General features: G+C 40.2%; 1 protein-coding gene across 3 annotated transcripts; it reads right to left on the minus strand.

Annotated features, from left to right (window-relative positions):
* Positions 1-2238: 2238 nt before the first annotated feature.
* On the minus strand, positions 2239-64149 carry NUDT14 (nudix hydrolase 14). Of its 3 annotated transcripts, XM_061464168.1 has the most exons (6): positions 63987-64122; positions 53238-53300; positions 35245-35288; positions 18893-18957; positions 13347-13584; positions 2239-2621 (listed from the first exon to the last, which is right to left on the minus strand). In XM_061464168.1, exons 3-6 carry the CDS (start codon positions 35259-35261, stop codon positions 2381-2383), a joined length of 561 nt encoding a protein of 186 aa, XP_061320152.1. In that variant the 5' UTR covers positions 35262-35288; positions 53238-53300; positions 63987-64122; the 3' UTR covers positions 2239-2380. The 3 variants fall into 3 exon arrangements, with proteins under 3 accessions (XP_061320152.1, XP_061320150.1, XP_061320151.1); XM_061464166.1 differs by lacking the exon at positions 53238-53300 and having other exon boundaries at positions 63991-64149; XM_061464167.1 differs by lacking the exons at positions 53238-53300; positions 63987-64122 and adding an exon at positions 49264-49315.
* Positions 64150-144179: the final 80030 nt, after the last annotated feature.

The following is a 144179-nucleotide window of genomic DNA, read 5'->3' on the forward strand; positions in this document are numbered from 1 at the left end:
ATTAGAGGAACAGCCATGGCACCTTGGAAGGGGCAAAGCATGAATGTTTCAAACTGTCTGGTTCAAAGATGTGCAGCCATGGCACAACCGGCTTGCACCAGCTGGGTGGTGCAGAGATTTTAGGACCTTCATCCTCCCCCTTCTTGTGGATGGCATTGTGATCTCCCTACAGCCCGGCAGCCCCATAGCTCATGATGTGCATGTGATGCTGGCACACTGGCTGTGGTCTGGTGGGTCCAAGCCAAATGCAGGTGCTGAGACTTGAAGGCTCTTCTAGACAGACTAATCAATGAAATGTGTGTTTAGTCTGATGAATCACACCTTGAATGCCTGTCACCCACACCTGAGGGTCAAAAACATGGGCTCTCACCAAGGTTGTTAACACAATGTGAGTGCACCCTTGTGAAGCGCAGAATCCAGGTCCTGGATGCGGCAGGGAGGGAATGGCTGATGGGAGAAAGCTCTCAGCATCACATGAAGAGCCTCATTAGAAGTGGAGTTTCGTCCATTTGTAATTCTGGCACAAATGGTATAGATCCATAAATGCTGCTTTGAAAAGTCTCAAACTGTGACACCCCTCCCCTACGCCAGTTTACTTTGCCAAATTACTGCATTATACAGCAAGACAGGCTTTTGACATGCATACACACACACTCATTAGCTTGACACTAAACAGATCAACAAGCTACTGTAGCAATTCTGATGGAATCAAACAGATACTTTGGTAACTAGAGTCTGGAATGAAGGACATTATTTATTACACACATTGTAGTAGCTCACAGAGGCCTCAGCAGCAATCAGAACACATAGTACTAGACACTATAAAGACATGGAGCAGTGGAGATCCCTCCCTAAAACAACTTCCAGTGTAAATACATGGACAGACAGAATTTATTTGCTTTTCACAGTAACTCAACCCTTGACTCACCACAGACCAGGCACAGTTTGACACAAATGTGTCTGAACTTTCACAAAGATATGTGACTCCCACAGGCAAAGGCTGCTCTTTCTTCAGTGGCTTTCCAAGGACCTTTCCTCCCTGTTAGTAGAGGAACCAGCAAGCACCAGTTCTAAAAGCTTTTAAAAAAGAAATTATTTATTTATAAGGCTATTTAGATATGCAGTGATTTTAAATCAGCCACTGGATACCATCAGGTATCTGCACTGCACTTAATACTAGTTGCTATATGAAAGTTCATGTATTCACAGTGCTCATCTTCTAAACATAATTGGTACCTCAGCAATCCTAGGAGGACATATAATGTAGGCATGTTAATTAGCATTAAGTCAGTGAATAATATAAACCAGTGCATCATTAAACTGCCAGATTTGATTCTCTTTCATTCATGCTCTTAAGTTTCACATGACAAATGTTCCACATCTAAGCTACGCTGCTAGAAGTAACATACGTTCTAATTAGACCACTTTGTTAAATTGTGTTGCTTAGTATGTCTGTGCAGGTTGCATGGGCTTCAGTGTAATCTGCACAAATGATCAGAAGTAAAGCACTTCTGATCATTAGGTTTCAAGGCACATTATCTAAGGGGTAAGTTTCATTCTTCCCATTTGGGTGACAGAAACCGAGACCACTGAAATCACCTGTATTAGTCACCGCAGAGACAAATTAAAAGAATTTGCCCTCTCTAGTCCCACTTTTGAGGGCAAAGTTTGGTCTCATAAGCAACTATAACCCATAAAACAAACAAAGCAGCATGTGTTCTAGTAGAAGCCCCCATCATTCATCCATCACCATCACTGCTGCTCAGCATTATAGTGGGAACACACAGAAGCACATAATCTTACAGCTGGTCTATTGTCAAAATGACACATTAGCAGAAGGATTTACACAGACACATTTGCTTGTAAGATGAAGGTCTGCATGTTGAGAAATGCAAACAGGAGCTACACACCACAGAGAAAGCTACACCCCAAAAGCTGTGCATTACTCAGGAAGGTAGTAATTGTATCTGTGATTATTAAGCTTTGCTGCTTCCACCCCAAAAAATGTCAGAAACTACAGTGAACACACAGTTGCCAGTATGTACAGACCCCAGTGACAGGCTCACACAGCAGCTGCACTAAGGTCCTGAGTGAGTCTTTAAAATAGTGGCAGCACAGTGCCATGAAAGAGAATGGAACACATTAATTTGACTTTTGTGCAAAAACTCACATTTGCCTCAGAGGCAAATCCTGGCCCCAGTGAAGCCAGCAAGTGTTTTGCTAATGATGGAAACTGGGTCAGGACTTTAATTGAGATTTTATTTCCAAATTTATTTCCAGAAAGATTTGCCCCATGAGAAGACATGATGATCAGATTTGCAGTTTTCTGTATCCACAGAACCAGCTGGAAAGCTTTTCTTGCAATCGAGGTGCTTTGATCTTATTTTTTCCGTAGCTTGGGTGCTATGTTGTCTTGGAACCATGTGAAGCTGAAGATGACGCCCATTGTCTTCTGGAGAGTCTCATCATAAGCAAACTTCATGGACTCTTCTAAAGGTATTTCTACAACTTCAATCAGCTCGCCTTCTTCAGCTTGGCCACCTCCTTCCCCAATTCTCATCTGGTCTGTGACTTCTGCATAAAATAATGTCTGGCTAGAACCTGTCACACCAACTCCAGATCTGGAAAAAAAGCAGAAGGTAAACTTTGGTTTAGATAAAAAGAAGGTAGCTAGGAACTAGGAATGGAAACATGGGCCCTTAACTTGAGTCACTAAGCAACATCAAAGTGCTCATCCTTACTCTCTGCTAATGTCATTTAGCACCTATAAATGCAACTCTGATAATACAGAAGTTGTTCAGAAATTTCATGCAGAAATACCGACACTTTTGAATGCAGTTGCACATGATACAGATCCATCTTCAAATATACTGTGCAACTTTGGAAAATGTTAGTTTGGGAAAACATAAAACAGTTTTTGAATTGGTGAATTGTTGTTCTACATATACTAAAGTCAACAGAAGGTTTTTCAACTGACCTTAAGGAGAGCTGGGCTGCTGGATGACTCACAGATTTACAAACAGTGCATCTGTACGCAATTATGCTACATTTGTTTGCTTGTTTTTACACTAATATTTAGGGGTTTTTTACTTAAGAAGATTAAGACCATTCACAGCTGGAGTCCTCTGCTCATGGACTGGATAGATACAAGAATAGAAAGGTAGCCTGAGAGACTTTCTCTGTCCTTCCTGAACTTTAGCCTTGGCCAAAATGGACCACTGTAAGCACATGTGTATCTAAAGTAATTCAGTCTCCCTGTTAAATTTGCTACAGTAGATTTAGTGGAGGATATTTTACATGCTGTAAACTTTCTCCAGCTAGACCATTTGCTGTGTATTATACTTGTTATTCCTTAATCCTCTATTTCCTTAGGACTATTTCATTTAGGTATTATTAAATAGGGGATAAGTACATAATCCACTCATTTAGTCCTTCCAAGAAAATATTCGCATCCTAATCGCAACTTCTTCTTTTCACATTATTACAAGTGACTTTTCACATTAAATCTGGATCAAAAGTTCACTGAAACTATGAATGAGGTATTAGGGCAAGCTGAAAAATTAGCTTCTATATCATTATACATACAGAGGATTCTAAGATTTGTAGCAGTGTTATGATCTTAGAGTGAATATCCATACTTGTCCAACCATTAGTCAACTGAATCTTTCAGTTAACCTAGCATACATCTCATGCCATAGCAGGAATTAATAATTTGTCTTTCAATTTTCTAAGAACATTGACAGTTTTGTTTGGAGAATTAATAGTGATTATTGAAGTTGGTTTCTTACACTCCTTTTTTTAAACATAGAATAAGGAGCAAACTAGTGAATTCTTTTCCCAGCATTACTTCTGATATCTTGTCCAAAGTTACAGAATGCGTTTCACCCCTCCAGGATCATTCCTATATATCTAAGAAGACAAACTTAATCATCTTCAGCACTTCCAGGAACTTTGAAGGCTGCTATGGGATTTCTTTCATCTGGGGCTCACCACTTTATTTCAATGTCAGTGGTGGGGTTTTTTGGATACATGTTTTAACCAACAAAATGTGACCTACTAGCACAGTTTTCCCTCTCACTTCCGCTTTACCGAAGTCCACAACCTCCTTCAGTCAAACTGATTCAGTACTTACGTTCCCTCTTTTCTGCAGCCTCTGTCCCTGGTATACACTGTTCTGATGACCATCAGAGATGGTTTGCCAATAAAAGAGACATCCAGAGCTGACAATCAGGGCTGACTGTACGTGGCACTGGCACCAGATCAAATGTCTTCTCAGGACTCCCTGTGCCACGCTCCCTTTCCCCTTCTCTGATGGGAAGCTGCCTGGAAAAGTAATGCCGTTCACCAGCCGTGCTGCCACTCATCTCATTTCAGCTGAAGATCTAGCCAGCTGACAGCAAGACACAAACACAATCTTTGCCAGCAGCAGGAGTTGTAAACTGGGCACACCATGCTGGCTTAATCATTCTGATCTCGTTATAAAAGTATCATAGACCTATTTTTCATCAAGTTGCCATCAGCAACCAGCTCGCAAAAGTTGGAATGTCATTTTTTATGCTCATATTCCATCAGCCCTTTCTGCCACGAGGACAACAGCACACTTTACTAGATTCCCTTTGTGTTAAAATATATTGTATTTTTCTTGGTATTATCAAGCAATAATATATAATGTTAAAAAGCAACACTGGAACTGAAATACTAATTAAGAGACACAGCTTTAGTCTCAGTGGACACTCTTCCCCCAGCTTAGTAACCCTGATATCTGCCACTGACTGATCGTCGGCCTGTGTGCTACCCAGCCCTCACTATTGTAGCCACGTCCACTGGAAGTCTTCTCACTGAGAGAAGGTACTTGTGATGGAATAATAGACTGCTCACTTTTTGTTCCCTCTTTTCTTTCTTCTTTTCTTGTGTTAGGAGGCAGAAAGGATTTTTGTTTAACCAACGAGAGATCCAGATCTGTTTTTCTCTGTATGCAGTGATTACTCATTCTTCACTTTTTCCGCAAGAATTGCATTTTTAGTAATTAAATAAAGACTGGAAGTCTGGGGTTCAGAGATTGTTTTGTGGTAATTGGTAAGAACAAAACCCACGTGTTCATTTATACTGTGAAATTTGCAAGACAAAGAATGTGGCTTCTAGTCTCTACAGGTACTATGAAAAAAACACAAGACTATGCATAATATATTTCATGTTGTTATTTCTCATGGGTGTCAAGTCTCAGCTTCATTTGGGTTGCCACACCTGGAGAATGAACATGATCCTAAATTGATTATAGCCACATCCACTTGACATTATGTAAAGATTATATACAAAACCATAAGAGACTTTATTTAAGAAGCCCTTCCATAAGAAACTTCTGGCTTGATTATTTGAGCATAATCTCCTTCTATGCCACCTGTGACCATTTACTGATGAAGTAGCTGCAGCTGTGGGAATCACAGTTCACTTTCCACATACCTTTTCTTTAAAGAAAGGGGAAACTGCTCCCTAAGATGCCACACCATAAGAATTAGCTTCTAGCTGTGGTAGCTCAGAGTGTGATTTCAACATGCTGTTACTTCATTGTATGTACTCTTATGATACTTCTATTAAATTTGTGTTTTTCTTCTTATTAACTAAATACATTAAGCATAGCTACCACATTGAATATACTTTAAAAAATAAAAGCACTGGACAACTCACTGGTCTGTTCTTTGTTATGATGCTCAAAGTTATGGCATTTCTTCACATATATTGCCACATAATTTGCCACAGAAAACAACAAAAAGTTTGCAACAACACATATTCAAAGGACCACATACCCACATGCTCATTCTTTCTTATTTGATTACCTAACTTATATTTCTCTGGTGTAACTTTGTCACGAGTTGTTCATTAAAAACTAATAAAAACTTTCAGATAAGCTATAAATAAAATCAACGAGCACTGGTATTAATACTCATGTTATTCTATTCTTCTCTTTCCCTCCCAAAAAAGAAAAGATGACTTGGAATCCCCTCACTATTTTGACAGGTGGCTTTGTAGACTATTGCATTGTATTATTTATAATGTATTCACTGCTTTTACTCATTGTCTACGTAAATGCCCATTTCATTGGTTTGAGAAAGAGGCTGAAAGATACAGGAATATAATTTAAATCACAAAAAAGGCATATTTTTTACCTTTTCTTGCTTGGTATTTCTTTCTCTAAACTCTCTGGCTCACTCTGCTAGTTGATATTTTTTGCAGGGATCCACATGAAATGCCCTTTCTAAATTAAATAATCTCCTTGTTTACTGCTGTCTTTCACATTTCCAGACTCTTACCTATTAATGTATCCTGCCTGTCCTTAGAAAATTGTCCAAAATCAATGTTATTGACATTTAATTTGTCTTAGTACCTTTGATTTTTACAGAAATCAAAACTTATCAGGTTTGTTGCTTTGATGCTGTTCTGAACCTCCATCTTGTTGAAGTTATTAAGTGTTTTAACATTTACCCTTGGAAAATGTGTACTCATTTCAGTGATTTTGGGTACTGGGGCTGGAGAAGGAAGAGAGCAGAGAGGGAGAAGGTGGGTCTGACTGGTAAATAAGCAACGGGCAGCTAGTATGTTTTCAGTACCTTTTCAGGTTTATCTATCACTAGCCACTTCCTATGCTTTTGCATACTTACTTTTACTTTCCAATTATGATGTCTTAGGAATTTAGACATACCTTTAATCATGTCTATGTTCCTTTTTCTTCTGCCTTCTTCCTCTATCCTAAGTCTGTGACATATGTTTTATCTTGCCCTAGTATTTCACATTACAAATAAATGCTTTTGCCATGGTCTGAAATGAGTCACCTATTAACAGATTACAGCTATATTCATTAGCTTTGCATCTGTGGAAATCACAGGGGTCAGCACACCTGAACTGCAAGTGATGAGTTTCACCCTGGGAAAACTACCCTCCTGATAAAGGTGCCTTCTCAGTACAGCGGGGCTTGGTTTGGGGCAGGGCAAGCAGGGTTTGAACTCGCAGCACCAATCCACAGGGGGACTTCAGGCTTCAGTCTCACTTCACAGGTTTAGCACCGTGTTGCCCAGAGCAGGCACGTCATGGTTCATACTGACCCAGACCTACTAAGCCTGGCTTGACCTAGCTGATTGTTCCAGATGTATTTTGATGAGTCTGGAGGGTGCTTGACTCTCATTCACCACTGTGCGGCAAATGCAAATGATCTACACAAAACACAGCTCTTTTTCTCATCTCTTTATCATGATGATCAGTTTCCTCTAGAAGTTTATAGTTCTTCAAATTCGCAGCTACGTGGCTGACAAATACTCTTTGTCAAATCATTAGGGCTTAAGTTCACAAACCCTGTAACTTCAGTAGATATTTTTAAAAATAAAACTCTGTTAGCACTAAACTTTTAGTTTTGCTTCGGAGACAGAAACCTCTGTTACCTTTGACAACAGCAAGTTTAAGAATGCAAGCATGTCAAAGTAAGGATAACAAAGTTGTATGGTTTTCATCACAATAGTAACTTAAATGTAAGTTTAACACACCAAAACAAGATTGTGTGATGCATTCCTGTATTTCATTTTAAATAAAACACCCAAACATTGTGATTAAATCATGCTATGGCTTTCAAAGCTGTGGGCAACACACTTGTAGGCAAGTGGAGAAGCCCTTTCTGTGAAATGACTGCAAAGTGCTTCTCCTCACCTGCCTGGGGTGGGACTGGCTAGCACAACGAGGCTGTAGCTACAGTGTTTTCTATCTACTTCCTTCTGAGATCAGAGAGAACACAAGAGACAGATTGTCACTCCAATCTGTTTTTGAAGCACAGCAATAGCAGCTATCACAAAGCCTTTGTTTACTTCTTCCCTTTTATTAAATGCATGAGGAAATACACAGCACATGAAATAGAGCTCACAAAATGGGACTTTTCACTTGCATACCTTAGTTCATAAACATAAAGATACATTACATGTGTATTTTTTATCACAAGGGGTAAAAGTATCTTATTGCTCTAAAAAAAAGATTTAGTAGAGCCTAAAAGCCACAAGCGAGATTGATTCCACCTTAAACGCTTGCTGATGCTCAGTAACAGTGAGCTTCTTCCTCAAACTGAGAGCATGAGCACGTGTGTGTGCATGCACATGTGCACATTTGTAAACAGGGCTGAAATTCAAAGCATGTGCTCAAGATTAGCTTTGCTTTCTCCTCATCTCTGGGTGCTCATCTGTGACAACCAATTACTACATAATTATTACCTTTCTAATTTGAAGGAACAAACATGCATTAGAAAATAAACACTATCTTATACTCTATTTCTCTGCTAAAACATGGGGAGGAAGTAAATTGACTTATCATTGTGAAGCTTTACCAGTTTAACTCAGATTTTTGACAGACAGTAATTAAAAGCTAAATTTCTCTTAATTTCTTAATATTTAAGAAATATAAAATCTAGAAACAATCAACACTTTCCTGTTCCTGTCAACACATAAATAAATTTTTTGGTTTTAATCTGACACAGTTAATGTGAAAAATCATAAATGCAATATCCTTTTATCAGATTTAAGCCATCTGGGTGCAGAATTTGGGTATACAGCAAATACATAATTCATGTTTATAAGTAAATGCGTCACAAATCTCTGCTATTTATACTGAAATCAAGGTCTATTTAGGCATGAAACATGTAAACTGATGAACAGTGACATGCAGCTACTATTGTCACTTCTCAGGACCTTTGTACAGTTCTGACGTTATAAGCAGCAGGTGCAGGAAAAAAGCAGAGAAGTAATTAACATAAAATTATATTACATTATGCCATCACCCAACAGGTGTACTAGCAGGTGATCTTTCTAATTATAATGCACTCCAACATTTTCAAGGCTATTATTCCTTCTGCATAAAAACCTGTGAATACAAACCATTTTTACCTCATTGCACTAAGGCTAATAGCCACAGCACAGTAATTGGAACATCCAGTATTAATTCTCTGAATGCTCTTCTTTGTTGTATACTTTTTGGGAGAAAAAAAATTAAATGTAGGTAAGTACCTATGTTAGGCTCTTAAACTAATCCATCTGACTTATTTTTGCAGTGGGGTTGAGAACCTCCAGCTCCTGTTGTATTCGATTCATAGCCAAGAGTTTATTAGAATCTCTGGGAATAAATAAAGACGCAATGAAGGGAAAAGGAAGTTGAACCGGAAGCTCTGGTTCAGTGTTAGCCTGATGCTCTCAGGTGTTATTCAAATTCAAATAAATTTGCAAATACTCCTAAAGATGACCAAAAAAAATCCTATAAGTTGCAATGGCAATAAGAACACCTTTAACAGCAACAACAACAGACTTCCCTGCCCCTGTCTGTAAGGAATCAATTCTCAAGAAAGATAGCCAGAAGTACTTCAACCTCAGAAACCAACAGTTGAACCTCACATGGAATTCAAATTGAAACCTGCTGGGATATCATGAGAGACAGAAAGTTTGCCTTATCTGATATACGAGTAAATCCAAAATTTTTCATTAATAAAATTTTGCAGTTAGGGAAAAACAAAACAAAACACGGAAGCAAGCTCAGAGAATTCTTCTAGAGCTTTTAAAAGTTAACAATTTAACTGGCAACAGTTTTCATGAAACATCGGTTTACAATTATACTACTATAATATTAGCTTCATTTCATTATTGAGCTGAATAGTTTCTTTACACCTGTCACCCATGTACCATCTTTGCTATTTTTGACTGAAGCCATACATGCAGCTGATGAGAACGCAACAACACATCGGTAGGCATCAAAACTTTCAGTAAGCCTCCAAAAGCAGATTAGCTGCTGCCAGAAGAGAAACCAAACTTTTCATAATACCAAAATGAGTTTATTTATTGCATGCCAAGCACAAAAATAGCGATTTGTATAGGCATGATGACAGGAGGAAACTCACCACACAGGTTGAAAACAATATAGATTATTTGTTTTTCAGACTGATCCTGCTTCTCTACACAGCAAAATGAACCACTTGCATTTAAATTCACCTTCTGACTGGCATTTTTCTTTAATAGGAGCAGATATTTCTTATTCTTCAAAATGTGGTTCCTCTGGCCTCCTGCATTCAAATTCCTCATAATATGTTTCTCTTTCTCATTGTTTGCCCCCAGTTCATTCTCCTTCACTCACCCATGCCACACTGTCCTCCTGCTGCTGGAACAACTTGCTCCAAACACCCTTACTCAACTAGTGTAAAATCCCCAACCCCTAGCTTCTTTCCTGAAGATCTGCTCCCTGAAGATCTCCTGAATTGCTTTCCTGAAGATCTCTTGAAGATCACTCCGAGATCTGCTTAATTCAGTACCTCACTTCTAACTGATGAGTGTCATGTCACAGGAGCTTTTACAGAGCTTAAGAATGAGGTCCAATGCCTTATTTGTATGTGCTGTTGAAATACCTGTAGCAGTACTGAGGTTAACCTTTTCTGGTTAGCTGAGATAATTAAAAAAAAATTCCCCCAAAATCACTGCTGCAGGCCCTGATAATAAATAAGAATAACTAAATGCTATCATTTTCAGATTACCTCTGATCGTTACTGTTCCCACTGCTTGAGAACAAAGTTCTGTCTGAATACAGTCTCTTTCCTCATTTCAATAAAGAGAATTCTTCTCCACCACAATGCATGTACTCCCCTCAAGTCCATTTAGTTTTCTCAGCTCATGGTTTTTTTCTCTTCATTGTGCCTTCATCTCTTCTTCCTCTTTTTCTACTTGACAATTTTCTAGCCTATTCCCTCTCCCCCCAGTTCAAGTTCTCCCTACACATTGTCCATGCCCTCCCCTTCTTAACCCATTAGCCACAGAACTGTACTGACCTCTCTAGCCAAAACCATTTCTCTCTTTACACTGGATGTGTCTTCTGCATTCCATGTCCTTCTGTCAGTTCTAGCTCAAGTCCTGCTTTTATTTCCTTCTTGTGACAATGATTCCAGAAAGGGGTGTCATTAGAAATACAAGACAACACTCTGCTTTCAGAGCAAAGCGTGTGACAACACCAAAACCCTGGTTTGTATGAAAGCCATTTCACTGTGCACACAACTCTGAGGTTTTATCTAAAAAAAGCCTAATAGACCTAACTTAGTAATTATTAATTCTAATTATCTAAATGCTTTAATGTGGTTTTATTTGCATCAAGAAAGGAACAACAGCTATCAGATTTTTTGGGAATATATCAAGTGCAGTCAAACTAATAACAGCAATAATAGTGTGGATAAGGGTAGCACCACAAACAATACAACCTCAGTTTATCAAGGCTTTGAATACTAACCCATGTGACAGTTTCATTAAGAAACTAGGATATCGAGATGTACTTAAAAATCAAAACTAGTATGAAAATGGTACTCATGGAATGGATATCAGTGTTCAGTTTCCAATTGGAAATACAAACTAAATAGGGATTCCACTAGGGACCACCCTCCATTCAATTTAAATGAGCATTTTGCTTTAGGACAAAAACTAGGATGCAATTCAGCAAAGGCAAGTTCAAGGATCTGTGTTCAGGCAACAGTAATGAACAGCACAAATACAGGCAGCAGGTGAATGACAATGCAGTACTGCTGTAGAAATTAGTTTTGAGACAGGGGAGGCAAAGAGGGAGCAAAGAAAGGGAAATTTAGGGAAGAACATGAGGAAAAGCTTGCCAGTCTTTGGCTAAAGGAAGATGAACAGGACACTCCTAATAGAAACATTTTAGTAAACATTTAGAATAAAAATCTAATCTAATACAGATTATTCTTAATACTTCCTGTATTCCTTTCACAGGAAATCTGGCTTCTTTTGTAAGAAACTGTAAAATACCATCTTTGAGGCTTCAAACTTTCATATTAACCTAGAAAAGTAAATACAATAGAGGCCCTTCTGACTTCAGCATAGATCTCTATGGGCAGAAAGCTATGCCCTGATAGACAAAGCAGGATTGGGCGATTAACATACTAAGTGCCCTTTCCATGGATCTCAACAGAGAAAACTCCCATTGTGTACTCTCTTTGCAAGTCTGCACAATTAAAAAAAGGGCAACTGAAAAGAACAACCACCTGTAAGATACAAAGACATTTATCAACCAAACAACATACAGTCTTAGCCAGATGTAAAATATTAATGTTGAGACAAACTTCTACACTGAAGCAAGACTTCTACAGACACAGAAATCATATTCTACTTTTCCTGTTTTGTGTTTCTATACATATACATGTATATATATGTATATATGTCTATATCTGCATGCTATATCCTGTCAGTGTCACCCAAACTGTGAAATTCTATAGGCAGCTTCTGCTCATAAATCTAGAAAGCACTTTTTCTGTCAGTAGAACAAACCCTTAATCTAGTTTCAAGGAGTCATAAAAGATAGCTCCTGTGATTCACCCCCTCCCCTCAACAGAAGCAATGCTTGCTAATCCAGCAGGAAATAACATTTGCCAGGATTGACAGCTGTGGATTTGTATTCAATTCTCAAATTAAAAACCAATGACAGGGCCTAGTTCAATGGAGATGTCAAGCAAAATAAAGAAAGTAAAGAACCTGCTGCTTTCTCTGTAAAATACAAACATACATACATTTTGGGTAACAATACTAAAATCTGGAAAGGAGATATAATGGGATTAAGGCTCTTTGCAAATTTTCCCTTGAGGTTTTCTTGGTTTTTGTGGGTTTTTTTTACCCCTACAGTAACTCATATTTTGTATTTTTACATATTAAATTTTCCTCTTACTCCTAGTCTATGTTTTGAAACATGTTAGAATCCATTTCAAGAACTATTTGAAACCCTGCAAAAAAAATGGTGTAAAATTTTTCATAGTCAAATCAGCAAAGTCCTCATATATAACGTTATAGTCCAATCTGAAGAAGGCTTAATTACAGCTCAAATATTATGAAGAGATCTAATGGCACAAGTTCTCATGCTTCTGCAAAACTGCATTAATGGTAAATCAAGAGTCCATCTTAGGCAGTTTCTATTATTAAATCAGAAAAATAAGAATCAGAGATGGAAAACACCTGGCACAGTAAAGACAGCCTGTTTTTTAGTGCTGTAACAAACTGCTCTGAAGAGCCCAATGCAACTTTACCAGTTCTAATAGTCTTTGGAATAAATCACAATAGTATCATTCTTCCTGTGAATTCAATCCCATAATTATGAGGTTATAATTCCTTAAATCTCTGTAAACACTCCTCTCACTTGCTGAAAATTATACCTTTCACATACTTTCAGATGTCCATGTTCCTCCAACACATAGCTTAAATAAGGGAACAGGGAACATTAATTTACCTTCAGGACACTTCAGCAATCTGTGAAACAACAAAATGCAACATGTTTAACTTACTGCTATTTACCTGTAAGAAGTGATTTTCCTTAGGTCTGTAACAGCAACATGATAGCCACATTCTTCTAAGACTTCCTCACATGCAATTTCTTCTAAAGAAAGGTCTGGTTTGTCAACAATGCCAGAGCAGAGTTCATAGGTCACTCCTACTGCAGCAGGTAAGGGATCCTCTAGACGAGAGGAGCTCTCATTGTCCTGATTCTGAAAAAGTTGAGGATGATGCTTTTCTACTTCACACATGTAAACAGCTGAAAAAAAAAAATAAAAAAATTACCAAAAAAAACCCCAAACAAACAAACAAACAACAAAAAAACCCACCACACAGAAGAAAAAGAAAGGGGGGGAGTGTTAGGTTATTCATATTAAACAGAAAAAAAGATGGTACATGCATTTTGCCTGGAAATTTATAACCATCAGCGTACTTGAGAGTAATAAGGAATTCAGTTGTGTTATCTGTTAAAGTTATGACATAGGGAAATTGCAATTTTAGAGAACAAAGGTTCGCTTGCAATGTCTGTAAAATTATTCTTTAAACTCTATTTGTGCTTAGGTCATTTGGAATGAATTCATGAACACTTTAAAATAAATAGAAATAAAAAAAAGGAAGCTAGTTCATCCAAGAAATCTACATCCCAGAAGTGCCATACAGCTTCCATTTGTTGGGCAACGCGGGTATCAGGATTTAATTTAAACTATGCAGTTATCTTGCAGGGAAGTTGGTTGTACCATGTGCACAATGATGAGCCTTTCAGCCTGTCAACTCAGCTGTTATTTAGAAAGGGTATGAAAAGCATGTATGTTTGTTTGAAAAAAAAAAAAATCCCTTTTGAACATACAGCTCCTTGCAGAGATTCCTGCATGGAGGCTAAGAAAGACTTCTTGAATTAATCTACAAACAGCTGCCACTGTAATGCACTCCTAAAGAAAGTGCAAATGCCAGATTTTAGTCCTTATTTAAGCAAAACCTCTCACTGATGTCAACAGAAATTTTGCCTGGGAACTGTAGGACTGAATCACTACTGGCAATTTCAGATCACTGTAACTTTAACTTGCTGATATAATCCCACTTGTTTCTTTGAAATTTCCTCATGTCTATCCCTTGCTTTCCATGAAAAGCTACCACAAGGATGTTATAAAACAACCTTAGTAAAACTACTTAAAATTTTAAATTATTTTTCTTCCATTAATGTAGTTTACATGCCTATTTCATATACACATAACACGGTTTTTCAATGAGCATATCTTTTAAGGAAGGCTCCTATGAGGTTGCACCGGAGCTTTCTCTTCTTCAAGCTGGACAACTCAGCCTGTCTCCATAGGAGAGGTGCTTCAGCTCCCTGATCATTTTTGTTGCACTCTTTCAGACTAGCACCAACAAGTTCACATCATTCTTATGCTGGGGGCCCCACAGCTGGATGCAGTACTGCAGGGGGGGTCTCACGAGAGCAGAGATGAGGGGAGATCGCCTCCCTCAACCTACTGGTCTCGCTACTGGTTTCTTACTTGAAAGACATGACTAGAGCTTAGTTTTTTTTTTTAAATGCAGCATGAAGGCAGGGAAAAAAAAATTTAATAATTCCATGCAGACTCTGAGGGACAGGTCCTTGATAGGTGTCAACTGTCATTATTCCAAAAACTTCTAAAAGCTATGACAACTACCAAAATGACAACTGCCTCCAAGATACTTCTATGAGCCAAATACTCTTAAGGTTTTATTGCTTTTTTATTACTGACATATCCATATCAGTAAATACAAACAAGAACAAGACATGCATCATGCTAAAGGACTTGGACAACAAAACATGATGCAGGTAAGAGTGTGGCATACAGAAATACGAAACTGTGATTGAAGTTAACTCTCTGTTACAAGTCTGTTGAATCCCTAAAACCAATCCTGTCATTCCAGCAGACACCTGCTGTTCTTCTTTTCCCTCAGCGTAACTGGGCTCCACATAGAGCAAAACCTGCATTCTCAGTAGGACCTAATCCAGAAGTCCTCTTCAGAGCAAACTCCTATAATATGCCAACATTTAAAGCCCAGCAACAGCTTTTCTCTGTAGATAAGGAAGAAAAGAAGAAGCACCAGCCACTTCCATAAGAGTCTAAATACCAGAGCATTCACCAAGGAGTTGAAGTATGAATTCAATATGATGACGGTCGCAAAGGTTCAAACAGTTTACCTCTCACAGATAAGCAAAGCCTAGAAAACCAAGCTCCCTGGTAGGGAACAGAGAAGACTGCACAAATGATGCACCAAGGGAAATAAGTACTGGATGGAAAAGCAGTCTGTGGCTTATTGACTAGAGCACACTCTTTGGACAGAAACCTGAAACTCTTCTCTTCCTCATCACAGGTTGTCAGCCTATTGCAAATGCACAGAGTGTGTGGAGAGCAGAAATTAGAAGTAAGAGCTCAGCTCCCAGCACAGTCACCCACCCCTGTCTGATTGCCTTCTTGCCTCCTGATGGCTTATGCTACTTTGGTCAGAAACTGCCAGTTCATCATCACCGGCATGTCTCCTCCATCGTCAGACAGACACATAGGATGAGCAACAGCACAGTTATGACTCAACCAACCTCCTAGTACACATTAAATATCTTGACTCATTACCCTAGAGCCACTCAACTGCAAGAAGTCTCAGAGTGGAAACTCCAGTGGAATTGATGTACTTGCCTGCCTTTCTGCAAAGCTGAGACAAAGGATACATGGCTCAACCAAACTCATCAAATAAGATCGTAATGGTTATTCAAAGCAGCCTTGTTAGATGACTCAGACAGGGACTTGTTTGCTATCCCTTAAGATAAGTGAACAACAGTACGGACTGAGGGGCTGATGAGGTTTAGCTGACTGGGGAATGTGCTAGCCTTTCTTTAAACTTCTGATTTCTCTTTGATTGGAAACAGTATTTCATACCTCTTGAAAGAGAACATGGCTTATGACTCAAGTCTTTGATACAGCACATTTTAAATCAATGCAAAATAAACCATCACAATCCATTGAAAAGTCATTGTGCTTACAGTGAAAAAACCTATGCACATGTTTACAGGAACTAACCCCAGCCTTTCCCAGGAACCTATTATTTTATTTGAAAATGTACGGCAATCGACAACCAAAATGAGCAGTGCTCAAGACCTTTGTAATCAGTCATGGGTGAAGAGCTAATACAGAAACTACTGAAGTATACATGTAATTTGTTTCATAGAATTGTAGAATAGTTAGGGTTGGAAGGGACCTTAACATCATCCAGTTCCAACCCCACTGCCACCTCAAACTAAACCATGTCACCCAGGGCTTTGTCCAGCCTGGCCTTGAACACTGCCAGGGATGGAGCATTCACAACTTCCTTGGGCAACCCATTCCAGTGCCTCACAACCCTTACAGTAAAGAACTTCCTCCTGTGTAGCCAGCAGGGTCAGGGAAGTGATTCTCCCCCTGTACTTGGCACGGGTGAGGCTGCACCTCAAATCCTGTATTCAGTTCTGGGCACCTCAGTACAAGAGAGACACTGAGATGCTTGAGCAGGTCCAGAGAAGGGCAATGGAGCTGGTGATGAAGGGTCTGGATCACAAGTCTGATGAGGAACAGCTGAGGGAACTGGGGTTGTTTAGTCTGGAGAAGAGAAGGCTCAGGGGGGATCTTGTTCTCTACAACTGCCTGAAAGGAGGTTGTAGTGAGGTGGAGACAGGACAAGAGGTTACAGCCTCAAGCTGTGCCAGGGGAAGTTTAGATTGGGTTTTAGGAAAAACTTCTTCACAGAGAAGGTGCTCAGGCATTGGAACAGGCTGCCCAGGACAGTGGTGGAATCACAGTCCCTGGAAGTGTTCAAAACTGTGTAGATGACGCCCTCAGCGATATGGTTTAGTAGTGGTCTTGGCAGTCCTGGGGTAAGGGTTGGATGTGATGACCTTAAAGGTCTTTTCCAACCTAGCTGACTCTATGATTCTATGATCTAAGTCCACAGTGCACTGAAGAATATGGTCCTGTCTGCCCCACTCTGGTTGGGTGCTCCTGCCACCCCTCAAGCCAGCATGAACTTTTTCAGGCCAGTCTGATAAGCCGCCTCATCCTCAACATTTCTGTTTGCAGCCATGTAAGAGCTCTGCTGAGGCTACACAAGAGGTGGTGCTGTCAAAGGGAATGGAGTGGGAATGTACATACAGGGAGGGATGAATTCTTTTACAAGCTGCACAGACTTCAATGGGAAAACAGTATTGTTATACCTCACCTTAAGGAAAGGCAAGCACATACGTCAACCCGCACATGTGTGGAGGACGTGCCTGGTAGAGCGAGTGGCAGCTGTATGGTCACAAGTAATGAGCTATTGCTTTCCTGGTGAGACCCTGATAGCAGCCAGCAATGAGAAAAGTCACAGCCTTTATTTTTGCTTTGTGGAACGTGCACCAGGGCAGACAATAATCATGGAATGGCAATATAATTATAGTGATGTGAGTAGTGTCAGGGCATGGTTATGATAACTAAACTGCTATGGGGTGTCCAACTGACCACTGTCCCTCTGGCCAGGTTTCTGGGCAGCTCAAGCCTCTGGAACGGTTTAACTCCAAGAACAGTCTAGTCTTTTGAGGCAGATCTAACACTTTCATATGGATGATGTAATGAAGATGTTGCTGTTCAGCATATATGCATACATACATATGCACATATATGAAGGCTTCTGCCTAAGATAGCCTCAGAGACAGCAACAGCTATATGAGCCATTTTATTCAGCTGGCAAATAAAAAGACATTGGATTTGTGATAAACAAACGCACACTTTATAATAGTCAATATAGTGCTTCATGGGAAGTATGGACTGTCAGTATAACAGTGCCGCACAACACTGAAAAGCCTGGCAGTAACTGTCAGTAGACAAGGACAGCATGACAGCACCCTAGAAAGTTTCCCATAAAGTCTACCATGAACAGTCTTGAAATGGTCTCTTAGCAACAGTCAGTGAAATATATTCTGATATTTTTAGTTAACATGCGAAGAATATGAATTTAACTTTTAACTTCCAGAAATTAAATATTGCTTTGAATTAAAATAACTGATGAAAAACTTAGGAAAAAATAATAGCATGCTAACCAAAATTCATAATAATAACTGGTAAAATGAACCTGCCCACGTATACATAATGATGAAAAGCAAAGAGTCCTGAATTTCCCTCGTTATAAATTCCCAAGTATACAATGCGCAACAATAAGCTTAAAAAAAAGAAAAAAGGAAGAATAATTGTGCTTCTGCACATTACTAAATACTAGATAGGTCAGAAAGGAACTTCAAATAAAAGCATATGTATTGATATTTGTAATTTCACCCAGAAGATGACAATGACTAGCCCAAAAGAAGAATTTAAGGCCAGCCTGATCATTTATTTCATCTGTAATGGAAATTTCCCTGGTTAGAAATTCTGACCAACTGAAAGGGGTGGGCTATCATACAAAGAAATGCAATATAGAACAAAGATCTTATCACCACAGATGCATCAACTTTTAACTGCTAAACCCTTAAAAGCTTGCTTCGCTAGAGAGCAAAAGTAAATCTAAAAAAAGAGGATTACCTGGGCGGAACTGCTTCACCAGAACAAAGCACTGCCGAGAAGTATTAAAGATCAGGATTGACACACTGAGAAAGAAGGTAAAAAAAAAAAAGATCAATGCTTTATGAAGGATTAATGCAGAACTATTTAACTTACCTTGTGAATTTAACTACATAAATATATAGAAGATTCATTACTAAAGCCACAATGCTACAAAACCCTTGTTAAAAAGCCATCAAGAGTGATATATAATGGGTCGTGTTCCCAAAGCCCCTGAGAATTTACCCAAAATTAAGTCACTTAGGACCAGAATGGTCTCCTGCCATGCAAAGTAACCCTGCCACCAATCAATTCCTTCTCCCCAACAGAATAACAAAAAAAAAAAGAAAAAATAGATAAACTCCAGGAATGTTGCTCCTAGGTAGTAATAATAAGGAAAAAAAATATTACAAATAGCATTTTCTTTCCTTATATCAGTCCCAGATTAAATTTTGGAGCCAAAAACTTCTGTATAAGCAGAGTGCCTCCTGTATTTGGATATTTGCTGAGCATGGACCTTAAAACAGACACCATCCAAGTCCAATTTTGTACAAAATTAAACCAGAAACAGTTGCAACTGCTACCACACTCAATGGCTTAAAAATAACATTTCAGTCTTTGCCCTGTCCTCTTTGATTGTTTGAGATACATGTCCTAGGGAAACCTGACAGTTTTTGAGTAACTGGTGATGTCATCTACCTGGACTTGTGCAAAGCATTCGACACTGTCCCACACGACATCCTTGTCTCTAAATTGGAGCGATATCAATTTGATGGATGGACCACTCGGTGGATAAAGAACTGGCTGGATGGCCGCATGCAAGGAGTTGTGGTCAATGGCTCAATGTCCAGCTGGAGACCAGTAACGAGTGGTGTCCTTCAGGGATTGGTGTTGGGACCAGTCTTATTTAACATCTTCGTCGCTGACATGGACAGTGGGATTGAGTGCGCCCTCAGCAAGTTTGCTGATGACACCAAGCTGTGTGGTTCGGTTGATACCCTGGAGGGAAGGAATGCCATCCAGAGGGACCTTGACACGCTTGTGAGGTGGGCTGATGCCAACCTCATGAGGTTTAACCATGACAAGTGCAAGGTCCTACACCTGGGTCGGAGCAATCCCAGGCACAGCTACAGGTTGGGCAGAGAAGAGATTCAGAGCAGCCCTGCAGAGAAGGACTTGGGGGTGTTGGTCAATGAGAAAATGAACATGAGCTGGCTTCAGTGTGCGCTTGCAGCCCAGAAAGCCAACTGTATCCTGGGCTGCATCAAAAGGAGCGTGACCAGCAGGTCAAAGGAGGTGATCCTGAACCTCTACTCTGCCCTTGTGAGACCTCACTTGGAGTATTGTGTGCAGTTCTGGTGTCCTCAACATAAAAAGGACATGGAACTGTTGGAACAAGTCCAGAGGAGGGCCACGAGGATGATCAGGGGACTGGAGCACCTCCCATATGAAGACAGGCTGAGGAAGTTGGAGCTGTTCAGCCTGGAGAAGAGAAGGCTGCATGGAGACCTCATAGCAGCCTTCCAGTATCTGAAGGGGGCCTATAGGGATGCTGGAGAGGGACTCTTCATTAGAGACTGTAGTGACAGGACAAGGGGTAATGGGTTAAAACTTAAACAGGGGAAGTTTAGGTTGGATATAAGGAGGAAATTCTTTCCTGTTAGGGTGGTGAGGCATGGGAATAGGTTGCCCAGGGAGGTTGTGAATGCTCCATCCCTGGCAGTGTTCAAGGCCAGGTTGGACGAGGCCTTGGGTGATATGATTTAGCATAAGGTGTCCCTGCCCACGGCAGGGGGGTTGGAACTAGATGATCTTAAGGTCCTTTCCAACCCTAACGATTCTATGATTCTATGATTCTGTGCTCTGAAAGTATGGAATACTGATGTTCTCTGCTCACTTTAAAAGTACACTCAGAATTTACTAGCTAAAAAAATGCAGACAAAAGTCTCTCTCCTTAGTTGGCAGCCCATTAAAACCTGCAAAAATAAGTGTACATTGTGCTCCTTACCATTTTAGTATTCTCTCATTTGTCATGCCTGCCTCACTGTATGCAACTGGAAAGTTAATTCGTTATTCTATGAATTCTACAATAGATGAGACCAACAATGGCGTATTTGCAGAGTTGAGTCAAACTTTCAACTTCCCTTTTAAAGGAGCTGTATATTTATTTTCACTATTTGACTTAATAATGAAATCTCAAGCTGCCAGAGAAACTGCTATTTGATGATAATTAAAAATAATGTTAATGTTTATTGTAACAATATATAAAAACCAAAACAGAAGGGAAAATTCCAGATGTTAACATTTATATTCATGGTTGCTACTCTAAGAGACCTGTACTGCATACTGATGGCTTCCTGCCCAGGAGATGTCATTTGCAGGCAATTTTAAAGCAGAGATTTTAGCCTTCAGAGAGGCTGGCAGAGAACATTCACTCTGTTTACTGGCATGGGGGTTCTTTCTGACCTAACGATAGACTATCTGGGAGTTAGAAAGAAATTAAATTATACCACAGCCTACAATGTTCTTTCCCCCCCACTTTGCATGACTGTTCTTCTCCCTAAAGCAGTACTGTCTGAGTGTAGACATTTCACTAAATAGAAGGGGAAAAGGAATTAACTGCTACTGAACCTTTGTTTTTTGCCTATAGGCCTAAGAATCTGCACTGCCTGAAACTGGAACCAGCAGTAGTCTAAAACTGAGATTAAAGAGAACAGTGGGGACTTCATGAAGCATACAGTTGCCCTTTACCTTTCTTTAAATCCAGCCCCAATCTTTCACTTGGCTTGCCCTCTTCAGCACGTCTCATTAAATAACTCCTATCAACTCATTAAAAGTGGCTCAGCTATTAGACATTATTTTTTTCCTAAGAGTCAATCATTTGAGATTTTTACGGAACAGATGGGAAAACTAAAAACAATCTGTCAGAACTAAGGAACAAGATCAAATTAAGCTGGAAAGGAGTAGCAGCAAGTTATTACAATTGTCTGCTTCTCACACCATCTTGAGATGAGAGGGTACAGATAAGGCACAAATCTGTAGAACTTTCTATTTAATTACTTTTAATTTTCTGAGAGACTGACAAACGATTTTGAACATAAATTTACATTTTTTAACAAACCACAACACACAAGTTCTAATATTTCCTGTCAGAGTTGGAAAGTCATGGAGGAGAACGTTCAGAGTTACACCTTCTTAAAAGGACTGTGACATTATGTATGCCACTTGATATTTCCTATTCCACAAGAAACAATAGAACATGAAATATTTCCACAGGTCCCTAGGTCTGTAACTTCTGAAAACCCATCTGAAGCTGCATTCAGGACAGTTGTTTGGGTATAACAGAAAGTTAGGGCAAGACTGTTTAATTGATCTAGAGTGGATGAAACCCTAAGCTACTGCTTTGAATGGGTCTCCTTATTGCTGCAACAATGCAAACAGGTTCAGCTGTTTGGTCTGGCCTGTAAGATAAGAAAACTATCTTCTGGAGTATTAAATCATCATACAAAGAATTCACTAAACATTATTTTAAGATTATTATTATTTTAAGATTATTTATTATTATATTTTGCATATGATATTAAAAAGGACTACTACAAAAGCAGAGTTCCAAATACATCTTTTGGTGACCACAGCACAGGATATTACAAGGGTATTTGAAGTTTCAAGGCAATTCCCTTTAAAACATTACAACCAAATCTATTTTAGATTATTATATATGCATCTATAAGCTTTAAAGTAGTAACTAAAGATTAAACATATAAAATAAAACCCCAAAAGATTCACAATGACTTTTGGGAACATCTCCACAAATAAAAGATATAGAAGATAAACAAAGCCTAAGCTGTATGTTGGAAAAAATCACAGAACCAGCAGAACAGAAAAAAAAGCCCAACCAAACTTCCTAAAAAAGGCAGGAATCCTAGACAAGAATTTAGTCTGAAATGGACATCAAAGTGCTGATGTAGCAACAGGCTTCATATGCCCACATCCCAAAGAGGAGCACAAGACCACTTTTTTGCTATTTTCTCAGAAAGGAAAAGAATACTCAGAAATAAAAGGCTCATGATGGATCCAAAACTTGCCTCCATGCCTTAAAAACAAACTTAAACACATCTGCACAAATTAAACAATCTCACAGCTTAGACCTGACCTTTTATTTTTGGGTGGCAGATAATTACTTTTTACCACATTGCACAGTTGTACCTCTTTGCTGGCTATTCCTCTGGCAGCTGACACAGGAAAACTGCTGGTGTAAAAGCAGAGGTCATCAATACAAATGCAAAGTAATCGAGCCATAGACATGCAGCTGCGACTCAACAAGCACATGGCACAACTGCTGCATGCAGGTATCACATTCGCTACCTGCCACTGCCAGTGGGCTTGCTGCCTCGGCAGGTAAGAGGTGGCTGAGAAGAAAACTCTTCAAACTGTGCTCTATGTGTTGTTTCAGAGCTATAATTTTTTTCTGTGAGACACAGATCAACTCAGACCAATGAAGGAGACTTAACTCCTCCACACTGTATATGCTAGTGGCTGCTTCAGGGACCACAACCAAACAGCAAAGTAACATATGAGATGACAGAGGTTTGTCCAGCGTCTTCCAAAGTTGGTGAAAATCACAGGTCTGCTTAGCCTTCAGCAAACCCCTCCTTGGCTTCCCCCTACAGTAACTCTCACTCACTTTATACAAAAAATAAATTACCACTCTAATTACAGGAGACATTTTCCCAAAGTGAGCAGTCATGTAAACAGGTTACTGTGCAATAATGTAGAATACTGTTCCTTCTGTAAATACAGGGACAATTACAGTAGCCTTAAAATATTTTAAGACAGGCATGTACCTAAAATGTCAGCAAGATGTATCTACAAAGATGAGCTAATCTGTACTTGAGCTTTTATTGTACTAAAGTTTGCAGTTAAAAGTGTGTTTGGTCTTGGTATCTATCACAGTGTTTTCTTAAAGGGATTCCAACTCTTCAGTCAAGGATCTCACGTACCACTTAACCATTTAAACTTCAAAGAAAACCCTGACTGAAATAGGTATTAGGATTCTCTAATGGGTATTTGGCTTCTCTAAAATGTCTAAGTCAGTGTGCAGAAATTACATACAACTGACCCATGGACTCTTGCAACACAGGAGTCCAGAATCTTAACTCCTCCCCTACCTTTAAGATTCTCATTGAAAGAAAAGATATCCACCTGAATACAACCTTTGCAGTTGTAAACACCTCTTATAAGAGTTTAGAAAATTACTCTGTTGTGTTCTATTGGCCTAGAAAACTATTTTGACTTCTTTTCCTTCCCCCAACATAGTACAGCTCTGTATTTACTGAACTCAGTAACTGATGCTTTACTACATTCCACCACAGCAGACATTTACACAGAAATACCACTACAACTTCACACACTCAAACCTCAGAAAGGAAGGTCATGTTTCTAAGAGCAATGTAAAAACCGCAGTATCTGACCACACCAGCTATGAGGTAGGGGACAGATGAAAATTGACATCCTGTTAAAAATATTCACACACATATGGATGGATGCAAAAGTTATTTTTTTTTTGTTTGCCAAAGCTATAGAAACATGTACTTCTAGAGTTGCAACATTTGCAAGAAGGTTTTTAGGGGGTGGGGATTAGGGTTTTTTGGGTTTGTTTTTGTTTTCTTTTTGTTGTTGGTTTTTTTTTAAGGTAGAAATGTAATTTAAAGTTGTAGTAAGCAATTTGGCAATTACCCTGATGATTTGTCAGTGGTTGACCTGGGCTACAGTCAATCCACAAGCAACTGCTAACACTTACTAATGGCTTTTCATGAAACAAACTGTTAAAATCCTTTATTAAATAAAGATTGACTTTATTCTTTATTCCTTTATTCTTAGATGTGGCCTTAATGCATACTTTACAAGCGTGAATTTGCAAAATTAAAAAATAATTCTATTAAAAAAAATACTATATAGTAACAGCGAAGAAAAGGACCAGATTCTCATGTGTTTCTGGGAATGAAATAGAGTCTCAAGGCTGGAGATGAGGATTTCTAATTATAATCTTGTACTAATACTATAGTACGCTAAATAACTGATGAGGTAATATGGGCAAAGAAATTAACCTTTCTTTAACCACCATAAGAGCTATTCAGGATCTCCTTGTATCTAGCATGGGCATGCACATGTCACACACAAACTGTGATCAGAATTTAACAGTAGAAGATAAAGCTCCTAAAAAAAGACTGACATTAACATTGAAAGCCAAGGCCCCCCAGCTATTAACCTCAGCCATTTTCACCTACTTTAAAAGGCTTAAATTTATCTCAAAATTAGTTGAAAGTCTGTAATATTGTTTGTGCTTTTACAAATTATAATCTCAGCTCCACAGTGGAGGCTCTAGAAAGTAATGTTATTTGATTAAGAAAAACACAATAGACAAACTAAATCAAAACATCAAAATCCCCCTAACACTGTCAGAGCCTGCAGTAATTCAGTTACCATTTTCAAAGATGACAATGAAAAAAGAATGGTGGATTCCAAAAAAAAAACAAAAAAAAAATGGCATGCAGGAATAAAACCAAAAAATTGATTCAATTGGTTCCCTGGATTCTCAACAAACATTTGGTATTAGAAATCCCTTTGATACATTGAGAAGAAAATAATCAAATGTAGTGTGCAACCACATAGGTATTTAGAGATTTATTCATCTTGGCAGGAAAGCGTGTGAATATAAAATATACATACAGTATTTTAGCCTATATGGCTCACAAGGTAGAAAATGTCAAGACTTATGACTCATACTAAGGATGCATAGTTATTAATTAAGAAAAATCATTTAGGAGTCCTATAAATATTTTAGCTTTAAAGGATAAAATTGTTTTTCTTCTTGAAGTTATAGGAATTGGGCATTTGTCGCCCACAGAGTGCTGACAAATTAATCTTTCGTATTGTTTTCCATGTTAAGAATACAATTCCAGTCTTTTTAAAATATGAAACACCCCAGATCAGGACTAAAGCATGTTAGTGAACAAGTGTCCTTTTCTTGTTCAAATCAGAAATGACTGTCTTTCAATTTTAAAGTGATAATCAAAAAAAAAAACCCCAAAGTTGTCTGAAAGCTAACAATGAAAAGTAATTCCTTGTGAGAAGTCCTCCTTTTGGGGCAGTCTACTTCATCTGAAGTTATTTCAAAGATATTTTTTTTGACCATGAGAAAGAATTGCATGCGGTCCCTGTGTCACTTCTGTATTCAAATTAACCATCTTTTTGAGTTGAACACGTCCCTGAAAACTTCTAATGTGGTATCCAAAGGGCTGTCGTCTTCCTTTTATCAAGCAGCACCTAGTATCTTAACTCAGAGAAAACAGTCCCTTAGTTTTCAGAACAGACATGCAATAAAGCTGTACCCTTTGATTATTCTCCAGGGCAATTCCTTTAGCTTCCCAGAGCTTTAAGTATAATGCAGATAGTCCTGAGATTAAATGTGTGTGCTTGCACAATCTTTACTGGTTCATTTAAGTCTTCCTTCAAAGCATTTTACATTTTTCAAAGGCCAACACCAATCCAATTGGCTATTTAAAATGCAGCCTATTACAAAAGCAAAGCTATAAGCTTCTGACAAACACATTTCAGCCTTTCATACTAATCACACATAAAAGTGGATTTGGCAAAAGATAATTAGAGACTTCTAGAAGACTTCTGTATTCTGATGAAATTTGGACACTTTCTCCAATACAAAATAAATATTAAATACTAAGTAAAACCAGAATAAAGGTGAAACGCATATGCTTAAGAAAATAAATACTACTTTGGAAAAAATCAAAAGGAAGATTGGTTTCAACAGACTGAACTGCAGCAGGAAGTTGTCATGACACCATAAAGCAGGAAGCATTTGTTTGATTAATCATCAGACCAGTGGAAGAGTGAATTAAGCAGTGCTAACAAATCCATACACAAGCACTTTCAAAATACAGTCTCTAATTGTAAAGCAGTAATTTGTACCCAACCAGAGAACATGATGTAGGACTTCTTTGGAATAAACAATCCTCCCAGCACCCTGTTTTCATATAACAAAGAAAAAAATAGAAAGTAAATTCAACAGCAAAATAAATGAGACATCAAAGTACATTGCTCTCAATAACATTCTTTAAGTGTCATATCTTGGCTTGTATCCCAGGATACTCTTGGAAATGACACACTGCATCTCAATGGGATTCTTTCAACAAAATATTTTAATAAATAAATTCAGGTTTTATGCTAACTTATTTGATTAAATAAAGCTCTGTGGGCATTATGTGCAACAGATGTCAGAGCCTGATGGGCTTTTGTTCCAATTCCTAATTATTCATGAAACTGCTGCTTATACGTGCTATCACATAGTAAGACCAATAAATGATCCATCTAAAAGGCGTAAGTATGACTCCATTCTGAAATGCCAAAAATCAAAATTTTAAAACAGTATCAGGTTTCAAGGACAGCTCACAAAATAAAAAGCTTCGTTTGTAAGGGACAAACCAGCAACTTTCTTATCCACCAAAACCCAAATCCTAAGTCAATAACACTGGCTGTTTTTCACATTTTACCTAATTTTCACATTTCTGTTTCAATAACTGTTTCAATAGTTTCTTCTTTTCCAAGATATATTTTCAGATAAAATTCTAAAAATACAGGCACTCTGAACACAGAACATTTCCTAGCTTTCCTAGGTTGATGAGAAACTTAACATGAGCCAGCAGTGTGCGCTTGCAGCCCAGAAAGCCAAGCATAACCTGGGCTGCATCAAAAGGAGCGTGACCAGCAGGTCAAAGGACGTGATCCTGCCCCTCTACTCTGCTCTTGTTAGACCTCACTTGGAGTATTGTGTACAGTTCTGGTGTCCTCAACAGAAGAAGGACATGGAACTGTTGGAACAAGTCCAGAGGAGGGCCAAGAGGATGATCAGGGGACTGGAGCACCTCCTGTATGAAGACAGGCTGAGGAAGTTGGGGCTGTTCAGCCTGGAGAAGAGAAGGCTGCGTGGAGACCTCATAGCAGCCTTCCAGTATCTGAATGAGGCCTACAAGGATGCTGGGGAGGGACTCTTCATTAGGGACTGTAGTAATAGGACAAGGGGTAACGGGTTAAAACTTAAACAGGGGAAGTTTAGATTGGATATAAGGAGGAAATTCTTTCCTGTCAGGGTGGTGAGGCACTGGAATGAGTTGCCCATGGAGGTTGTGAATGCTCCATCCCTGGCGGTGTTCAAGGCAAGGTTGGACAAAACCTTTGTTTAGTGTGAGGTGTCCCTGCCCACGGCAGTGGGGTTGACAGTAGATGATCTTAAGGTCCTTTCCAACCCTAACTATTCTATGATTCTATGATCATTTTTACCAATCCCAAATGCTGACCATGACCATTCTACTGTCTGTAGACCATGTAAAAACTTTTGGCACTCTTCAGACAGATGAGGTCTATTTCAAAACCACCTAGAAGCTGAAGGAAGACTCTTCTTTCAGTGACTATAAGAGATAAACATCCACTTAATTTGTGTATTATTGCAAATACAAAAAAAATGAAATCCTTAAAGTTGCAAAAAATAGAGTTCCTCTAACCCAGATACCAGAAGCCTGTATGTAGAAATTTATGACTAAACAGTCAAAACTCTTATGTAGCTGCTTAGTTTTAAGAATTTTTATGGATTCTATTCTTAAAATTAGGAAACATGAAACTTCCCAATGAAGTAATGCCTTTAATAAAGATTTTATTGCCATTTTACCCTATTCAGTCATCTAGGAGAGAAGAGTTCATATGCTATATGGTGCTTTCGTATCACATACTTAAAAAGGTGAGATGAGAATCTGAAAATTTGACTTCTCATTTACTGTTTTTCTCTGATAACTTTACAGCATCAAATAAATTTATTTTTGCTTCATTGCTATGATTTAGATTGGATCCTAAGGTAACAAATTAATAAGACATCTTAAAAGACAGTAAATGCACCTGCAGAATTCCCAGCACGTAAGCAGAGGTTGTCAAGTCTTTGCTTAAAAAGAAAAAAAACCAAAATGAAAACCACACACACACACAAAGAGGATTAGGTCTATTTGCAAATATCATATGCAAACAAATAGTGTATTTACTTACGTTGAAGGAAACTAACAGGATTATATGCTTTTTCCTTCTAATAGCAGGGAAAATACCATCATCCTGATAGCATCCTTGATAGAGAGATATCAAGTCTAGACCTGAGTGTTTTCAATGGCAATTACAAAACATGTCCTCCTAGACTGTCTTATTGCCTATTGGTAAAAATGGCTTCTTGGTGTTTAATTTTAAAAATACTTTCCAAATGAGACACCATTTCTTGTTCTGTCATTGATTACTGATGAAATTAAATGATTCTGGCCTGCTTTATAACATACCTTTACATTTTTGTAATAAGTAGTGATTTTTCTCTTCAGTTGTGTTATACTTTGTATGAACATGCCCAGCCATCATTACCTTCTCTCAGCTATTATTTCCCTAAACTTTTCATCATTTTTGTTGTTTGTTGAACTACATCCAGTTTATTTTAAACAGTGAATTATCTCCTGCACTATCTTTGAAGATAACAGAGAAAATTCCACACCATTGACACCCTGGAGGAGACATTACAAAGACAGACAGGGTTTACAGCACAACAGCACATTGTTCCACATACAATACACATGCCACCCAAGAAATAGTTTGGGTTTTTTTACCTATGCAGATGCTAAAAAGCTGTATTCTACCCATTTTAAAGCTACTGTGATTAATTTTTGGTCAAAGGAAGCACCTGAGTTAAATTTTCATGGTGTCTTATAATACACTACAACATACCAGAAAAATACATACGGGATTAAGTTTCCATAAAGCCCAAATGATCTGGCATATGAAATAGGAGAAGAAACTTAATCCACCCCTATAATGCGGTGAGGGCACATGACTTTCACCCTATCTCCATAGCTACCTGCTACAGCCACAGAGCCAGAATAAGCAACCCCAGTTCCCCAAGGCCACTCGCATGGCTCTAGTGACCCATCACCTGGCCAGCTCTGGTGGAGAGGGCCAGGGATGTGGCCAGCTTCAGTGGCCAGGGCTGGGGATGTGGCTGGCTCTTGGCAGTTGCCCAGCAGCAGCATTCCTCGTTACCCCTGGTGCGGCCACACTCCCTGACTTCACCAGTGCGCAGGAGCCAGCACGCGGACAGATAACTTCAGACCACAGAGTGGTTGAGTATATTCATCTTCTGTTCTCAGTCATGTTCATTTTTAACTTGACTTGAGAACTCCATTCTGTTTACTCTCAGCACTTGTACCTTCAGGTGACAGCAAGCTGAGGTGCAGATTTCCTTGGTTTCCTTCACCGTGCAAACTCCTTCCTGACAGAAAACTATACTATCTATCTTTGTAAAAGATAAAGTATAAAACCTCTTTTTACTGAGAAAACAATTAAATTAGGAATTCATTTGTTTCAAATGTGAAATTAATTAATCTTTTTACTTAAAGGAAGTGAATCTTTTGAGGTAAGAATATTATTTTCTCCTTAAGAAAAGACTTATCCAAGTTAGGAGCTATTACTGAGCCACTGTGACATGTTTTTGTAGGTAAAAACAGAACATAAAAGGGTAAAGTGCACATCCAGAGCACTAAGTTTTTTTAGTCTAAATGCCTTTTCCTTGTTACATGATATTTTCAGAGGTGAAACTCATGCAATAATCTTGGATGCAATTCAGTCTTCTCAAATTTGTTCTTTCTTAAATGTAATGTACTTTACAGTGAATTTTTCATGTTTTTAAATAGAGAAATAGCTTTAATTTGGCTTAATATTAATTTACAGTGCAATTGGAAAGCTGTCCTTTACTTGTCAACTAGCAAAAGTTATGGTTATGTTCCTGTTCTCCATTATTACTCAAAGCACAAAAGCAAGCACATGACTGTACACTGACCTTCACCTGTTCCTAAATTATGTGTTTCAAAAGCCTTGAATCTGCTTAAGGAGAGTTGCTGAAACCCGAAACAAACTTGGTCTATTGCTTTATAAAGTAGATATATGTAAAATTTAAGTATTACATTTCAGGCTCTTCCTGTACTAAATAGCAAAATTAGAATGAGGGAGAATACAGCTGGGAAGTGTGTCTGGTTTTAGAGAATAATTTTTTGTTACAGGCATTGATGATTACTTTGTATTATTTGATATGTTTCTATTTCTGACAGAAAATCACCACAATCACTAGAAAGAAAATGTCTTTCTGACCAAGATTTTTAAAAGCAGTGATCTTAAAAAATTAACAACTCTTTGCCCCACAAATCACGACAAATTGCTAACTAATTCCGATAGATCCAAATCTAAGAAGAATCTTGAAATACCCTTTGCATTTAAAATTTCATTGCTTGCACTCTGCTTGATTTTCATCAGGATATTTTTAATATCAAGCAAACACATCAGCTGAGCATTCAGAGGGAATGTAAACTTAATTAGGAAAGCAAGCAGTGGGTAAAATCACTGCAGAAAGCATCTTTTGCTGCATGTCACTACCTAACACAACAGCCCAGAAATATGTAATACTTACGAGCACCACTACAATAAACTTGTTCAATAATTTCAATTGAAAAGCAGGAATCAACGATTTCTATTTTAATTCATTAACTTTTAGTGATTTCCACCGTTGTTTCTAATGATACAATAAAACCTTGCAATGAGCTCTGGTAACGTTCATGTGCATGTTAAAAGAAAGATTAGCTTAAATGTAACTCCAGAGCACAAGAATTATAGTAAATGCATTATTTTCCAATAGAAAAATGGCTTGTAAGTTGACAGATTTTAGTTTACAAATTTTAGACAGTTGTCAGATGGGAACTGCAACATTCAGTAAGTATTTAATCTGCTTAAAAACACAGAAACCTTTAGGTTGTAAAAGACTTTTGGAGATCATTGGATCAAACCTCCTACTCAAAATCAGGCTAACTTCTACGTTAGGTCTGATTTTTCAGAGCCTTCTCAAGGTTTGAATTTCTTCAAGGATGGAGGTTCCTCAGCCTCTCTGGGCAAGGTGTTCCAGGGCTTAACTACTCAACTTGGGTACGTCTTTGTGTCCTTTATGCTTCTGTTACAATTTAAACGTAAATATGGTAACAAATAACTGCTTCTTGTGACTTTTCACAGCACAGGTTTTGAAGGTTTGCTTTGGTAATAGTTTATTGTGTGATCAGGAATAATTTTGCAAAAAACTTTGGTTTTGTCTTAAGTGGCATGGAGGGATTGAGAGAATGTAATTATTTGTTCAGCATTATTACAAGATATGTAAAGCAGAGGTGACTCCAGGGTTGATACTCTAATTCTGAATGGTCTTGATCTTAAGAAAGCTCAGGAGCCACACACTGAAGTCCAGATCTGCAATAACTAAGAAAAAAACCCAACAAAACAACAAAACCAAACAGTAGTATCTAATAAAGATTTTGCTATTTCACCATGTTAGTGCAATGCCAACTTGCATATGGTTAAATGAACTTGTCCTACTGCAATGTATAGTAGATTTTAAAAGGTGACTCACACTTAAGGCAAATGACATGACTACTGCAGTCCTTATGCTTTTGTCATTGTATAATTTAATCAGCTGTTCATCTGAACAGCTGGAAAGGACAAATCTATACAAAGATAACTTCATCTGTCTTGCTGATTTTTTTTTTTTTTTTCCTATATTCTGGTACAAATCTATTGAATATTGGCTTGTGTTGACCTAATTTGAAATGAAAACTCTGAGGTCCCAAAGGAACCCAGCACACAGTCTCTCCCTGTCACGCAGCAAGGAAATCAAGTCTTAAGCACTCATTTACTTGTGCTGCTGAAAGAGTATGAGATAAAGACACGAGTTAGGCTCAGTGTCTGTTTGTACGATTAGCACACTTAGTTTGTTGTTTGTTTTTAATTCAGCATCATTAAATTAATTATACATATCAATTACATATAAATATATAATATATGCATATGTGCACTTTACGGATCTTGCATTCCGATGCGTATGCTCAATTTGGGAAAACAGTTTTAGTAAAAAAACTTGTGAGCATTTAACAGTGTTACAGCATTTTTGGAAGTAGAAGTTTTGGAAACTTTTGAAAAGTATTATGGAAAAAGAATCTTAATTATGGAAAACTCCTACATCTTCCTGTAGAAGACATATGCACTAGGAAATCCTGACAAAAGGACATATACCCTGGAAACCCCTCCTCTTCTTCAAAATTTTATCCTTCATTAAGAGTAATGAACCTCTAAAAGCCCTCCAAGTATGAAGTCCTCTATAATTTTCAGCAAATAGACAACGTGACTTTTCCATACAACTAGCATCACAGCTGTCCTAATGAAATACAGTAAAACGTAGGCTTTAATGCATTACAAGAGATTTTGAACCTAATTTATCTGGTAACAATTGGCTTCATATTCACTAATAAAAATTATGTAAACCCAAAGTTCACATTATTACCTCTGGTGTCAGAAGTTGCACTGAATTTACTTGCAAAAGAGCGTTAGATGTTCTACAGTTCAACGGTAGTCACTAATAAGTTAGGATGACAGCTGTTGTACATCTGAAGCTAACAAATGTTATGTGACCAGAGATGACTGGCATGACATGTGGCCATAGCCTTTTTATACAGTTATGTTCTCAACTATTTTAAAAATGTCCACAAAAGTCCTTCAGAAATACTGTTCCCAAGAAGTGGGAAAACTGATCCTTTAATATTTACCCCACTCAGTTAGTTGCATATATTCACACATTATCACAGAGCTAAACTGTTTAAACTAAATTTTAAACAAAAATAGTTAATCCAAATTTTTCATCTGGAAGTCACGTTCTTAGCACTGTGATTTAAAGCTGGATTCACTTGCTTGAATGGGCATATATTCAATTTCCATAAATCAATTATCATTTCAGCCTTTGTATCTGCGATCATAAATTCAGGCACATGCCCATATGGACAGACAAAGTGCAAAGACAGAACTGTCTTCCAGGCAAATTCCAAAAGCAAGTGTGAAGTTCAGTATTGAAATATCACTCCCTTTTCTGTCCTTATTCACAAGCAGTAAAAGCATTTTTAATCTATCTAATATTTTCCCAGTCTTCCTGGAACTTTTACCTTCATAATTTTTTTACTGATAAAAGTATTGCTATCAATTTATGTCCATCCTAGATACTTAACACACAAAAAGGTTCACTGTAAGGATTTTCAGGGTTCCAACGAAGAAGGATTTCCAAATATGTAACTGATTTTACCTACTTACTTCACATACAAGAAGAATACACCTCTAAACATGTTTTGGTTATCACAGTTTCTTTTGCCATTAGTGTTTTCCTACGTTTTTTACAATTAATAGATTTAGAAAAGCTTTTTCTATGGAAAAGTTGTTAAGTTTGTTTTATATTTTTATCTTCTGGTATCTGAATTTTCAGTGACTAAATATTTATAGTTTTTAAAAAGACATATGAATAGTTTAATATTCAATAACTCTGAGTCTGTTTCATATATACCCTAGTTGTTATAATTTTGCATTAATTGATTTCTGAGACAGGAGTTAACTGCTTTTCTTCCCTGATAGGAGAAATACAATTGGAAAGACATCCATTTCTTCCCATGTGTTCAGAAGGCATGTTTGGTGCAGAGAATGGAGAGCCTGAAAGGTTTCAGGCATTTGGGAAGTTTTTTTTTAATTAGGCTTTGACTAAGAAAATCCTTACATAGCAGTGATAGAGCAGATTAAAATAAAAGCATAATGCTAGGATTTACTCAAAACAGAATCTCTACCTTATTCCAAGTAATTGCCAGTGGAGGGAAAAAAAATAAAAATAAAATCAAACAGTATGACCATAACTTTAGATTGCTTTTTAATAGTCTTTCTATTAGGGCAATACCCGGGATTGTATATTCACAGGTGAGAGAGTCTGGTCACATATTGGGACTAGTCCACTTAATGGCACCAGTAACAACACGGTTATATATGTGAGGGGCATAGTCTTTCACACTCAAAACAAAAAACGTCATACAATCCAAACTTTCAGTTCCACCTTCTATGTAATAATTAAAAGGTACACTACCTCATGTATTAAAACTCTAATATTTGAAGTCAAGCACAGTCACAACTGACTGAAAACACAGTAAACCATGAGGAGATTTTAAAATGTCTGCTAATTACGCCTACTGAAATAAAGAACTATCTCAAGCATTATGCAATAACTGCAAATTGAAGAGGAAATTGGGGGGAAAAAGACTCCACATCGACAAGATTTGACCACTGAAAGACAATACAGTTATGAAATATAACAGAAAGACAGAAAGAAATAATGTGGTTCCATCTGTTACCTGTCATGTATCTTCATAAAATCCCAGACCTTCTTCGTGCCATTCTGGGGAATTAAAAAAAAAAAAAAAAAAAATCAGGAAAATAAATTCCAAGTGAAAAATTACTGTAACAAAAACAAAATTTAACAGGCATTTCTTTGAAAACTTGGTATAGCTGTTTTTATTTTATGAGACCATTATTCTGGATTTCGACAGGAAGTAGTATAGATGGTGAGAACTGCCTTAGGCCAGTTCAAAATTTTATATCCACAGTATAATGCTGATAGCTAACTTAAGACCAGGGCAGTCTTTGGGCCCAAATTTGCCTACAGTGTCAACTTCAGATTACAAATTCAATCACTCGGGTACTAGGAAGCTCTAAGCAGCTAAGTTTTAACCAGTAAAATAACCCGTATGTCTATATTCTTCCATGTCCAGAAATGGTCTTAGGAGGTCAGCTCAGCACTTACCTCCTAACTAAACTAATCTGGGATCCAGGAACAAGACATCCTTCCCTCTAACCCCTTACAAGGCCCTAAAATAGTGGTTTTGTCCATGATATGCCTAACATGAAGAGATCACACTCCTTCTTCTGTACAACAGCTGTTACTCAGCACTGCTTGTGGTGGTGAGGATTCTGTATAACAGTAGGCTTGAAGCCACAGCGTTCACCCAAGAACTGGGAGGCATAAAATGAATTATTTTCTCAAGTTGGGCCAATTTCTGCCCTCTGCTATCCTAAAAAGAATGACATCCACCATAGCACAGATTAAACTGATCCCTACAAACAAGCATTCTTCCACAGTTATGAACATGTACATTGCTTACATTTATATTCTATCTTCCATGATCATCTATACTCATTCATATAGACCAGTGAAGAGATACATATATAATTCTTTGCCATGCTTATTAGAAGTGTGGCAGTATTTTTCACATGAAATACAACTGAGATTTCACTCCTAGGTCAGTTGTATGTCAATATAAGGATCAGTATGTAACCAGAGGAAATTCTTTTGGTTGATACCTTTCTCTTATTCGCATGGCAAAAACTAACCTGCTGAAAACTTACATACCTGAACCACATTTAATGTGAAAAGCAGCACAAGCTTTCTATTATGAAGTACAGTTAAGTAGATGATCAAACCCTAAGCAACTGGTTAATGATTTAAAGCAGGTAAATGTGAGCAATGAAAGAAGAATTAAGTTCAGTTGGTGGGTGAAGGTGCCAAGCAATACAGACAGGCCCTTCAGCTCTATTACAGATGTCATGGCTACCAAGTACACAACAGCTGGTGGGGATTAGATAACAAGGACTCTGGTTCAGAGATTAAGCTCCTGAGCTTTACGAGTTTACCAAGCTTTTTGGAAGAGTGACTGCTTGCTAGCTGCGTTGCTCTTCATTCCCACAACTCTAATTATAAACAGTTGTCCACCTCAAGAGAAATTCTAGTCTACTCTTCCACTGGTGTCTGTGCATACCTTCTGTTAGCATTGACAGGAATCAAACGTACACATTACAAGAGAAGCCCTGTTACCGTTTAAATGCAATATAATGTAGAAAGAGAAATATCAACAGCAAATTCTCAGTATGAACCAAAATACTAATGTGACTGTTTATCAAGCTGAGCGTATGAATCTGTTCCACCTGGTGAGACATATTGGAACAACTTTGAAAAGACTATGATACAACACATAGTTGCAACACTTGAACTTAATAGCATAGGCTATGTTGTATGGCAAGATAATTTAAGGTATTAAATGTGTAAGGTCCTTCTGTAGCTTTATTTCTAAAAGATATGTATTCTAAAAGACACGTATTTATTTCTGCAAGACATGTATTTGTGAGATTTTCTCTTGTTTGTAGATTGCTATGCAATTTTCCATTTGACATGAGCCTAGGAAAATGTGGACCAAGGATAATGTCTTCTGCGTGTACCTTCGTATTATTTCTCTAATTTCAACTGCACCCTACCCCAAATGGTAAGATGTGCTACCATCATCCATTCTCCCTTTAGTGTTCATTTGGGAGAAATGCAGTTGTCCAGCTGATGGAAAACATAAAACAGCCTGAATCAAGGCTCTCCTTGCATTAATTCATGCTATTAGTCCTGTGATACTACTTCCTAACGTATGATCCCACCAACAATCTTCCTGCCTCTTTCCTCCTGCTATCATTTTGCAAATTATAGAGCCTTATTGCTTTGGAGCACTTATGAAAGGGTTTCAAATAGCTGAGGAAAATTACACCCAAGAGAATCATCCTCATCCAGATGGGATCCATCAGATTTGAATGACCTCTTCTCAAGGATGAGCTCCATTAGCATTAACGGAATATACTTCACAGACATGCACATAACTTTTAACAGAAAGTGAAAGAAGGAACTTAGTATCTAAAAAGAACATAATAAAAAAAAAACCCACCCTGTATTTTCTACGAGGCTGGACAACACATGAAGCGCTTTCTCTAGAACATGTTTGATTAGTTTAAAAGCCAAATTCAAAACCAGCTACAGACTAAATTAATTTGAGTTTATCCAAACAAGATGTTGGTTATCATCATACACTGACTGGACAATGTCAATTAAGCTATTTTCTGCCTATATTTGAATAAAAAATAATTTCATATGCTCAACCTGCACCTGTCCAAATAAATAAATCAATAAACAAATGAAACATTCCAAGATCTCATTGTTTACAGTGGCAAAAACTCAAATGAGTTCCATTCATGCTCCATTGTCCAAGTCAAATGTAATTTGAATGCAACCGTATGGAGCTGAGTTTCTATTGTACCCAATGTGTGGTTCGTTCCTAACAGACTAGTATCAAGGTTGCTAATTATTAATAGCATGTAAACAGTTACCAATGGTTCTTATGCTGATTTGCATACTTTACAGAACATTAATTCTAACCAGTTTCTAACCAACTATATCAAGCTGTATGTAATATCCTATCTTATCTTTGAGACAAAAATATAAACTTCTGAAACTGCTCAAAATTCATGCTTTTAAAAGCGAAGCAGCTGTGATTACTTGTTAAAGTGTTCCACTCCATACATTCTGGCCTTTGACAATGACATCATATCACCACAGTTACAGATAGTTGGAAAGAATAAAAGGTATCAATGGTCAACATTGCCCCCCAAAAAGATAACTATCTTTGTGAAATACAAAAGCTCTCTCAACTCCTTAACACTCTTCATTTTAATAAGCATATATATTATTATATAAATCTATTCTCTAATGTCTAATAAGGAACAATCAAAGTGTTTGATGCACCTCAATGTGTTCTTTGATCTGCATCTCAGTGAAGTGAGAGAAATAAGCGTGACTGATCACTATAAGATCTAAGCACTGATGACAGGAGGGAGAAAGGAGTGTATTCCTGAATTTGAGAAACACTTTAAAAAATATTTTTCAAATTGGAAATGGGTCTTGTGACGTTGACTAATATGTCAAAAGTATTTTATATTAGGTTTTATTTGTTCAGAATAGCAATTCTGATATTGCAACAACCTTGTATAATACATATTTGATTTGGTAAATCTTTAATCACAAAGTAATAACACTCCAGTTCTGTGTTCAGTGGTCAAGTTTTATGATGTTGCAATGCTAAACTAGTGCATATAGTACATATAAATTAATAAAGCTGTATTCCAGGAGAAGCAGCATATGAGAAGGCTTCATTTCATATTACACAGAAGACAGATTACTTACATAAGCACAAACTGCATAAGAAAGTCGTATCAGGTCAGATGAGATGTCCATCTTTCCTAGAATCCTGTCTCTAATGGCAAAAGGAAAATACAAGAACTGAGGAAGTATTCAGCAATATTCTACTGAGCCTTTGACAAAAGGCAGCTGAAGGGTGTCAAAAGACTATCCCTTCAAAAAGGATCCAAGTTAGTACAGTCCTCCTCTGACAAGCAAGGACAAATAGCCACTTCTATTCTACTTGAATGTGCAATGGTATGTCACAATGTATGCTCATCTTGTCTACAAGATTGCTTGATCATGGCATTGACAACTTAGGATCACAACATTATGCCATCAGCTTGACAGTCTGTACAAGGAGAACTCAATCCCTTCTGGTTCAAGTGATTCCAGGACAGCCACACACTGCAAAAACCTCTCCCTCTCTGCTGGAGAAGTTGACAGTGGATGCAAGCTCAGCAGATGTGACGTACCAGCAGAGCTGTTTATGATGCCACCCATACTTGATCTGTCCTGCTTCCATCTTTGAAATCATTTTCCTAAGACTCTTCCTGCACCTGCTCACTGCCATAATTACAGGCAGGAGCCTGTTCACACCGTCTGTTACAGATAAGTTGGACTTGCCTGCAGCCTATAATCAAAATAGCATTCTTTTTCCCACCTACACTCTGACTAAAATGCCTTAAGAATAACTGCACCAGATATATTGCTATCCTCTGCTTTCCTTCACTACCTTAGACAATACAACATCTGAAAAGACATGCTCAAATTGCTGTCAGGACACCTACACAAAGGATAACTTTTGCTTACAAAGAAAAACTCAGCTAAGACTTAACCCAGGCTAGCCAATAAAGATGATAGAAAGGACATGCTATGCTAACAATGTAAGAAGAAACATTCAGTGGCACTGGTGATACTGGGTGTGCTCTACATGCAACAGACCCTGCAAGCACTCTGACACAAGTTACCTGGGTGTTGCCTTCTACTCTTCATTTGGGGAGGCCTGAATGCCTTCCTCTTTTCCCTGAGGGACAGCACCTGTAAACAGTCTGCCAGCAGAGAAGCTCTTGAGCCAGATCATACATCAGGTAAATGTGTGTGGTAACATGTAGTAACACTCAGCTCAGTGTTACACAGATTCTATCCTAGGCCTTCAAAAAAAAAACAACTTAAACAAACCAATCCCGTCTCAGTTTGACTGTAGTGTACAGCCCTGCTGGGACTCTCAATTTCTCTGTAGATGCAGTGTTTTTAAATGGAGGGAAGAAGTACTTAAGCACAATTTCAGAGACAGATGTAGGCCCTTCCAAAACGGCCATCTCCAAGGACCCTCCCAAAGAATGGGAGCTGTTTATAAATAATGGAAGTGAACTAGAGCTGTTGTGCCCCAGTTACAAATAAGACCTCAATTTTACAATGCTATTGAGCTTTGAGATAAGGAAGAGAAAGGGATAGTGGTGCAGCAGGCCAAGCCATTTAGCTAAAGGTAACCTAGCTACAGTGCCACACTAAGGGCTGATGTAGCAGAAGCCTGTAAAATCACAAATCACATGAAGATGGTGAATGAGAAATAATTATTCACTATTTCTCACCATATGGAAGCAGTATGTCACAGCTGGCTTCCGAAGGAGAAAGGCTAAGGCTTATCTGGGCACAAATTTGTTTCCTTTCAAGGAGCCAGTGCTAAAGTTCAGCAGCTGCACAGAGAAGTTTTCATTGCTTGTTTTATGTATAAAACAAATACCTGATAGCTTCTGCAACACCTACCTGCAAATTGTATACATGTATGTTCTAAACACATGCAATCAAAGGTTTATAGTTCTTAAGTTTAATCACAAATATTATTCTGAAGAGTAAACTGAAAACATATTACTGTAACAGGTTCAAGAACACTCACAAAACTTCTTTACACGCTTCCTTTATATAATAATTGTTTCACAACATGACACAAGAGTGTTTGAACTATATCCTCAACATGCAGGTACAGTCACAGGTTTCTTGTAGTTGCTCTGCTAAGAGTTCAGACCAACTCAATCGAATTTTTAAATTTTTAATCTTTTTTTTAATCGTTAGGGTTGGAAAGGACGTTAAGATCATCTCTTTCCAAACCCCCTGCCGTGGGCAGGGACACCCTACGCTAAATCATATCACCCAAGGCCTCGTCCAACCTGGCCTTGAACACTGCCAGGGATGGAGCATTCACAACTTCCCTGGGCAACCTATTCCAGTGCCTCACCACCCTAACAGGAAAGAATTTCCCTAAACTTCCCCTGTTTAAGTTTTAATCCATTACCCCTTGTCCTGTTACTACAGTCTCTAATGAAGAGTCCCTCCCCAGCATCCCTATAGGCCCCCTTCAGATACTGGAAGGCTGCTATGAGGTCTCCATGCAGCCTTCTCTTCTCCAGGCTGAACAGCCCCAACTTCCTCAGCCTGTCTTCATACGGGAGCTGCTCCAGTCCCCTGATCATCCTCGTGGCCCTCCTCTGGACTTGTTCCAACAGTTCCATGTCCTTTTTATGTTGAGGACACCAGAACTGCACACAATACTCCAGGTGAGGTCTCTCGAGAGCAGAGTACAGGGGCAGGATCACCTCCTTCGACCTGCTGGTCACCCTCCTTTTGATGCAGCCCAGGATACAGTTGGCTTTCTGGGCTGCAAGCGCACACTGAAGCCGGCTCATGTTCATTTTCTCATCGACCAACACCCCCAAGTCCTTCTCCGGGGGGCTGCTCTGAATCTCTTCTCTGCCCAACCTGTAGCTGTGCCTGGGATTGCTCCCACCCAGGTGTAGGACCTTGCACTTGTCATGGTTAAACCTCATGAGGCTGGCATCAGCCCACCTCACAAGCGTGTCAAGGTCCCTCTGGATGGCATTCCTTCCCTCCAGGGTATCAACCGAACCACAAAGCTTGGTGTCATCGGCAAACTTGCTGAGGGCGCACTCAATCCCACTGTCCATGTCAGCGACAAAGATGTTGAACAAGACCGGTCCCAACACCGATCCCTGAGGGATGCCACTCGTTACTGGTCTCCAGTAACAATTCAACAAATCAAATGTTTTGTTGGATCTGCACTGATTTAAGTGATTTCTTGCAATGAACTCTGGACAGACAACACATGAGTCAAGCAGAAATGATCTTTACCCAAAATCTATTTAAAGCTTCTCCTATCTTATTTGCCTTATTTAAGTACTTAAAAAATTTAAACCCAACTGAATTAAAGGCACTTCCCTGTCATCTCCCATGTTTATTTACAGAAAACTTCTGCTTGAACAGGCAAAGCTGAAATGGCCAAAACTGCCTCAGTAAAAAGGGATGATACCTTGTATTAGATTTTTGAGGAGACTGGTTAACAGTCCACACAGAAAGATCACTTTAAATGCTGAGGACTTATGTCCAAAATAAGCAAACTAACCACATATGTCACTAAAAGAGAAAAAAAAAAAAATCTGTCTGTGACAATGATTAACTTCTTAATGTTTACATTACAGGAGAGACAACATGACGCTTGGCGACCCATTGTGATAGGAACTAAACACATGTAGTGGGAACAGTTCCTGTTCAATGATCCAACAATTCAGCTACAGCCCAGACAAAAGTTGGTGCAAACAAACAGCAGCAGTTAAGAAAAAATGAAGAATATATTATGGTATAGATAAGCTACATGCATGGATTATGAAGGTTAAAATGACAAACAACAGTCATGATCCCTTAGCCTCTGCTAGTTGGAGTAGGCTTAAAGCAGTCATCCAATAGGTAAATGTTCCATGTTCATGAAAAAATCCAACTTGAGAAGCTGAAACAATTATAACATAAAAATACCCCTGTCCTCATTGCTCTATTTCCTGTTTCCACACTAAGACACAAAAGTGGTTAATGTCCTCAATGCAAAGGGATTATGACCATTATTCATACAATAAAATACTAATGTTACAGGTAAACAGGTAAGAATTATTTGGCAAATAACGGTCTTAAACCAGAGTCAGCAAAGCCAAGCAAGTGTGCAGTCCCTGTTTAATGATTTACACGTAAGAAAACAGTAAAACTCCCTGCAGGAATAATCACATTTTGCTTTTTTCTGTGCTAAAAAGTTACAAGGCTATGTTTTTCTTCAAAAATGTGTACAGCTTGGTTTTCTATTGCACTTATTTTCACATTCCATCCATCTTCTATAAATTTATCTACACAGTTTAATATCAATGTGCACATCAATGTCTCTATCTGAAAATTCACTGTACATTCTGTTGTTGAGATGTCTACTTGCTGTCCAACACCACATGGCAAGAGAACACCAAACTTCTCACTTTATTAGATGAGGTTTCACCAAGTTAATCCAGATGAGCAGCATGCCTGGGGAGTCAAGTAACTGACTCATGAAGACGGACAAAGATCTACACCAACGCAGCCAGCTCCTGCAGCCTCCTTCCACCTTCAATTGCATAAGTAGTCTTAGCTTAATGCTTTTCAGTCATAGTCTCCTTTTTATTGCAAATAAAAGTTGCCAAGAGGTAAATTCACAATAAAAGCAACTCATTAATTCAGTACTTTTTGATTTTTAAAATGCATGATCCTACAACGTGAAAATATGCCCTGAAGATGTGCATTAGCTGCTGCTTCTCCTGGAGTCACAGCTCTTGGGCTAAACAGAGTGGACTTTGCCAGCAAGACAGGAGATACTGGACACTAAAAGTTAAGCTCTCATCCTCCTATAAATGAACCTTTCCCTTCCTTTTTCCACCTGCTACAGAATAAGTGCTCCTATCAGTTGAGATTTCCTTGTTACATTTCTTTTTCCAGCTTAATGGAATCTAATGCCAATCTGTAGCATTTTTCAGTGGAAACAGATGAGAATTTATAACCTAATATAAACCATTTCTTGCCAGCTGAATTAGTAATGCTATACTCATTGTTATATGCAATCAATACATAATGTTTCCAGTGTCCTCAATGACATGCCCACAGAAGCTGTACTTCCAAGCAAAACTCAGGACTGAATACTTTATCCTCTTCACTTTCCTATTGTACATTTAGTGACCAAATTACCTTGCATTATCTTGAGTATTTTTTGTAATATTTCTAAGCACTATGTCATATACAAAAATGATGCAAATAAATTAAAAAAATAAACCAGCACTTTGACCCCCTAAAATCCACAGTTTGGGATTTTTTTTTTTTTTAAGATATTAAGAATAAAATTAAATACCTGTTCCACATGCTTTAAAAGCTTCATTGCTTCATGCTCGATATTTTTATTGGATTAATAAACTAGTGGAGTGGTTTTTTTGTGTTTACAGAAAGTAGAGAGCTGCCATGCTGTATCTAAATCTCTTCATCCACAAAAAAACAATGCAAAGGAGGAGTCAAGAATTCAAGGACAATTAATATTCAGCTTTTTCATGTAAAAGAAAAATGCTTTCCTGAAGAGACTATTCTGCATCTGAAATCTGTCTGAAATAATGACTTATCATAGCCTTTTTTGTCAGCTTTAAAGGTTTGATTTGTGGCAAGCAGGAAGAAAGCTGTTTTCTTTCCACGTAATTACAGATTTCACAGAAAGTCTTACAAATTTTTCAAAATGAAAGGAAGCACTTTCAGCTGGCATAAACCCATGCAACTCAGTTAAAAAAAAAAATCACTAAAATAATTCAAATTTGCATTAGTTGATCGCCTGCCCCTTCCCTTTTGAATGTATAGTATACATCAGTATTAGGTAACTCTTATGCTTGGCTATCAAATTACTGACTACTAATTTAAATGCAAGGGGAAGTGGTTGGTGTTAAAAGTCACTCAATCTTAGGGTGCAGTCCTGCAACAGTGTAAGTCAGTCAAAATCCAGCCTGCCCCTTGTTCTACCCCAGCTGCACAGCTCTGCTCTACCCTTATGACTGCCATTTGTGTAACTACACAGCAAGCTGGTTCTGGGAACTGATGTGATAAGGAAAAAAAACGCTCTACAATAAAACCTGATTAAAAAAAAATACAGATTTTTTTGTAGTCAACATTCATGTAATGCCTTTTTATACCTACCAAGTTTTCACCACTGACTATTAAACAAGACAGCCCTGGTCTACTCAAAACTACGCAAAAATAGAGATGTACGTGATAAGGAGTGTTCCAGAGAAAGACAAATGAACACAAAAAAGCCGAAATTACAATTTCAGCCCACACCCACTAATCCACTCCATCAGACTGCACACGCTGGAGTAAATGAAGCTTCATCTTCAAAAGCAATTTGCAGAATTACCTGCTGATGTTGAAGAGCTACTTCAAAAGAGTTTAAGTGTTACGGAATTTTACTGTTTTTTTTTTAAACAAGCCACTGTTTAAGCTTAAGAGGAAGGGGGGGAGTGTTTGTTTTTTAAACAAAGCTCATAAGATTTCATCACTAAACTATCCAGAATGTTCATTTTAAAAGCATCATGATTACAAATAATGTCATTTTGCAGTTTTTAACTTCCCATTTGCAAATGTTTGAGTTAGAAATTACTGGTTTTAGTGCCTTTGTGGAACCTGCATTCAAAAATAACACAAACTGATGACTTTTCAACAACTTTAAAATTGAACATTCGATCTGAAGCAGGAATATTGCTGCTAATTTGCAATATTAACAATTTAAGAAGTAAGACTAAGCTTACGGAGACAAATTATCCTATGCACTAAAGAGCAACATGCCAGTTCCAGCTGACACGGACAGTTCTGACCTGGGCAAAGTTACAACAGCTCCACTACACACATTTTATGTATAAGGATCTGAAACAAGAGACAGAGGTGCTCAGCTCTATGTGATACCAAACTCTAAGACGGACGTGACTTTTTATCCGACAATAACTGGAAGACATAAAGGTACTTCTTGAAGAAATCATAATGTATACCAGTGGAGACCACACCAGAGATACCTCAAGAGACATAAAATCTATGGTCATAGACTGTAATTTTTACCACCCATATCAATTTTCTCTTCAAAGTGAGGGTTATTCTGGTGGGAGTTTGTAATGAAACTGCAAACAGATAGTTATGGCAATAGAGTTTACTGTTCAAAGGTGAAATTTTTTCACACTTTAGGAGGTAAAATAAACAATGGAGAAAGCATTAATTTATTCAACTGTTATTGCAAAACTGGGCCAAGCCACTCTATTCACATTATGTACATCAACTGCCAGAACAATTACAACTAAGATACTTGATGTGTAAGTAAACTTTCTCGTATAATCCTCTGGAAGTTTACTTTTCAGATCGCAGTTTGGTTTTTGTGTGTACTTTTCAACAATGGAGTTGCAGTTTAGCTTGGCATTCAGCTATCAGTAAGATCACTTACCTCTGAAGGAAATTTACAAAACATGAGAATTAAGCATATATAAGTACGCTAAATTCAGTCAAATCTCTTTTCTCCCCTTGTTTTGTTTTTAATATACATCATTATTAAGAATAATTGCGTATACATATCAAACACTTTATTCCAAGGCAAATACGTAGAAGCACACTGAAATCTATACTACAAAAAATAAGGATAGGGCGCTTGAGTTAAGAAACATGATATGCACAAAGGTCAAATTTATGACTTTTCTCACATCATTGTACTGACAGGTCAGCATATAATTTAAGGTTATATGCTGAGCTACAGATGGGGCTTTCCTAGTACTAAGTTAACTCCAATTCTGATGAAAGGAGCTAATTGCTAATAGCTAAAAGTTTTCAGACTCTGGCGTTACTACATATAAATGACAAAATTTTAAGCAAGTGTTCAACTGCTCTTTGTTTTATTTAAATACCTGTCATATTATTGACTTTTGCTAGATGTATTTCCCATTATCGCTAAACTCTGTTTTCCCTTTGACATCTGTGACACACTTTCTTACTTTGCAGGGATAAAAGGAACATACTCTTTACATATTTACGAAATTACTAACACTGATTTCTTCAAAAACATACAGTAAAACATGAAATCTGAAACCTTGACTGGACATAGTTAAGGAATATGTTCCTAATAATGAAAGATGTTTTAACAGAGATAATATCATTTGCAAACTGTGCATTCAGCTGATGTGACAGCAGAAATGCTTTCTTGTAAATAAGTACTGTAATTTCAGACAGATGTATTACACATCTCACGTGGCTACTTAAATCCATAGTTGCTGAAAACCTGCAAAGTGAAGGCCTTTTCTTGCAATCTTTTCCCAGTATTTTTCTGTTATAGTTGAAGAAAAAAAAATCCCTGCAAAATTACTATCAAAGGGACAAATACTCAGGAATTTAAACCACCAAGATTTCTTCTGCAATATTTTCTGCTTAATCTGACCTAGATGAGCACTTTCATCAAAATAGTATCACCTTCTCTTTTCCTGCTTTCCACATGGCCTCCTGCATGCAAACAGCAAAAACATTTCTGCCACCACACACTGAGCCACACTAAAGATGTCACCTAGTGACTAAGCCAACTCAGCACAAAAAAGCTCCTCCATTGCCACTCATGTTGCCACTGCATAAAGGTATGTGCCACACAAAACAGGGGACAGCTGTACCTCTAATTTCATGTCCCACATTCTACAACTGCGATCTCCCAAATAAGGACATACTAGACTTGATGACATTCAGTTGAATCAATACATGTATCTTTGAAGAAGATCAGAAGCTAGAAGCAATTGATACATATCTCCTGGGTAAAATGTGATCATGAATTGTAATGTTTTGTCTTCTGAATTCTGTATGAGGACAAGCAAAAGTGATACTAACACTAAAAGCACATCCCTGTGGAAAAGTAGCATGGATATTCACTTTATTGTACACATTACACGTCCAGTGAACATTAAGAGAAATGAAAAATAAAATTCCCTGAAGAGCCTAAGAGCCTGAGAAATACAGATACAGGAGGCACATCTGCTGCCTCCAGCTCAGAAAATAAAAGTCAGAGAAATACCTCAGCCAGAGGGCTGCTAAGAACTCCTGTGTGTTCTGTGTTTCATTTCTTTTTCTGGAGTTTTCCTTATTTGTATAAATTGTTACATACTCGTTGAGTTAGAAAGAAAAAATCAAACAAGTGAACCTGGGGAACAAGAGACACAGACTCATATCCTTGCTCCAATTTATAATAATTCACACAAAATTCCAAGACTTAAGAACACACTTTGTTGCATTCAATAACCTTCACTTTTAAGGCACTCACTGGAAAGATGGAATTGCTGAATTCAGACTTTACTCAGAACAACTGTCATTTCAGGTAAATGCCAGAAACCCCAAGTATCATCTAAACACCTTTATTGATTAATGCCATATTCTGTGGTGGGATTAAAACTGCAATATTTGTCCTAAGATTACAAAACTGTTTCTGTGCTACATGGTAAAGCCTTAGTGAAATTCAGTGAGACCCATTCCTGCAAATTCCTTTGGAAAATCGCACTTATACTCCCAGGTCACTTAAGACATTTTCCAAACAGCTAATTTTTACTGAGACATAGCTAACTATAAGAAAAATAAATAAACAAATAAACTCCTTTTTTTTTTTTTTTTTATTAGAGACCAGAAGAAGGAAGAACATGTCCAGGAAGCCTGTTTTAATCTTTTGTGGTCCATTGGAATCTGCTTCTTTTGACCACAGTTACCAAGATAAAGGATCTGAATGTGAAATTTCAGACCAGTGATATGACAGACAGGGGAAATAATTCTGCACCCATCATAACACACCTAGATCAATTATATCTGTAGTAGCTGTTTCAAGATAGAGCGAGATTCAATACAGAGTACCCACTGTAAATCCAACATCCCAGAGCAGATGCTCCTTCCTGTACTCATCCTGTGCACGCATGAGTCAAAATATCCTTTCAACCCCTTAAGAAGAGGGCTCTCCAAATGATACATACTGGGCAAACACTGTTTTGGTCCAAATCACATTCCCACAAGTTGTGATTCCCCCGACCACTTACTAGTATAGCACCCCAAAGAATCTGGTACTGCTAATGACAACCCCATTGAGAATACCTGACTCAGAGACATTCACCCCATTGACTTTGCCAGGATTTAGGGTTCTCACCTTGTATCTCACAGCAGGGAGAGAAGCAAACACAACTATAGTAAGTAGAAGGAGAAAATGAATCTTAAAATCAAACCCAAGGCAACCAAATACGCCTACAAGCATACTTTCTTCTTTGCTACCCTAGGTCATGACCCTCATTCAAAAGAGGAAGGAAAGAAACTGTTCTTTCATTATTAATTTTGCTGTGCCATTCAGGAAAACAACACTGATACCACCATAAAACCACAGTTTCAGTTGCCGCTAGTATTTCAGCCAAATGCTAATGACCACCACCAATTGTCTAATATTTCTCATTACCTCTTTAGTCATGGTAACAAATTCCACTGCAGCTTATACAGGGTCTGATTAAAATCTTCTCTGGGTGAAAAAGAACCAACAGTAAAAAAAAAACAAACCCAGAACTACCCCTCTTCTACTGCAGTACTGGACCACTTCATTTTTAGATAGATAATAAAGCTGCATTCAAAAACTATGCAGTTGATGAACATTGTTTTAATTTCTGAAACAAAAAACACTAACTATGTCACCTGAAACAAAACACGGATAAGAAAAAGCCTGTGTATAGACTGCTGCATCATTAAAATTGGATTGAAAAAAACCCAACAACAAAAACCAACACAGAAAACAATTCGTCATACATAACTTCAAAGATACTTGGTTTTGTAATACACCTATAAAGCAACAGCATGGGTCACATCAGTATGATTTTTAAAAGTAATTAACAGTTCTATTCATTTATTTATAACTTACAGAGGACAAGATAATGCTGATGCAGAATCTGAATCAATACAGCACAATAAACTGCACAGCTTGCATCACACACCTGTCTGGTACATGCCCACAAAGCAGCAGCATTAACAAGATTGACTAAGGTTAGCAAGCAGCACTTGGGAGATCCAAAGTTTCAACAAAGTTGGGAACAAAGCCAGGCGCAGCACCATGGTGTCTCCATGGCGAAGTCAGAGCACAGAAGGACGCAGCCCACACACTGAGACTCATAGAAATCAAGGTTACTGCTTACTGCAAGTCAGACACAGACAAGGTCCCAGGATACAGAGCATGTCTCTTCAGCAGTACTGAATACTGTGAGCATATTAAAACTATTTATTGCTATTTCTGTTGGCTCTTTCAACAGAATGCCAAGACACCTTAAGCTCTAAGACTTTATCCTGAACATGCAATGGGCTGAACCCAGCATACACAAAAGAGCCTTAAGAATGAAGGTCACAAATTGACTCCACAGATCCATCAGGGCTTGTGTAAGAATGAAGAATTAATTTCCACAAGTACTACAGGCAATTACACACCTTCCCTCACAAGAGCAAGACTCGTTTTTATGACCAAAAAGTATACAAAACATAGCACTGCAGAAAGTTTCTTTTTCTCTTTCATCCTCTCCCCAGGGCACAACTGTTAGGTGTGGTTTGTCATCCCAGTTAGTGCAGCACTGGAACGCATGCCACTGCTCTATCAGAAGGGCTGCAGAAGAATGTACAGACAGAGGGGAGGGAAGACACAATGCCAACTGGCATTCACCTGGGGGTTTTTGAGAAATACTTCATAAGCAAATATTCCAACAGTTTTTCCGTTTAGTGGAATGGTTTCTCTGACTAGCTTTTTTCAGCCCTTGGGTGTGATTAAATCTCTACTCTACACACCCCAACTCTCTCAAACATAATTCTTACACTTAAATCTTGACATTTATATTATTATTTTTACAAATTAATCTTTCTCTATGGAGTGTACCATAACGCTCTAGGGAGGCTTGTATGTTCCTGTGAGACTTGCAAGAGTTTTGCCAAGAGGTCTGAACTCTGAAACAGATCAAAGAGAAAGCAACAAGATAAAAAGAAACAGGGTTCTCCAGACAGGTCAACCATCTCCCCTCGACAAGAAAAAAAGGATGGTTCACAGAAACAATCAGGTTTCAAATTTAGAGGAATTATGCCTTAAAATACTATAGATGTCATTCCTGTACTACTGGCTGGTTTCACTGAATAGGAGACCAATAGTCTCACGTTATGCTTTAATGCTGATGAGTTACAATTTTAGGCTGTACAAACTTCATTGATATGGAAGAGTCCAAAAAGCCACAGAAGCCTCACAGACAAAGTAAGCCAGAAACTGCCTACCTATGACCATTGCTTTAAAGCATCAGAAACATTACAATGTTGAGAATGCTAAGTGCAAACATACATATGAAATTCTAAAACAGATTTGCCAAAAGATTTGATAGCCAACTTTTCTTCCAATCCTGCTGCTTCAAACGTTCAACAAGCTAGGTGGCCAAGCAATAGCACAAGTAGGTCTTAAAGCCAAAACGAAACTAAATGAAGCCAACAGTGATGGTTTATTTCAGCAGAAGATGAGAATTTATACAAGAGATATATAGGTTCATATCTAAATCTAAAAAAAAAAAATTAATAATAATTATTTACAATGTTACACTCAATATACAAATTTATCTGTTTACCCTGTTTTTCCACATCCTGACTTCCAACCTAGTTTGTCAGAACACAGTTTTTGATCAAAAAGCACTGAACCGATGTGACACTTTTTACTTTATAAGTAGAACAAACAAACAAATAAAAAATGTGTTGAACTGCTTTAGGCTTTGCCTAAACTAGGATGAAGTAGAAACAATGCAAGTGGCCTCACCAATCAGAAGAGCAAAAAAATATTTTATCCAGCAAGGTTGGAATTTCAAGAGTTTATAAATATATATGCTAAGGATCTTAGTGTTTGGCCAGACCCATTTATAGCCTAGAATCATTTTATGCAGCAAACCAAAATGCTACACTCATTCCAAGTGCTAATTAAAACAGCAGCTAAATTACAAGTATAATTGAAAAATTCCCTAAAACAGTAATAGCAAATTATCAAATTCTACATCATTGATTACACAGTAAATACTCCTAATTTTAATGATCTCATACATCATGAAAGTCCTACAGAATCACTCAAATAACGTTATGCTTTTCAGGATATATACCATTTCTAAGGATATAATGTGCAGAAAACCTAGCAATTGCATTTACCTCACATTAGGCTCTTGGGAAAAACTATTTTCCACATCAAGAGTCAGATCTGCAGTCAGAATCATGCATAGATGTACGTGTTGAATTCCAGGAAGAACTCACAAATTAAAACTGAAACTACAACACTGAACATTTCTGAAATCTTAAGATGGATAGTGAAGAATGCACCGTGTGCTTTAGCAGCTTGCTAAGGAATCCTTCTAGTCTTTTAAAACAAATGCTTGTATTTGCTTACTAAATATGCACCTTGATCATATGCAGCATGACATCAGAACAAGCATCTGACTTAAAAAAATGAAGCTCAAAATCTCAGTGGCAATGTTTTCTATGCACACTTTTTGTTTTCCTCAGCTTTTTTTGTTAGATCTACTACTCAACTTTAAAATAATACACAATTTACTGGCCAGGAGAACTGTGGAGGTAAAAGAAGATGGGGAGAGGGGCAGAAAGCAAGAGGACCAGGTTCCAGAAGAAACACAATTACTAGATACACAAACATATTTTGCACACACTGAACACACAGAATAAATTTTATACACCACAACACAAAGAACTACTTCAGAAATACATAAGAATTTGAAGCACTGGGTAATTAAAAATACCAGAAGGCAGCATCCTTACAGGGAAAGAAAATGAAAAAGCACAGTAACCACCACCACCGTTTTTATGCTTGTGTACTTTTCCCTCTGTATGTAGGAAAAAAACAAAACTCTTGAGGAAAAAAAACCTTGCACACACAGACAGGGTCACACAAGTTATGAAAGAGATACTTAACACAGGCTCCTGAGCAGATGACAAGCTATTAAGCTTTCACCTTTAGGTAGTTAGGATGATCTGATGTCTCTTTTATGATACCTCCCCCTTTTTTTAATTAAAATCTACAGTGTGTTTAACAAGCAATTCTTCCATCAATCTTTGATGTGTTTTACTTATAAAGCAGTGACAATTTTCAGTTCAGACTCCTTAAAGCTCCAGAGAAACCATTTTCCACTCACTTGCTTTGAAAGCCATTATAACAATTTGATGAAGAACAGCAGCAGGGGGCTAACAGAAGCCAAGGCTTAGTAACAATCTTTAGATTTTTCTTCTAAGACTTTCTCACAGACCCTCCTCACAAAGATCCTCAGCGCTTTTCATCCTCTCCTCACAACCTCCCCAAAAAGATCAGTTCAAAGTGACTGTTCCTGGAGCAACTAGCTCCAGGTTCTGATATTTTCTTAATTTCACTTTTACCTCTCAATTTTGAGAGACTCAACAGGAATCTAATTCCCATAATGGTGGTCATGTCCTCATCCTCTTCCTGTTGGGAAAAAATAATACACAGTAGGAGTCAAGAAGTAACTTGGGAACATCTTCTAAACTGTTACCTATTCTAAAGAAAGCACTGGCAAAGACAAATATACCCATTACTTAAAAGTCATATACAACTGGCATTCAGTTAATCAAATTAATTAGTGATTAACTGATTAATGATTTATATACAGTTCAATGTTTTACTGCAGTATTTCTGAAACCTTCATAATGACAGTGACCCTGTAATAGTTTAATTTTTGGAATACAAAGAACCATGCAAGGCAACTGCAAATCATCTTCAACTACTCTTTAAAAATGGGAACTGCCTGTAACAAATGCCAAGTTCTTTGGTTATAGCTTCATGCAAATGTAGAAATCAAGTTTTATGGAAAACAGAACTATTAGGATAGAATCACTAAAGCATATTTTTTAATCTCTGTCTTTCTGTGCTCACCACCATTTTATTTCTTTATTATTATAGCCACTTGAAGGACAATCTTTGCTGATCACTAATTTTGGGGAACTTCTGAAACTCCAGAGCTCTACAGATTCTTTAATTGCTATATTCAAATAATGCCACTGCGGTCAAAACACCACACATGTAATTTCTGCAATAGGAACAGCTACTTCCATGAAGCAGGACATAGCTATTCACCCCTGTCCTGGGTTCAACAACCCCAGATTCTAGTTACAACCTCAGTAGACATGGCTAGGAGCAAACATGGACTAACGGAGACCAGATACATTGCCTCCTTGAGGACAGGGGCAGCACATATGAGAAATCTGAGGTCAGAAAAGACAGATGGTGGGGATGCTCATTACAGCCAAGTCAGCCCTTGTCCTTACACTGTTAAGCTTTATGTTTTCCAACTGGTGACTCTCAGCATGTGTTTCTACTTTATTTTAGCAAGCTTGTATTTGTAAAACAAACTGGGAGAATACACTGTGGAATAAACTTTGAAATGTCTGATAACGTATCAGTACTTTCTCAGAGCAACATTAACTTTCTGCAGCACTCCCTTCTGCTAAAGTAATACACTATTAAAATGTTAATGCAATGTCTGGGGGGGGGAGTTAATGATATTTTCTTTAAAAATTAAAAAAGGCACACACAAATTCTAAGTCAGTGAACTGACTTATAATCCTGTCGGTAAGCACATAAAAAGTTTTTGTTGGCTTTGAGATAATTATATCCCAAATATTGGATAAAGAAGATTCATTAATAATTTAAACTAAAGAAGTTTCAAGAAGTACAGAAACAATATCCTGAAGAACAGGAACACTTGTGTATAATTTTCTACAAGGATACAATCACTTTGCAGAATTGAAAAAATATAAGGCTGAAAAGACCTCACAAGATCACACAGCACAACTCTCAGAACAAATATACATAAGTGCTATGTTACATAATATAGGCCAGATACAGAATATGCATCTAAGCATTATCCAGTCACAGCCTCCATTCAGCCTGTTCCATTATTCAAACTCTTCAACCATTTGTCTGATGTTAGGATTAAAATAAATACTTGCAATACTGTATATGTAATTGCACTGCAAGATTGTTGTGCTTGAAGTACACGACCTGGAGTTCATCATGAATGCTACTGTGGAATAATCATTTAATCAAAATTACCATTAGCACTACTTCTTTCTACATTAGTTTTCAAGTATTAATGCTTACTTCTCCAGGAGGGTAAATTTTTCCTTTGCCAGATTTTCTATTTTCAGAGAAAGAACATCTCTCACCTTTAGGAGTTTAGCCTCATTTCCCTATAATGTATTCATCACCGCTCAGCACATCTGTCCCAGCAAATCCCATTTCCTGTTCTATTCATGAGGCTCAGCAACCTGGAGATTTAGCGATTGCTGCCACACTTTTCCCATGGCCTTCTCACCTCTTACTCCCCCCACGCACCCCGCTCCCATTGTTTATCATCTGTTCTCCCCTGCTGCAAACTGCTGTCAGATGTTCACTTATCCCTAATCTTACTTACTGCTTTTGATATTCTTTCTAATCCAACAACCTGTCAACTGGGGCATCAGCCCATGTCCAGACCAGCTGCTCTGTCACAGGCCATAAGATTCCCTCTCAGCTCCAAGAGGTATTTAAAGGATTTTGACACAGCAACCACAACGTGAAACAAATAATTAATGCTGTTTTGATCAGTGATCAGGACTTCAGTGTGACATAAGCTGACCAGTAAGAAAAACTGAGCTTTACTTTGTTTAAACTTCAGTAAACCTTAGCGTTACTGTATTAACAAGATTTTGATCATTGTCTGAAGGCCAGTACCAAAAAGCTAAGTTCTTTAACTTGTTCTGGTTAAAATTATGAAGAATAACTAATCTGAATGCAAGTCAGAGGGGCAGTGAACATTCTCTGCCTGCTGTTTAAAACATGCTTATCAATGCAACATCAACTTGTGTAGAGTTTTCAAAGCACAGGAGCTGACCTTTTACAAGTTACACCTGAAAATACAAATGTATTTTAAATATGGCAGCACTTGAGGTAATTAAAACACACTTGTATTTTCAGGAATGTAATAAAGCATATCCCATATATATATCCCATGAGTTTCATCCCATATAGAAATCAAAACCAGACATTTTAAAGAATACTCCCATTTACAGAAAATGTCTAATTTCCATAATATTCAGATTTGCTATAAACACTTAAAATGTTAGTGTTCATCTGCTTTAAAACATACCAAATAAACATAGTGTCATTGCTGAAATGATTCAGATGACAGATATTTTTGTACTGAGAAAATTAAGTTTCTGCTATTTAAGCAAACATACGTATTTTGATCCAAACTGGAAAACAAATACAGCACTTAGTTGTTGAACAACATGAACATGATTTTACTTCTATGATCTACAAGAGATGGTACCAAACAAGTAAAATAATGCCTACTTTATACCATGCAGTAGTTGTATTTCACAAACACATACAAAATACTAGAAAATCTCAGTGATGGATTTTACAACATGGCTCATTCACTTCAAATTAAACTAATTCTATTCTTAGGGCTTGTCTATACCAGGACATTAATAAAATGAAGCCCAAGTAAGTGCCTTGATGAACTTGAATTCTGCTAGTTAAAACTCCATTAAACCCCCGTGTGGACACAGTCATTCAGTTGAGTTTACTGCTCCCTTAGGGCATGCACTGGAAAGTTAACATGGATTAAGGTAGGGTATAAATTCAAAGTGCAATCATACTTTGAAAATGGTTTAACATAAACAGAACCAGACTCTTTGTTGTAGAATGAGACGTGGAGTTAATCAGGGAAGTCCTGTGTAGACAAGCCCTTGCAGATGAGGCGTCTGGAATGGTATTGTCAAAGCCAGTGGTTTTCAACCTCTTCATCTGCAGACCTGGAGACATCTTCCAGTGAAGCTGCAGACTTTGGCAGTACATTAAAATCTGCTGATAATTGATCTGCTTTTCTTAGCTGACTCACATGGATGACCTACAAGTAGTCTAACGGCACTCTGTGAGCTACATATCAGAACTTGAAAAATACTGGTTTAAGCTAACTACAACTTACGTACCTCTTCCTAATACTCAATCTTAATTACACAGCTATTGCACAGTAACCCAAGTAACCTAGCTACTGATTACATTAAATGAGATTTTGATGTTCATTTATGCAACTGTAAACACATTTTCAGCCCTGTGCTAGGAAGTTAAAAAAGGTTAAAAAAGTTAAAAAAAGCCTTATGCTTTCCAGTAAGTGACATGTGCATAATATGACTGACCTAAAAATGCATTGTTTTGTCACAGCCAACTACTTTTCACATATTTACTTCAAAAAACCCTACACTCACTTGTCAAAGCATGCTGATAGAGAAATTAAGGTTAATACAACATAATATTTGCTGAAAAAAAACCCCAAGTATTAGTGTTGTTTTCCACTACTACTCTTATTAACAAATTCTTCTCATTTCCCCCTTTAGCAATCCATAAAAGTCCCATACAAAAATAACTTGTACAAATTTCCAGAATTGAATTCAAGTTATATGGCAAAGCAGAAGCAGATACACCTAGATTCCTTAATTTCTTCTTTTAAACCTGTGCTCTAATTGCAAAGAGCACTGTTTCTCCCAAAGGAAATTATGCTCCCTCGGTATTTAATTCCCTAATGTTTCACTTTTCTTTCACCCACATAAAAGAATTATACTGCGCTTCAACCATAATTCCAGTTAACACAGCAGCCATCAGATCAGTCAGATCAAAAATATGTCTCATCCAGGATTCTACCTCTGGCAGAAACCAAAGTGCCTAAGGAAGAATATACTGTTAAAATACTCTCAGCCTCCTGCAATTTGCAGCTCAGGGACTTCCTGAGCTAGAAGCAGTTATGTTTGCATTTAAGATTAATACTATGTACTGACATAATAGACTTGACAAGCTGAAGAAAATGAGACAAATTCTGCAGCAAAAATGGCATCTCCTTTTATTGCACCGCTTTGAAAAAATGAACTACAAATAAATATATTACTCAGTAGCATATTTCCTACTACTAGAGCCTTTTGAAGATTCAACAGAAGACTCACTTGTTTGAACAGGTAACTTAAAAATCTGTTTACTCCCTCAACAGCATCATTTTTAATTGTCAAAACAGAAAAGAATGTTTTATGTTTAGAAAAAAGCAGACGGAAGTTCCAGAGAATGTTTCAGGCAGCTGGGCACATTCATGTTGCAATTTCCATACCAAAAAAAAAAAAAAAAAAAATTTGAATGCAAAATCAGATTGTTAATGTTATTGTAACACTGCACTGCTTTGCTTTTTTCATCTTCAAAGATTTCAAGATACTAATGATACAGGCCTCACTTTTTTTCTGCATGTATACATATTTTAAACTTCATGACATCTCCAAGACAGTTAAATTGTAAGGCACAGAAACAGGGTGGTTGCTCATGGTCACACAAGAAACCAATAGCCAATCTAAGGTTAAAAATAGAAATTCCTTCTTCACTGATGAATTGCGCATTACTGCTGAAGTACATTTTCTACCCATTTTAAAGTTCATGTTGTGTTAAAATCTACAGACTTGAGAATTACTTCAATATGACTGTAAAACTCCAAGAGATTTTAACTGAATTCCCTTAACACCAAATGAAAATATCATGCATTAAAATTAAACTGAAAGGTGCATTTTTCACATTCAACTTCAAAGTGAATGACTCTAAATATTAAATCAATAGTGGAAATGCAATGAATGCTCAGGCACTGAGCATTCTGCTACTCTTAAGTGCAGAAGGAATGTGAAGCTCACGAACAGCAAATAGTTCCAATTTGCCACTACTGAATGTACAGTTCAGTCGATACAGATGGAGTTTTTGAGGTTTATCCCACATCACTGAAAGAGTTGCCTATTCAACATCCCACAGGCAATTCAAAATACAAACTCACTCACATGCATACTGGAAAAATTACTGATGGTTAATACTAGTCTAGTAGCAAACTTCTAAAAGTTCCTGGGCAGACTGCAAGTATATGTTTATATAATGCAAGGAAACAGTGGCAAGAACTCTCTTGCCAGAACAACCTTCAAACACAAAGCTACAGGAACCTGAGCTAGATCCACAAAGGCTTTGATATGTGAGCTCTGGCCAAAAGCTTTTGTAACAGCTCAAGGTATTATTCCCCCAGCTAGATGCTTCCCCCTGTGAGCTGATGCTTTGCCTCCCCTTGAAGGATACTGTCCCCAGCACAGAGGTCACCAAAAAGAATATGCAAATACAATTCACTTAGTTCTGTGCAAAGCTCAGCAATTTAGCTTAAAGGGCTGCTGGAGGTCTGAACTGGAACAGCAGAGTAAAAGCTGGAGCAAAACTACTTTCTGCTGATTCTCAGGGGTAATAACTGCTACCATGGGGACAAATCATTGCATGCAGTAACTTCTCAAATTATTACAAGATTGACCAGAGCTCTCTCTGTTAAAGCCCTGTGTTAGGGTCCAAATCCAACAGACAGAACCACTAACATCCCTGCTTAGGTGCTGATTAAGAAGACTACATTGAATACGAGTTCCCATTTAGCTACTTAATGCTGCCCCAACTCCTAACAACTCTTCTCAACTGTTACTTCTCAGAGTCTACTTCGTGACAGACTCAGCAGAATTATTAAACTTGATTTTTTTTTTGTCTGTCTAATATATAGGCCAGTGCCTGGATAACACACACAAAAGAGCTGAAGATTTACACACCAATGTGTTTCCCAGCAGTGAGCACACTCTGCTGTGATGTGGGAAGCAGTATTAATTGAAGCAAGATCTTGCAGACTGACTACCACATCCCAGGGAAATGCCCTAGCCCCTGGGCACTGAGTTAATCTCTCATTAGCCATCCCTCCAGGCTCTTGAATACATTATTTATGAAAAGCAGAAAATCTTCAATAGGAAAAAGTGAAAAGAGATTTACCATGGAGTTTCTGGTAAAGAAGCCAATTCTTCAGGACATGATATATGTTTAAAAAAAAAAAAACACAAACAAAAAACCACCAAAAACCAAACCCACTTTAGATAACAAATCAATTTGCACTTTGGGGGCAAGTACACATTAAACCCAGCCACATGCTATCCTATATGTGAGAAAAATTAATTATCTTCTTTCAATACCAAGCAGAACAAAAATATGTAAACAGGGTTTCTACCAACAAAATGAAGAGGATATTCATCAGGCTAACTGAGATACTTCATCCATCTCTCACCCTCAGGCCACCTCACTTAAAACAACATGGCTTACTTGACTGAGGGCCCCACCTGGGGGAAAGGGCCAATAGCTGAAAATCCTAAGTAGTAAGTGAGGGCCATTTTGAGGAGCTGTTAAGATACTTATTTTGAAGAACACCGTTTAAAACTGTACCTTACCCCTCCACGCTAACCCTAACCAAATATTCCTACAGTTTGCTGAATTGCATGACTCCTTTACTGCACTTTTATTTCTACCTTTGCACTACAGAAAGAGGGAACAAATAATTTTAAAAAGTGATTGGTACAGTGACTTGTCTGGTAAGCCTGGCTATTCGCCACAGCTTGGCTGCCTAACACCAAGCTACATGTTGCCTCAGTCTGCATTGTTCAAAACCTAGAATTCCTTCAGAAGGTACACACCTACTTTTATGCTCTATAGGAAACATTGAGAACTCATCAATTTCACGTAAAGTATGAGTGGGCAAACGAAGAGGATGATCAAAGATCTCATAACCCTCTACTGAGAGAGCAGATCCACCATCAGCATAAATTGCTGTACCACTGGGAACTGCTACAACTTAAGACAACCCTTATGACAGCAAAATAACCAGAAACGTTTTCCTTGTGGTCTTTTGGAAGAGTATTTCTATATGTAACCAATGTAACTGGTTCAATCCAAAGGATGACTCAAGCTCTTACAACACAGGGGAACTCAGGACTCAAGCACAAACCTAGAAGGACATTGATGGAGTTTTCCCTAACATGATAGAAACCACTTTAGTTCACTGGAAGTACATACAACTCTGTTTCTGTATGTGTCTGAACATCCAGATACCCGAGCTGGTCAAAACACTAATCCAATCTTTGGGCCTGCAATTTTGAATGTCTTAAGCACCTCTGAGAACAGGCAGATGACCTTCTGAGTCTCTGGCTCCACCCTTGATCAGGTGTGACTACAATTTTCTTCAGGTGCATAACCTGTGTAGGCTTAAAACAGCAGTTTGTTTAGACTTATCCCCTCTCTTGCTGCTCCCAAATGGATCCCCTTCTGATGTCTTGCAGTTTTCTGGTGGTCTGTAAACCTGCTAGAACTAGAGTGTTTAGAACTCAGTTGGGTGCAGGTTGAATGGATGAAGTCACACTAGCAGGGTAAACTCTGATATTATTCACATGTATCTAAATTTATGTTCCACTTATACAGACTGAACTGTTTCAGCTACAGTGATGGGATCCAAATTACATCCACAGAAGTAGCATTTCATTTAGGTGAAATGTCTAGGAATCAATGCTGTAATATAAATGTTCATGAATGCTCAGAAATAATCTTAAAATCACATGTATGTAAAAACCCTTTCAATTTCCTGTTTGCACAGAAAAGCAGTAGTTGTAAAACACAAAGTCATAAAATAACTCCCATTTCATATATGTTCTTGGGCAAAGAATTTATGTTGAAGTATCAATGTCTATTTTAAAAATGTACCTGTTTGAAAATAGATTTCAAAATCTTAATCTTCAAGGCCCAAATTATCCTTCATCAATATTATATGAACACAAGAATACGCAGCAGTGAATCTTCTTCAGACTATAATGAACTATAGTGGACATGTTACAGCTTCACAAAATGTACCTGTAAGATCACCCAAGCCTTCTGCTTACATCATGATGCCACATATTGCATCCAAACTAGTTTCAGTTTTCATAGTGCAGCAAATGTCAGTATTTAAGTCTTCCTCATATAGATTATTCTCTTATTCAGAAAGACTTTTTTATAAGATCTGGGTTAAGCTCAGCAAGCAGGTGCAGGGAATCCATGGAAGGGGGAAACTAATATTACTCTAAGATACAGCAGTAATTAGGAACTAAGAAGAAGAAAAGTTTCTTTTTTTAGCTAGTGAATAAAAAAAGTTGGACAGGGGGAAGGCCTACTCAGCATAAAACCATTAAGATCAAGGGCTAGATTTCGTAAATAATTTTCAGTCTTAGATGAGTGGTGGAATTTTCAGAAATTCTTAAGCAGATCATGCACCTATTTCATTTAGATTTTAAACCCTAAACTGTTTACTTATTTAATAGGGTTTTCAGCAGGCCTAAATCCCTTTGAAACAATTAGTCAAATGACTGAAAATACTCAGTATTTCCTCTGGTTAGTAAGTCAGTTTTTAAATACAAAATATGTTTTTAATAAACATAGGACTTGTCTCCCAGGTCAGGTGCAGGAAGTTGTGCATTTGTTGTTTATGCTCCCGGTAGGCTGGACGAAAGCCAGCTCCTGTACAAATGTCATATAAACTACAATTTCATGTTCATTTTAAGGCAGTGCTGTGGCCAAGAGAAACAGTCTCTGCCCTCAGCCAGTCCCCAAACACTCATCCCTAACCACCACATTACCACCTTCCCTTTGCCAGCATAAGCATTTGAATTAAATCAAAAGATTTTGTTTAGGTTAAACCTAACTTTTTTTTGGCCAATTAGGTATTACCTGGACCACATTCCTCATCTAGCTCCAAACACTTGTGCAAGGAGAAGAAGTAGCAAGATGTGCAGAAAAGACAAGTCTGTATCTTTTGGTGGCAATACTGGTCTCTTGTCAAATCATAGCACGCAACCAAACACATCCTTGTTTCTTCTTCACCATACTCATCTCATTGAAGGTACTTTTATTCAATTAAATATAATTTTGTAATACTGTTTTGTACATTTTAATTAAATCTCACTTTTCATGTAAATAGAGCATGACTCAGAAATTAAAATAAAATTACGAAGTAACTAACCCAGAAAAATTCAGAACATGAAAGAATGTTCTTCAGGTTTTCTGATCCCTAAAAATAAATCATTAATTCAATGGAAAGCCTTCACCTGTTCACAAATGTTTTACTTATCCCAAGATGAGAAGTAGGCTTTCTTTAGGAAAATTACATACAAAATGTATTCTTAAAAAAGGTGAAAAGATGGATTTATCTGTTTTGATGCAAGCTACTTGAACCCTTGCTTTTCCTTATCTCATTGCTGGACTTGGAACACAGCTCCTCTATGTGCATTCCCTTTTCTGTATTTTCAACTGATGTGTTTAAGAGCAACACAAAGTAAGAGAAGATATGGTCTGCAGCGTACATTTCTAGGGGCTGTCCAAATCCTGCTGCATTGTCACTTCCATGCCTCTCCCTGGGTAAGAGTTCAGCCTGGACGGGCCAATGCTGCATCATCAGCTACAGAAACAACCAGCTTCACGCATGACCTCTCTCACACAAAATGCTCAAGGAATCCTTTATTGCAAGAAGCGACTTCCCTTTCGCACCTTGCCTGCCACTGACGGAGGTGCCAGTTCTCAGGGATCCTGTGAAAGGTGACTCACATTGATGTAAAAATGCTGACCAGGCATGATTTCTCAATGTAGCAACCTGCTGCGCTAAGGGCTAGTCAGCAATGGGCTCGATCTGAAAACTACCAGCACCAAAGAAAGGCCCAAATCAAGAGGTGTCCACTCAAAGGTGAAAAACCATAACGGGGTTAGGACGACAGTCTCGGACCTCGCTGAGGTTGCGGGCACCGGGGGTCATGGCAGGCCCGTGGAGGAGCTGGAGTGGGTGGCAGACCCCACGGCAGTGACCCCACGGCCTTCCCAGCTACGACCGCTGCGCGACTAGAACCCCGCCCGCCCCGCTGCCCGGGGAAGGCTGCTGTGGGAGGGTAGCGGGAGCGCAGCCGGCGGAAGAGCGGTTCCGGGCGGGGCGGTAGGGCGCCACGCGCCTGAAGCACCGCTGCCCTCTCCCAAAATGGCGGAGGCGCGGGGGAGATGACAAGACGGCAGGGGGACCGCGGGCCAGCCAGCTCATCTCCCTCGGCCTCCAGGCCCGCCGCGCGGCTACGAGTCAGCAGGGGCTTCGCCGCCCGGGAGAACGAAGGGGCTGGTGAAAGGGACGGGAGGATCTGGCTCGGCCGTGAGGGAAGGGGCTGGGCGATCGCCAAGGGGCGAGCTGCTGGAGCCACTTACCTGTCTGTAACAGAGGCGGTAAGGCCGCAGGTAGATGGAGGAGGTGCAGGGTTTGAGCGCCAGATCCTCGATGGCCTCCATCCCTGCCGGGGCAGCGGCCGCCAGGAGGAGGAGGAGGAAGGAGAGAGGCGCGCGCAGCCGCTGGCGGCCAGGCCGAGGACGGCGAGCAGGCCCGGGGCACCGGCGCGGTACGGAGTCCGGCAGCTCCTTCCCTCCGTGCGCGCCGGCCCGGGGACGGGGCTGCGGCACCCTGCTGCTCGCTTCCCTCTAAGAGAAGAACGCTAGGTTTCATTCCCAAAACGGAGACACGGGTAGCAGCTCGCAGGAGTCTTGTCACTTTTACTCCTTAAAACCACCTACTTGTGCTGCAGTTTTCTTAAAAGTTGGCAAAGGTTCTCTGGGGCGTCAGTCATTTGCACACATTACACCAAAATGTATGTGTTACTTCTGCATTAAACAGAAAACAGGTCCCCCCCTTGCGAGCCTGAAGGCTTGATGTAAGCTGTGTGCTGAATTTTGCTGCGATCCTGGGCATGTGTCATGTTTTGCAGGATGATGACCTCGATGAGACACTGGAGCAGATTGCTTTGGAAAGTTGTGGATACCCCATCCCTCGAAGTGTTCAAGGACAAATTGGACAGGGATTTGACCACCTGATTGCGTTGAAGATGTGCCTGTCTGTGGCAGGGTGGTTGGAACTAGCATCTTTAAGGTCCCTTCCAGCCCACACTATTCTGTCATTCTATGAAAAGCGCAATCTCATTTCTGCCTGCATTGTGTTTTCATGTCAAAATGGGAGTTTTATGAATGGTGTGGAAAATGCAGGTACAAATAAAGACTTGTTGGTAGCCAGCAGTGTGTCCTTATTTTATACTGTGGTATTCTATGTGAAAGTAATGGAAGTCTTCATAATAATGGTTCTATGATTTGGTGCTTTTCAAACTTTACCTCTCAGGGTCGGCTTCAGTCATGGCTACATACCCAGTCCACGGCAGAAGAGTAAATGCAGTTTCATTAGACTCCTCTGGCTGTTTTCAGCAATAAAGTTACAAGATAATTACCCTCCCCCCACCCCTTTAAAAAAAAAAAAAAAAACACTATTAGATTTAGGGATTTCCTGATTTTCATGGGAGTTTGTTCATCGTTATGTAACATTAGGTTAAATTCCCTTTGGTTTTTTAGTACTCCTGATAACAATTTTCTAGGTTCATTAGCAACAGAGCTCATAATTTGTGGTGTCTGAATTGTTTTCACTTGCCACGCAGATGTTTCAGTGCACAGCTATTTTAGTTTCTGTATAAATCAAATTATGTTGTCACTATATTGACCACACAGAATAATTTGAAATTTCTTGTGTTTGTTTCTTTTTTTCTCTTTCAATCTATTTCTCTTGCATCACAAAGAAAGAACCACATATGTTATGTGGTAGGAAGCATCTTAGCAGTATAGCTAAAAAAATCCAGCTCCAGCAATTAAAAAACTCACTAAGAAGTAAATAAGACAGCATTTACATTGCAAAATGCTTACAATCAGTTCTGATAATGCAAGTGACAGGTGTTTGGTGGGACTGAATAGTGTGGTTTTTAAAGTATATTTGCAAAGCTGTTGTAACAAAAAGGCTACAATGTATTTTACTAGCTGACTTTGAAAATATTTGTGTAACTCTATTTGCATCATTAGCTATGTCCCTCTATTCTGGGTTTCTTTCAGAATGATCTTGAGGTCATTCAGAGCTCCTGGGAACTTAAGCTGTATTTTTCTATTAAATTATTTCAGTCTTCCAAGTCCAGTTCAAGTATAAACACAGTTTCCATGCACAGCAAGTTTACAGTATCTCTGTTTGCTTCTGTTAAAAGTTACCCGCTACCCACGTTGATTCAGCCAGTTAGATTGCCATTTTCAATAAACATTCTGACACCACTTTAAGGTTTTGAGTGTGTGTGTGTTTTGGGGAACATGTCATAGCATGTGATGGATTGCTTATTCCATTCTTAGTATTAGTTGGGAAGCTTTGGGGTTGTGATGTGTCACAGACCTGATCTCGCTAATGTACGTGGAACAGTTGAGTTCAATGTCACAGGGAAACACATTTCAGGGTGCTCTAGCATTACACTTGCAGATGAAAGTGGTAGACTTCTCTATTGGAAAATGTTCTTTGTAAGTCTGCTTGCTGAACTAAGGGTTTAACAGACTGAGGAGCTGCCTTAGTGTTATCTTTTTACAGTTGAAATCGGAGCAAGAAAATAAATAGGAAAGATACGCCCTGTGTAGTGGGACTAGGATTGAGTAGCTGGACCTGATTTTCATTACTATTCTTCTTTAAGGCCTAGATACCCCATGCAGCAAGTGGCTTTGCCTTTGTCAGCCCAGGAACAATCCTGAGAAGGAAATTCCCAATTCCAAAGGACAATAATGAAGGGGAACAATTTATATTTGCATGGATGAGATGCACTTCTTCTTTCCTGTTCCTTTGCACTACTTTTGTGTCTTCCCTGCGCTGACCAGTGCAGCGACACTGACCTGGCCCAAATGCACTGGCTTCACAGCGAGAAGTATGAGAGGATACAATGCACAGACACTACTAAGCAGCTCAGCTTAGGGGTCGGGAGAGCCCTGTTCACACATAAATTCCCACCAGGGCACATGCCCACATGCCACTTTGCTGGAGTAACTTGATTCCAGAGGATGTTGAGAGACCAGGATTTTTTGCTCACACAGATCGCTGCCCCATATGGATTTATAACTTCAGATAACAATCAGCTTGCAGATCTCTGAACTACTCTGTTGTGTGTTATTTGACATCCCTGTGTGCCTGCTCCTTTTTAAAGCAAAAGTACTAGTGGTGGTGTTCCTCTAAAAACTTTTGAAAATCGACATTCATAATTCCAAAGTGTTCAAGGACTGTGTTCATGTCTGTTTTATTCAGTAAGATGGTTGTGATACTAACATTAAAGCCCGTGTTTAACTGCTTGCAAAATCTTTCATTTTTGATTAGTACTACTCCAGAAATTATCATTTACATTTCTATGATACTGTGCCTAGATAATTAATTCCCAAACTTCTTACATCCTGGATTACTCATGGCTATCATAGTTTCTTTGCAGAGCACAATCCAGGTTTATGCTCCTAACTGAAAGAAGCTTTCAATGATATATTCCCCCAAACCAACTACATTGTGCCATCATATCTTCCTTGCTAAGTGTTACTGTTACTTTGACTCCCAAAACCCAGGAACATGTTAGAATGACAGTTTGCCTTTCACTACGTTAAATGTGTTCCTTTACCTTCTTTAGAAGAGGCTTCTGTATTATATGTTGTTTTCTTGCCTTTTAAAATAAGAGAGAAGGGTTGTGAATGTTGTTATGTCTGGTTCCCTCATGGGTTCTTTAGTTTTCTGGAGCTGCTGGTCTCCTATTGTAAGCTACTAAAATCTAGATGTTGTGCTGGCACAGGCTCTGACAGGTCTGAGGATGGTTTGGGTAACAGTGTGATAAACAGCCTAATAAAGAAAAGCAAAAAACAGGAGTAAAAGTTTGTTTCTTTCCTGGAAAGAAGGATCAGCAGAGTAGGTCAACAGGCAGAATGGAAAAGAGAAGTGTCTTGTCTGGATTTGAAGAGTCTTAAGGGAAGATTCATTGGGATTTCTTATAAAAAATGAAATGTTAACCTTAGTGTTAAAAATGAATTCTTTCCGCAGGGTAGGGTTCTCTGTTTAACAGACTTGTCTTTCCTTCAAAGAAGTGTTTGCTCTGTGTTACTTTGTGAGTAACTTTTACTACCAGCAAAATACCCAATCAATTTTTCAGTTGCTGTTTTAAAAAACATCCCCTTGAGCTTGAAGTTTCTGCCAGCAGAGTTCTTCCTTCCCTGCCCCTTACAGAGCCAGTCCTTGGGCATGTATTCTGCAGAGGGTCAGGTTGCATCCTCATTAGCAGTTTGTTTTATTGCTGTTTGCTTTGGGACGCAAGGGGAATGTTTCCTGTGCAAGCTTGGTGCTACTGCCCTTCTGCTCGTGGTGGCTCCCGGAGCCAAGCGCACACTCACCTCCACCTGCGTGCATGGGTATGGGTATGCAGGGAGCCAGGACAGCCCTTTGCCACCTGCCCTAGCCCATCTGTTCAGGCATTAGCCCCACTGTTTACTGTGGGTGGGCACCTAGGAATGTCCCTTGTGGTACTTCCCTCTTCCTGCTAGAGCTTAGCAAAGTGCCTGAGCTGCTGGGCTCATTCATGCACAGTTAAGCAGCACTTTTTCCATAGTGATCTTTTGTGCGTGTGCGTGTCTGCATGTGCTTTTAAATATAACCAGCAATCCTTACCAGGCTTGCTTTGCTCTTTGACATTCCATTGCTCATGAACAAAAAACACCAAGTCCTCATCCTTTCTTATCTTCAGAGGGCTCCTTATTTTATTACAAAGTGTCATTACTTTCTTATATTTTTTTGATACTTACGAGTACTGTAGTTACTAAGATATTGCATGAAAGCAACTAGAGGCATGCTGACTTCCAATTCTCAGTTTTCATTCTTAAAAAATGCTTTCTAACCCTTATGGTTGCAGAAAAAAAACAGGAAATGTAAACGATGGTAAACCTATGGTCTGTTAAACGCAGGACCTGTGCCAAGGCAGTGACACATATTTGGTAGACAGGCTTTGATGCTGGGGTGAGAGATAACCTGAATCCCCAGCACTAAGGGAAAGCAGCTCTAAAGGGGCTGCTGAAGCCAGCAGGCTTTGGCTGACCCAGGATCCAGCTGCATGCCTGGTTCAGCCCCGTGCAGCAGCAGATGGCTGGGACACCAGCAGAGCCATTGTCTTCTGCCTGGAAACTGCTCCCAGAACATCCTCCTCATCATCATCTCCCCGGACTACATGCATTTTTTGTTAAGGGTATCAGGAAGGTTGGACACCTTTGCTGTACAGGCTTACTGGGAAGGACCAGTGAAAATGTCCCAAATCCAGTATCTCCTGTAATCTTCTGTTGGGAATCCTTATGGTTGGCACATTGAAATCTCATCCTCTTCATGTGGGCCATCCTTGCATTGCCACAGAGATGTTAGTTTTGAGCACTTCTCTGGGGTTCCTTCTGTAATGAAGTGGCTGTTGTGAAGTTTGGCTTCTAAAGTTTACCCCTTAGGCTTCTTCAGAAAAGCAAGCCTGAAGCTGCCAATATCTAGCTTTTAATTATTATTCAGTTCTGGGGCATAACCACCCTGGTTACATTCATGAAAGTCAGGAATCATGCTTATGCGATTCTTCTGGCATTGTAAATAGAGCCCTAGAGAAATTTGTTTTTATTTTAGTAGTAACTTTTATGAGAGATTACTTTTCTTTTAAAATAATTTACATTTCTATAACAAAATATGAAATTAGAGGTCTTACACTGCAGTGCATAACATTATGATGTTCCAACAGTTTTATTCACCATCAGTTGGTTCAGAGTTGCTTTAATCACATGAATAGCCTCAGTCCAAAGAACTCAGAGTAATTATTCATGTATGGGTTTGCAGAATTTGGTTCATAAGGACTGACAACATGAGCAAGAAAGGTATGGTACATGGTATTGCTGATGCACACCACAATGAGTTAGAGGAATATTTCAGTTTGTTTCCCTTAGATGTTTTCCTTAGTTCCTCCTTGTTTTCAGACAAGCCAAGTCTCTTTTAATGAGAAGCAACCATCTTGGTCTTTACTTTGCAAAGTCAAGTACAGTCTCATGGCTGTAGTGAAAAACTTACTTGTGCCTAGTAGAATATTGTAATTTCACAGAAGAGCTAAAATTTATCTATCTATCTATCTATCTATCTATCTATCTATCTATCTATCTATCTATCTGCCTTGTGAAATGAAAAGCTGATACAAAGCTCTTTTTTCAGTGCATACCATCATTAAAATCCTTGTACTAAATACAGCAAGAAAAAATAATTTAAATATATTAATTGCAAGTATGGATGTCATGTCATCAAATCAATCTCTAAAAATACCAGAAAAAAAACCTCTTCAATGTAAACAGGTAATATGTCAATTAGACAGTTCATAAGATACTCAATATAATATGACAAGTTGCAATATGGTATAATGTAGAAAGAGGGAGGTGATAACATGGGAAGTAAATCCTCATTTCTAGCTTTTCAGCTGGGGGAAGAGCAAACACATAGTCTGAAAAAAAAATAAGAAACAATATGCATGCAAAATGTAGATCTTTTAAATTATTTTAATTGCTATCTAACAAATGTTGCCTACAGCTAACAGAGTGAAAAATATTAGAGGGAAGACTGATTTTTCAATAAGCTCCTCTCTAATGAGGGAAAAAAGAAAATGATAACACCTTGTTGTTTGTGTTACAGTGCCATGTACAGCTACAATCTGGTTCTCATTATGATAGAAACTGTTCAAGTACAGGTAGAGAAATGGTGTCTTTCCTAAAAGAGCTGGAAACCTGTTCATACAGAGGAACAAACAAGGCTAACTGAAGGAGAGTAAAGGAATAAGAACAATCTGCTTTTGTTTACCCCATATGTATGTAATAGAAGTGGAAGGAGAAAACTATTTTGATTTCTCAGGGAACCTTGATGTTCCAATAGTTTGAAATTGTCTGCAAAAAGGGCTGGAGCCAGAGCTGTTGGATACTGGAATGTTGGCCATGGCTCTAGCCATGCCCCTTGTATCTCTGAGCTCTCCAATCACCATGACACTGTGCTGTGCCTTGTAGACTGCCCTAGACTGCAGGTATTATAAGTCCAAGGGTCCTTAATATGTAGGCAGTTTGCCTAGCAAGATTTGTTGAAGCTCTGGGAGTTGGAAGCCCTGGTCCTTAGGAGACTACCAGCTGCTGCTCAGAAGCTGGTCCTGGCATTGCTCCAGTGGAAACTTGCCTGTTTTCTGAAGGAATTTAATTGAATACTTCTCTGTATGAAATGTTTCTGTTTGGTAAATTGAGACATGCCAAAAAAAAAACCAAAAAAAAAACCAACCCAAAACCCCAAAGCTTCTTCCCCCCCCCCCCCCCCCCCCCCCCCCCGATGTAGGGAACAGGTAGGCTTCTATTTTGACATATTTAAATATAAGTACATGTATATGTGATTTATGAGGGAGAAAGGTAAGGAGACACAACTGGACATTTTCCTGCCTATTCTTCATTAGGCATACTGTATTACTTTCATATTTATTTGTATTGCATCACTTACTTAGGAATTCAGAACTTCATTGTGTTCAGCAGTATCAAAACACAGAACAAAACAGCCTAAATGCTTTTGTGAGATTCTTGCGGTTAGAAGTGAGTTGGAGTAGAGCTCCAAGGAAGGGTAGGGTATGCTCTCCGCAACTTAGTTCAGGGAGGTGTAACTTCTCATCAAAGAGCGTGTGTGAACAGCCTGGAGAATGAAGACTGGGAGTGCTACAGCAGTGAGGAACATGGCCTGGAGATACGGAGCATCAGGATTTCAGCATAGGAGAGTTGAAGTTAGGAAACAGCACAGGGATCAGACTGGTTGAGTTGAGGTGATTTAGCAAGTAACCTGCAAGCAGCTGAGCTCATCTGTTATTGAGGGCTTGCTGGAAAGTTAGAGTTTGGGTCTTTAAGAGAATCAAACTGAAAAATAAAATCCTAGGCATCTTAACATTGGACTCTCAAAACTGTTGGCATTACATTTCGTAACTTTTGAGGGCTTGACTGAAGCCTTGACAAGTTTTTTTAATAAATGTTCTGCGTACTTAGACATTTTCACTTCTTTGGTTATAGTTCAGCAAAAAATCTCCAACAAGGAACCCACAAAAATCAACCTTTCCCCCTCCTTCCTACTTGTGAAATTCTCTTGCTGGATTTATTGTTTTGTGCTGTGTTCTTAAAGGCTGCATAGAAGGTTTCCAGAATATTTTAATTGGAGATTTGGGCATTAGTATGCTCACAGTAAAACAGCCCAGGGATATCTAACCCTAATCTCTGTTGATCTCCTGGAGCAGCCTATTTTCACTTTACTTTAGCAATGATCCTTCTCTTAATGCCTCTTCCTTGCCTGTAGCCACTCTATTAGAAAGCCTGCAGAATGGAAGTGGTGGATGTATTTAATACTGATTGATAGGTGTCAAGACCAAAGAAAATACACTGTCTGTTAGGCTACCTGCTTATGCATAGGATGTTGCACCTCAGCTGAACAAGATGGACAAGACATGGGGCATTAGGATCTGAAGTTTGCTTGTGCTGTGCAAGGGGTATCATTTCTTTTAAATCGATAGGGAGCTATTCACTGCATTGCTTTTTTTTCTGAGACTAGATATGAGATTCTCATAATTAAGCAGACTGTATGAAGAAAATAGCCTCCATAACAATAAGGAACTACATATTGTTTCAACCTTAGTGCTGTACAATTAACCACTACGGTTTTCTACTTTGTATTTTAAAGATATACAATCCATGTATGCTAATATATCTGCAATAGGGATTGTCATGATGTAGAGCCAATCTTTGGCAGAAACAATAAAACAGACTCACAAACAGGTGGTTCTCATCACTGGATGCATAATGCTGTGTGTATGCATTTTATCCTTTTGCCTAATGCCCTGATCCTGTAGAGAATGCCATTCTCTCTGGACATAGATGTGTATGCATAATGCTGGAGTAGGTAACTAAGTACTTCCTTCACTGAGGCATCCCACTTAGCTCCTGCATAAATCTGCCTACACAATCAGGTAAACCAGTAGCACATTATCTGTCCTTGCTAAGGACAACATGCTGTTTTGTTTACTTCAGGAAGGAAAATATATTTAGAGTGAATGTGGATGTTCTGTTCATCATTTGTGTGTGACCAAATTCTAAGCTCTTTCAGACTGCTGTAAATCCAAAAGAAGCAACTGAAGTCAGCGCAGTTCCTGGGGATTTGTGCTACTGCAAATGAGAACATAATGGAGATTTTTTTTCTCCCTCATTCTTGTTGTAATGAGAATAAAAGCTGGAATATCAGCCTGGCTATACTTCTTTGCTGTGCTCATGTTGTCATAAAATGGACATAATTTAAACCTTTTTTATATATATATATTTGGAGTAGAACTGAAGGAGAGCCTTGATGGTTTCTTATTTTACAGGGATATAAACATATAAAGTCATTTTTCTTTTACACATGAGTGAGGAAGCATAATTTACTTGAAAGGACCCTATTACATACTCAGTACTGTATTTGTTTATCTAATTGAATAGAGGAGCATTTTCTCCAGTTTCATAGTTAAGCTAATAAACATTTTTCTTTTTATTGCGGCAGTAATGTTTGGCAATTGGGTTGGGCAACACCCATTTTAACTTGGATTTATTTTATGGCATTGATTAAGCAAAACTCCAAGTACATTTTCACTCTCTTGCTTTCACTGTTACCACCAGTTGAGTATCTGTCAAAAGATGCTGAAAGCCTTTCTTACAAGTTGCCTGTATTATGTTGTCTGTGTTTCCAAAACCACTGGGTCTCCTCACAAACTTTACATTTTGCTTCACATATCTCTGGATTTATTCTGTGTGCAGCAAGTCATAGAGAAATGAGCAGAGGGATTTTAAATGGACCTACATGTATAATTCCTGTTAAAATAAAGAGGAAATCAGTGGAAAGCATACTGAATCTTTTTCTGTTAATGTGCCACACTCATACAAATACATCTGCCCATCCGCTCTGCTTAGTTCAAACCAGGAACACCATGTTTATAGGAGTGCTTAAAAAGCCTTTATTTTCACTGTCAGTTAGATGATGCTGTTGGCATTCATAGACGTAAAAATATTTAAGATTGCTTTGCTTATTTTTTTATTTTTTTTTACTCTATAAATGGCATTCTGGATTCTGCTCCCTGTATCAAATAGCTCCTGGAACATCCCTCCTAATCAGTTCCTTTTGGGAGCAGAATCTGTGCTCGTTCTGAAGCTGCACCAGTGCCTGTAGTACATGGGGGCTGCAGATGAGATCTTTGTCACAGAAGCCTGAGATCAATTCACCATTCCGGGCCATGTAGTAAGTGCATTCCTGACTGAGTGTTACATCATTTTTATTTTCCTGGGACAGCGTTGCACTTTGTCTCCTCACTGAAAGAGCTATGTTCATTAGATACAGGAAGTCCTGCTAAACATCCATAACGTTACATTAACAGCTGCTGGTAGATCTTGAATGCCCAATGATCAGGGGAAAGTTTGCAAGAGATTTGGCGCTTCTTTGCTATGATTGTTTTCTTTAGCATGCTTCAGAATCTAAAGTTCTGTTTAAAAAAAGGGCAGTTAATCCTTAAGGTTGCAAGGAAAACTTAGACCATGCACCAGATGGAAATCAGTGCAGTAGTGTCTGAAAGCAGACAGATAGATATGCTTAGAAGCAGTCTGAAGGCTGATACTATTTGAAATAAAGGAAAAAGAGTTGTGAAGCAGTCATGCAACTTGGATACCATCCATATAGTACAGAGAATCTGCAAGTCTGCGGTGAGTCCTGTCTTGTTTTACATCATTGATAGGTTTGTTTTTTTGCCAGTGACTGGAGTGAAACACAATTTTTGCTCCTGTTGATTTGTGCTCATTCTGTTCTGTACAGACAGCTTCCATTACTTCCTTTGGCAGTGCACACAGCTGACTTAGTAACAGAGCTGACTGGAAAAAAATACTTCCAATCTATAGAAAATAAATTTATATTTCTCCACTTGTGTAATGCTCTTACCAAGCAGAGACAACTGAGGGATAAATGAAAACTGTTTTAAAAGCTCTGGGTGGAAGAAAATCATTTTCTCACAACAAGAAAAAAAGAAAGAACATGGCTTGTGAATGAGATGTTTGATTTGAACTGTTTTGACCTATATGAAACACTTGTGTTGGAGTTGATAAGCTCAGTGGCTGCTTTGTGTGAAGTCATGTCTTCAGGAATCTGTCTTTCAGACTGTTACTCCTTTGAGTTAGTCAGTGGGTTACTCCTTTGCCCAAGCTTGGGATCTCTGACACCTCTCTGTGGGTGAGATTTAACAATATTTCTACAGGTTATTTTCCAAAATAATCTATTGCTCATGTCATGAGGAGTGCTGCATGTTCACCTCCAATCCAATTTATAGGACAAACTCTCTGTTGACATAATGTTGCTGATTTGTTGGAGGAAAATCAATCCTACATCCTCCTGGATGTCAGCTCTGAAAAGGTAAAAGGATCTCTTACAGTGGCTTGTAGTGTTTGGGAGGAAAAATAAATTTACATAAAATTACATATCATACTTTTGAATCCAGATGTATTCCCAGTGCCAGCAGTGAACAGGGGATGGTTTCAGGGAGTTTCATGGGCCACAGAGGTGATGTGGTCCACAAGCATGTGAAATCACCTTCATTTCTGGTCCCTCCAACACAGGAAAGTGCCCACAACCATAGCAGACTGCTTGGGAGTGAGAGCTCTGCCAAACGAATAGTACAGAGTTCGTAGCAACTGATGGCTAAAACGGGTAGGCAGCTGATATCAGTATGGACAGTGTCCATACCAGGGAACTGCACTAAGAGACAGCAAAGGTAAAACAAAGGGATAATCAAAGAAATGCCCATCTGATGGATGTACATGTTTGCATACAGCTCCTTGAAACACACCTAGGTGCCTGGCAGCTCTAGGTTGTTGATGTTCTTAATAATGCACATGCAAGACCATACATGGTACCATTTGCTTTAATAGTAGTAATTAGTAGGCCAGCAGAATAAACAAGAATTTTATGAAAATGAGAACTGATCCATTCATGGATGGCTCTGGGACAAAGATTGAATCCCGTGCACATCATCAGTCAGTGTCCCCCCCAAGGTATCTTTGCATGCTTTTTTTTTGCCTAATTCATCCTTGCAGAAAAATGTTGTATGGCACTGCTGCAAGAGCAAGTTTAAATAAGAAAAAAGGATGTGTGTTTCCAGCAGTGGGGATAATTCACCACTGGAGCACATGTTCCAAGGAAAACCATCTCATGGTGGCTGATAGTTAACACAATATTTTTTGGTAGTTTGTAGACAAGTTGACAGATTCCTCTAAGTTTCAGCTGTAAAGGGCTTTGTGACACAAGGCCAGGAGGGATTTACCTGGGGAGAAGAGCACAGCAGAAAACACGTTCGTTCCAGTTCTCCACTACCTCCTGTCTCCTCTTGCCTGGTTTCCCTCCTGTGGGAGAATCCTGGGAGGACAACCCACAGTGCTGGTGTCTTTTGTGCTGTGTCTCAGTGACAACGTGGCTGCTCCCTTGGTATGCAAGATGATGTAGAAGAAAGAGGACTTAGGTTTCATGTTTTTGCCTCTTCACCCCTCCTCTTACCCTTTCCTCCCTTGATATTGGGGAGTTAAATGCTGCTGGAAGAAAAGGGAGAGAGATCTGGCTTTAAAGGAGGTGAGTCCTAGAACAGAACAGTAGTCTCTTATTTCTACCTGGTCACAGATAATAAGTTGTCAGCAACATCCATGTTATGCTACATCCATGTTATGCATCCATGTCATGCTACATCCAGAAAGAGAACATGCTTGAAGCCCTTAAGTGTTGTTAGTGTTTTCTGTCAGCCAACAACAACAACAACAATGAAGCATTGAGTCCCAGAGTCCTGGAGATTGGCCATAATGTAACAAGGATTCAAAATAAATAAGCATTTAAGTTTCCCTGCACTATGAGTGGAGTCTTTAAGGCTTTTGTATATTTCTGCATAAACTTGGAGTCTTGAGATGAGCTATTTAGGTGAAAGATAAGTCTTTCTTCTCATTGTGATTTCTTGTCTTCATGAACTTAGACACCCAGTACTGTAGGATAAAGAAATACATCAGAAAACTTGTGATAATATCCTTTAATCTGGCAACACTAGATGCTATCGTACCAGAGAATGGGACTGTTGTGAGACTGAAGATGAAACCCTGCTTTTAGCTAGAGAATTAATTTTAACATGCACCCACGTGTGTTTAATAAAACCAGATTTCCACCTTCCCAAATGCAGTTTTAGTCAGAGCAGCATATTTTGCAGTTCCCACTCAAGCCAAGCCATATGTGATAGTAATGGCGATGTTATTGACGCAGGGAAAGTTGAATCAAATACCATCACAATCTGTCCCGTGCTTCTTAGCTAGCAATCTGAGCAGGAAAGTGTTAAATCTGCTCCAGAAATGCTGTAATGGGAGATCTCCAGTCACCTTTACCTCCTAGGTCACTCGCATACCAAGTAAAGAAGTAGATCCTCCAAATTAGGTAATTCTGTTTGCTTCATTCTGAAAGATTTTTATTACAATAAAAAGTGTTGTCTGTTTCTTCTCCCAGACAGAAAACAAACATTGGCAACTAAAGTGGTGGAAGACAAATACTTGGTGCTGGGCAACTTGATTAAAATGTATTCCTTGTAATGAGTGGTGCCTCCCTTATCCTGTCATTGTGTTCAGACAAAAAAAAAAAGAAAGAAGAGAGCCTGCCTTTTCCCATGTATAGTCACATTTTCCAAGTTCAGACAAAATGAGTTTTATAAAAAGCTCTAAAAAAAAAAGAGTTAACTTTGACTTTTAGTTAATCAGAGGCAATGAAAGCAATGTTGTGCATCTTGTATATTAGAAAACTGTTGAAGCTAGTGCTCTATATAGCCTACTAGAGAAGGAAGATAATACTGATAAAAATCATTGTGGGATACTTGTTATCTACACTTTGCTTAAAGGTTTGCTACTAAAATTGAAGCTGAATTTTACTTAAAGCAGTGGGGAAGGTAATAGAGGTAATAGAGTGATTTGCAGAAGACAGTAAGCTTGTACTGTTATATTTTTATCATTGCCATCACCAATACCAACATCTACATTTATCTACCATTGCTACTAAACCAGCAATCCAATAACATATTAACAGACATGAATAGCTGTAATATCCCAGTTCAGTCAGCTTAAATGGGAGTACCACAGAATCTCTGCATCGTGTTTGCCATTATCCAGAGAGAGCTGCTTGTGGGCATTCACCTGTGCTCAAACTGGGCAGGAAAAATTAAAATTGTTCATAGTATGCTTACATTTTGGAAACATTAGGAAAAAAAATAAAAAAGCTGTAGTCAGTAGACAGATACAAGTATCCTCAAAAAAGAAAGCAACAAAAAAAAATACAAAACAAAACAAAACAAAGAAAACCTGAGTCTTAGGCTTGTGCTCAGCCCTGATTTGTGGCACTTTTATTTGTTTTAAAGACTCAAGATCACTTAAACACTCAAGGATTTTCCTTGATGTCTTTATATGATTTACTGTACTGGTTCTACCACCATCAGACTCAGTAAACAAGGATGTGCCCAGGGAAAAACAGACATAGTTGCAAAGATCTGTGTTGCCAGCCAAAATATGGTTAGGTTAGTGTGGGCTTCTAGCAACCGAAATAAAACAGTTGTGCAGGGCCAAGAATTTTGAGATACAGAGGGCTGGAGGAATTCTAAATATGCTACAGAAGTGAAAGGAACAGGACTTGGCAAAATCCTTGGTCTAGTTAGAGAAACAACGTGTCTCGCTAGCCAAACAGCAGGGTGGTGTTGAAAGAGAGAGTGAGATGGCAAAACCCTTAGGCAGAGATATGAGAGGGTAGCCAGGAAGGGGTGTTTGAGACCTCGGTCTGGATGGAGATTAAAAGTTAGCTCTAATGTAATAGCAATTTGCTCAGATTTTTGTTTCAGTGTAAATATAAATTCTTGACCTAAAATTCTTCCTTAGTATGATCAAGGGATCTGTACTGAGCGAATAATCCTGAGACTGGTCAGGACAGAGAACCCACAAAAGCACAGTGTCATTCTTGATAAATATATAGAAAAATACATGTATTTTCCATCTGTGCTTACATATATGTGTGTTAAATGGAGATGGCTTTGACATGATAGTTTAAATAATGGGGACAAATATTTCATATAGGAATAGTATTAAACAATTACAGTGAAGGGTCTAATTTCCTTGTGCTTACCTTTAGTTCTGTATTGACACATTCAGTTTTAGTTTTGGTTTGTTGGTGTTTTTTTTTTCTTTTCCTTCCTCATTTTAGGGCTAATTGCAGTCCCCATGGCATCTCCACTAATAGAAAGAAATTTATCTGTGGAACCCGCATCAGAGAAGCTTAACATATAAATGCTTGTGTCTGTTTGGCAAGAGAAGTAGCAAAGTGATGTTGATATTTTTATAGTTACCAATTACACACTAATGTGTATCGATTGAGAGGAAAGCAGTGCACATACATATTTCTCAGCACAAAAGAAAGATGCACTCAGACAACATGGCATTTTTGTTGTATGATTTTCTTTGGTTTTTTTTTGCGCCAAGTTCAATATAAAAGACATTTACTTTCAGTTAATTAAAATTACACTTTTTATCCAGGAACACATCAATAGATAGGCGTGTAAAAGGTAGAGATTTTATCGCACTCAAAGTGAACATGGGTTTGGTTGACTCTCACTCTTTGATTTTGTGTTTGTGGCTTATTACCATTGTAATCAACAAAATATAAATCTCCTAGGTGCTTGCTTGATCCTGACAGCTCTGAGGGAGCATTTTGCAGCAGGACCCTTCCATCTGAGCTCCTGGAATGCTCAGGGTCTCTTTTCCTTTTGCATCAGAGCTGTCAGAGCTCACAGATTTAGCACTGGTGTGAGTCAGCAAAAATTAACCCCGTGTCTTTCTGCTGGTGCCTGGCATCCAGAGCGAGGGTTGCAATAGCAAAAGAGATGCACGTGCCCCTGCAGGGTCTGGAGCCCGCCGAAGGGTGAAGACTTGGCTCATGCCAAAATATGCAAAGAATTGAAATGAAGATTATACTAACCCTATACAACATGCATTTTTTTTTAAATGCCTAGATCTCTCATCAAAGTAAAATGTAATTAAGGCTATTACTGCATGCCTTCTTAATTGGAACAGCTTGTGACAGAGAAATGTTTGGGAGGATTTCAACCTGACAACAAAGTGCAAGTGCTGTTGCTTTGCTTGGTTGGAAATGCTACCTGGAACATCCATGTGCATGTGGCACAGCTGTATAGCAAGGGTCAGTGGGACTGCCCTGGTGCCCAAAGTGATTCACGCACAGAAAAGTTAGCTCAGAGCTTATGGTCCAGTCACAGTAAGACGCTATCAAGATTCCTCTGGAGTACTAAACAAGAGTATGTCATTCCCAGTGAGCAATAGGAAACACGTTAACAAGTCATGTATAATTGTAAACGACATCTTTTCTCCCGAAGTATAAAGGAGGGATCAAAATATTTGCCCTGTTTTGCAGTTACTGTTCCAAACTCAAACCCAGTGGTGTCAACAAAAGAATGAACAAGTGTGCAATCAGTCTGGAAAAATTTATACCCATGATGCCCAGCCATGAAAGTGAGACACTAACAAATGTTTTGGGGGGAATTCCCATAGACAGAACAGTAGAGACAGACAGACGATGTAGATGAGATCGAGGCACGGTGAGGGAAGGATTGAAACCATTGAAACCAGGGGGCAAAAAGATGCCTTTGTTCTTCTAGTGCGATGGCTCTGCACTGCCACTGCCAGAGGAATAATTCCCCCGGGGACTACTTATCCAGACAGTCTGGGTACAGGCCAGGTATTAATTTCTCTGTGTTCCTGTGTGGGAGCAGGGAAAGTGAAAAAAAACTTTAGAAATTAAAATAAGATAAAAACGTTAGTGATGTCTGCCACAGGGTTTCATTTTAGGTAGTACTGCTTGCACAGCCTCGGAGTAAAAGTAGAAACAAGTTTATATATTTTATTTTTACTACAAGTAATTTTTGTATGATTAATAAAATATTCATCTGTTTTTTTTCTCATTTAATACATTTCTTGATGGAAAAGGAGTGTAGCTAGGTACATTTATTTTAATGCAGTGCACTGAGAAGAGCTGTTGCCTGGCATTCAATAGTTAAGTTACGAAGTATTGGACATGGGAGTAATAAAAGCCTACTTGCTTTGATCTTGTAGTTAAAAAATGATTAAAGTATAGAATTGCATGTGCTGACCTTAGACCTCCACCCACAGAGAGATTTAAAGCTGTCGGGGGGAAAAGGAAAGTTGAAAGATAGCTTAAATGTAATAATTCAGAAATTGAGCTGCTTTGTTATTTCAAAGATGGTCAGAGTAAAAGGGATTTTTCATACCCTATTTGTCATATTAGATCTATGAACCTTATCCCAAGACATGTCCTCTTGCATACAAAAAGCTGAAAATGGCTAAGAAGACATAGCATATCAGAGGACTGTGTTTCCATATTTTCTGTCGAACTGAACTTAGTGAATTTACAGACTTGAGGATTCCCTCTTCCCCTCTCGATACTACCACACTGCTCAGGGTGTGCCCACCCTTCTGCTTGTGTGCCTAGAAAAGACTGGAGCATTCAGTAATGTAGTTGCAGGGATGAAAAGCTTTCTTCTTTTAATTGTGTGCATATTGTTATCTACCAGGCACATGAAATTACCTAGGGGAATTGCAATTATGAAATTATTACTGGTTTATCTAATTGTTAAAGAATACAGAGACTTGTTGAGTTGGGTTTCTGGCCCCAGCCATGTACACTGTTCCAGTGAAGGCACACCCTTACACCCACACGCAGTTCTGATTTAAGTCAATAGGAAGCCTCTGGTTTTGCATAATCATTCTGTAGCTGGTAGAGAAGACTTAAGAAATGTATTCGCCAATGCTTGCAGGATTACATCTGCCGAGCCAGGCTTCTTAATTCTTTCATTGCAACGCCTTTGCTAGTCCAAAGTCAATATGTGATCTTTCAGTGTCTTTGACTATATTAGATAATTTTGAATGTCTGCCCTATTACAGATCCTTAGCTTTTTGTCAAACATTCTTGAAAAAATGCAAAGACTTTTATTACCCTGGAGATCAGACAGAGCATTAGATCAAGGACAGTGAATTGGGTTTCACTAGCACTGCATTCCAGATCAGAAATTGCCATTTGTCTGATTTTCATGTTGCTATTCTCTGAAATTAAAGACCAAGGAAGCACGCTATGTCATCTCTGAGACATAAGATATACTAGAATAAGACTTTAAGACCCAGCTTCTGGAGTCAGCTTTCATTTACACAGGAATCAACACTTTTGCATTTTAATTGACTCTCATGTTGGCAGTGCCCTGCTGTTCTTCTACTGTATTCTTTACAAGGTGTTCATTTCTCAGAAAATATGTTGTTTTTAGGGAACAGTGGGAGTTTTGTAACTCACTGTTGTGATACACATTGCCTTTCTCAGTACCAAAATTTAAACACCATGTGTCTGGCTGCTAGGGTGGACAAGAAACTCCTTTTGTCCTTCCAGCCAGCAGGGATCCATTTAGCGTTTCAAGAGGTCCCAGCCTGCTGCAGGACAAGTTCCTGAGGCACCAGCGTTGTCTTTTGGGAAAGCCACACATGTCTTCCATGTGTGGACAAGGGAACCTTCCAACCATGTGGAGTTTCCGCTGTGTTTTTTCCTGGAAGGAACATTCCTGTCCTGATCATCTGCAAAGCACAATGAGGTCCACAACAGAAAGCCACTTCAGATGAGAAAAATAGTGTTAAAATCTCAGATTCTTCTGTCTGAAGGTTTGTTTCCTGGACAATTTTGCATTTTCATTCCTCCATGAGATGCAAGGTACTCCCAGAGAAGGGTTTGCTTCTTGAAAGTACAGTTGCACTCTCCAGCATTTCAGTCCATTTGGGCCATTAGTCCTTTGGGGCCTGGTAGGATGGACTGGTTTAGGGTATTGCTTAACCTTAATTTAGACTTAACAATAAATGGAAGTAGAAGCATAAAAGCATGAGGTAATAGGGGATGTGGTAGAAGTGCATAACACATAGATTAGGTTTAAATTGGGAAAAAAGTGACAATTCCACAGAAAAGCATGGCAAAAGAGATCTCCATGTCTTGGCCAGAGTCATCTGCACTGGCAAATGTTAATCTGGGTCTAAGGATATGTCCACTGGGAAATGGGTACTCTCAGGCAGAGCTGTAAAAGAGAAGTGCCCAGTCATATTTGTGGAGAACGGGACATCACATGCCTTTGGGCTCCTTTGAAAATGGATAACATGGGGCATTTACAGTTCATTTCAGAGGGCTAAGGTTTCACCTGGGGTTTTACCACAGCATAATGGAAATGGGCATGTTTTAAATGGTCAAATAATCTTCTATGCCAAATGTAAATAAATAATGCTTTCAAGTTAAAGTAACAAAGAACATCTTGAAACATATCTATAGAAATAAGCCTTCTAGCTAATAGCAAATGACTATTTATAATTGCCTTTTGGGATGCCTGACATCAGATGGTTGTACTAGTAACATAAGAACGACATCTGACAGGTTGGGAAAAACACATGGCAGGAGATGGGAATATTGATTTGTAGGCAAAATTTGGAAGGAGGAGGAGGGAAAAAATGGCCAAGAATGTGCTTTACTTTTTAAGAAAGTGACATTCCTACCACCAAAAGAAAAACCTGAGAAAGCACATTCCAAAATGATATCATCACATTCCTTCTATACAGACAAACATGCAGCACTGTAGCTGCTGTTTCCTGCATTTGTGATTTCCCTCAAAGAGAGTTTCAGTGAGAGATGTTTTCAAATAGGAAGAGAAATCCAATTTCAATGTCCTTAGAAGCCTCTTTGCAAAGTCAGACTTTTTTCTGAGGCCTCCAAGACTGGCTTAAATAGCAGTGTCTGGGTTGGGTAAGACACCAGCTTGTAAATTTGTGATGTAGGTATACAGATTTTCCTCTCTTCAGTGACACTTTATAAAGAACATCCATATATTCTGATCACCAGCTGTGATTTCTGGTGGATGCTCTAGGCCGAGCGATAGACCCAACATGAGATTTTTGTTTGTATTGTACTGAAACCAAATCTGCAAAATGTCTTGATTTCCAGGTTTGCAAGCAGATAGGAGTCCTGTCAGGCTTAAGGAGATTTGTGTTTAGGTGACTCACTGAGTGTAGCAAACCACTGCAGTACCTGACCAGGGATGTGGTGATTCTCCATCATTAGGAGACTGGAGCGAGCCGTAGATTCTACATCAGCTCCAACCACAAATTGAGACCAGAGGATTGTACAGGAGCTTCTGCATGAATTTCTGCACTGGGTTACACTAGAGGTCAGACTGTCTGATCACGAGATCATGACAACCTCTCTGGTCTTAAAACCTGTATGATTACGAATCTGTAAATTGCAATGACTGTCTGGGTTTATCCTTCTGCTGCTGGAGAAGTATTCAGGCCTAGGGAACTACGAATGCATGGGCTACCACAGCCAGAGATCTCTTTGGGGGTTTGCCTGTGCTTTGCCATTTAGGATAGGGAGAAAGGGCAGAGGGGACAGATTCAGGTTCATGTAGAAGTAGTTTACAGGCTATCAAACATAATCTTACAGCAGAAATGCAGAGTCTCACTGTGATTTCAAGGCATATGACTTGCTGTTTTTTCTGCTCTCTACTGAATTCCATTCTGGTGCAACTCAGTGGTTTTCCGTGGAATCGCCTCTGCTGTAACTGAAGAGAGAACAAATTTAGACCCGATGAGTTAAGAAAAGCCCAAGATTCCTGTGCTGTTTCAGAGTACAGGCTACAAAAGCATGGTTCTCTATCTAATTGAGAGTATGTTATTCTGAATTCTGTTATGAATTATGATGTGTTATTCAGTAACCCTGAATTTTATCATCAACTAAGTAATGAATTTTTGGGAGTTTTCCGTAATTATTTCCCTGTATTCCTATTTTCTGTCATTAGAATCCCCAAATCATCATTTAGGCACTTCCACTAGCCTCTTGTGTGATTTCTGGTATCTCTCACTGATTTCAGATGCTAGTCTAGAGTAGCAAGGTCTGCCTCTGTAAGTATGAAGAGGTCTTGTACTCAATTACAGTTGCAATGCAAACACCAATAAGGAATATTTACTTTAAAAAGGACAGACATGTATTTATACAGTCCTTGACTCAGAGGAGTAGCTCGATCCTCATACCAAAGAGGTCTGTTTTGCAGAAGTGATGCGAAATTATGTCATTTTCACTCACATTGGGGGTCATTGTAGAACCCTGCTTGGCTTCAAGAGAACTATTTGGGTGAGGAACCACCTACCACAGCAGAAACCTGAACGTCCAGCAGAAAGAATTGCCATGATAAAACTGTGTCTCTCCTAGCCTTTTCCAAACCATTCCCCTGCTGATTGCAATTTAACTCCAAGTCCTGTTCTCCTTTTATATAGTGTGTGATCCTCCTCCATCCTGCTGCCCCCGGACTGACAGCTGTTCCTTCTGTCCTTGAAGCACAGAGGGAGCCATATGACTGGTGTGTAACTCTTCCTCTCCTCAAAGCAAATGACAGGGTTATATGGCAGTTGCATGTTTCCTTTGTTATCCTTTTGTTTGAAGAAATAGGAGTTGCACCTGACCAAGTCTGCAGAGGCATTTAATTAAACAAAGACGTTTTATTTTAGCGACTGTTTAATGAAGAGGAAACCAATAGGCAATTTCTCTTCCTCCAGGCAAGGAAAGCATTGACAAATGCTATATTTAGTTGTGAACTCTGCAACCTGCAAAAGGATTTTATCCAACTTATCAGGAAATGAATCCCCCTTCATTTCTAACAACTTGAACTTCAGGGAATGTCTAGGGTGGCCTAGGTTGAGGCGTCCCTGCCCATAGCAAGGAGGTTGGAACTAGATGATCTTAAGGTCCTTTCCAACCCTCACTATTCCAAGATTCTATAATGTGAGCAGCTTACACTGCAGTGGAAACTCATGTTCCTAAATGCATCTGTGTTTAAAAAAAAAGCCTAAAATAAATACAAAAAAACACCCCACCTATGGGGGGCAGGGGCAGAAAGGCATTTTTGGGCAAGCAAGTCTTCTATCTAGGTCATAATTTGGGATACACTTGCTGACATAGGAAGGCAAGGTAGCTTTTTCTCTTGTTCCTCTCCGTGGAACAGTGGGGCAGTGATGGTTGAACTGTACAGGTTGCGGGGCTGTGCAAAAAGAATGGCATGTTCAATGTAGCTCTGTCTCAAAGAGTAAGTTTTGGCATCAATTATGCCAGACAGCCCTCCTGAGCTGCAGGACTTTGATGTATTTATTGCTGATGATGATTCATAAGACACTTGAGAAGACAACTGGTTCCTCATATCCCAAAACAAGTTTCCAAGGCTGGGTAGTGTAGCTGTGGGCTGAGCTAATTAAAGGTAATTTTTTGTATGTGACAGGAAAAAGCTGATAATATCAAACCCTAATGGAAAGAGATGGGAGCATTTCCCTGAGCTACATGCTTTGCTGCTGAGAAAGTAGAGCTTGGCAGATGGAGGAAGATGGAACTGATTTCCAGTTTAGCCTTCTATTAATGTTTTATGATTTTAAATTTAGCACAGTAGTTCACTTTTCTGTGATCTTTGCAGGACTCCTGTTTCCTTTCTGTGGACTGCTAGAAAGGATTCTGTAGAATACTAGCATAAATGTGTACCAGAAATCTCTCCTTTCTAAAAGAACAAGACAGTCCCAGTAAAATTCCATAGCAACTGTCCTTCCTACCAAGTAAGGCTCAACATCCTCACTCTGTCAAAACTTCCTTTGAACCCTGGCTTAGATCCAAGTCTGGTTGGGTCCAGCTTTTCAGGTATAGACAGCTATGAGAGAGGAGAGGACACAAATTGTTCTTCCTCTTTTAAGCTGGCTGAGCAATTAGGCTCTTGGCAGAGAAAGGGTGAGAGATGCAGTGCAAGTCCTTTCCTCTCCACTCTGCGTGGGCTTGAGCTACAGGCTGTAAGATTTTATCGAGTGCATTTTTATGGCATATGGGAAGAGCTCTGGCATCAGGCCATCAAAGCGCACTGATGGCATCCTGGGATATATCTTTAGAGAAATGCAGGAAAGTAAAATGCATATCCGCCCACTTTGGGCTTTAGGGACTATCTGAGAGATTGATGCTTATTCATTCTGCCCGAAAGAGGTACACAGAGTGCACAGCATGAATTGCCTTCTGCCTTTCTTTTAATTGATTATAATTTAAAATGTATCATGTAGAGAGGTAGCTTGGACTCAGCAACCTGAGATTTAGAGAGATAAGTTGGGCAAAAAGCATTCAGCTCAAATGACCGAGGTGGAAACAAGTGATTCCTCTCAGGGCATGTTTCATCCTGTGCTTGATACAGTATCAGCATCTCAAGCTTAATCTTTGGGAGCATCTCCATTGCTTTCATACTGCTAGTCCCTATATAGGTTGAGGAGCCATTGTGTGAAGAGTTAGTGCATGCTTACAAGTTATTTGGGGTTTTGGTTATACTGACGTGAATCTACAGAAGCTCTTCCAACACCAACAGCAATTGCTCTCTCTCTGTGCTGCTGAAACCAAGACACTACTGAATGAAACACTGCGAATTTTGGAGCTTCAATTAGCAGTTTTAAAAATGATGGAATCCTGTGAGGTAGTGTGCCAGTCAAAAGCAAGCAGAAGGCAACCCAAAATATGATTCCGTAACAACTCAATAAGAAAAACAGGCTGGGGATGGAATTTTGCCCAGCAGGGTCTCCCCACAGGAAGGGAATCTTTATTTGGAGAAACATGACTTCATTGTGTAGCACTTTTTCTTATCTTGAGCTGTTGCACAAAGAAAAAAGAGGCGTCTGCAAGAAGCCCTAATATGCTGGTGCTAATTTAGGTGTGACTGGGTGTAAAAACACAATCACTTTAGAGCTGGGGTAAAGGACTGCTGGTGATTTAGCACTGCGTATCTCCGGGTCTCAGTCTGCTTGGACAGCTTCCTGCCCCTATCCGCCATTATGTATCAGCAGGAAATTACACTTTTATGAGTGATTTACCTTTAAACAAACTCTACTACACAAACAATATGGTATTGAATTCTGTGGTTTGCCTTTTAAGTATTACAGTGAAAGACTGTAACAGCTGTCTAAGCTGATAACTACTACCTAGGATAAGAATATTGTTGACTGAGTTATTAGTCAATTGTTTAACTAAATCTAGCCGCATCTCTCTCTTTTAACTGTGTGACATTTACAGTTTCTCTACACAATATAGTTCCTTGAAACACATGTATAACTGGTTTTTGGGTGGTAACTTTATGGATAAAGAATTGTTTTGGAGATCAGATCACACTTTAAATTTTGGTGATTTTGGTTTTATTTATTTATTACCTATTCTTGGAGGGAATGGTCCCCTCGAATTAAATTCCTATGTGGCTTTCTAAGTTCAGCAGAGGAGCTGCAACCACAACTTGTGACTAAAGATGATTAAACTGCACAGCTGGATGACTTTTGGCAGAGAAGGACTGAGATAATGTAATGGGTCCACTGCATATCTACTGCTGTGACTATTTTAAGAAGGTTTATCCTAAGATGGGAGTTTGTTTTGTGAGGTGCTGAATGCCTGCAGCCTTGGAGGACAATCTCAAGTCACTGCAAAATAGGACACAACATGGTGAAGGAGGTTGACAAATTGCAAAACCCTCACTCTAGTTTTGAACAATTAGGACTAACTTCTAACCCAGTTGAGACCTCCAGATTTCAAGGCTCCAGAGTTTGGACTGGATGTAAGGCCCAGTGAAGTCACCTACAGATTTTCCATTGACTTCACCATGCTTTGGACCAGGTACTTTGAAAGGCTATTCCCATGAACTCAAATGCCTAAAGCCAAACACGGCTTTACACAATTGAAAATCACTTCTTTATATGTTTTCAAAGGCAGCTCCACCACTCAGCAGTAACAATATAGAATTGGGTTGAAAGGGTGAAAATGAAGGTAGATGTGGAGTGACTCTTCAAAAAGCCCATGGTAATGCTCCAACACTGCAGCACTGAAAATAAGGATTTTTAATGCATGCTAGTTATGAATTAGAATTAGAGGGGAAAAATGCAGTAAATATATAGAACTCTCTTCATGTTTTATATATGTGAACAATTCTCACTGCGTTCCTTGAAAAGAACAATACATAAATGCTTCAAGGCATCCTTTATTTGAATCAGTTCTACTACCATTTTAAAGCTAATTGCTTGATGTCAGTTCTGGCAATACTGTAGAAGTGATCTATTCAACAACCCATTTTCACCAAAACACACCTGGAGTGATTTGCCCATTTCATGAAAACTCGGTGCTATGCTTCAAAGACAAGCTGTTCTCCACAGCTTTTCATCTGGCAATGGTCTAGTTCCAAAGAGCCAGAATCATCCCTGAATTCATGTAAAATCTAAAAGTAGAGGCAATCTCTTCTATTTTTTTTTCCACCATTAGTGTTTTGAAAGCACAGTTCTCCTTTGCTTGTAAGTGCTCTCTGTAATAGAAACCCTGACTTTTTAGGTCAAGCCAATACCATTATCTTTATGCTTTTTCTTTCAAACAAGGTCAGGTTTGAAAAATTTTGACTTTTGTGCATAAAATATATGAGTCCTGATGTGAATGCCAGAAAGCTTAGAGCAGTAGGCCCTTCTTTTGCATATTACATGGAAGAAAAGGAGGAAAAGAAAACTTACAGAGGCTTTATTTAGTCTTACAAGATTCATGATCTACTTCTATTGCTTATTTCCTGCCCACATCTAAGTTTTCAAAGGCTTCTGTCTTTGTTAGAGGGCTAATTATTTGGGCTACTAGGCCAAAGCATAGATGCATATTGGATTAATGATGCCCATTAACTCTCCCTCAGCAGGTGGAAGATTTGATTCTGATCTACTTGATGCTGGTGTAAAGGAAGAGTCACGTCCTTGAATCAAAGCGATATGCCACACTACAAAGGAGGATGAGATCAGAAGGAAGCTCTATTACTGCTATGAGCAGCTCCCTGCTACCTTCTTGAAAGAATCACATAGATTGACCTTTGGCTTTTCAGCTCCTCATGTATTTTGGGCCACAAGGGCTATTGATCACAGAGAAAATAAATGCTCTCTATTCAAACTATTTTCCTTTTTTGTTGTTGTTTTTTGTTGTGAGTCCCTACTGCAGTGGGAAGAAGTGCAAGTGATGATAAGTTTGAGGTTCTTAAATGCATGAAAATGGCAGAACAGTCTTGCATACAAATAAAATGGGACGCTTCTATGTAAAACAAGTTGTCAAAAGCCCTGCCCCTTACTGTGGAACAATAAAATAATCTTTTCAAACCATTTAATGACCAGGATGAATGAAAGAATCTGTGTATGCTTTACAAATGGCCTGATTACTGCCAGCTCACATGCTTGCTCTGCAGTTGTAGTACATTAGAATTTGAAGTAGGATGTTGTTAGCAACCCTTTGCGTGGGGTGGAATTTGAATCAAAAGCTATAAATGACCTGTGACAGCAAAAATGAAAGTTCAATTGCTTTCTCGCATGACCTGCTTCTTTTAGTGTCATTAAACTTAATCAATGATTAACCTTTGGTTTAACAGTACTTGTCATTTCACAGCAAATCAAGTAGAAAAAAGTTGTCTACCTGAATAGTTCCCTAGAAAATGTCTCTGAGGTACATTAATAGTTTGAAAGGTGACAGGCTAGCCTAAATTTGAAGTGCAAAATCTCTGAGTGCAATTGAGGGAATGAGAAACATCTGACTATCCATTTGATTTGTAGAAATCCTGTATGCAAACACAAATTTTAGGAAGATCTGGTGTCTCCTTGCACAAACAGTGTTCAGCTCACTAGTAACATGAGAATAGTAATGAATGATTTCACAGACACTTCATCTCATTTAAGTTTTGCATAATAACTTTATGTAGTAAATATATACAAACAATGCATCCTAATCCAAGACTGTGTGGATATGGTTGTGTTTTTTTGATCTTCATTGAGATCAAATGAGTTACGTTACTTTACACTGAATTAAGTTTGAACTGGAATGAATTTCCTTTTGGCAACCAATTAGGATGTTTAAAGAATTTACTTGCATTTTTGGATCTCAAAAGTATTTGTGGACAGTTCACACGGACTATATATTACTGTGCCTAACTGCTATCAGCCTGTATAACTATCTTATTTGCATATGCTAACAAGGTACACTATAGGTATGGTGTTTTCACATGCCTTTTATCCAATTAGTTCATTGTTCCCACCAGTCTTGTGTTCTCCCTCTCTGTCACCAAATTAATAAGAGTTGTGAATTGAAAATGGTTTCATTCATATGGTGTGTCTGTGCAGACAGACTTCACTCAGAAGAAATGCAGCTTCTGCTGTTCACAGTCTTTATTCATTACACACGTGGGGAAGGGTCTGTGTGGCTCCCAGATAAACTAGGGAGCTTGATGTGGTAGGCACTAACCAAATATAGAATGTCATAGAAATCTGTGTGCTAGAAAAAGTGAACTCCCAGAATGATTTCTTGTCTTCATCAACCACCTTTCGTCTGAGGGCATGTGCAATGATTAACATTTGCTTGCTTTCATTCAGTTTGATTTCAAAAGGAGAAGTTGCACACGGTGAGGATCTTCTTCCTCTTTTCTCCTACACCCAAGTGGTGCAATGCACTTTGGTTTGCATTATTAGTTCAATCCCACTGAACTGGAATTCATTCAGGTGATTCAGCCAATCATACCCAGCTGTGTTCATTTAAAAGAAGAGGATTTTCCTGTAGATTTGCACCAACAGGATAAAAATTTTAATAAATAAATTTTCTTCCTAAAATATTGGGTCAAAATATGCATGATCTCACACAAGAGTCATGTCATGGTGATATCATTACCCTGTTATAGTATCATTATATTATATATATCATATATAGCATCATATATATCATATATGGTATCATATATTATGAGTTGCAGCATGATGACAAGCTACTTGCCTAGTATCCCTGTTCACAACTGAGGCTTGGCATACCAGCATGCCTGAGAACTCACACATTTGCCTTTTCATGTATGCGTGCTGTAGACCAGCTACATTTCCTTTCAGACTACCCAACTTCCATTTCAGCTGCTTCTGGCTGCATCAACCAGGCATACTTTTGTCATGGTCTGTGGAGTCAGAGCAGTGTCAAGAATGTATAAAGGAGAACAAGGTTAAGCTTTTTATTATCCCCAGAGCTCTTTTTTATCTTACCCTTTCTTAAATCAGGAATATTTCTAGGGAAAACTTCAGTGCCAGTTTCCTTTGCAAAGGAAGGGTGGATTACACTGAGGGGTTCTCAGAACTGGCTGCTCTTGTCAGTGTATTCATGTGGTCTAAACCATCAAGTAGGGCACATGTTGAATAAAAGTCCAATATTTTGTAAGACCAGTATGGACACAATTCAGTAACAACTCATATTTTATTGTCATGTGATAAAAATTCACTATCTCATTAACTCAATGATAGCCTAATTAGTCAATGGAAAAATGAAAAGAAGATAAAAATTTGAGCAAAGCAAAACAAGAGTATGCAGGCAAGAGGGAAATTAGTTAAAAGAAGTGCAGAGAAAAAGGTTTTCAGTTAGCTGTTTTCTCCTTTTCCCTTCTTTCTCTCTCATCCATGTTACTGCAGAGAAAGCAGCTGGCATCTGTAGCCTGTTGTGCAGATGGGTTGAGAGGAGCACATATTCTACTATGTGTCTGGCACACTTCAAAAGTGGCTGGTGACTGATTATGTATTTGCCAGCAGTTAGTGATTAGGGAGACTTGCTGTAGCCGTGGATGTCTGGCAGCACACGAGGTCAAAGAGACTGAGGGTATGAGAAACCATCAAATTAATACCTCTCAAAGCACTGACCACATATGCTATCACTTGGTAGACACAGTCTGCAGGGTGAGCAGGTTCCTTATCGGGCCTTGACAGTTATATAGAAGTCCTAAGTTCCCATTTTTATTTCTAGGCATATGCACTGTATGTACACCTTACGAGAAGTAATGCTCGGACTAAATAACCTGCAGTTTAAATAGGCAGGAGCAGCTGGGAGAAGGAAGATGAAATTCTTCATTCCACAGGGAAGGAACTGAAACATGGGTAAATAATGTTGTTTGGTGACACATGAGAGTTGTGTGACAGTGGTGAGAACTAAACTGCATTATTTCAAGTCTTCATTAAGTGTCTTAGCATCAAAGTAATTCTTTGCCTGTATGAACAAGGCACACATCTGACTCCAAGCAGGGCTCTAGCATGGGACAGACGCAAACCTCACTGGGTTCTGTGCCTCTCCCCCTGGTTTCCACTGTAGCATCCCTGTCATCATCACTCTGAAGAACAGTTGGACACAGTTCTTCCTGTTTGCAGAAGGCACAGCAGCTGTTTATCCCTTCACTGAGCTTATCCCTTCACTGGGCTTATCCCTTCACTGGGCTGCTCCCTGCCCACACAGCCTGATGAAGGACCAGGAGACAAAATAAGGCACAGGCAGGCAGATGGCAAATGACACGGAGATGATCCTGACACTGCCGGCAGGACATTACTGCACAGAGCCAGCCACTGGCAGGCAGCTTTGCCACTGTCCTTGCCATGCAGGCAGGAGCATGGCATGGCTCAAGGGCTCTCTGGAGCTGCTCACTTGTTTCTCTGAAATGGTACCAGCACAAAGCTGCAGCAACAGACTGGTGATTCAGACCCAGTGGGAACAACAGGGCTGGACCTTTGCTGTATGCCAAGAGACACTGCCAGAAAATTCACCACCAGCAGCATCCTTGCACCATGTTTGGATTTTGGACAGCTTTCCAAAACAAATATACCTGTTTAGAATGAAATTCATCTCTTTGTGAAGCCGTGTCAGGCTCTGCTGATAGGGGGTGTTTACTGATAGTCACCAGCTCTCCAGTGCTGAGGTCTCCAAGTCCCTGCATTTCTTATCACAAAAGCAAGAGCCTTCTTGAACTACACTCAGGAGTTAAACTTGTGATGTTTCTCAGGAAAGGCTAAGGCAGAATATTTTCCTCCCTTTCACCCAGCATTGGGTGATCTTTATTTATTATATAAATTATGCGCTTCTGCTACTGTGGCCCTGGTGAACTGATCTGTCATTGGTTACTAAACCCACCTCTGGCCTCGTTTTCCCATCAGACAATACCAGTGGCAGCTTCTGCCCACCCATTAGGTTGTGATAAGAAACCCATGGGCTCTCACAGGACCTCAGCTAACATAAAGATACTGGAAACCAAAGAACTTTCTTCTGACCCACCCTCACACCTCTTCTGCACTGACAGTGCTCCCATATGAACTGGGAACTGAAGGAGTGTTTGAACACCAATGACTAAAGCCGCAGGGGCAGGTGGGGTTACACGTTCTTCAAGCAAGTGCCCAGGCAGCGAAGACTAGCTGTCTATCTGCATCAGGCATGGTACCTCAATCTTTGGTCAGTCTTCGTATGTTATTCATTCGTTACAAATTGCTGTTGTATACCCCACTGCAATTGATACTGAAACCCCCCTGTCGGCTGCCACTGGAAGCAGCAGAGATGGGTTTAAATGCATAGTGATTTCATCAGGTGTGATGGCTACCTGGAGGCCTAGTATCTTCAGTTGTGCTTTTATTAGGCGGCGCTTCCCATGGACCGAGCTTGGGTTAGCGTATGTGGGAAAAGAAAGGAAATGAAAAGCTGGCATAGCCTCAACTTGGAAAAACTGACACTCAAGACAGCAGTCCCTGGGGAAAATATCCTAATCTGGAGGAGCAGGAGGAATCACTGGGGATTGTTTGATGCAAGGTCGGGACTGTGGCTGGTCCAATACCATGGTGAGAGCAGCTGGGCATGGCTGCCCTCTGTCTGGAGAACAGGCAGTGCAGAGGTGGGGGCTCCACATGGACGTTGGATGTGGCCTGTGGGTCTTGGACTTGTGGAAGAGCAAGTCTGGTTGATCCAAGCAGTAACACAGAGGGAAACGGTGCTTCAGACTTGCTTTCTGCCTTACAGAAGTAAACTATTCAACCCAATGCATTCCACCCCCCCCGGGGGACATGCCACCCACTTTGAGAACAGGCACATTTATAAACCAACAATATCTGTGTCTGCATCTAGATGTAATCTATGGCTGCTAAGTGAGATTCACTGTTTCCCACCCCCAGCAGCATCTTGGCAGCAGTTTTTGAGCTCAGTTCTTCACCTGTAGTTTGAACATCCCATGTGGTGGTGCTCATTCAGTGCCTGTTACTCTTTCACTGTTCCTTTTGACTTGCATTGGGGAAGTTCAGGTGATCTCCGGCCCTTCAGGGAAGCAATGCCTCTACTGCTTTCACCGGCTAATTCAGCCAACTTTATTCTGGCTTGCTGGATAGACAAGCCCTCATGGGATTTTCTCAGATAAGCTGCAGTCCTTAGCTGCTTCAGTAAATGCTTTCCACTGGCCATTAATTTGGCACCAGTGTTGTCTGTAGAGAATCCTTGAGAGACCTTGATGGCATACAGAGCCAAATAGCTTCTCTGCTTCCCCAAAGATGCCTTCCTGCCACCTCTATTCCTCTCTTTGATCTGAGTTCCAGCTTCACACAACAGTGTTTAGTACCTTCAGATTTGTTATTTAGCTACGTTTTGGCCAAAACACTCTAAATATTAATGCAAACAAGGCCTGTCTCTTTTAACTGTTTCCCTCTGCTTGCTGATAGAAAAAAAAGGAGTGCTCTTCCCTGGGGACAGTCTGCCCATCTGGAGCAGTCAAGCTTTTAGGGATCTGCTTTTCATCCTATTTCCTGGCACGTGCTTCTTGAAGGGCTGGGCTGGGCTACATGTTCACAGGTGTATGACATTACTGATAAAACCGCAACAAGCTGGCATTCACCAGGCATCTTAGATGAAGGCTGTCTTTACAAAGGCAGGTAGGGGCCTGTGCCATGGGAAAAATGACCAGGTTTCCTAGTCACTCATATGGAGTTGTCTGGACACATGGCTACCTTTCATCACTTATGCTGACGCCAGAGAATGGATTTGAAAGCCAGAACGCCTGTTGAAATGCCTGTGTATATTGAGCTGTCATGGACTTGTTTTGGGTCAAAATAACATGTGTACTCAATTTCTTTGGTTTTAATTTTCCTTTTTTTTTAATTTACTGTCCTGATTTTCTTGTGAGATTGTGAATAAAGAAGACACCAGCCATCCACAGAAAATATAAGTAATATTGCTATTAACCAATACTGTTTCTTGAAAGCTGTGCATAACCAAAACATACTGTAATTGTAGAAACAAATACAAATACCTACGTTGGTGGGTTTTTTTTTTGTTTTGTTGGTTTTTTTTTCACATGAGAACTAAATACTTCAGGAAATGGGATTTTCAGCAACTTGATCTAGTGGAAAGTGTTCCTGTCCATGGCAGGGAATTGAAACTAGATGATCTTTAAGATCACTTCCAACCCAAACCATTCTATGCACTTCAGCCTCGTTATCATCACTATCTGGACATAAGCATAAAACCAGAAGAGTAGCCATACCAGGCATACATATGCCAAATTCCATCTAGCCTGGCATCCAGTTTTAGACTGTAACTGTAATCAGATGCCTGTGGAAGAGTAAGGAGAGGCCAAACCTACAAGATATGTTCCCCTGATACTCTTTCAGCACCCAGGTACTCTTGGGTTAGGGACTCTCTCAGCTAGGAGGTCTGTTTTCTGTGTGTTTAGTAACCTCTGCATTTCTCTAATGTGAACTTGTCCAGTCCTTGCTTGAACCTTTATAAACTTTTATCATCTACAACATCCTTTGGCAAGATCAATTCCATAGATCTACTACTATCTATTGCATTCAAAACTATCACTTCTTGTTTGTTTTGAACCCAGTTCATGTACAGCAAAAAACAATGGACAATCCATGCCTAACCAACTTTTCTGTGATTAGATTAAATGATCATGCAAATTGACCCCAATGGCATTATTCAGATTTGGCTTTACATCATTCTTGGAGCTATGTTGATGTATTCCAGGCTAGCAAATGCTTGTCTTCTGCAGAACTTGCTTAGAAAAGACAAACCCCTTAATATCTAATAAAAGAATTCATTCAAAAGATTTTCTGTCCCATATAAATAGCTCTGACCAATTAGGACAAGATGTAAGTCTTGGTTTTCCATTGCATGGCATTAATGGAGTTACACTTGGAGAAACTGTGTGTAAAGCTCTGGATTGGAAATGAGGTAATTTCCATTAAAATCCTATCAAAAAAAAAAATAAAGTATGGTGTAGCACTGAAAACAATGTTGTTTTCAAAAGTATGCTTCGAGAGACAAAAAAAGAAAGACTATATTAATTTTAAAATGTCATTGTTTGAGGATGTAGTGTTAGTCCTTTCAGTTTTTCCTGATGGTGGTGAGTGATACGGCTCTGCTTTGCTTTCTAGTGAGTCAATGGTGGGCACCACGCCCCAACAGTTATGGCTTTTCTGCTCCTATTCTTGATGTGTTTTCCTCTGCTACTGCCATTTGTGTCAATCCAATCAAGGCATCTAACTGGGATGCTAATAAGCAGGAGCAAGAAGTGAGGCCCTCAAAGAAGGCACCAGCATCTCCTGTGACTCCAAGGGGAGATCTGGAGAGAATGGCAAGGAGGATGCCAAGCCAGCTGGAGCTGGGAAAGTGGCTGTGGCAAGGGAGGAACAAGAAAGGGAGGAGAAAAGGAGAGAGCTTGCCACCTTTCCCTGCAAAGTGCTGATAATGTGTGTTTTATTCATTCCTCACCTTTGTTCTCTAACCATCTCCTGAGAGACGTTTCAAAGAAAGGGAGGTGAGGAAGAGACTAAAAGTCTCCTTTTAGATTGAGGAATGCAGGCTCCACCCTTGCTCCCAGCTCCATCCTTTTTGTGCTGCTGCAGCTGGAGAGTCTCCCTTGAGGCTCTAACTTAAACCTGGGATTGGTCCCAAGCCAGATGGTCCAAGGATCAGGGGAGCTATTTTCTTCCCTGAGCTTAGAGCTGGCCTTTCATTACAGTGTATGGAGCTGGAGGGGAGGAGAGTGCCAAAGATCCCTCAGAAAAGGAGCCCATTCCTTTCATTATAGAGGAGCAGTAAAGATGTAGGGGTGATGGGAAATAACAAGATAAATGTCAGCTCCTCATGCAGCGCCACTGTGCAGAACATCCTGAACGTGCACAGGAGGAGCTGTGACCTGGATTTATTTCTGTTGCACAAAAGCATGGGGCTACCTCAAGAACGCTCTGTCCTGTTTTCAACTCCTCACTTCAAAAAGGATGTTGGCAGTTTGGAAAGCATCAGGGAAAGGTACATGAGCAGTCTGAGATCTGGAGGACTTTATGGTAGGAGACAGAACTCGGTGGAATTTGTCTGTTTGAAGAAAGGCTGAGGGGTGACTTACTTGTGGTCTACAAGTAAGAGCATGGGGAAAATGCAACAGATGTTTCAAGGAGAAAATAAACCCATAATAAAATCCAGTGGTTGTTTGTTGATGCTAGGCACATCCAGAACAGGAGTCAAGTAAAAAAATTGAAGGTAATTAACCACCGCTTACTAGAGTAAAGTTGGAGTCTCAGTCTGAGTTTAAACCAAGAGTGGATGACTTCCCAAGAGCTCTGCTGCAGCATCTGAAGATGGAGAGCAGCTCATGAGAGATGATTTCATATCAGGGTTATACAGCAGTTGAGACGATCACCATGAAAGCTCCCATGACAAAAATGAATGTACAGCAAATCTGATCTCCCATGCCAGTCCCCTTTAGTCCTTACTCTGACAACCTTCATGTCACCCTGAATATGATTCTTATTCATATTGTGTTTATATACCCTAGAGAGGTGAATGAGAGAAATGTTTCCATACTGGGTAATTAGAATTAAATCTCACTGAGTTTACAGCATTCAACATCAGGGCCTCGGAAACTGAGATAAAGAACAATAATAAAAAAAATAGCCCCCCCTTTTTTCACACAATAGGTCTGCTATTAAAAGTAACCAATCTGCCAGCAATGATATCAAAATCTATTGTTATTTTGAGACAGTGTTGTGTTGGTTTTGGTTATAGCGGGTATTCTGACCTAAAACCAGTGAGATCTGGCCTACTGGAAGTGGTGAGCATTGGAAATATGTTGTGTCTGGTTGCTTGAGCGCTGGGGAGATCCATGGTGCTACCTGGAGGCTTTGGCACTGTTTGTATTCAGATATCTGTAGCTCTAATTTAAAACAGAAAAGACGTAGTGCATGTGAGTTCACATGTGTGTGCCTGACAAGGAAGAAACTCACTTTGCCAGTTCGACTTAAAATGGTCTCTGGGTGAGCGTTCACACATTCATTCTGCAGTGACCTCTGCTGGCAAGGGCAGACCTAGAATCTTCAACGCGGCTACGTTAAGGGCATCTGCAAGCGTATTTTATTAGCACCTTTATCTGAACCTATCGCATTACACTCGGTGTCATTAGCACAGGGCAACATAGTTAAGGTTATGGAGCTGTCATACAAATGCAAAAAATGCCATGGGGCATGTGAGGGTGGTAGTTAAACAGAGAAAGTCAGATCTGATTAATAGCAGTGATAAAAGAATGTCAACATATGCCAGTCTCGATGATTAAAAAAGAAGGTAGCTGGAAATTAGCAATTGTTACAGGTAGCTTAAGGATACTGTTATTTTTTTTCACCTTTTGAAACATCCCTACAGGCATGTGTCTGCCAGTGAAATAATTGAGATATTTCTGCAGTGCGTAAGGAACTGCTGTCATGCAGCAACTCATAGAAGAGGCATCTTGCTTTTCTGGAAGGATCTATGCTTTTAATGGCAGAGAGTCTCTGTTGCTATAAATTAGATTAGTGCAATTTACTTCATTGCTTGCTTACCCCAACAGAGAATCTGGCTCCAAAACTTTATGTTGCAGTTGTCCAAGAGAACCTAACAGCACTGGATTAGTTTTTGGCCCTTAGACAAATCCCCAGTGTTCACTGTTGCAACTTGCCTTCTTATATCCGATTCTTTTGTTTTTTTTTTTTCTTGGTTTTTTTTTTTGATATAATGTGTTTTTCTTTCTGTGATCACCATTTGTTTGCCATTTCAGAAATGCTCTGTTTGCAGCCTTACCTGTAATCAATAGAGTCATATTTTCATGCAGAATGCAGAGGAGCAGTGTTTCGAGATACTGTCTTCAATTTGAATGCAAGTGGAAATGATAAAGACTCAGCTGCCTGCCTTGTCCTGAGCTCTCACCTCCTTACCATCACCATCTAAATATGCACGGCTATTTCTAACTGAACGGGAACTCAGAGTGAGAGCACAAACAGAGCAAAGAGAGCAAAATTAGCTTACAAATTAACAAGCAATGTGTAATCTGAGTTTTGGCTACATGTTGGTGCTCTCTGAGAGTAGCCAGGGACTGGTGTCTGTAGAAGAGTACAATAACAGGGCATCAGATTGTGGTATTTCCCAGACCGCTCTGCTATCTATAGGTGACTAATCTGACCCAAGTGTGGTAACTGGTAATGTCTAAGATGTTGATGAAAGATTACCCATTTTCCAACACTTATAATGCAAGTGACAGCCTTCAGCTTTTGGAGACCTCCTGGTCCAGAAGCAGGAGTCTGCAAGAGCCCTTCTTCAGAGGGCTTCCCCTCCCTGGGACAGTTTTTCCCCATCACTTTGGGGTTCCGGCAGCAAATGGAGGCAGGATGCATTCCCTCCCCTGCAATTAATGAGGATCATGTGTAATTATGCTCCCCAAACGAACTGTGCAGGGCCAAGTGCTGGAAGGTAATGTAAAAGAAGAGGGAGCCATATGACTCTATCATGCCTCAGCCAGGGCAGTCAGAAGCACCAGCAGAGAGTTAGGTTAATGTGTGTTAGACATCCTATCAGCTGAAGCCCTTCAGGAAAACTCAGTTTTGTCCCTCTGTGGCAGAATGTCCCACCACCTCCAACCTGCTCCATGGGGACTGCTGGGAAGAAGTGCATATCAAAGTATGAGCACCACAATTGCCCCAGGTTCCCATTGTTACACGATATTCTGGACTTTCTGGTGAGGGCCAAGCCATGGTACCCCCTGTACTAAGCCCAGCAGCTTTGTCACCTTCTCTCCCTCCCAGATGACTCACAGTATCACCTGTATTGCTGGCAGTCTCCGTTAGTTAATGTGGCTTTCCAGGGTCTCAAGAAAGACTTGCAGCTCTTCAGGTCTCTTCCTGTGAACTCTTGTGACTTGAACTTACTCTGTTGCAGCCAAGGTTCAGGAGAATCTCATAAATCTTCTGGAGCCCTATTGTATGTTTTTTAGTGCATATTATCATGTTCGACATCTCTAGTTATAGTAATCACTTTCAAAAATATACTTCTGCCATGTCAGTAATTAATCAAACGCCTTTGTTTCTTTAGCCATAATAGTATCTTCAGTTTCATGTTCCTAGGTGTTCCTCTTTATAAACCTCTCATGATGAGTGTCTCCTGCTTAGCACTCTGTCACTCCAGATGCTTTAACATTGCTGATAAGGTGTTTAATGGAAAGCCTATGAAATATTTTTTTCTCATATCAGACTGGGATCTAAAAGGATTGGGATCAGCATCAGGTCTGCTTTGCAGCTGCAGGTGCTGGCTCTGTTCTTTAAACTCCTGAGTGACTCCAGAGAGCTGTTTGTCTTTGCTCAGTCTCCACACCCTCTGCAGTGCAGAGCTTCCCCTGCAGCTCCCATCCCAATCCCTGCCCCTGTACCACACCTTGTGTGAGGTCTCTTCTTGGTTTAATACGAATAGGATCAGTTCCTAGAGGTAAGGAAAACTCCTGACAGTCTGTAAAAGAAAAAATAATGAGTAAACAGATAGTGTGGGTTTTGGTAAAAGTGAAATTAAAAAAAAAAAGGTGTCCAAACCCAACACCGTGCCTGTATGAATTAGAAAGTAACAAAGGCGAGGATACACCTGCAATACATGTCATTATATGTTTCCCCCAGCTGAGAGTTTGTGTGCTGCGACTTCACCTGTCGCAGCAATGTTCACTGAAGCAATGTACACCAAGCTGACTGGTGAAGCCTTGTTATTCAGTGTCTCTAACTTTGCAATCTGTGCCACTAAGGCTATTACTGTACACTTTGGAGTCATGCTGTACAACAGGGACTTTCTTTGCTTCTTCTTTTCTTTTTCCCCTGGGATAATTCCTTTTATAATTTTTAAATCAAGCAAAAGAAATTAATTCTGGCTTACTTCTGAGAGTAAAATAATTGTATAAAGTCATTGGCAAACAATCTATGCCCAAACATGCATGCAGAAAGCAAGTTCTCACAATTATGGTTAGTACAAACTGAAGTCAGATCATAGAGGCCTCAAGCATGATTTCTAGCATGATAATTATAAGAGGAGAAGATTAGCCTTATCACAGACAGAGCTTACAGAGCTGAAATTTTTAGTCATTCAAAACCAGCTGCACTGCCACTTAAACTGCTTATTGGCAGCAAGATATTCACAAATACTGTAGCTTTGCAAAGGGGGCTTTTCTGCAGTTTTATGCCCTGATATAACAAAATGGTGAAGTGCGGGATAATTTCCAGCTCCATGAGCTCTTCTGGGAAGTGCCATGTGCCTAGAGGTGCGCAGGTGCTGCTCATTACCTGGGTGCTCAAGTGGTTTGTCTTTGGGGGTTTTTTGGAATGAGGCCTTATCTGAACCTCCTGCAGCTCTGTGCATCTGCCGTGGGAAGGCCAGGAAGTCTCAGAGGGAGAAGAGTGTGGCAGGAGCCTGGAGCAACACTCGCCCCCTCTTTTGTTTAGCTAGGAACTGCAGTGAAAAACGCAGAGCTGGTATGCCCTGGTAGAAGGTGAAGTTGGCAAAAAGTTAAGTGCTGGGCATGGCGTGGATCCAAAATCCTTACATGTCTATATTCCCAGCCTGTGTGGCACAGGTTGGAGATGGGGCTTGGCTCAGAAGAAATGGATCAGAATGCTATTTTCTACACCCCAATGAGATCCTGCCAGTGATGTAGCCAGTGCTGACTTGGCCGTGGCAGACAGAGTCTGTTTTAGCTCTTGTCCTTGTCATTGCTTTTCCTTTGCAACTATGTCAGGACCCTTGACCTGATAGTACCAACTTTCTCAGCTCTGGTCGCTGTGTCTGAAAACTTATGCCTCTTTGACTTTATCCCAGTGAGGATTTGCGCTGCTGGCAGAGACAATCTTCTTTTCAGGATAACCTGAATAACCCATGACAGCAGGAGATGAAGAAATACAGCTTCCAAGAGGCTGCCATGTGAGTTAGCCCAGCTGGAAAAGAGCCAGGCTGATGGAACAGCAGTGCTGAGTCAGACTGAGGGGTCATGCAGACCATATCCTGTGTCTGATCAACCCATGGCGGATGCTCAGCAAAAGAGCACAAGAGAAGAGCAAGTACAGTGATATTTCCTACACTTCAACCTTCCAGTTTCTGGCAATCTGGAGTTTAGGGACTTCCTGAGCCAGGGCTGTATCTTCATCTCTGCAGCCTAGGAGCCTTTGATGAACTTTTCTTTCAAGAATTTTCTAACTGCTTTTTGACCCCATATATACTTTTGGCCTCCACGACATGTTGCGACAGCGGGTGTCATAATGTGGTTATGCGTTGGGTGTGTTTGCTTTAAACCAGACACTTAATCACATAAAAGCTCCTCAGCTCTTTCACTGAGAGACACACACTTCTATCACATTCTCCAGGCTATTCCTGATTTCACATACCTCTCTCATCTACTGTCCCAGTGGTCTCTTTTCCAGCTGAACCGTTGCAGTCCATATGATACTTCATTATTTTGGAGATTTTCCATATCTTTGATCACTCCTGTTGATCTCTTGTGAAACATTCTGGTCCTACACTGTTTTCCCTAGTCACAGCAAGCAGCCCTTCCTGCAGTTGTGAAAAGGGAACACAAAATCAGTGTACACAGTATTGATGCTGAGTTTTTCTTTCTAAGTGCTGCTGGCCCTGAGTTCTGTATTTAACTGTGCGATCCACAGTGATTGCAGGGTGTCTTTCCTGAGCTGTAATAGCTAATGTAATGTCCATTACAGTATAGACATTGTAGGATGTTTTGGGTTATTTTCTGTGTAAGCATGAGTTTGCATTTGTTACCATAAAACTTTTATTTGCTATTTTATCATTTGCTAATGCACAATTACAGTTACTGGTAGAGTGAGATTTTCTGTGATTCTTCACAACCACCATCATTAGCTGTTTTAATGTTCACAGTTAGCATCAGCTTTTAAGTAACCTGGGCAAGATTAATACAGGGCTAATGCTTAGTCTCATCTCTAAGGATTAGTACTGGACACAAGCCATCTGACTTTAGGGTTTCTGCCTCTATGATGCTCTTCTCTTTACCAAAGATGTGTTGAACATCTCAAAAAGAGAATTGACACCATCAGACTCCCTCATTTCTTGAATTACAAACGCCAGTTCTTACCTCATCATCCTACAGGGGGTACAGAGTTGAAATGCCTGATTAGTGAGATGAGTGTAATGCACACGCTTGGGGCTATTCCAGGCACTGGAGCTAATCCAGGCTGTGGGGTACAGTGACGGGTTTGGAGCTATGCAGGCTGCAGATTGGATTCCAGGTTGAAATTAAGCTGTTGATTTCTTTGTGAAGCTTTAAATATCACAGAACACTTACTTTATGAAGGCACACCTCTTCTGATGCCCGTCTGTGACAGTGGCAAAAAATGTGCAAGTGCAACTTTGAATCACACAGGTTACTTGTCAATTCTGTCTCATCCCATAAGCTGGGATCTTCATTCCCCTATAGAGTTTCATAGAATCACAGAATACTGGGTTGAAAGGGACCTCAAGGATCATCTGACCCAACCTTTCTAGGCAAAGCATGACCTAGACTAGATGTCCCAGCACCCTGTCCAGGAAAATCTTAAAGGTGTCCAGTACTGTGGAATCCACACTTCCCTGGGGAGATGATTCCTGTGGCTGATTTTTCTCATTGTGAAAAATTCTTCTTGTGTCCCATTAGAATGTCCTCAGGAATCACTTGTGCCCATTACCCCTCATCTTTTCCAGTTTGACTCTGTAAATCCTAGGGGTGCTGTGGAGGGCCCTTTGATCACCGCTACATTGGGAAGTAGAGACAGAGGGAGGCTGGGGATGATTTTTGAGGTTTACATTTGATCATGATTGGCTGTTGCAGGGTAGGAAGAAGAAGTTGGTTTTCCCAGTGACAGATGCTGGGGAGGCAGAGCCAGGATAGGTTGTTTCCGATGGGAGTTCATGGTATGAAATAAATAAGGGGAAAGTGAGAGTGAAAGACACATTGTATAAGATGTACAACTGGCGAGATGCCAGCATAAATATTCATTGAGTATGTTAATTAGCAACTATTGCTGCTGCTACTCATTAACTAATTTATTCAACAAATAGCATTCAGGCCACTCTAGAGCACTGCATACTGTTACTGCTAAAAAGGGTATCAGTTTCCCTGGCTGTCACCTGGAGACATTGATACTCCCCCATCTTTGCAAGTACTTTGATATGCAGAAATGAAAACTGCTGCAGGGGGCCAATGGAGCACCGTATATCTTTTATAAAGTAGGAGATGTCCAATTTTATTTCCAACAATATGCACAAGAGATTTAATTCATTAGTTCTACCTCAACTGGAGAAGAATGGCAAGTCTATAACAAGACTTCTGTTTGGACAGCAGCAAAAGCATTTAGGTTGCAGAGAGTCTGCAAAGACATAGGTGGGCAACTCTGTGAACTGACTTTTTTTAAAAGAGAAGAATTAAAGGTGGAATAAAGAGTCAGCATAGGGAGTTTCCATTTAATCTGGTAGAACATGTGTGCAAAAACTACTGCTGACAGCAGAAGAGGTTGGCGTTACTGAATGGCTAGATGATAAAACAGAAAATGGAATTCAATGTTGGAAAGTGCAAAGTAATGCACTGCAGAGAAAAACAATCTAATATACCTACTACCAACCAGGAAAATGAAACTGGAGCAACTGGGGACAGTCCTATGAAACTATCACACCAACAGTGCTTAGTAGTGATCAAAAAGGCAAATGGAATTAGTAATTGGTGAGTAATTGTTGGAAAAAGAATAAAGAAAACAAACCCCCCCAAAAAAGAGAAAATATTATCGAGCCATAACTTAGATCCAAATACATTCAAACAGTTTGGTCCTCTGTCTGAGAAGCACAGAACAGAACCAGACTAGATCTGTAACTGTGATAGAATAGGGCATTATAGTTATGAAGGAATAACTTCTATGCAAAGACTGAACAAGTAGACTGGAATCTTCCTTATGGAAAAACAAAAAAAAAGCAATGATAAAAGGCAACATCTGATAAAAATATTTTAAATCCCAAATGGCATAGAAAAGGTAAATAAAGACAGCTGTTCTTACAATAGAAGAACTGGAAGATATGCAAAGAAATGATCAAGCAGCAAACTCAGACAAGAAGAAATACTGTTTCATACCACATCTAATGGATTTGTGGAACTCCTTGCCTGGGGTGTTATGGAGGCCAAGAATATAACTGGTTTCAGAAAAGAAATTCCAGAAAAGAAATAGAAACATTCATGAGCAAAAATTCCTTTAGGTCTGTTGAAATCAAAGGCTTAGGAAGTTGTTGACTGCCAAAAGCTGGGAGCAGGATATGCCCACAGGAGGATTACTGTATCATGCCCTGCTTTGGACTTCACAAACCTGCTGCAGGTCATTGCCAGAAACCGGGTCCTGGGGCACCTCGTGGGTGACCTTGAGAAGAATTTTTATGTCAATGCTCTGCAGTGCAGATTGAGATCCCCTTGAGGTCCCTTACACTCCATCTTTTCTAATTAGACATTGGAGTGGAGCGAACGGATTAAAAATCCTGATCTATCTACCTACCTATTTACCTAGCTACCTGTCTACCTATGTGTCCACATGATGTATGTCATTAGCAGTAGCTTAAGCCTCATGGTGTATCTTACAGTACTTAAAGCAAATGTACCTTGACACGAAATTGAGCCACAAGTGGTGTGCTGTCATACACAGCAATATGGATAGCACCATGCTACTAACAGCTTGCCCAGATAAAGTAGTGGGCTGGTCCTTATGGCCTGCTCCCACAGCACTTTCTGTGTAACAAGATACTCAGGCAGCAACAGCTGTGCTAGTGAATTCAGGTATGGCAGTAGGATCCCCAGATGCTGGGCTGTGACTGCCCACACTAACAGTACCTCACAGCATCCCTGCCATGAATTTGGCCTTTCTAACTCTTCCTGGGCACAGCAATTAGACCAGCCCAGGGATCATTTCCAGTAAGTGGTTACCATGTGAATGCTTTTAACTAGGCAGTTCAGTAGCACAGGCACTGCCTTTTCCACGCCAACTGGCTGCAGTGCCCAGGAACACTGCTGGGCATGTTTAATTTACCAGTGTACATGTAGCTTCTGTGTCTGGATCCAATTACAGGATTGGATCCACAAGGGCAGGGAAGATGAATTTGTGAATCAAAGCAGTGCAAATTTGACAGGCAACATTTTCATGGGAGGCTGAAGGAAGAAAGACTACTCTAAAACCCCTACAAACCTAAAGATTCTTAAATCAGATCTAAGAAATGTGCATATTTTGGAATTCCATCAGTAATGATAGCAGGATGCTGAGCTGGAAAGTAAAGGAGCTGGAACAGGGGCTCAAGCACTCTGAGCTTCAAGGGGAATGGCTTGGAGAAAAGTGCTAACCAAAAAACCAAACCAAACAAACAAAAAAAGGAAATAAAGGAGCAAATGGAAACATAGTTGGCATTTACACAGTACTGAGACAATGACCTCCTAGCAGAGCTTCTTAGAACTAGTGTATTTTAAATAAAATATAAAGTGAAGTAGCAATTAACTAACTAGACAATCCAAGTCCAGACCCTACAACAAGTTGCAATATGTAGAGAAATATGTGTGAAATTCTTTGATGGGGTTTTAAACTATGAGATAAAAGTGGTGCTGAGGAAACAGTATTCTCTCTCCTGTCTGGTTCATCATCACTAGTGACTGTAAGTTGCTCCTGGTAGCTGCCTAGCATTTGGCACTACTGATTTTTAAGATGGCTGAGAACGAGGGAGGAAATGTAGGTGCATGCTATTCCCAAAGTGTTGGTTGCATTCTATTATAGCATGAAAAATAAGAGTGAGCTGACATTACTCATGCTCAAGTTGACAAGAAGTTCTGCATGAAAAGGTGGCCCTCTTCCTGTATTGTGGAGCTTTTTTACCTAATCTGCACTATAACTTCGGAGCAGGGTAAATCTGCACCAAGCTTCATGCACAGAACTGTCACATTTTCTGGTGTGGGACAATGAGGGCAGTGGCATGGGTCTGTCCTGCTGGTTCATGTGGTGAAGAAGGCACAGTGTGTGATGGGAAAGAGCAAGGAGATGTGGGAGGAGTCTGTGTAGCATGGGAGCAGAAATGGAGGGGCAAAACTGGGTCAGCAATGCTCAGACTTTGCCCTAAGAGACCCTCTGGGCTCCATTTCAGGAAAGGTCCCCCTTGCTTTCCTGTTTCAATTTGCTCACAAGATGTTTTCTCACACCAAATAGGCTCTTTTTTATTATTATTATTATTATTATTGGCAGTATATTCCAGGTTTATTTTGAATTTGGTGAAATGGATAAAGTCCTCATGGGAGATGAATATTTTAAATTAGCCCAGGGAGGAAAAACAAAAAAAAAAAAGCTTGTATTCTTTCAAAGAAGAGCAACAAGTCTCTGTGAATCAAAAAGATTTCTGCAGCCTACGCTCCCAGGGAGGATATCACCTCAGGGAGAGTCCATCCCTCCCTCCCTCCAGCCCCCACATGCACACTGCCTCTGGGTGCAGGTGAAGTTTACCTCTGCATTCAAATAGCTGCAACCCCTGGCTCCAGACCCACCCAGCCTCTCTCACCTCCTGTGGGAAACTGCCCCCCAGCTCCGTTCTCTGGAGGCAGGCACTGGCTTCCCCCACAGTGGGAAGGGGGATGCCAAAGCCCCCGGGGTGAGCAAGTGTCTGGAGGGTGCCCATCATTCAAGCTCAGGTCCCCATCATTGACCCATGTGGTCAATGTGGTGAAGCTTCACTACTGGGGCTTTAGAAAGAAGAGAGGTGGGTGGTTCACATCCCAGAGGTTTCCAGGGATATGACAAATCCTAGGAAAAGTTAGGCTCATCCACAGGGGCTGGACATGAATGCTCTTACCATCATCCCAAAGGAGACATATTTCAAATAATGGTAAATACTGTAATTTCTAGATGATGCCTATCTCTACTGTGTATCCTTCTTCTGTCCAGTTACTGGAATACAGCATATCATTTAGTACCACTGAATATAAAAAGCAGCCCCATTTGTGCTCAGAGCAAAGACAGTGATGTGGTCGTCTGTTTTGTCTAGTGTAATGTATGAAGAATTTTTAATGTCTCACAAGAAACATCTCTTTAAAGCAGCCTGTCAGCTTTGCACTTTAATCCATTAGTCTATGAAATACAGAAAAAATGAACAGAATGAACAGAAAAATATCTTTTGAGGTATGAAAAGAATATTATAATTTATAAGGCTTTTTATAAGATTTATTAAATATTTTTATAATAATACTATTGCTTAACCTGTTTCAGTATTTACATATTTAGCAGCAGACAAATAACTGACTTGCTTATTAGCAATGAGTTTGTTTTGTGCCACTTTAATTTTCCTTACAGCTTTGTTGGGACCCAATTGCCCATCAGCAATGTACTGGGGGACATAATGTCATATGAATAATGTCATATAATACGAATTAGTTACAAAGCACATCGTGGATTTCCAAATGCTTAGATGCATTGTTCCATTCACAGTATATGGTGCTCCACTCCCTTTTGAATAAGGACAAATATTTTTATATATGCAGGTCATCAGATAGCTCAAGACCATTCTATTTTGACTGGATACTGAAGGACCATACTCAGAAACCAATCACATGGATTCCCACTCCTGCCTCATTGTCCGTCCTGCCTCATTGTCCGCACTTCTTGACAATCAGTCACTTGTCCTTCTTGGCTTTTTTTGCTTGGAGCATCTGAGTAAAGCCACATGCTCTCTGGATAATCAAACAGCTGATCCTCGAAACATGCATTGCCAGTCGTGACTCAGTAGATACGGAGACACTGTCGCTAACTGGCCTTATGATATGCTCCTCGTGGCTACTGAATAGGCAATAGCACAAAGGGATGAGGAAAGACATTCAGGGCACGTGCACAAACCAAAAGTATAGCATGGCAAAGCATATCTTTGTTTATAGGGGATGTGTAGCTGTCAGCCAGGTCTTCATCTGTTGCACTTGGAAGTCACATCCGTGAATACAGGAGGCCTGCACCTATGCATTTCACCCACAGACACAGCTCTTCTACATCCTCTTTTTCAAATGCTTATCTTTTGCAGAGAAAACTTGCTGGAGATCCATTGCCTGGACTGAGGACATAAAACATACACAGAGACTCCATTCTTCTCTTTAATGAGATGCCATCTCCATTTAACTGGTTTCTGGCAGAATTTTCAAGCGTTGCAGATCTCACATTCCAATTACATCATTTGGTATTTTGCTCTTTGGCAAAGGCCACCAACTTCAGCAGCTTGCAGCATTCACTAACAGTAGCAGAGATTACCTACAAAACAGGGCGACAAGCCTAAATAAGCAAGTTACATGCAAGGAGCCAGAACCTTTGCCCAGCTGGGGCAGCTTTGCCCAGCTCCGGCAGCACAAAGCTGTCACCAAGCCAGCCCAAACAGCTGTTGGAGGATTCCCTTGGCGCAAAAGAATTCCTGAATGGCAAAGAGCCACTAAAGCAACTCCTACACAATCTCACTCACTGGTCCCCAGAAATCCCTGACAGCTGGGACAGCACAATGGGGCCAGAAGCACCTGTTACCATTCAGGGCAGCCTAAAGGCTGCTCTATAGGGCAATGAATGGCAAAAGGAGCGCCCAACATCTTTGGGAGCGCACAGAGGCCTGCCTTTATTACCTCGCATCCACAGCCGGAGGTGCACCGTGGGAACATTTTTCCAAGGCACTGCTATGGTAGTCAGAAACTCAAGGCACTCCATGCGTGTCTGTGCTTTCTGATGCTTGCATTTGTAGAGACCTGGAGCAAGGGGTGAAGAAAGTCTGAACCTCTGCGAGGGCAAAGAGCCTGGAAGCAAAGCCAGGTTTCACAGCTTGGCATCTCTCTATGTGGGCCCACTGGAAAGCTCAGATGTGAACCTCCTTCTGGAAATCCGGAGCTAACTATTCTGAAAGCAAATGTTGTATCTTGGCACCTCATTTAATTTGGCATTTCAGTTAAAACCTAGGGTTTTATCTCAGGCTGAAGTCTCAGCCAGGCATACCAGAACCTTTTTCCTCATCTTGCTTGCCCTTGATGTTAGCTGGCCCCTGCCAGTTCCCTGTTGTCACTGACCCCAAAGAATCATCAAGCTCCCAGCTCTCCTCTCAGACTAATACAAGCCCCTTTTTACTTAGTGCCTATCTGACATAAGGTTCCCCACTAATTCTCTTAGGCATTTTACTCAGATTTTGGGCCTGATGTCTGAACTTCATTAATCCTTTGGCACACGGTCCATTATAAACACAGAAATATCCCAGGAGTGGATGCCTGTTCCTCCAAATGGCCATAAAAGTCTCTATGTTGTGCTATGCTTCTAGGGAAGGTGTAAAGCAAAATGAAACCCCCGATTATGCTCAGTTTTGGGGGCTAATGTTTAGGCCAATGTATCTTTTTTTCCCAGGATCAAATTATATCTGAATATTTAAAATAAAAATGGCATGTAGTGGGAAAAAAAAAAAAAGAGAATAATTTGTTATTTTTACTTTGTCATACACACACTGAATTCCAACTAAATAACTAAAAAAATCCAGTTCTGTTAATAATCCTTTTCCAGTGTTCATCATGGGATTCATCCCTAGCCCGAGACAGACTTCACTCCAATGACAGTATCAGCATCAAGACTTCATGCAGGATCTGAATGGAGCATTGTCTCTGTGCTGTGCTCTTAACACGCTCTTGCTCTTATTAATTGGGTACTTAATAAGAATTTGTGAGGAATCCACCTTTCATATGCTGCCAATGTGAAAGGGATTAATATTGAACAGATCTAACAAAGGACACAAAGACAGGCACTGACCTGGAGACCTCCTAATCAAGGATTTAGACAGTACACAACAGGTGAATACCCTGGTAGGATAAATGGAGACAGGAAGGAGGAGTGGAAGACAAGTGCATTTGCCTAAGCTAATAAGCACAGTGATCTCAAGAGTCATAGGTGGTCACTAGCTGAACCCATGACTCAACAGCCAAAAAAGTTTTGTCCAAGAGCTTACAAGATGAATGTGCTCTATGTGAGTACAATTCAAAGCATTTTAAAGCCACTGGAAAGACTCCCATTAATAAGGCCTGAGGAGCTGAAATATTTACCTCTTGGTTTTAATCATTATTGGATACAAAATTTGTGCATGCAATAAAGACAGTGGTTTCATGGCATGTTCTAATCCATCTGTAACTATTATCAGGAAATACCTTGGTGTTCCTCAAGTGATAAATCACCTGTCTCTTTCTCTCTGAACCACATAAGCTAATGCTCTTCTGGACTCCAATTTTAGTAACAATCACTTGTGAGAGCAGCAAGCCACAGGAACCAACTACCTTTCATTTCAAGAGGTATTGATTGCTTCCTGATGTATTAACTGAATTTAGAGCAGTAGTTTTCAGCTTGTTCCTGCTTTTTTGGCCCTTCTGAGCTAAAATTCTGTGGTGTGCTTGAAAATGTTTGTAACACTTCCAAGCACAACAGTTGGTCTAATAAAATTTATTCCTTCTCCCTACAAATTTTGACCTTCCTAACTATTATCTGGATGCTCAGAAATTGCAGATTTTTACCTTTTCTGGAAAATGTGCTGTAAATGCAGAGCAAGCCTAGCGTTTTAATTCATCAAATCAATGGTTTTCCATTGCAGCTGAGAAAAGAATCAATTGGATTAATGCTGTTGGGATCAGGTAAGGACGTAATCAAGGAGAGATCAGAAAAGGTGGGGAAGGACAAACAATACTCTGTTTAATAAGAAAAAAATTACTGTAAGTTGCTGATGAAAAACCATTCATTCCAGCAAGGACATGTCACCAAGACATTGCAAGATGCGGTAAGAAATTATAGTGATGATCAGAAGACTTCTGGTTTTGGAGGCAAGGAAGAATTTGCAGGCATCTTTGTTTTGGACAGGTTATGTACTCCTTTAGTATATGCCAGAGGGATGTTACTGCCACAGAATGCAACTCTTAAAAGAAAGTTCTCAAAAATTTTGTTGACTAACACTGTAGTAGATAAGGCAAAAGTAACCGACACAAGTCACCAAATGCAAAGCTAGTGGGAGCAGGCTCAGACCTCTGCGCTACAAAGAGTTGCTGTTATGGCCACATTGGACAATGCATAGAGACTTCCCTTCCTCACACAGGTCTTACAAACAAAACCCTTACTTTGCTCTTCTGCGATAACATATTTGCTGGGCTGAGAGCAAAGGTGAAACAAATCACACTGCCAAAAGCACGGTTTTCCTGAAACAAGCTGCATTCACAATAAGGCGATTTATTGGTGAATAACGTTAAAGCTGTATTGGCAGAGGAGAGGGATGTGGACCTGATCTGAGAGAAGCTGGCAGGTTTGCATACTGTGTATTATTCCTTTCCAACCTTCTCTTCTGAATAAAAAATGGTGTGGAATCTAATTTCCTCTCTGAATAAAACATGAATATAGATAACACAAAGTAAGGACCCAAAGACCACAGCAGCATACTTTCTTGTTCTTCTTACTATTCAATATCATGGCAGCTCACATATAGAGCAGCTCTAGAAACCATCTGTCATTGAGCAGCTCTTTATTCAAATGAAATCAACTGTGAAGTAATCATGGTTCTCATTTTTATTATCTCTCCTTACAGTGAACTTGATTAAAATCCAGTGCACGGTATGCAAACAGGCTGTTGTAAATTTGTACTCTGACAAAAGGGGAAAGAAAATGATCTGCCCACATGCCTAGAACTTTGTCATTATACATCAGGACAAAAAAAGGAAGGGGCATACTGGGTTGCATAAACAAGTTTGTCTGGACACAAACTGTCCTAGCCCTATACAAAGGCCACGTCTGTTGCGTGACACCACCAGAGGGGCTGAGGAGAAGCTACTTTTACTAGGACATATAAAAGGCTTGGGCATGTTCTGAATAAACTAGATAGCCTGGCTTCAGCAGCACATGCTTTAAAGTCTTTTGCCCAGGAGGATGATCTGAGCTTCTGAGGAATGAACTCAAAACAGACATGATTCTCCTTTCACTTCTGGCAGTGTAAATGGGGAGTGATTCCATTGTATGGCTGCGATGAATGAGACTGGGAAACAGTCCCAATCAGTCAATCATTCCCTGCTTTGTCTATTCATTAAACCCCTCTTCTCCTCTGCACAGATGGCCAATGTACTATTGTACTCTAAGAACCGGCAAAGCTAAAAAAAAACCCAACTAAAAGGAGTATGCCTGACAAGTCAGCAGTAAATGTTTGTTTTTCCAAAAAAGGGACATATTAGCCTGCTTCTACAGACAAGGCTTAAGCTGTACATACACACATGTACGTAAGTAGATATTTATATGTATATAGATATGCAAAATACATACAACATGCAGACATGTGCATGTGTAGGGGTGTATATATATATGTATATATCTTACTTCAACGCCCACAGATTCCCCAGCGCAAGGCAAAAGGTGTGATTTTTTAAAAACCATGTTAGCTAGTGCAGTGTTAACAAACCTATCTTTGTGCCTTGGAAAAGGCACAGCCAGGGAGGGTGGCTGGAAGCAACAATAATTTGGCAGAGCAGTGTTTTGCAGCAGTGCCACCTAAAACCAGGAGCATGTCCTGGAGTACAGCCATGAAGTATGCAGGTTGTGGAGCAGCTCCTGGGGCTGCTGGCAGAAAGAACTGAACTGGAGAGGAGGAGGGTGGAGGAGAAGAATAAGGGGATGGACAGACAGGGGATGCCATGTAATTCCTGCCAGTCTCCCAGGGTATAACTAGAGAAGAGATGGTGTCTGTCACCCAGCAGTCCCCAGACAATGTATGCAATCCATGAAACAGGGTCTGTGGAAGACTGGGCCTTAACCCCAGCTCTCTTTAGCCCTCGAGTGGTCAAGTATTAAATCTCGGTACCTTCTTCTAGCTGGGATTAATACTTACGAGGCCTCAGTACACCCCAAGGTCTAAGGAATTATACCAAGGATGACTCTCCCACATTTCCCCGAGACTTGCTACAAAATTCAATCCCTGCTGAAATCTTAGAGCTCTGGCTAGTTACATGGACCCAGAACACATTTGGCATTCATAACATTCACACAGTGAGCACACGTCTGCTGAAGTGTTTCGCAGTGTTGCCATCATAGCATGCTGCTGAAATGGTAATCCAAGTCACCCCCTGACTGTCACAGTCTGAGGAATTGCACCCATTAGCTGCACACAGCCAGTGGCTTCTCATCAGTTGGCATGCAGAAATTCATTGAGAAACTTCTTGGACAGCTTGACAACAGTGTGGACAAGCCCATGTGCAGATGTGCTCTACCTAGGCTGTTCAGGAGGCGCTAGCAACATAGACAGATCTGCACTGTCTGGGGAAAAACTTGCTTGTGATAAGGAAGATGAGTGCTTGTTGCTCAGGTTGATTGTATTTTGTGCTGACTCCTGCTCAGGTCTGCCCTGGGTAGCTCTGAGGAACAGGTACTCAGTCTGTAACACCCTTAACTCAGTTAATCTTCTATTGCCCAGACTGAGGGTGTCTGTAGGGTCTGGACATGGACATGTCTTCCTAACCTACGTGCTTCTTGCCTTGGCACCCAAGGACTGAAAATCATAAGAAGCTAGGCACAAGTCATGTCAGTTAAGGTGCTGTTTTTCATTTCACAGTGAGAAGACCATGTTTTTAAAGATCTGGAGTCTGTTTTGGTGTCAAGAGTGTTCTTCGTCAGTTGTTGCTGTACAGAAAACGCACTGAACCTGGTGCATCACTGAAATAATTATGCGTGTAATATATGTATACGGGTAACGGAGTGGTGTATGCTGCCTGAGTGGCATCTTCTCTCCAGGTAGGGTACATGGTACAGGTGTTCCTGTCTAAATCATGAGCTGAGGAACTTTCCTTCCTTCCTACAGGGCCGTTGATGCCCTGTAGATATAATTCACTGAGGATGGATTTCAGAGCCTTATCACACTCAGAGAAATATCAGGCCTCAAAAAGACTGGACAGCTTCATATTAATGAGTTTTCAAGCCATTTTGGTCTGGAAATTTTGAAATATTCTTTGTGAAAAACAAGCATAGGGAGCGTGGCTTAGAGATAACAGGTTGTTCATTGTAGCTCTGGTACATATTGTTTCTTGCATAAACAAAATGTTGTTATAGTTCTTCAATGAGGGATATTATGCCAATAAAAAGAAAAGGGAAAATCTGAGAGAGCATGGGGCACCTCTGAGTATACAGGATGCAGCTTCAAGAACAACAAAATGTCTGTTTTGTCTGCTATAGGTAGGAACTCAAATATGCAGCATCCAAGAAATAAAAGATTTCACCCAGGCAATAAAGAGAAGATGGTGAACACTTTGAAGCTGAATACAAATGCTGAGATTCCTTGGCAAGATTTCCTACCTTTTCCTGAGGCATGCTTTGCTGGTACATAATAACAGTATCTTCCCATGTCCCACAGCGATCTATGTTTTTGTTAGTCACTCAAGGTGGGGCTGTGGGCAGGGTCAAGCAATCCATCTAGAGGTGAAAATGTGGGAGCAGCTCTCCCTCATGCTTCTTTTCTGGGGGTTCATTTGCTGCGTTTTTAATAATGAAAACCAAACCAAAACAAGAATGCAGCATCTGAAATGTTTAGAAAACACAGGGCCCCACTTAGATGAAAGCAAACCATGCTCCCTCATCAAGTGGATGGAAGTCTGTGCACTCCTATGTTTATCTGCTCCCTGCTAACCTCAATTCACCCTCATGGCATCCAGGGAATCTTTGATACAGGGCTCATGTATCAAAGGCTTCATCTTCTGAGCATCTCATTGCCCCATCCATGCTTCATCAGATTAGGCTGTTGTACATTGTTCCATTGATTGGGGGACCTTCGGATGTGAGTCCTTTGTGCCTTTCCCAACAACACTGTGACTTTTCTCAGAATTACTACCTTATTTTGGACATTTATAACCCACCCCTCATATAAACACAAATTCTTTAAAAATACCAGCACTTAGAAACAAGTCCCAAGAGGCTCCCTTACTCCCTATCAGTATAATTGCACCCTCCATCCACACAGAGTGAGAGGAAGCAGAATAGGGGTGCTGAGCTGCTTGGAGTTGGAGACAGCCAGGAACCAGAGGAAAGGAGGGTTCGGGGTTCTTCTCAGACTCTAAACAAGTAACTCATTCTGCTGCTGAATGGCAGGGGCATTTTAACAAATAATCTAGAGGGTAATCTAAGGGCAAAAATATAGGAGGTTCAGATTTGTGCATGCTACAGACCAGCCCTGACTGGGTCAGATAGTCTTTGAATGCAGGATATACACAGTTACCACACAGCACTTGAGAGATGTTGAAGAGTTGAAGAAATAAGACGTCTCTAAAAAACACACATGGTATGAAGCCTGGCTTCCTGCTCTAAGTGCATATAATCTGGATACATTTATTGCTTGGGTGCTGCATATTTATATATTAGATATTTATTGTGTAAAAGAGTGGCTCACAGGGCTGGCATGAGGTAAGCACAGCTCTAGGAAGGCTTTGAAAGCCATCTCTGCTAGAAAGAACTGGCTTACTTTTAACCTGAAATGTCCTCTGCTGTCCCAGAGCTTCTCTTAAGCAGACACCACCATTTCCAGTGAAATGCACAGTAGTTTTACAGTCTGTGCAAACTGGAGTATCTTAAGAAAGTAAAACATAAACCTGCAAATTAAAATGACTTTTGAAATCCAGCTTAGAAAATTTGCCTTTTTCACTTTTTTTTTGTTTGGTTTTGGGAGATTTTTTTGTTTGTTTGCTGGGTTTTGTTTTGTTTGGGGTTTGGTTTTTTTTTTCAAAACTCAATGTTCATTTTGCTTTAGGTTGTATGTCACCTTAATAAGCATTTTGAAGCTTAATCTCATGTTCTTCATTCTCTTGAGTGATTATATGCATAGAGTCACCATCTCTCCATAGTATAGCAGTGCAGTAATTATGATTATTTACTAGATCAACTGAAGGTGACCTGACATGAAAAAAAGCAGACCTGAAAAAAGCTTACATGCCCCAAACCTTATCTTTGTTTTTCCACCCTTATCAGTTGGTTTAATAAAAACATGCTATCTTACCTTCCAAACAACTGCCTTGTTTATATTGTTAGCTCATCAAGACTTTAACAACTTTCACATTATGTCTTCATCTTTGGAAAGAGAGACATCACTCATGTTGCTGCATACAGCTTCTGCACTTAAGCATTATCACTATCTTTATGTCACTTTAGCTATACAAGCAACTAATCTAAGCAACTTAAGAGAGAGTCACAGAATAACTGAGGTTGGAAGGGACCTCTCAGTGTCACCTGGTCCAACACCCTGTCACAGCAGAGCCAACTTCAAAGTCAGATGCAACTTGAAAGTTAGCTCAGATTGCTCAGGGTCATATCCAGCTGAGTCTGGACGATCTCCAAGGATGAAGACTCGACAACAGTTAGTGTTCGGAAGTACTCATTGCTCTCTTGAAGTTGTGTGATACTTAAATACGTCCCACCATGCAGCTAATTGGCAGTAAGCTACTGGGAGTTCATGTACTGGGCAATACAGTAAGAATCCTTGGTCCTGTGGAGATGTTGCTGTTGCACATGCATTCCTTGTTGTTCCTCAGGAAAAAACAACCTCACCACTGGAGTGACTGGTAAGGGCAATGAGAGCTGCTGGTACTTTCATCTTCATCTTTGTTTCTCTTGGTTTTAGGAAATATTTCCTGCCAGTTTGTCTAAGCGTTTATCGTATTTCGATATTCTTTGTACCCAGGGAAAAAAAAACAACACAAAACAATAACACAAAAAAAAAAAAAAAACAAAAAATCCAAAAAACAACACACACACAAAAACAAAAACAAAAAAAAAAAACAAATCCAAAACCAAAAAAAAAAACCAAATCCCAATAAAACCTCAAACACTGGAGCTATAATTAAAAAACATTATAAACTTCAAAATGAACCTGAGGCAAAATCATAGAGCAAAAAACCCCCATGTGCTTGATCCAAAGACTGTTTGCCTGCCTTTGCTTGCCTCCAATTTTACCTGATCTTCATTGACCTGGAGAGAGTTTTCAGCTACTCCACTGGCATGCTGCACATTTGTCTTTGGAGCTTTATATGAGGTCCTGTGGACTCGAAGTCTTTTCATTTATCTACAACTGCTTTGTTTTGGTTTAAGACATCACTAGGACATTACCTGTGGGTATCAAGTGGATCAAAAGTAGAAAGTGATCAGGAGCAGTGTTGCAGAGAGATGGTTTTGGCTAGGAGAAGTTTACACATAATTTATAGGGAGAAAAGTGTGAAGCATTCAAGGGTGTGTCCTATTCTAGAAATCACTATTAAAACAAATCCGTATTTGTAAGTGGAAGCAATCAGATACATGTAAAAGAGCAGTTTGCTCTTTCTAGCATTAATGCCATTAATAGTAAAATGAAAGCATATGTATTGTTTGCAATCCTTGCCAGTATTTCAGTGTACTGATTTAGAGCTGTATAATATACTTCAGGAATAAAAAAATAAAAAATGTTTGTATCAAGTCAGGGTAAGAAATTTTTTGACAACATTTCTGATAGATTGTTGGTTTTACCTAAATTAGATTCGATTTTGCTGCAACAATTCTTCTGCTAAAACCATACAGGTTTTAAGAGAGCAGCCCATATTTTCAAATAAAGGACTGATGTTTTCCACTGAACATTGTTTTAAAAGCAATTTATTTCCGCTTTTGTCAATTATTTCCAACAAAATAGTAACAGTTTTCTGCTGACTTTGCAAGAACCAAAACCCATTTTAAGGGTTTTGGATAAGAGTCTTGCAATTGCTTTACTCCCACTCAGCTGTTCTAATTCCTGTAGTCTAGATCTCTGGCCCTTCCTGATGAGTTGACTGTAACATGACTCATCTCTTTCTTGACCTACCCAGCTGTTCCTATTTCATTTCCCTTTGCTGGGTCAAAGACAATCAGATCATTTATTTCAACCTTTCCAAAATGAAGGAGAGCTAAAATTTTTAAAGGGCAACATAACATGACCAATGACACAATTACAGTCTCAAACACAGATTTGTTGACCTGGATTTTGACTGGTAATATTTGTAGGTATTCAGATTAAGACAATACCAGAATAATCATGACATACCCTGATGATATTGTAAGGCTGAGGAAAAATTTCCTCTGTGTAGCATTACACTGGGGCTCAGTGTAGTACACGGACTTCTCATCTTCCTTTGAAAGACTAATTAGCAGCCACATCTAAAAGCAAGTAACTGGCCCTACTGAGCCAAAGGTCTAGCTTTTACTGCAGTTCCTTTATATATAACTACAGAAATATCAGTATAGCTTAAGGCCAGCCATTCAGGTTTCTGTTTACCCGCAGATTCTTGTCATGTTCTCTTTTGCCAGGTCTCTTGGAAGAATTTATTATGGTAGGCATTACCCTTGTCTTGGGTGGAACATCATGAAGCAAAGATAACAGGATGGGACAGTTAAGCTGGGCAGGAAAGAAGGATTAATGAGGGGAATGGAAAAAGACTGGAAAGAGATGATTTGTTTCAATAGGTTGGCCAAGGCAGGCAAAGTTTTTTTTTGTTTTCTGTGGCTCAGTGTCAAAAACTCTATTATCAACAAGCAGACAACAGAAGAAACAGTTTGCAAAACATGAATACCTCAGCTTTATGTGTCTGACATAGATCTTCCTGACAATTTCTTTTTCCTATCTATGTTATTTTCCTCTTCAATAATAAAAAACTCAACCTAGTGAAAGAGAAGTAGCCCAGGACAGCAAGATTAGCGTGATGTACCCACCAGTCCTTTCTTTGAAAGCAGAAACCTCTGCTTATCTGTTCTAGCACTTAAAAAAGGGAAGAAAAAGAAAAGAAAAAAAAGAAAAGAAAAGAAAAGAAAAGAAAAGAAAAAAGAAAAGAAAAGAAAAGAAAAGGAAAAAAAAGGGAAAAAAAAAAACACAACAAAAACAGCTACCTTGGTCCTATGTGAAGTCAGGGAGGAGGCCAGGTCTTGCTTGCCTTACTCCCATGAGCAACCTGAACTTGCATATTTGGTGTGAACTTAAAGTGAGTGAAGCTCTGGAATGTACTTCTGATTTGCAAAGGGAAGTCAATCCCCAAAAGCAACTTTATTTGGATCCAGGTGCCCCTCCTGTAAATACAGATGCAAAAGTGGTGGTGAGCAAGCCTCTATTGTGTAAATTAACTCATTCTAAGGTGGGGATTTAAGTGGAACTTTGTCCTGCAGAGGATAAAAGCGAATGAACTCTTCAATACAGAAAAACAAAGAAGAGCCAAAGAAAGAATGTGCAACTAATCCAGATGAAAGACCTACAGGCAGTCTTTAAAAGCATGTTAGTACAACTGCCTGGGAAGTTTTCAAATGGATGCCACATCTTGAACATCTTTTATAGCTTTATATCTGCCTTCAGTATGGAAATGAGAGAAGGTAAATGCTGATAGGAGGGATGAGAGGAATAAGCTGTGTACTTCATAATGCAGTTGTTCTCTGGTGCTCATTCTCCCCTCCTCTTAAGCCCCACACAAGTTTCTCATTTTTACAGAGATGAATCTGTGCCCTGCCAATCGCCTACATCTGAAGGGCAGGACTAGTGACAGGTTTGCAGTCCTAGATCTCTTTTAAGATGTGAATTCTCAGCGTCAAGGTCAAAAGCAGGGGTCATGATCCCTCGCCTGCCTATCTTTCACATTGCTCCTGGCTACATGTACTTCTTTTTAGACATGGCAGATGGTGAAATACTAAAAGTACAAAGGATTACCCAATCCTATTCAATAGCTGAACTATTTGTGTATTATTGTTATTTTGGAGCAGGGATGGCGTTGTGACACCCTCACTATGTTTTTCACTTTAAGCTAGCCTTATATATTTGGCTAACAGGGAAAAATAGTGTTCCTTGCCCTGTTTGAAAAGGCTGCAAAGCAGCCCCCAAATGCCTTTTCTCCAAATTTTAGCATAAACAAAATCTATGACTGTTTACCACCAGGGCTATATCACTGATCGTTTAAAATGAGCAGTGGGTGTCGGGGTCATTACTGATAATGTATTAACCCATGTTTTCTTTAGGCCACAACTCTGAAATCTGAATGAACTCCTAAAATTTTACTTGAGACTAAAACTTTAGTGTAATTCTTCCCAAACTAGAATTGTTCAAATAACTGCTGTGTCCATCACATATGAACAGAGGGCATTAGAAAGTGAAAGAAGTCTGTCTCATCCTGTTTAGGGTAGTGATTTTCTTTTTAATTTTAAAGTTATACCCAGTGATACCCAAGCATGATTTATTGCTGAACTTTGAACAGAAAAGTTTTTTGAAGCAAACTAGCAAAAGCCTTTAGTAATTTCATGTATTTTCTAGAAGCCTTTAACAAGTATTGCAGGAGGATATAGACTGAAATTTCTAGATCTTTCCAAACCACTCACAAATGTCTAAATACTCTCCCTTTTCATCAGAACTGCAAAGTCTATCTATGATGGAGGTGTGTGTCCATGAGGGTGTGCTGCCAAGCTATAGTTTGCCCTCTGTGGCAAGACAAGGCCACGATTTATCCTGTCATTGCAAGAAAAGGAAAAGAGTGGGGAAAAGGAGTTGGGCTCCCATTTTATAGAGTTGCAGCCGTGCAGCTTTCAGGCTGTTGTGCCTTCAGGAGGGAGAGGACGTAGTCTGGTATCACTCTTGCCAGAAAACTGAGAGCAATGTCTCAGTCCCAGATGAAGAGGTACAACCACTGCTGGAGCAGACAGTGAAACTGCATCAGGCACCAGCCATGAGAACAGAGTGGAGAGCAAAGGGTCTGAAGCGGGCGCTGCAGCCCCAAGGCCTTGGCCACCCCTCTTCCTTTCCCAAGTCAAGAGAGGTGCACTGCAATCCCAAGGAGCCATGGGCACAACCTTGCGTAGGAAGCTACCACTCACAGGTGTTCTGTGAGTCGCAGAGCTGATGGCAGTGTTGGAGCTGAGCCCATGGTTTAATTATCTCACTGATAAAGATACAGTGTAGGCAGCTGGTGCAAAGTGGGGGAGCATTTGGGAATACCCACAGCCAAACTCTATTCTCACAGACACCAGGGTATATCTGAAATGATTCTACAGCTGAGTGAAGGCTTGATGCCATTGATAACTGTTCTGTTCCAGCTGACAATCACAGAATCAAGTAGGGAAAGACCTTTAAGCTCATCAAGTCTAACCTTTACCAGAGGACTGCAAAGTCCATCACTAAACCATGTCACTGATGTCATCTACACGTTTTTTGAACACTTCCAGGGATCGTGATTCCACCACTGTCCTCGGCAGCCTGTTCCAATGCCTGAGCACCGTCTCTGTGAAGAAATTTTTCCTAATACCCAATCTAAACCTTCGCTGGCACAGCTTGAGGCTGTTACTTCTTGTCCTATTGCTTGTTACTTGGGAGACCAACCTCCACCTCACTACAACCTCCTTTCAGGCAGTTGTAGAGAGCAATAAGTTCCCCCCTGAACTTTCTCTTCTCCAGACTAAACACCCCCAGTTCCCTCAGCTGTTCTTCATCAGACTTGTGATCCAGACCCTTCACCAATTTCATTGCCCTTCTCTGAATCCACTCCAGCAACTCAGTGTCTTTCTTGTATTGAGGGGCCCAGAACTGGACACAGTATTCAAGTCATCTAGTGCAACGATGTGTTTTGAGCACTATCAAGTACTTCGACACAGACAAAACCGAGGGTTTCACTTCTGTTTTCCTCCACATGAACAGAAAGCTTTCAACTTTTGACTGTCATTAATGAGGACATGAAATGACAGTAACACCAGCTCAATGAAAGGCAGCAATTCTTTGGCAATGGAAATGTCATCAGGAGTGTATTGTTTTGTGGATAATTGTTCCATAATACAGACCACACAAAAGGCTGGAGGGCTAGCTTCAATTGTCAAATTATGTTTGCTGTTAGCAGAAAGCCACAGGAAACTTAAGACCTTAATTTTGTACTGGTGCAACATTTTGAAAGCTCTCACCTGAGCAATCAAAAATTTACTTTTGAATACCCACAAAATTATGTGATGCGGGTATTTTTTAGCAAAGCTAGGCACATTCAGCCGAATTCTGTGGTGTTTAACATTAGGGGCATAAAAAGGGATTGTTCTGTTACAAATCAACAGAAGATGCTGAAGGTCTGGTCCCACCCTGTAGCTTCCTGTAAATTTTGTCTTCATCACATATGCTGTGACAGAACTGAATCTCAGAGCAATGTTTTCCAAACTGTAGTTGTATCCATGTGAATAGCCTAACTTACACTGAGTGAATGCAAATCATGTATTCACACACACACTAAATTTTTAGAATTGTAAAAACAGAGTATAATCTCTTTTTGCATCCCAGACCAGAATCAGGCCCAATGTATTTAAATTATCCTGGCTTTAACTTAAAGGTCAAAGGAAAAATGAGTAATGAACTAATTCTTAAACAATGCAAAATTCAGAAATGTTTCTTGTGTGCAATGTATGTGGCTGTTATCCTCCTTGTGCCATTAGAGTTCATAAATACAATGTAAAGGAAATGTCCTTTCATCTAATATTAACAATCAGAATCTGAAAAAAAGACCATTGACCTTAACATGAACAGAATTCAAATGAGTAATAATTTCCTCCTATTTTAAAAAAGCTTTCAATAAATTTATTGTTTTTAGTTTTCATAGGGCTTGGCTGGTGTGCTGGGAACACTGCTATTTGCTTATCAAGTTTCTGCCCATATATGTTCTGAGTTAATGAAAAGCACTCTAGACTGGTGCTGGCTGTGATAGGGCTGTGCTCATACATGCACTGTTGAAGGGTGGGTGGTATATTCTGTATTTTCTCATGCACTATATTTCATTGTAGATTTTTTCTGTGTGGGTGAGGGGGGGAAGTGGATTACAAAATTAGGGCTTTATTTTAGTTGCAATGTAATTGCTTCAGCCTCCCTTAGATGTTTTGAATAACTTTAGAAGTAACAATGCACAAAAGCACAGGAAGCAATATGAGAAGCAAGCCCTTGCCCAGCCTAGTTAAAATACTTTGGCCACAGTTTACAGACTCGGGTGCACAACATTAGGCACCAGGAGTTTGTACTTGGATCCCTGGAGACGTTCCTTCCGCACCCACAGGTCACATTGCCTTAGTTCCACAGGGATAAACCCAGAGGACTGAACATGCAGGAAAAAGCAGTCCGTAGGACCAGTTTCTACCATACCTGCCTGGCATGGCCTTATGTACTGATGTGTCTGGGTCTGGCCACTGCTGCTGTCTACGCTGTCCCCTGGCCTAGTCCTGGCTGGCAGCACCTCTGATCTAGAGTGGTTCTGCAGGTGAGCAGGGTATGCCATGTAAAAGATTCTGACCTAGCTCACAAGCGTTCCTCAGCCAAAACAAGATCAGAATTTTTCCCATAGTGAGAGGAAAGCAGGGCCTCTAATTTTCCTTCTAGGAAATGATTTCAAGGGCAGAAATTACATATCCTTGGGCATGAAACAAATCTAGCTTGGTTCTTTCCGGTGCTGCGAGCAAGTCACTGCCTATCCCAGGGACGGAGTTTTGTTCTGGTTTAACCTCATTAATTTAGTCACTGGATTGCTGTGGAAAGGCTCTGCATAACTGATAGATTTGGGTTATTTTCGCTAAGTTGCTGCGTCACTGAATGTTGTGCTTCAGCCTGTTGCAGACTGGAAGTATCCCTGAGATACTTTCACTCTTCCTGCAAAATGCTACACAGCCAGAAAGATCAGCTGTTATTCTGAGCTCTGCTTGAATGCCAGAGTTTCAGAGGATGAATCTGGCCTATGATCGGAAACTCTGCAGTCTGAAGAGAAAGGGAGAATCCTCAGATGGGGAAACAAAGAAACCAGGATGTTCTCAAAAAGTATGAAGAGGAAGAGGAAACTGGGGCATAAGAGAGAAACAGGAGGGCAAGCTTTTATAGCAAAGGAGCTATTTTCACAGCTGAGATCAGAGAAGCTGACTGCGTATGATGGAGAAATTGAGATCCCCTGATCCATAGGAGAAGCCATGAGCTGCAGTGAGGGTCATCTCGGGATCACTGACCAAAACCTACAGAACATTCAAGAATGGTGAACTCCAGCACAGAGCTCTGTGCGCATGCTCTTCTCATTTTTGCCTCAATCTGTGTGTTTCTTGCACTGGTAAGAATGAAGGATGACTGCTTTCAGTATACTTTGTAAAGCCTGGGGAATTCTGCACTTTGGCACGTCTCTGATGGAATAAGCTGTAACCCACAGCGGCTGCAAGGCTGGAGGTAGGGAAGTGTTTGATCAAGCAAATGGATGTCTGTGAGGCTGTCTGCACAAGGAACAAGACAGCTGAACTGCGAGGGCCCATGTCTAGGAAGGAGAGATGATCAAAATGTGTTACATGTGGAAGAAGCACCTAGTAAGGGTATAGCCTGGGAATGATCAGACTCAGGAAATATGAAGGCATTTAAACTTCAGATTTTGGAACCCCAAAGTGGCAGCCTGTTCCATGGGGAGCTGCGAGAGGCTTTTTCACTCTTTTTTTTTATGTAATTGTGATTAATTCCATGCTTTTCACCCATAACTCTAACATGCATGACAGCCTGCGTAAAGGCTAGGTTTCACACGAGGAAGACCAAGTTAAACACAGGTATATTTATTTGTGCTGTAGCGGCACCTAAGGGCAGCAGAGAGCCTGAGACAACCTGTGATAAGTACCGGTATTCACCTAAGGAAAATAAAAATCCTTTGCCTCTAAAACAAGTAGATGGAGGATAAAATGAAGATGTGGGGACAAGCGGTAGCTGAGCTGAGCAAGGTGGCATGTATATTTATTTACTATGTGGCACATTATGTACAATATGCCACATTGCAGCACACACAAGAAGTGGAAATGTATATTCATTTAGTTACATCAGTGATTAGGTTTTTTTCTGCCTCGCACCTTGGCAGTTGTGCTCCTGTCCATGAGTACCAGGCTACTTTAGTTTGTTTTGCAGACTTTGAATCAGGTGTTGCTTGGGAACTATCACAAAAGAGAATGATTTTCCTGTGGTGAAATGATTATGTGGGTGATCCAGCCTTTCAGAGGATGCACCAGGCTATCATCTCCTCTGGGTGATCCAAAAATCCAATAAAACAGGGCATATTTAATGTGTGGATTGAAAAGATGCTGTAGAATGAGCTCTTTTCTGACCTATGTGAAACATTCAGCTGGACGATAAAATGCTTTTCCACCATCGTCTGTTGCTGTCACCTGTTTTTTCCTTAAGAGACCATCTGAGCTGGGACCACTTTTGATGTAATCAATGCAGTTCCCTGAAACCCAGTTGAATCACTGTGATTAGCACCAGCCAGAGATCTGGGCCACGGACTTTCAGGGGAGCCTTCTTGTCTCAGAGCTATTGTTAACGCTTCCTGTTTATTGCAGTTCAGCACAAAGCCTTACAGGTCCTGTCCACATAACAAAACAGTCAGAGGAGCTGAACCACTTTTTAATAAAGGTCTTTTGCCAGCTTTTGCATGTTTTCCTTATCAGTGATGAGAACTGAAACACCTACAATGTGCCCAGTGCAAGCATCCCCTCCTTCCACATATTTAGGTATTAGATTGAGTACCTCATGGAATGATTTTGAAGTAAACATGTCTTTCTGGATATAGTTTTTATCATGCATAAGTTTAGCTCGGGGGACTTAACTATTTCTCTTGCTAAAGGCAGATCTAGAATAGTGGGTGGAAATCGAGAGGGCTTGAGATAGGAAAGATGAATGTCTCAAAGGACAGAGCCACAGCCAGGAGAAGAATCAGGCACAGATCTGAAGAAGAGAAGGTGCAGGCAAAGCCAGAGGACTGAGAAGAGGGCAGAGCAAGGAACAAGGCTCTGATGGACAGGCAGACATCATACTTGAATTAGCAATGTGTCAGAGTCCTCAGGGAATACTCTTCCTTCCTTCCCCATGTTAGTATTGGTTTGATGTTTCTGAAAGTACAAGAGACAGCCAAGTGAATGATGCCCATAATTACTCAGTGGGAACTCCCATAACTACCGTTGCCTTTTAATGGCACTGAATGTTATTTGGGACTGAAAAGAAATATAGTCTAAGACCTGGTTCCAGTTTGTACTGAAAGGTGCTCTTGCTGAGGGGTCAAATTGAATGGGTGCTCAAAACAGAAAATGAGAACAAAAAACCAAACTCCCAGACACTATTAGAGCTAGACAGTGTAGTAGTGCTGGCAGGAATGGGCTTGTAAGACATGTCATGAGCTGCACCACAGTTCCCCTTAGCCTCTTATCAAAGCGGTAGCATATCTTGTAGCTGAGGAATGCAAACAGGGCACATATGATTGCCTGGCCAGGGCATATCTCTAGCCATAATACTGAACCTGTGACATGGACAGAAAGTACATGGACCTAACAAAATGCAGCAGAAGTCTCTTAAATGAGACATACACAAAAAAAAGGGGGCAGAGTTTGCCTGTTCGCTCAGACTTTTAATCCAGGAGCTAGAGATGTCACATGAAGATGGCAAGGAAGGGGTCTGAACAAATTAAAAGAGACACACCTCAGACTGTGCAGATGATCTGCGGAACTTCTGGGTGAGGGATGTTGTTGATGCAAAAGCCTTGATTTAGAATATCCTCATAGTTTCTTGGCATGTTCCTATAGTCCTTCTTAGGCATTAACCACTGGTCACTGCTGGAAATAGTATACTGTCCATTTAGGACTATGAATCTAATCCTGTAGGGACACTCTTACAGTTACATGTAATTAAACATTATTATGCAACAAAGACAGATTAATGGCTCCAGCTTGATGCTAAAAAGCTGTAGCATCTCTGAACACCTTCAAACTCTAGGCAATATCAGCAAGGACTACCTATGAGGAGCTGGAGGTAATTAATTTCAATTTTTTCATCCTGATGACCAAATAATCATGGGTGTCAGAGCCCTTTCTAGTATTTGACTTAAATGTAGGAGGGGATTGTCATGTTTTGATATGCCTGATTTGTTTTGGATTTGATGGGCTTTACTCTTTGACCAGTTTATCTACAGCTAACACATGCAGAGAAGGAACTGGTTTGGGTAAGAACTCCGTTTCCAAAAGGGCTGCAAGATCTCACCCCGCTACACGCAGCCCAAAACTGTCGCAATAGCTTGTAATAGAGCCATCTACTGACTCGCAGCTGTTATTACAGTGATGCTGCCTGGCTTTGCTTCTTAATAGAATCCTCAGAACCAGGGTGCATCCTGACTCTGCTACTGATCAAAATAATGATTTGATATAGCAAGCAGGCTTTTAATAGCAATGTGCCTGTGAGTAACACAGACATGGGAATGGAAGCAGAGATGATTCCTTGGCCTGGAACAGAAGGTTGGCTATCGTGTAGGCCAGATAATATGATAGCTCTGAACAGTAGATGAAGAGCACAGCCGCAAGAATGGTGTTATTCGATGACAGCTTGGAGCAGATGGGCAGTGTGGTTAATTAAAGGGCTAGGGATAATGTTTCCTAAATTTAAAAAAAAAAAAAAAAAGGAAAGTAGTTGGAAAACATTTTAAGAAACCATCATCCACATGTACAGGATCTCTCAGAAGGGAATAATTGAGATAGTGGATATTTATAAAAGAAAAAAAAAGACCCACCCCTAAAAAATATAACCCAGTTTCTTTAAAATATTGGAATATTCTCCCAAATGAGGTAAGTGTTTTTAAAATGGATTGTAAGCTTATGTTGGTGATTGGATGGCAAGGTTACCAGCAATAGCGAAGAAATTGAATAAGTAACCTAGAAGACTTGATTATTCCTATTTGCTTAATCTCCATTAACATGAGGAAAGCTGATACATGTTACACCAATTGCAGATCAGGTCCAGGGAATTTGTTTGTTAGCCCAGAGATCTTAAGAGACTGTTGAAGGTGTCCTATGTAGACTCTGAAAACAGAAACACAGCACATCTGATCTGGAGTTTTTACTGTTGCTGTTGAGCATTTACACTGTGGTGGTCCTCAGGGGTTTCGGCTCATTATGATTCAGAGGTGCTCAGTGCTGTACTCTCTTGCTTGTTCCCGATGCTGCAACTTAATTTACTTATCAGTCAGATAAAGGGTGCAAGCAGAGGTGGAGAGAATGTTTGTTAAGGGAGCTTCTTTGATGCTGTATTTTTATATGTATAATCTATGATTCAAATAGCCCATAACTCTCCTTTAAAAAAATACCATATCTTGAAAATTAATTTTCCCTCAGATACTTCTTGGCTGACTCACTCCTTCATGGGGTGGTGGCATAGCCACAGATTGCACAGGTTGTGGTGGAAACTACCTGCTGAAGGAGTCTGGGGTGGGGAACAGGTCAGACATGAGTAATGCTGGGATAACAGGATTGAAGCAGCAGTTCATGTGAGAAGCAGGCGCTGGTGGGATGTCAAGGAAGACGTTAAATTTCCCCTTCTAGTACCCACCATTTAACCCTCACTCTTCCTGAAATAATTACAGTTTTGGCAGCTAAACCCCAGATCGTACATGTGAAAACAAAATAGATTAAGAAGAAGCAAAACAGACAAAGTGAAATACCAGAGACCCAGTTTTTCCATTTGTAAGATGATAACATCTATCCAATTATGAAAAGAACTAAAGGTGAATATTGTCCACAGAGTTGTTGTTAATGGTTAGGGTGAACTGAATTATACTGACTGATGTAGGCTGCCTTTGAACAAAAGCATTACAAAAAATGTTTAAGAGATCTGAAGACTAGCAATAGATTAATAGAGTTGTTGTTAGAAGAAATTAAAAGGAAATTATAGTATGAGTAATGCAAACAAATTTCTACGAAGTAACAAAAAGCCCCTATTATGACCATTCTTCTTAGCCACTTGCACAGTTAACATGTCAATTATGCATTCTACGCAGACAGTCAAACATTTTTAAATTAACACAGACATTTTAGAACCAAAATTTCATTTATAAGCAAAACGATCAGATGTTTCAAGTTGGTAAAAATATTTTTCATGCACTGTATAATTGGCCTGTAGTTCTTACTGTACCAGACATTCCTGAATCCAGAACTTGTCACGATTAAGGCAATTAGGCATGTTTGAATACAAGAACAACCCAGGTTATATAAAAGAGCTAGAATGGACCATGAATAATTGATGAAAATTTGTGACTAAAATGAGAATTTTGTTATAAGGACCAAAGCATCTGAGTTTCTAACTGGAAGTTTGGCTCCAGTGAAAGTGATTGGGGTTTTACATTTTCCATGTGCCTAATTAGACTATTCACCTAAAATCTAGGGGTTAAAACTGTGTATGTGATATTATTTATGTGATCTTTTAAATCTTAGCTTTAACAGGTTTTGGAAGGACAATCCATTCTGCAGTATAATGATGGTTAATTTAAAATTTGGTAAGTTTGACTAGGCCTGTTGGGAAGTCTTCATACCCTTCTAATTCATGGTAATGATATGACATTTCTTACCGCATTCTGTGTCTTATTAAACCAGGAGTTTAATTGCACGTCACTGAGCTCTTGGAGAAAAAAAAATTATATACCCCAGAAGAAATCACTTATGCCAGCTGCAGCTGCAGTAAATAGCAAAGCTATTATCAGGATATAGCCATCCTGCACTTTTTCTTAGTCTTAAGGGCAAACACTGAAACATGCAGAAAAGTAAACTGTAAAGGGCGTAAGAAACCTTTCCAGAAGAAACATAGAGGAGATCCCAACAAGACCCTGCAATGAACTGTCACACAGGAGTGAATACAAAAAAATGTTGAAATCTGTTTTTATAGATCTTTGGTGTTCCATGAAATGAGCAGATGGGTAAATAAGAGATAGTGTTCAGTTTTAAGCAGAAAGACCAATTGTGGAAGGACATTTCAAATAATGATTTTATACTCTAATGTGTTCTATCTTTACTGTCTTCAACAAGTTTACACAGCTTTGCTTGGAGCAACTGACTTCTCATCACATAATCCAGAGTAAGAAATTTGAGTGAAGTGATAGAAGATCTATTACTGCTTGACTCCTCCTGATATTGACATGAAACAAATATCAGATGCCTTAGCAGCCCTTATTTTGGCTGCTGCCCAGAAGGTGTTGTACTTTTTGGAATTTATGAAAGAGGATATGTTGACCCATGAAGGCAACCATACACTCTGTAGTAAAATCATGAAATGTATTCTGTATGCACATTGTAAGTGGTGATGGGTCAAGTGGACTCCCTGTAATGTGAAGCAAGCTCACCCTGCTGCAAGAATGGGAATAATGTGGCTTACAGCACTTCACATCATTCATTTCAGGGGGGAGATCAAGTTTGCAGTCAACGGAGGCTTCTCCCAGCTAAAAATACCTATGTACATGAGCACATACACACCAGCTACAGCTGTATTGCATATGGACACAGACACCTATATTAATGGAATAAAAAATTTCCTCATTATATATAAAGACCAGCTCAGCATACTCATCCCAGGCACAGGAAGAGCTTGCTTTCCTGTAACAGTGACAGAGGACAATGAAAAGTACCCATGAAGGTTTCTTCCAGTCTTTTATATTAAACTAAAGGAAACATAGCCCTTCAAACATTAACAGAACCAGATGAGGCAATCCTTAAAGCATCCTGTCACTATCAAGCAAAAGAGGCTCAGTGGCAGGATCCACAAACATTACCACTTATGGGGTTGTCATTCATACAGCATCCTTTGGAAATCACAGAATCACAGAATCCCAAGGGTTGGAAGGGACCTCAAAAGATCATCTAGTCCAACCCTCCTGCAAGAGCAGGGTAACCTAGAGTACATCACACAGGAACTTGTCCAGACAGGCCTTGAATATCTGCAATGTAGGAGACTCCACAACCTCCCTGGGCAACCTGTTCCAGTGCTCTGTCACTCTCACAGTAAATAAATTTTTCCTGATGTTCACATGGAACCTCCTATGCTCCAGTTTACACCCATTGCCCCTTGTCCTATCACTGGACATCACTGAAAAAAACCTAGCTCCATCATCCTGACACTCACCCTTTACATATTTGTAAACATTGATGAGGTCACCCCTCAGTCTCCTCTTCTCCAAGCTAAAGAGACCCAGCTCCCTCAGCCTCTCCTCATAAGGGAGATGTTCCACTCCCTTAATTATCTTTGTAGCTCTGCGCTGGACTCTTTCAAGCAATTCTTGAACCGTGGGGCCCAGAACTGGACACAATAATCCAGATGCGGCCTCACCAAGGCAGAGTAGAGGGGGAGGAGAACCTCTCTTGACCTACTAACCACCCCCCTTCTAATGCATCCTAGGATGCCATTGGCCTTCTTGGCCACAAGGGCACATTGCTGGCTCATGGTCACCCTCCTATCCACCAGGACCCCCAGGCCCCTTTCCCCTTCACTACTGTCCAGCAGGTCAGCCCCCAACCTGTACTGGTACATGGGGTTGTTCTTCCCCAGATGCAAGACTCTACACTTGCCCTTGTTGAATTTCATCAAGTTCCTCTCCGCCCAACTCTCCAGCCTGTCCAGGTCTCGCTGAATGGCACCACAGCCCTCTGGTGTGTCAGCCACTCCTCCCAGTTTAGTATCATCAGCAAACTTGCTGAGGGTACACTCAGTTCCCTCATCCAGGTCGTTGATGAAAATATTAAACAGCACTGGTCCCAGCACCGACCCCTGAGAGACTCCACTAGTCACAGACCTCCAGCTGGATTCTGCCCCATTGACCACAACTCTGCCTTCTTCCTTTCAACCAGTTCTTGATCCACCTCACTACCTGATCATCAAGCCCACACTTCCTTAGCTTATCTATGAGGATGCTGTGGGAGACAGTATCAAATGCCTTACTGAAATCAAGAAAAACCACATCTACTGCTCTGCCATCATCCATCCACCTAGTTACTTGCTCATAGAAGGCTATAAGGTTGGTCACACATGACTTCCCCTTGGTAAAACCATGTTGGCTGCTCTTAATGACCCCCTCATCCTTGATATGTCTAGAAATGGTGTCAAGAATAAGTTGTTCCATCACTTTTCCAGGGATGGAGGTAAGGCTGACCGGTCTATAATTACCCAGGTCCTCCTTCTTGCCCTTCTTATAGACTGGTGTGACAAAAAAGAAAGAAAAAAAAAAGAACAAGAAAAAATAATATCAAAATATTCTTCCTCTTGGAACTGCATAATCATCTATCTTTCTTGCTTTCTGGCTCTGTAAGGGCCACATCCAACAAGTCACACAAATTATCTTGAAGTGTGTAAATAGCAGAAATCAGGGGAATGGGATTACTCATATGCTTAGAGTTAAACATGCTTTGCTGGATCAGAGCCACAGATCTCAGCAACTTGGCCTGAGCTGTAAACATGAGCTACATAAATATCCCAATTCTTTTGTCCATATATTGCAATACTGGATTCCTTCTGTAATGAATATGTCTGGTTGCCAATTTCAGTGTATTAATTCACCTTGTGATTTTTTTCTCTGTTATTCATGGCAGGTAAGAATTAATTATCTCCTAATGCACATAACATGATACACCTTCAGACAAAACATATTAAAAATGGTATTAAAGAATATTTTCTTTGCGTTTTTAACCTCTTTGGCCACTCTCTCACAGCCTTGGCAAATAAGTGAGAGTCCCTGAACTCAATGAGAGGATGCTTTATTCACTTGTTACTAGAGATAATCTTAAGATTCTCAAAGAGCAAAGAACTATTCTCCACAGTTTAGAAGTGCTCTTACCCAGACTAAACATTAATAATAAAAGGCCCTAACAGACTGTTCACTCCTCTTGTAAAAAGATGCCTCACTATATAGAATGGAAAACATCAAGTTCAGAGAGTAATGTCACTATCAGGAACAACCAGAAAAACTGAGTCACCCAATACAGCTCTTTACTTAGGCAGATCCATCTGTTACGATCTTTCCTTTTAATCAGACATACTGTTATATGCTATTAGCTATGTGAACGAATCTTAGCTGTTTCAAATTCTTGAGCAGGAATATCAAGCATCAAACATTTGGCAGCGCTCACCTATTGACACAAGTACTATCTATGCATAGTATCTTAGGAGAGGATCTGGTTCAAGACCATCTTAAGAACCTGAACATGCACAAGTCCATGGGACCTGATGAAATCCATCTGAGGGTCCTGAAGAAGCTGGCGAATGAAGTTGCTAAGCCACTGTCCATCATATTTGAGAAATCATGGCAGTCAGGTGAAATTCGCGATGACTGGAAAAAGGGAAATATAACCCCCACTTTCAAGAAGGGGAAAATGGATGACCTGGGGAATTACAGACCAGTCAGTCTCACCTCTGTGCCTGGCAAAATCTTGGAGCAGATTCTCCTGGAAGGCATGATAAGGCTCATGAAAAACAACAAGGTGCTTGGTGACAGCCAGCATGGCTTCACTAAGGGGAAATCCTGCCTGACCAATTTGGTGGCCTTCTATGATGGGGCTACAGAACTGATGGACAGGGGTAGAGCAGTTGATGTCATCTACCTGGACTTGTGTAAAGCGTTTGACATTGTCCCACACGACATCCTTGTCTCTAAATTGGAGCAACATCAATTTGGTAGGTGGACCACTCGGTGGATAAAGAACTGGCTGGATGGCTGCATGCAAAGAGTTGTGGTCAATGGCTCAATGTCCAGCTGGAGACCAGTAACGAGCGGTGTCCCTCAGGGATCGGTGTTGGGACCAGTCTTGTTCAACATCTTTGCTGGTGACATGGACAGTGGGATTGAGTGCGCCCTCAGCAAGTTTGCCAATGACTCCAAGCTGTGTGGTTCGGTTGATAATGCTGGAGGAAAGGAATGCCATCCAGAGGGACCTTGACACACTTGTGAGGTGGGCTGATGCCAACCTCATGAAGTTTAACCCTAATAAGTGCAAGATCCTACACCTGGGTCGAAGCAATCCCAGGCACAGCTCCAGCCTGGGCAGGGAAGAAATTCAGAGCAGCCCTGCAGAGAGGGACTTGGGGGTGTTGGTCAATGAGAAAATGAACATGAGCCAGCAGTGTGCTCTTGCAGCCTAGAAAGCCAACCGTATCCTGGGCTGCATCAAAAGGAGCGTGACCAGCAGGTCAAAGGAGGTGATCCTGCCCCTCTATTCTGCTCTCGGGAGACCTCACTTGGAGTATTATGTGCAGTTCTGGTGTCCTCAACATAAAAAGGACATGGAACTGTTGGAACAAGTCCAGAGGAGGGCCACGAGGATGATCAGGGGGACTGAAGCACCTCCCGTATGAAGACAGGCTGAGAAAGTTGGGGCTGTTCAGCCTGGAGAAGAGAAGGCTGCATGGAGACCTCATAGCAGCCTTCCAGTATCTGAAGGGGGCTTATAAAGATGCTGGGGAGGGACTCTTCATTAGGGACTGTAGTGATATGACAAGGGGTAATGGGTTCAAACTTAAACAGGGGAAGTTTAGATTGGATATAAGGAAGAAGTTCTTTCCTGTTAGGGTGGTGAGGCACTGGAATGGGTTGTCCAGGGAAGCTGTGAATGTTCCATCCCTGGTGGTGTTCAAGGCCAGGCTGGACAGAGACTTGGGTAACATGGTTTAGTGTGAGGTGTCCTTGCACATGGCAGGGGGTTTGGAACTGGATGATCTTAAGGTCCTTTCCAACCCTAACTATTCTATGATTCTATGATCTTGCAGTGGTTCCTGTAGGCTGTAGTGCAAGGGAAGTGGGTACCATGGGATCTGTGAAGGGACCATCTCGCCTTCTTATTGCCTCAGGTTTGGTTCACATACCCTCAGCTGTATGACATCAATGGAGATATGTATGCTCTCTGCAGAGCAACTAGATCAAGATCCACCTACAGACTGTCTCTGTATCATCAATTAATTATACACTGGGTTTGATCAAACAGGCAACTCAAGCTGATGTAAATATGCTAACTATTGCAGTTGATCAAAAGCTACATATCTCAAAAAAGGATACAGACCTTGAAGTGTAACCAAGATCAAATAAAGAGGAAAAATCTCAGAAATTGTTAATTTACTGAAATTAACACATACTTTGGAACACATTATTGGCGTTAAATAGCTAAAATAGAGGTGAAGAGTCTGTTCTACTCAAAGTGCAAAGTAATTAATGTAAGCAGCAGGACTGAGTACAACCACCTCCTTGGTAGCTAGGTCCTACCACAAAGAAACCGTCTCTTGCTCAGGAAGTCCTTGAGACATCAGAGGCAAGAGGGGAGTGGGGCAGTCTCCAGGGAAGGATCACTGTATGCTTGATCTAGTTTTCACTCTTCCCTAAGCATTGTCTATTGATGACCATAGGAGGAATGCACCAGGCAAGACAGAGCTTTGGCTGGTCATGGTAAGACTGTATTTATCTTTTTTTTTCTGGCATGGTTTTTTTGATTAGTTTAGAGCCAGATGTCTTGTAACAGCCAGGAAACAAGGAAAAAGACCTGTAAAGACCTGAGGTGATTTCTTTCAATGAAGTCACCAGGAGTGAACTACAGAAATTTAACTTCGAAAGTAGGTGTGTGTCCTCTACAGGAGTCACAGCAAGATGAGTAAAATGCACCTGTTTATATCCATGCTGCTGTTGGGTGAACTCTACATACTCTGCAATATTATGGGCTTGGTTGGTGGTGACCATCAAGAAACATTTATTTAGTCTTGCTCAGTAGTTTTTCTTCAGCACAAGCCATTTTCTTAAGGGCTGGGGAAGCTTCAAGTAGTGTAAGTTCACAGGAAAGCAGGATGTGATCCCGTGTAGCTTCTCCTCAGGCTATCATTCAGGTCAGCCAGGAGTATAGACATGGCTAGTTGTTCTACCTTAGCAGAGAAACTAAGTTTGAGAAAAGTACCTGTGGAACATCTTTGGCTTCCTGTTTGTTAGTCCATTCTGATGACCAGGGCATAATTCAAGGTTCACACATTTTGTTCACATCTGCCATGATCTGAAATGTCACGGGTGAGAAGGTGGGGGAACAGAAAGCAGACTAACAGGCAAAGAACTGGGGGTAAGAGCTGGAAGAGAACATGGAGCTGCAGTGGATGGAAGGGGTCAACAGAAATGCCTAGTAGAGTGGAGAGGATGATTGGGTGTAAAAGTGAATAACAGATGGAGAAAAGGATTTAAGAACTGTGGGTAATCTGAATTCCTCTAATTTCTGCATGTGCAGGGGTGCATGTCTTATGGAGGACCCAGAAGGAATGAGGCGGGTGGAGCAGTACTGATGTCTTAGATTCACATCTGCGACGTGTTTACATTCAGGTGAAATAAGGGGCTGCTGTGCTCTCTGTTACAGTGCCATGTCACACAGCAGCCTTGCCACCATCCTCACTCCCCAGTCAGCATGCAGGGCTGCATCCCATGACAGCAGTGAGGAACTTGGTAGGTAACAAAGGCACTGGCATTATTACTTCTCCTTTGCATAAACATGTGAAATTAAGGGCAATTATCTATGGTGTGTGGTGAAGAAGGTAATGTTTAATTAATGTCTAAAGGAGGTGCATGCTTCTCCTCCAGACATCCAGTCCCCCCTGCCATCAGGTCAGCCAGGGCTGTTCTCCCTCACCTTGTGGTGGGGAAATGGTCCTGGCACCATGGGCTACTGACTGCAGAGCTGGTGGTTGTCATTAGGGATCCTGCATTACTGATGTACTTCAGGATCTGGGCATCCCCCTCAGCCTGGTTCTTCTAACAATCTGGGAGATTAAGTGCCATCAGCATGAGATGGCTGCTTCATAAGGTCTTTGGTGTTATTCAACAAAGCAGGAGGGGCTGTGAAGGAGGAGAAGCAGCATCAGCATTCAGGGATGGTGAGTAGGCAGGAGTATAGACAATGCCTGTGCTCAGAGACCAAAAATACTCAAAGCAAGACATGGTCATTAATACAGACCAAATGCTAAGATATACTCTAGCTTCTCTCCTGCAGACCTGCTGGATAGCACTGCTACTCAGAGAAACAGCACTCATTAGCCAGCTGCAGTGAGGCTCAGGCACTCTGAGGTACCGTCGGTGCAAGGTACCAAAAGCATACTGATGTGTCCGAGCACTTACACTGCTCCTGGCAGCTGGCTGCTCGCTGGAGAATCTCACACACAAGACTTTTTCTGGCCTAGTCCTGTACACTGTTGTGAGCTTTTTAATACCCCAGGCTTCTAATGATTTTTGCAAGGAGGGACATATTCCACATTCCTCCACTTCATCCTTCCCAAGGCTGTCAGTACAATATGCAGCTTGGCAGAATCCATGGTCTCAGGGGGGTTGGTCTCCTCACCTAGCACATCCCACAAAGCCCTGCCTGGGATGGGCTCTCCTTTCACACAAACTTGGTAGAAGGGTTAAGTAAGAATCAATCATGTATAGATTTGCTTTGAAAAAAAATAGTACTGAGTGGCAGTTCTCTTTATTCTCAAAAGCTTTTCTCCACCAAATGGTTGATGCAGCATTTAACAGAAGAGTAGCATGACACTTTCTAACAAGAAAATACTATAAATATATGCAAAGGATGTTGAAAATTGATGTTGTCATTGCAGAGCCATCTAGGCTCCAGTGTAATATGACAATATTGAGCAACCACTGCATAGACAATTGGCCTGTTAATAAACTGGCTTGCAGCATTGCTGCAGATGCTGGCAGGCCCCAACGCTAACCTGCATTGCAAAATGTTTGCAAATGCAAACCAGAAAATTCTGGGTTTGAGCTGTGTCACAATTCCACTTAGTACCTTAAAAATGGACCTTCTATCCTCTTCTGAGATGTGTGATGAGGAGGATACGTATCAGCACTACAGCCTTGGCAGCCCCTCTCTGTTTGGAACAATTAAGCGAGAAAAGAAGACAGAAAATCAATACTGTTGGGGATTAATGAGCCAAAGCATGTGCTTCAAGAGAAAATGTTTGCAGTTTTTCTTTAGCATGTCATGAATCCTCATGTAAGATAGCTACAAAGGGAATGAGTGGCAGAAAGATATTCATTCTGCGCTATCCCCACTATTGCAGCAAAAGGTAGCACAATCAGGCAGCGTGGAAAAAACACTGTGTTTTTTAACTTGATATTAGAGTTAGGAGGAGAGTTTGACTTATTCACCCCTTTTCATGTTAGATTTCTTCTCGGGGGAGGTGCGGGGGGGTGTGGGTGTGGGGGGTTGGGGTGTGGTGGGGGGGGGGAGTGTGTGTAGATCTTTTGCTATGATTTCTGTCTGCTGCGTTTGGACTGCGATGCTGGCTTTTCCAGCCAGCAGAGACGGCTGCATGCATTGTGTCTCTCTCTGCTCCTTTTGCATGTAGCAGAGCGTCTGTATGGGAGACCTGCACGTCCAGCTGTGCTGGCAGGTGAGAGTCAGGACTTGTTGCACTGGTTTGGTGCAAAACATAGCGCACACAGACGGATGTTTTTTAACCAGTTGCTTTTTGAGCCTTGCAGCGCTGATCCTCCCCGGGAGAGCCTTGCAATGCTGAAAATAGACAGACGATGGCACTGCAGCACCGCCTGGCCTTTCATTCTACTGCCACTGACACGAATCTGCAGAACCACCTCTTTGCCAGAGCTCTGACCTCTTAACTTCCAGTTTCACCTTACTAATGGCCGTTTCGCACCCGTTCTGTCTAGAAACAGCATTGTGCATGGACCTAAATAGTTCCTCTCCATCTTTAATATTTGGTGCCTTGTTATGTACGGATAGGTCCATGCTCCCTTCACTGCACCAGGTTGTACAAGGTAAATGCTCGGAGCTTCCCCATAGAGGACAAACTTTCTTCCCCCTTGATTTCTGCATCTTTCCCAGTGCTGTTCATCTGTCTTCATCAGGGACTGCTGTATACAACACGGGTGATGTTTTACCGTCACTTTGTACAACAGTTAGTATCTCTCTTGACACCGCTTAAGACCACATTTCCTTTTTACACAGCTACATCACGTTGGCAGCATATAATCATCCCATAATCAGCTCATGCACAGGTCTTTCTCTGCTTCACTCAGCTCTAGCAGATGAGTTCTCCATTTATAGAAAAAGGTTTTGTCATCAGTTCCTTATTGCAAGACCCTGAACATCGTACTACTGAATTTCATCTTATTTTTATTAATACTCCAGTCCTCAAGCTCACTCAGTTGACTGCATCTCCAGTTCTTTTCTCCTACCTTTGTGTCATCAACAGATGCCATTAATAATGCCCTTAATATTTATTTCAGATCATTAATGCAAACATTAGTCATTACCACCTCTGATGATCTCCATTAACAGCTGTTGTCTGACATGGTATTTCCTACCTTAACATGAGCCATTGCCAGCTCCTTATCAGTTATACAGTTATACAGTTCCCTATTCTTACAGTCTCTTGTGGCTTGCTCCCAAATGAAGTCTGAACAGAGGTGACCTGTCACCCACTTTTGAATAGGGCAGTGTCAGGTGAATTGGGCAGGACTCAGTAAATCCAGTCTCCACATTAGTGTATCAATTTCTTTCAAATTCCAGAAGGAACATTCACAGCAGAGCCCTGGCCTGGATTGCCCAGGATAAAATTGCTCTCAGAGTAAAGCTGCCCACATGCTGTCCCTGGCTAGGCAGTGGAAAAGGATTAACCCCAGTGGTGCCCACAATAGAGGAGAGTGCACTTGCACTCGGGTATCCAAGGCTGGACCTCAACCACACCATTAGACTTTTCTGATTTAGGTGGCCTCCCTAAGAGGGGTAGATGGAAAACTAGCAGCATTCCTCCTCTGCTATGGTGAGCATGCAGCTTCTCAGCTTCAGGACTGCCTCACGCCCCTCCACACTGTGAGCATTGGCTGTTGGGAATGGCCAGCCCCACTGCAAGAAACCATTTTACTCTCTGTGCAGTTCTACTGTTAGCACTGTCACCTCCATGCAGAGCAGTCAGAGCCCTGAGAGGCTTTGCCTCCAGGGAAGTGATAGGGGAGCAGCCAGCCTTTCCCACACAGCTCCCTCCTGCTCTCCAGGGAGCTGGGAGATGTAGCAACCACTAACTAACATGCTGGGCCCTGTTCTGCCCTCACTTTCAGGGAAATCTCTTTGCTCCTATACAACAGCCAGCTGACAGAGCTTCAGGCTTGTCATGCATTAGTGACAGCATTCAAGTCCTGCTTTGGTCACAAGGGAGGTGAAAGTGGCACACAGTGATTTGCTCAAGGTCATCAAGCAAAGGCAAGAATCAAAGCTAAATACAATGATCCCTATAAGGGAGGGTGAGAACCCAGGGAGGGTGAGAATGGCACAGTTCCTTCTCTTTCACCTTCTTACTGCAACGTGAGTCCACCTAAGAACTGCACTGTGAGGCATGGTTGGGTCAACAGCAACTAAATTACCCCAGCTGAGATCTGGACTGCGGTGCACACACATACTGGCATGTTGCAAGCATACAAAGAAAGGAGTTGGCTTGAATTTTAAACCATTGCTGGAATTTTAGTCCAGTGTGCTTCAATCAAACTGGTGGGTTCTGCTTTGAGGTTTCCCGGTCAGTAGGGAGCACACTTCCTTTATTTTTCAGCAGCTCTGCTGGTCATATCCAATAAAATCCTCTGCATTTCAAAAGAGGATATAAATGAAATGCTTGCGATGTGGCTGTGCCAGCTAGACAGGGAGCTCACTGTGTGAAAATAACTTTACAGATGCATTTCTGGTGGGGACTAGCTTGCATGGATTTGTGGCAAACCCTTCACCATGGCCCAGGGACATGATTCTAATCCCCATGCTCTGGGACTGCCATTTAATTAAGTAAAGTGTTGCACAGCTTAAAATCTTTATAGGATTTAATTTTTAGAATATGTAGAAATTTCTAGCCTAATGTACTTATGATTCAAATATATGCAGTTAATTGATGTTTCCTGTGGCTTCCAGATGGTCTGAAAGGAACATTTTATATTGCCTGATTACTAGCACAAGAAAGAGATTTTAGGAAGGAAATGGAGCACTTCAACCTGAGACAAGTATTTGTAATAAAGCAGACAGGGAGGTCACGGAGAAAAGGAAGGGACCGTCTGGGTGTTGTACTCTGCCATAAGGATGTCATTCCTGCCCTGGTTCCCTTCTTGAATGAGTTTTAGTATGGGGAAAGACAGAGCAAGTTATAACCATTTTTTTTTTTACCTGATAGGAGAGGAATACAGCTACTGCAATGATTAAACTGCCTACATGGAAATTATGGACAACTTAGGCATCTGTTTCTCCATAAAGGAAAGAAACTTGATGGGGGTGGGATTGATCCTGTCATTGTCTTCTACGGAGACAGCAAGGGTCTGGCCAATGCATCTTGAATGCAATGGGGTCAGGAGGGAATGCAGAACCTGCTCAGGAGCATCTCTGGGGCCCCAAAGTTTTGCCCTTTGGACTGATACAGGTAGTAGTTTGGTAAGGTTTTTTTGGGAGACAGGTTTTTCTACACACTGAGTTCTATGGTGCTATGCTGTATTTTCAAGACACTGGAGTGGGTGCTGGTAGGCAGTTGTATGTGAGTTGAGTGATCTCTCAGCCATCAATATATTTCCCAGCCATCAATGCCTCTGGGGTTGCCCCTAGTGGGTTTTGGTTTTGGATAGCATAGTGTTGCTTTACAGTACTTGATTTATCTCTTCCTATTGTAGGCAACAGATCTAGCCCTGTGTCACTTAAGCCGAAGCCATTGTGAGGACAGAAGTCCTGTGCTAAGCAAAGTTTTTCTTTACTTTTTCACTTCAAAGCCTGAAATTATCAGTGACACAAGAAGCCCCCAATGGACAAGCACCACCCCGCATCACCAACAGCTTGTCCCATTTACATCCAGCCTACAGTACTTTCCTCATATTGTCATCTTTTTCCCTCCTCCTTCCAGACAGCCTGGAAGGTTATGGGTAGACTCCATAACCTAAACCAAAGTGATGAAGCACCAGTGACTTCTTCCCTTTCTTGGGAAGCTCAGTTGACTTCTTACAGACAACATACAATGTGAGAACAGATTCAGTCAAGCTGATGTTTGCAACTCTCACAGGCCTTGCCTTGCATGGTTGGCTGTAGTAACCTCTTTTTCTCCAACCTCTGATAACCTTGCCCAGATAAGCCTTGTGAAAGGCAGGACATTGGAAAGACATTCCAGATTAATTCTGTGCTCTGCTCTACTTTTCCTCAAATTTGCTCCTTTCTGTTTTTCTTTCCCTTCCATCACTGGCAATTCCTACCCACTCCAATTTCTTCAGTTATTTTAGGGTCAGCTGTAAAGTACAATTTACTGGAAA

Source organism: Pezoporus flaviventris, unplaced genomic scaffold, assembly GCF_033815535.1.
Source record: "Pezoporus flaviventris isolate CSIRO_AGI_PZ_B2104156 unplaced genomic scaffold, CSIRO_AGI_Pfla_v1 ptg000036l, whole genome shotgun sequence".
In the NCBI taxonomy this organism is placed as follows: Eukaryota; Metazoa; Chordata; class Aves; order Psittaciformes; family Psittacidae; genus Pezoporus; species Pezoporus flaviventris.

What these genes read in the sequence shown, in the direction of transcription:
- NUDT14 (XM_061464166.1), bottom strand. Translation starts at nt 64,071, where the DNA reads ATGGAGGCCATCGAGGATCTGGCGCTCAAACCCTGCACCTCCTCCATC. An exon ending in ACCGCCTCTGTTACAGACAG is followed by an intron (nt 35,289 to 63,990) that starts GTAAGTGGCTCC and finishes TTAATTCCCCAG; the next exon opens with AATGGCACGAAGAAGGTCTG. An exon ending in TTTATGAAGATACATGACAG is followed by an intron (nt 18,958 to 35,244) that starts GTAACAGATGGA and finishes CTTCTTTCTCAG; the next exon opens with TGTGTCAATCCTGATCTTTA.